Here is a 135,288-nt window from a genome sequence, read left to right as displayed (position 1 = left end):
CACCAAAAGTGCAAAAACAATTAAAGCACTCATCTGAGAATCTACGTATTTACGAATGTTCATACAAGTACGTTGACATTTCCGTGTCTGATTAGGGTACGAAAGTGGCTTTGATGAGAAAATGAGTGGATCATTTGGAAGTTGTTGAAGTACTTCTTTCATTGTGAAGAACTGAAGTGCGGTCCCGGACGTGTTGGCAGAGTTGATGTTAATTTTGGCGACTTGTTATCACGGTTAACACCCCCGAAAAAACCAGCAGCGCGACCAAAACTATGGTTACCTGGTCCTCAGATCTCTGCAGGGTAAATCCAGACAGCTAGCTAGACTATCTGTCCAAAGGTTGCCTTTTTTTGACATTTTTGTCAATTTATTTTACATTTTCATCATTGTTTTGACATTTTTGTCACTTTTGTGACGTTTTTTTGTCATTGTTTTGACATTTTGTACATTTATCTGAGAATTTTGTCACTTTTTCTGCCTGAAATTCGTCCAGATGTCCCGTCCCCCTTCCTCTGTCTCTGTGTCGGGGTTCTAACCTCCGGCTGATTGGTGAGGACTATGGTTACCTGGTCCTTAGATCTCTGCAGGGTGAATCCAGACAGCTAGCTAGACTGTCTGTCTGTCTGTCTGTCTGTCTAACTGGTCCTCAGATCTCTGCAGGGTAAATCCAGACAGCTAGCTAGACTGTCTGTCTGTCTAACAGCTAGCTAGACTGTCTGTCTGTCTGTCTGTCTGTCTGTCTGTCTGTCTATCTGTCTGTCTAACAGCTAGCTAGACTATCTGTCTGTCTGTCTAACAGCTAGCTAGACTGTCTGTCTATCTGTCTGTCTGTCTGTCTGTCTGTCTGTCTAACAGCTAGCTAGACTGTCTGTCTATCTGTCTGTCTGTCTATCTGTCTGTCTGTCTGTCTAACAGCTAGCTAGACTGTCTGTCTATCTGTCTGTCTGTCTGTCTGTCTAACAGCTAGCTAGACTGTCTGTCTATCTGTCTGTCTGTCTATCTGTCTGTCTGTCTGTCTAACAGCTAGCTAGACTGTCTGTCTGTCTGTCTGTCTAACAGCTAGCTAGACTGTCTGTCTGTCTGTCTGTCTAACAGCTAGCTAGACTATCTGTTTTTACATTTGTCACTTTTTAGAATTTTTTTCAAAGTTCTTTTATCAATACTTTTTTCTTCAAATGCTAAGAAATTACCCAAATTAAATGAAAAGTAGTGAACTGATTAATTTATTTTACTTGTGAGGAGCGTTGTAGGGAACCATCCTCGTCATTCTTTTTGACAGTTTGTTTGAAAGAAACCCCAAATGTTCTGATATAGAAACCTTTTTAAAAAATAGGTCAAATTTGACCCAAGGAAAACAGGAGCGATAAAAAAATGCCAATAAACCAGAGCACGTTTCTCTCCCATCCAGGACTGCTGTGTGGACTAGCCAGACCTTCCTCCGCAGCTCTGTGGAGGAGAATTACTTGACCTACTTCAACTGTGTTTTAAGCAAGGGGGGTAAGCCTCTCACAACGCGCAGCTCCTATGGCGCCATTTAGATGCTAACAAGCCATCACCTCCCGTTAGCATCCCATTGACTCCCATTCATTCTGACGTCACTTTGACAGAGAATAACTTTACATCTGAAGAGTTTAAAGACTCTATTTGTCCGTTGTTTATTTCTAAAGAAACACGACAACGTATAAAAGGCTCCATTACCTTGTACCTCACGTTATGGCTCCGTAGCAGACGCTTTTACAACAATAGGCTAACGATTGGGTCATAACCACGAGACTTACTGTCACACAGTAGAGGAATTACCGTATAGTACAGGAGAAGCTCACAGGCAGTTTGGACTTCCATTATCTGTTTAGGTTTAATGACTAATGTTAACTAGCATGTTAGTGATCAGTAATTAGCCTGTGCCCATGTTATGTTTCTCCGGCGTTTAAGGCGCCCTTTCTCCTGCGTTTAAGGAGCCCTTTCTCCTGCGTTTCTCTGCGTTATACTTCTCTTCCCCTGCTTAGCCTCTCCCGCGTTTAAGGCGCCCTTTCTCCTGTGTTTAAGGAGCCCTTTCTCCGCGTTAAGGCCTCTCGTTTTAAGGAGCCCTTTCTCCTGCGTTTAAGGCCCCTTCTCCTGGCGTTTTACGGGCCCTTTCTCCGCGCAGTTCTCGCTACCTTCGGCCTTTCTCCGGCGTTTAAAGCCCTTTCTCCGCGTTTAAAGCCCTTTCTCCGGCGTTTAAAGCCCCTTTCCCCGGCGTTTAAAGCCCTTTCTCCCGCGTTTAAGGAGCCCTTTCCCCGGCGTTTAAGAGCCCTTTCTCCGGCGTTTAGACCCTTTTCTCCGGCGTTTAAGGAGCCCTTTCCCCGCCGTTTAAAGCCCCCTTTCTCCTGCGTTTAAAGCCCCCCTTTTCTCTCGTTTAAAGCCCCTTTCTCCTGCGTTTAAGCCCTTTTCTCCCTGCGTTTAAAGGAGCCCTTTCTCCGGCGTTTAAAGACCCGCTTTCTCCTAGCGTTTAAAGCCCTTTCTCCGGCGTTTAAACCCCCTTTCTCCAGCGTTTAAGGCCCTTTTCTCCGGCGTTTAAGGAGCCCTTTCTCCGGCGTTTAAGGCGCCCTTTCTCTGGCGTTTAAGGCGCCCTTTCTCCGGCGTTTAAGGAGCCCTTTCTCCGGCGTTTAAGGCGCCCTTTCTCCGGCGTTTAAGGAGCCCTTTCTCTGGCGTTTAAGGCGCCCTTTCTCCGGCGTTTAAGGCGCCCTTTCTCTGGCGTTTAAGGCGCCCTTTCTCCCTGCGTTATAAAGGCCCTTTCTCCTGCGTTTAAAGGAGCCCTTTCTCCTGCGTTTAAAGGCCCTTTCTCCCGGCGTTTAAGGCCTTTCTCCCGGCGTTTAAAGGCGCCTTTCTCCTCGCGTTTAAAGCCCTTTCTCCGGCGTTTAAAGCCCCTTTCTCCGGCGTTTAAGGAGCCCTTTCTCCTGCGTTTAAGGAGCCCTTTCTCTGGCGTTTAAGGAGCCCTTTCTCCTGCGTTTAAGGAGCCCTTTCTCCTGCGTTTAAGGAGCCCTTTCTCCTGCGTTTAAGGAGCCCTTTCTCCTGCGTTTAAGGCGCCCTTTCTCCGGCGTTTAAGGAGCCCTTTCTCCTGCGTTTAAGGAGCCCTTTCTCCGGCGTTTAAGGAGCCCTTTCTCCGGCGTTTAAGGAGCCCTTTCTCCTGCGTTTAAGGCGCCCTTTCTCCGGCGTTTAAGGCGCCCTTTCTCCTGCGTTTAAGGCGCCCTTTCTCCGGCGTTTAAGGAGCCCTTTCTCCGGCGTTTAAGGCGCCCTTTCTCCGGCGTTTAAGGAGCCCTTTCTCCTGCGTTTAAGGAGCCCTTTCTCCCGTTTCCATTCCTTGCGTTGTCCTTTCCCTTCCTCCTGTTCCCGCCTTCCTTCCCTTCCTTTCCCCCTTTCTTCCTCCTTTTTCTTCCATTCCTCCTTTCCTTCCCCCCCTTTCCGCGTTTTCCTCCCTTTCCGCGTTTAAAGCCCTTTCTCCCGGGGTTTACGACCACTTGCGTTCCCCCCGTTTAAGGCCCCTTTCTCCTGCGTTTACCCTCTCCATTGCGTCCTCCCGTTCAGCGTCCCTTCCTCATTCATTCTCCAGCGTTCAGGCCCCCTCCATTCCCTTTCCTCCATTCCCTTTGTCCATTCTTTCTTCCCCACTTTCCCTTTCTCCATTCCCTTTTCCCTTTCCATTCACCTCCTCCATGTTCCATTCCCCTCCATTCCTTTCTTCCTCCATTCCATTCCTTCCATTTCCCTTTCCCTTCCTTCCTTCCTCCATCCCCCTCCATTCCTTCCCTTCCTCCATTCCTTCCCCCTCCATTCCATTCCATTCCCTTTTCTTCCATTCCTTCATTCCTTCCCTCCCTTCCCTCCATGTTCCTTCCCTTCCTTCCATTCCATTCCATTCCATTCCTTCCATTCCTTCCATTTCCCCCTTTCTTCCTCATCCCTCTCCATTCATTTCTCTATTTAAACCTTTCCTCCAGCGTTCCCCTCTCCTCTTCCCGTTCACCCCTTTTCGCGTTCCGCCCACTTTCTCCCTGCGTTTAAGACCCCCTTTCTCGGTTTAAGGACCCTTTCTCCCGTTTAACCCTTTCTCCTCGTTTAAGCCCTTTCTCCCTCGCGTAAGAGCCCTTTCTCCCGCGTTTAGAGCTTTCTCTGCGTTAAAGGCCTTCTCCGCGTTTACCCTTTCTCTGCGTTAACCTTTCTCCTGCGTTTGATTAAGGAGTAGAGGAATTACCTGTATAGTTACAGGGCTCACAGGCAGTTTGGACTTCCATTATCTGTTTTAGGTTTTAATGATATGTTATAGTGTAGTATCTAATTAGCCTGTTGTATGTTATCTCCCCATATACCCTCGGCTCTCCTCTGTAAGATTGGGAATGATTAAGGATTTCTCGGCACAGCTACCAGAGACTTCACACTTTCAGACAGGTTGCTCCCGCGTCACATCTCGTCTTCAGCTCAGTTGCAGGCTGCTCCGTGACTCCGCCAGCACGCCCGGAAGGACTGTATCCTTCACTGGTTTGACCATTGAGGTCTGGTCAGAGACATGGGGTCTGGTCCAAGGGACCATAGAGGTCTGTGGTCGAGACATGGGGTCTGGTCCAGAGACTTCGGGGGTCTGGTCCAGAGACTCGGGGTCTGGTCCAGAGACATGGGGTCTGGTCCAGAGACATGGGGTCTGGTCCAGAGACATGGGGTCTGGTCCAAGGTTGGTATCGAGCTGGTTTAGAATGGTCTATCATTCTTTTGTTGTGGTTTTAAGGCGGTGGAGGAGAACGCTGGGCCTCTGGACTTCAGCTGCCATTCTTTTCCTGTGACCTGCATGAACTTTAAAGACAGGAATCCTTTGAGATGGAGAACGCAGAAGGTGCTTATGCACACACACACACACACACACACACACACACACACACAACACGACCCACACACACACACACACACACACAACAGGGACAGGCACCACCACACACACGCACACCGGACCCGCACACACACACACGCACGCACCACACACACACCACACACACCGACGCAGGGGACCCGCACACACACACACACACACACACACGCACGGCAGGGGACAGGGACCGCCGCACGCACGAGACGGACGCACACACACGCACACACGGACGACAGGCACGCACACACACACGGACGCCACACCGCACGACACACGACACGACACACGCACACACACACACACCACACTGGAGGACAACACAACACACACACACACACAGGTGCTTACCTCCTCCTGGCTGATTTAAGCTATAGGACATCGTGTCTTTATATGAAGCGCACCACTCTGCACGCCACCCCCTGCACCACGCACACATGCACATACGCACACTGCCACATGCCCATGCACGCACCACTGCACATGCACCGCACGTACGCACGCTGCACGCATGCACGTACCGCACCCCGCACCCCATGCACGCACGCACATGCACCACGCATGCACCACCATGCACATGCACGACGTACGCACGCACGCACGCTGCGCACAACAGCACGATGCATACGCACGCACGAAACACACGCACGCTAACGCATGCACATGCACACGCACACCACATACCCACAGACCGCACGCATAGCGCACGTATGCACACATGCACGTACACGCACGCCGCATGCACACGCACATACACACATACGCACACACACACACACCCACACACACACACACACACACATGCACGCACACACACACACACAACACACACACGCTACATGCACACACACCCCCACTTACACACACACACACTTTTTTATGCCTTTATTCGGAGTTGGGGAAGCCGGGACTTAGTGAACCAGCGTTTTCCGTGGTAGTTCATTGCTTATTCACGGAAGAACAAGGCCCATGAAGAAAAAGAACACCTTGCCTACTGTGAAGCACATGGCGGGGTCAATCATGCTTTGGGTTGTTTTTGCTTCTGCAGGTACTGGGAAGTTTCAGCGCAGTAAGGTACCATGAATTCTTCTTCAGTACCAGGATATTGGATGACAATGTGATGCAGTCCGGCCATAAACCTGAGGCTGGGAGACGCTTTTGACCTTTCAACAGGACAATGATCCCAAGCATACCTCCAAGTCCACTAGGGAGCATGGTTGCAGATTAAAAGGCTGGAACATTTGAAGTGGCCACTGCAGTCACCAGACTTAAACTGATTGGAGAACCCTCTCTGGTGGGATCTCTAAAGCAGCTGCAGTGCACAAGCCTAAGAATGTGACTGAACTGATAGCTCTTTGGCCCATGATGAAACAAGCAAAAAAACATATACATATACATACATGTGCATGCATGCATGTGTGTGCATACATACAGCATAGACATGCATGCACATACATATGCCACATACACATACACATATAGCCACACATGTGCATACATACATACATACAGCATGCATTACATGCATACATGTGCATATATACGTGCATGCATATACAGGCATGTACATATACAAAAAAGTGTGCAGCATGCATATACATACATATGTGTGTATTACATATGTGTACATATACATACATATTACATATGTGTGTGCATATGCATGTGTATATATGTATATGTATGTATATGTATATGTATGTGTGTATATATGTATATGTATGTGTGTGTGTATATATATATATATATATATATATATATATATATATATATATATATACATGTGTGTGTGTGTGTGTATGTATATATATATAACAATGGCAGTCAGAAGTCTCACTCCCAGTATGTACGAGCTCTCAAAATCCATCTTCAAGAGAGTTACCAACTTGCCAGTAAGAATGCTGCTAAAACGGCAGAAAGGAACAAAGTCAGATTTGACAGACGTGTCACAGAATCTACCTTAAGTGCAGGTGATCGTGTATTGGTCAGAAATGTAAGCCTAAGAGGAAAACACAAGTTTGTTAACCACAAAGGAGACTTTCCAGTTTATACCGTCAAGCCAGAGAACAAAGACGGTCCCCTCAGAACACTGCACAGAGACCTCCTGCTACCATGTGGGTTCTTACAAGCTTCTGAAGAAGAACCTGCAGCTATTTCAAGCAAACCTCAAAGGCCAAGTACACGTCAACACCCACAACCTGATCCTGATGAGCAAGAACCAGAATCTGACGAAGAAACTGACTTTGTCATTTTCATTTTATGACCCTGTCTCGGGAGCCACAAGTTCCACTCAGGAATATAACTTGATTATGCCTCCCAGAGAGCACTCCAATTCATCTGTTGAGTCTACCTGTGTGGATACTGCAGCAGTTTCCAACAGTGTTCCGGAGGAATCTGGTGAAGTCTCATCTGGAAGTTCATCTTTGCAAGAGGAAGAACACTTACCCGAAGAGGAACCCATAACCATAAGTGACCTGCCTGAAAAGGAGAGTTTATCTGAACAAATAGCAGACAGACCTGTGGAAGGAATGGAACCTGAAACACTAACAACTGAAACTGAAAATGAATCTGGAGTTCCCAATGGAGACAGTGCAGAAAGAGAAACAGAGATCAATGAAGAGAGCATTGATAGAGATGAATGTATGGATACATTGAGAAGATCTTCTTCAAGACAAAGCGAACCGACAAGGAAACTGACATATCCTGAGTTAGGGAACCCCCTAGTGACTGTTGTCCAAGCTTTATTTCAAAGTTTAAGTACAGCTATCACAAAATCTTTTGTAGAGCCTAGTTTCACACCTCTGCCTGAACCTAAAATAGTGTACCCATTACCATATGCATAGGGATTTAGCATAGATTTAAGAGGGGAGGGTGTAATCCTGATTAAAATAGCTCAGATTAATGTCAGTTTGAATAAATAACTGTAAAATATGTGCAGAATAATTTCATAATATTAGGTATAAAGTTCATGATTCAACCAGATTAAATAAGATTGAAATGAATATACAAGTTTTAGTAGTAATGCATTCTATTTTGTCATGTTAAAAAAAAAGTGTCCTGGTACTTTAAGATACTGCCGTTGTATCAGCCAATCAGAATGGCTGTAGCTCTTCCTGTTGCAGGAAGAGAGCAGTGCATGAGATGAACGCTAGGAGAAAGACGTTACTGAGCCAGTGTGAGCGAAACAAGAGTAAAAAAGTAAAAGTAAAACTTTTTTAAGTTCTCATTTTATTTTCTGAAGTGTTTTACGTTACATTATATCTACACAGGTAGACTGTGGTTTATTTTGCTGTTATTTAGCAAGTTGACCGAAAGTAAAAAGTGACTGTTCGAATGCTTGAAGCCACGTTATACACTGCAAGCAGACGGCAAAGATGACGAGCCTCCCGTGAGAAGATCCTCGACCGACAATCACATTGCGTCCGTGTGGTTCACCTGCGTGCTGTACAAGGACACCAACTCATTCATCCCGGTTGCGGTAGGACTGGTCTGCAACAATTCTTTGATACGAGTGGAGTTTGACGGACTTGGGACCTCGGTAAGAGCAGACTCACTGTAAACTGACAACGCTTTTTCTTCTGCGTCACACCACGCGGGATTGGTATGGACTGCACAACGTGGTCGCTAGCAAGATTTTGCACTCCTTGAAAAGAGACTGATTAAGGTTTAACTGTATGTTGAATATAATTCACCGCTTTTCGTTTTGTTTAACTGTGAATGTTATATTTGATTTAACATTACTTGTGTTATTTTCCATGTAGCCTACTGGTCAAACTGGTAAATGGGTTTTGATATTGCAGAAGCTTAGTTCAGTAGCTCACTGGTGTAGCAGGTTAATAGGGAAATAACAGAGATTCTAAAATAGCCCTATCCCAGTTGGAATAAGAACTTATTACTAACTAAGATTAGAACTTAAAGAGTTAACTCAAGATAATAGAAACTAAATAGCAAATTAAAGGGGCAACTTTAATTTAGCTTAAAGGAATATTTCACCGCTGGAAAGCTGAATATATCTTTAAATTGGGTCACTTATGTAGTAGAAATGTGGAAAAAAAAAAAATTTAATTGGTGCCTTCCAGAAAATGTTTTGGTCTTATATGGATGAAAAACACCAAATCCCAGAATGCACCTGCTTCGTTGCTTTGAGTCCACTCCCAAGCCACGCCTACCACTTGACAGACAGACAGAGGCATTCAACTCAAGGAGGATGTAGTCCAGCTTGTTGTTTAATGAGCAGACACTTGCAAGCAGGATGGATGGGACAGGTGGACAGCTAGCGTTAGCTTTCCACCTAGCCGATGAGGATGTCCCCTAGCCGGCTAGCGGCATTGAGCGACACCGCTGGTCTCCGTGCAGGCGAAGCTCACGTAGTGTGCCGAGTATTGCGTCTGTAATAACGTTTCCTCCATATTCTCCGAACTGTACCGATGTATCCCGTTGGTACACACGTCCGGTAGTTTGAATGCAGATAATTGTTGTAAATGTTTTCTGCTGAAAACCGAGAGCCTGTTTAGCGAAGCTTCAAGATGGCTGACAGTCGTTTTCATTCGGAATACCTCAGCCAGACTCGGCAGTCCAACCCCCTGTGGGCGTGTTGAAAACATGCGGAAGTAGATCCTACTACTGGCTGTAGTCCTTGGCTCTGGCCCAAAAATCTTCCGATGACGCAAAAATCGTCAGTTTACGTCATCGGAAGATTTTTTCCAGGCCCCAAATGCAGAGATCTCTCGTCTCAGGGGGACATGAGGGAGGGAAGCACGGTCATTCAGAAATACTATCGGGTTTCTACTGATACAAAGCTGAATGCTAAATCGGTGATGTATCCCTTTAAGTTGAAAGTCATTCTTGAAACCAAATAGGTTGAATCAAACTGAAGATGAGAAATATAGTATTTCATTTCTTTTCCATTCAAAGGAAAAGGAAAGGTTCAATCTTGAATAGATTGCCTTTAAGTGCAAATATTGTGTCCATGTTATGTGAATTGTGTATGTAAACTGTTATTTTGGTACCATTTACTATTTCTATCGGTTTCTGAATTCTTCCTATTCTTTTATATAAACAAGCTGGCATTTAAACTTACTTTTCTGTCTGGGGTATTAGGGCTGGGCGATAAAATGATAACGATATGTATCGCGATAGACACGTAATCAATATCAATAGAAAATGCGTTCGATAAAACGTTAGATAACTTGTTTTTCTTCTTCTTCGGAAGAAACCAGAAGTTGCAAAGCAAGTTTGGTTGCATGAACAAAGGCACTCCCTCTCTGGTAACCTAGCAACGTATGGAGTGACACTCTAACAGCCAATCATGTAACAGTATGTTTGGTTGCGCCACATCGCTGTCTCGTGTCGGATTCTACAATAACAGAACCGGGTGTGAGCGGAGCGATAAGTGGGAAAGTGAGTGCCGCAGCGAGCGAGGAAATTGTTGATAAAACAGGAAAAGTCAGTTTGGCAGTTTTGGGGATTTTATAAGTCTGACCGTCGTCCCCACCAACACTACCGCAAACTTGTTTTACCACCTTAGCCGCGCTCACACTTTGGAGCACAGCCGTATTCGCCAGGAACGTCCAACAACATCTGCAGCTGGTACACCGCACAAGCAGCAGACCGCCATGGAGAGGTACTCTGCATCAGCGCCTTACTAAACGCTACAAAGAAATAACGGAGGCAGACATGCTGAGCACTGTCCAGAAGCCAGGTTACCAACCTAGCACTAAACCTGCAGAAAATAGTTCTTCTCAGGTTTCTCTATGTTTATATTTAACACTTTGCACCATGTTATTACACCTTGTTAAGCAGTTCTTACTTATTCTTTCTTCACTGTGATTTTAGACTTATTTTTACATTTTACATTTTAATTATTTGAGTGATTTCCATGGTTGTGCTGACTTTTCTGCTTTTATAACTGAGGGGATTATAATCAGAGGAAGGTTAAGTTTAAAATAAAAATGTTTAAATTTAATATATTTTTCTCCTGGTCCTTTATTTTAAATAGGTCATAAAAAATATCTAATTATCGATATCGACCGATATGAAACACTTACATCGTGATACAGTTTTCAGCCATATCGCCCAGCCCTATGGGGTATTATTATTTAGCTACAAACTGCTCCTCCGAACCTAGAGCCTGGTCCTAACTTATATACTACTCGTAGTAAGTGCTACAACTAGTTCAATCAACCCAGGGTTTCCCAATCCAGCGCATTCACATAAAAGAGGCGGTGTTTGGACAGCATGGCCAATTGCAAACATCTACCAGTTATTTTAAATAAGAAGATATCACTTCCCCATCTAAGATGCACAAGATGTAAAGGCTTCTAGGATTGGTTGATAACTCAAACTTGCCGAGACACCCATTTGATTACATAGACTCAGTTACACAGACTGTTACGTTCTCGTTCAGTAGCCTGGTGACAGCCTACCTACCATGCAGCCTGCAACATTCACTTCTCTAACATTTAACTTAACATAACTACCAAGATAACATGACGTGTATTTGTATGTGATGTACTTAATGTGTGAATTGCCATGAACACAATCCTCTAAGATGCACCAGAAACAAGGCTTGGTTACAAGTGAAACACCGTTATGATAAACCCTGGGTTGAACCTGAAGTTACCTTGTTAACGCCAAATCTTGCGTCGTAGTCCTGCAGGACTCAATTCCACATTTTTCACAATGGTGTCAGGTCAATTACCTTCTAACTAAACAAAGACAAAACAAAAGAGCTGGTCATCTACACATCCAAATCACCACCTGGACTGAACCATACCCACATCCACGGCCAACCAGTTGAACAGGTCAGCAGTTTTAAATACCTGGGACTCATTATAAACAATAAACTCAACTTCAAGGAACATGTCACTACCACCCTGTTCTTACACAATGCTAACCGCCACCTGCAAAAACAAACTCACTAACATCACACATATTGCCTCCAAGGTAATCAGTCTCCCCACACCCAGCCATCACACGCCTAGCACGTACAATAGTAGCTGACACATACCGTCTGCTGAGTCAGTTCTTCACACTACAGTCATCTGGCCGCAGATACAGAGCACTGAACCTAAAGCCTATTTCAAAAAAAGGTTTTGTCCCCACCGCCATCACAGTGCTGAACAAACTATAATTCTGCCACCACCACCCCAGCTGCTTTGTAGTTTTTCACATTTGATGTGTCTATGTGTGTGTCTTAATATGATGTGTTCTTTTTAGTGTGTTACATGTTTTATGTGTGCTATGGAACATGAAAAGATGTGTGGAAATGATTATGATTTTTATAATTATCTCAATGTTATGTTCTGTATTCCCATGATATACGTATAGCGCAGTGAACAACTGTTCTCATTCATTTTTGTATTGAAGACAATCCAAAAGTACATGTTAAACAGTGTGTTGCTGTTTGCAGGTTCTACAAAGTCCATCCTCATGCTTGCCCATCTTTGCTAGATCCCATGCAAGTCCACAATGCCCGAGTCTCAGCCTTGTCATTAGTGTCTTCTTTCTTTGCCCAAATAGCACTCCTCTGTCTGTACCCTATTTTGAATTGAAAAATAACGACGACCCCTCTTTTCCTTTTCCCACTGCCTTTGCCACACTGCTGTAACATTTTTTCTTAATGACCGATTCAGATATCCCAACACATACCCTTAAATCAATGTCTCTTTTCAGTGCCATTTTAGCTGCCTTATCTGCTATCTCATTCCCGAAAGGCACCCACAGAAATCCCACCAATGCCAGGGGGACTACTACCTGTTTTTATGGTTTTTATAGGAGGCCCTGCTGCAGTGATTGGCCAAAAGAACACCAGGTAGTTATCAGTTAAACTCATACTGCTAGACATATGTCTGTCTTGTTGAGTTTTTGCTTCTGGCCCTGGTCTATAAAAACCACCTCAAAGCCAGATGGTGGACCCACAGCCCTCTGATATTCATTTACACTCACTTCAGTTTGAGATTTGATGCTCAAAGGTCTGAACTTGTGTGCTAAATGTGACCTCTGTGGAATAACAGTTTTACAAAGCACATGGTTCAGCGGTGCATTGGGCTGCAGTGGGAGATGCTGGATCATCAACAGAATACTACTGACACACTGACTCTCATGTTCAGTAACTGTTCATGTTATAACTGATTGTTAAAGTTTGTAAAACATTACATATATTATATAGTATTGTGTGTTGTTCTCTCAGATGTGTGTGAACTGGAACTGGACCCAAACACAGTAAACAGAAGTCTCAAACTGAAAGGTGACATATTATATAGGTGTTAAAGGATGAGCCATATACCTGATCATCCAGCTGGGCTCAGCTGCTGTGTAGAGATGGTCTGACTGGTCGCTGTTACTGGGAGGGCGAGTGGAGAGGAAAGGTTTCTAGATGAGTGAGTTCCAGAGGAGTCAGCAGGAGAGGAGCCAGTGAAGACTGGTATCAGTCCTGGAGTCTGGAGTGCTCTGATGATGTTTACTGTGTCTGTCACAGACCTCACTTCCTTCAATGGTCTCTAACAGAGTAGCAGTGGATGTGGACTGACCTGCTCTCCTCTGACACTCTGATCCACCTCCACACCTGCAGCTCCACATTCACTCTGCCTCTTTATCCTGGGTTTAGGTTGGGGTCTAGTTCCTCAGTGTCTCTGCGTCCTCTCTGCAGGTCTGAGAGTCTCTCCTGTGGACAGAAACACTGACTGAAGATCAGCTGCTGAAGCAAAAGTTCAGTCTGTTCTCCATTACACACATTCTGCACTGTCGAGCACATCTGTCTCAGACTCTAACACAAATCAGTCGTATGTCTGATTTCACCTCTTAGATTATCACCGTTTTAACTGTTTCACTAGAAACACTTAATGATTTATGGCTGGCTCTCTTTATGAGTTTCAAAGCATTCAACATCATCAGAAAGTTTTTAGACATAAACAAAATTGTTTTGTGATGGTCTGGTTTTTTGAGTGTTATTCACACTCAGCTGCTTTAAATTATAAGTGAAAAGTCCACAAAGGAAGAAAATATGTTGAACTTGTTATGGTTTGCTCTCTCTCTGCCCTGAGTTGGGTGTTTTTTTTCCCTGTTTGTCTGTGTGTTCTGTGTTTTTTCCACCTGGAGTGCTGGAGGCGTGTCCGGAGGAAAGTAGGTCAAGGGGCGTGGCTGATCCAACACTGCACAGCCGGTCTTCACAGCTGCAGCTCATCTACTTGATTCACTCCAGCAATACTTAAACCTGGGCTGATCACCTCTTTGACGCCAGTTCATTATCGACAACATATGTGGTAACTTGGCTCTCAGTTCTAAGTTAACTCCAGTATTGTTTGTGTTTTCTTGTGTACTCTAGTTTTGCCTTTGTTCCCTGTGCTCATACTTACCCTGTGTCTCTCTCTAGTTCCCGCTCTGACCTGGTGCTTCCTCCGCTGTGCCTGCATGCTTCAAGCCTAACCGTCCAGCCTCCGTCTCCAACCTGGGATACCATCTGTGTACTCATCTCTGCCTGTTCACCTCGTGTCCCATAACAACCTGGACTCTTCCCCGTCGGCTCGCCTCTAGCCTCAGACCAGCCAGGAGTTTCCCCACCCTGACACTACCTGCAGTGTTTCCTGAGTACACTCTGCTCCATTAAACCTTTTGTAACTACTTTACGTTGTCTGTGTAATATCTCTGCGTTCTGGGTCAGACAAGCCCCTTAACAGAACTATAAAACAACAATAACTAGAGAGCATACATATGTGATTCTGTGGGATGGGGAATACACTAAACACTACACACAGCTGAGTGAATGTAATGTTACATTACGTTTTGGGTATATCTGTGTATATGTAGCCTATACAAGTTGTACCAAGAGCTTCTGTGATATCAATTTGTGTTGTAATAAACTTTTTAAATAAAAACTCTGAGGCTGTTACTAAAATATTACATTTTGTCTGAAACTGAGCTTTGTTGTCTTTAAAAATGTGTCACTGAAAGAAACTTACGGATGTCAAACAAGAGTCTTTCAGGATCAAATTAAGCAGTTTTATTTGAACACATTAAATTCATCTTTGGTCATCAATAACAACTGAACTTTGATAAGTGATATTGAAATAAAGAAATCAAAGTTTTGGGATAATTCCAGATAATCATGTCAAAGCCAAAATGTGAAAATCCATCATCAGTAAAAAAAAAAAAGATTAGTTAAAGCTTCATTATCATGTTGTATTGTTCACTTTTAGTTCCAGATGTCACTGACTGTGTAGCAGTTTGGGTCAACATATCCTATCCAATATCTTAGGCTACTTATCTGTTACTTAATGTGTAGGCCTTCCAAAATTGCTCATTTCTTTGTGCTAGTTCCCAGTAAGCCCTGTTGCCACTGACATCTGTGGAATTTCATTCAGTCAGTCAGTCTCCGTAGTGCAATTTGAATATACTGCCCTTTTAAATGTTGTAACCCTCCTGTTGACCCATTTTCGAAAAATGTCTACATCAGAAATTTGGGTTTCTTTCAACCAAATTGCCAACAATTAACATGGATGGTTCCATTTAAAGCTCTTATCAAGTAAAATGAAGGATACGTACACTACTTTCATTGAATGTTGGGTGTCTAATTAAATTTTATAGCATATTTCTGTCAAAAAACAACAACTTAAAAAAATAAATAAAAAATGCGACAATAAGCGGAAAAAAATCTTCAACAAAGAAGGCCGAAACCCAGGGGATTTAAAAAAAAAAAAAAAAGTGTCAACATTTCTTTAGCCGGGAGGACAACACAAGAGTAAATGTTTTTTTTAGTAAGGTTGCTTTTACACTTAAAAGGGAGACTTTTATTCTGAATAAAAGTCTGACCGGAAGGGTTGTTGTTGTTGCAGCTGGCAGCGGACCATATTGGAACCAGGAGCTCTTGTATAAGACTAGCCTGCTGACAGTGTACAGATAACACACGGCCGTGCTCTGCGGTATCTCCTCTGCTGCACACATAAGTAAGTACTTAAAATCCGATCAGATTTAATTAACTGTCTCATAACATATCTTCCATTATCTTTAGAGTGAACAATAGAGTATTGTACTAAAATCCCCCTTTTGCTGTCATGCAGAATAGTTGAGTCGTAGGCAAACGTTAGCTAACTTTTGCTCCCACATTCCAAACCTGTATTCGTTTATACCATCGTGCTAATATTATATGTGAATTGGCCACTAGAAATGTTTAAAATACTGTCCATTTGTATTTTGTGTTTTTTTTTTGTTTTTTTTTATACAAAATGTATGCGTTTGTAAATATTGTCGTCTGACCAAGTAGCTACGTTACGTTAGCTAATGCTAACTTCTGTTAGAAGGCCATGTTACAGGTTTGGACATGGGAAGGGAAATATGAATGAACAGATTGCGTTGAACACCATTATGTAAAAGTAGTTTATTAGATTTTTTTCAAATGGTACCATTTTAATGGTAATTTACGAGCTGTTTTGTATCTATAATAGTGTAAACATGTTTTTTTTTTCTTTCACAAAACTCTTTTGTAAGTTAACCAAATAAAGTAACATTCTCATAATTGTACAAACAGCCATACAAGGACAGTCTTAACTGGCAGGATTCGGATTTTACATCAGTTAGCTACCTAAACAAGACTACAAATCTAAACAGACTTTAGGCACACTAGGTTTGAACCCCAAACATATAACATTAGAGCCAGCCTAGTCGTTATAATTTCATTTACAAATGATGAATAAAATGAATATTACTATTTCTTATTGCCATATTAGACACATGTTTAAGCACTGGTGCTGGTTGTTCTGGCTGTGTTACATCAGTAATGTCAGAATCATAAATTGACTTTGCACTTTGCAGCAGACCTTTAGCCCTCCCTTCAACAAAATATGTGGGAATTCAGGATGTGAAGGCCCAGTCAAGTGCTCCTTTTTATCATTCAACTCTCACACACATACCGTCTCTCGAGGAAATTACTTGTAGTAGAACCGTTTTCAACAAGTAAAGCTTGTTGAACATTCAGTTGCACTTTATCATTTTTAAAGTTTTTTTTTTTTTTTATCAGATTGCTAAAGATATTTAGTTATGTAAGGTTTGGAAAACATGGGCCAAGAGTTCACTAACCCTCAGGCTAATCCATTTCCACACTGAATATGGAAAGACTACAGATTGTAGACTAGGGCCTCCTGCACACTGCCTGCATGGTGTGAGCGGGGCGTTTCTTCTGCGTGTCAGTTGCGTGGCGGCTGCGTGGCGTTTTCTCTTTCTTTGCACACCAGAAACGTGTCTGACGCGGCGTTGCTGCTGCTAGCCTTGTCTGTACACGTGTTTCCCATTGATAAATATATACTGATCTGATTACAGCAAAGACAACGTCGGCAGTATTGACGGCAAAATAGGCTACAGAATATTTCGTTCTGTATTGACAGGTGCAATATTTGAAAATAGATTCTTTTTGATTTTTTTTAAATTGCATTTATATCTGCACACAAACCTAGAGACGTTCAAACATCAAAATGTCATTTATTAATGTATTTGTGTCAAAATGACATATAAACATATTTTCGTATTCTATTTTGCCTGGAAACGCTCCCAACACGCTTGCGTGACAAATAGGCATCGGTCTTATTTCTAGCGTGCATGCGTTTTCGGCGCGGCTCGAGTCGCGCCTGAGACGTGCGTGTTACGCAGGCAGTGTGCAAGCTCTAACCTGTTAACATGGGAGCCGAAATAAAAATGGACACGCCACGCAGCTGACACGCTCACGCCACGCAGCCAGTGTGCAGTAGGCCTAGGCCTTGTAATTTGGCTCCTTTAAAGACCTACTACATCCCCAATTTATTAATTTGGTCTGCATGTGCACTTAACATGTTTGAAAGGTAGAGTAAAAAACATAAAATTAGACTAATGAGAATATTTGTTATTTCTTGTTTGGTGTTATCAACAGGTGTTTGTTGCTTATATTTGTGCTTTAGATCTGTACTGACACACAGAGGAGGATGTCTGCGACTGTGAATAATCCCTTTCAACATATAGTTGAGCCTCTGGACCCCACTGACCCAAATAAGCAGTTTTACAATCTTTCCAAACTCGGAGATCCAAGATATGGTAACATAAATTCTTGACTCAATGCAGATATGAAACCTCTTGGCAGGGTAACTGAATAGTTTTAGTGATTTTTGAGGTTCACTGTTCCTCAGATCATCTGCCCTTCTCCATCCGGGTTCTCCTGGAGTCTGCGGTCAGGAACTGTGATGGGTTTCTGGTAAAGCGCTCAGATGTCGAAAGCATCCTCAACTGGAAGCAGACCCAGACTCAAACTGTGGAGGTACCATTCAGACCAGCTCGGGTCATCCTCCAGGACTTCACGTATGTGGACACTATTCATTTACATTTAATGTCGGAGTTTGTCCATAGGTTTTTGAGCAACGGATGGAATCCTTCACAACGGACTTTTTTTGGAACCCCTAGAATTTAAATTCAGATGGAACTCCATCAATTTTAAACTTTTAAAATAACCCTGGTGATGTCATAGTGATGTCATCAGGATAATCTTGGCTTGGCTACTACAAATTCAAACAAAAAGCCTGCGTTACATACTGGCATTTTGGAGTATTAAAGACCCCAAGGTTGTTTATCAGGCAGAGAGTCTCTAATGTAAAGAGGATATTGAGGTGCATTGTGGGAAATGTAAGATTCAGTGTTTTTGCAGGTTGACCCTTACCAGGGACTAAATGTCAGGACATCCTCTCTTGCTTTGGTTTTAGCGCCACAATTTATTTTTTGCAGCATTAAAGGGTAGAGCTGGGCAATATATCGATATTATATCAACGTTGTGATATGAGACTAGATATCGTCTTAGATTTTGGATATCATAATATGGCATAAGTGTTGTCTTTTCCTGGTTTTAAAGGCTGCATTACAGTAAAGTGATGTACTTTTCTGAACTTACCAGACGGTTGTAACTGTTCTATTATTTGCCTTTACCCACTTAGTCATTATATCCACATTACTGATGCTTATTTATCAAAAATCTCATTGTGTAAATATTTTGTGAAAGCACCTTTAGTCAAGACTACAATATCGTTGCGGTATCGATATCGAGGTATTGGGTCAAAAATATCATGATATTTGATTTTCTCCATATCGGCCAGCCCTATTAAAGGGTAACTACCTTTTTTTTATTTTTTTCTTCTCAACCTGGACTCTATTTTCCTATGTTTTTTTATTTAAGTGACTAATGGGAACAACAATCTTTGACATTGGTCCAGTATAAAGCGAGATCGCTGCAGTGGAGAAACAAGCTACAATGTAAGTTAATAGGACAATTGATCAGCTTGTATTTACCTTCACAAAAGGGCTGAGCCCATTCGGAAATACGGGAGCCCAGAGGGGAACGTCGGCGGATGTTAAGGAGAAAAGCAACTTTCATTTAAACAAGTTGACGTTAACTACACAATTGTGTTACTCGATAAAATTGATACCTATGCTATGTCTCTGAACTCTCCTTGTAGTGGTGTCCCTGCAGTGGTGGACTTTGCTGCCATGCGTGATGCAGTGATGAAACTAGGTGGTGACCCAGAGAAGATTAATCCTGTTTGCCCTGCTGATCTCGTCATTGATCATTCCATCCAAGTGGACTTTAACAGGAAGTAAGACCAGGTTCATCAAACTCTTTCCACCATCAGTTCAAAGATACTGTTTCATCCTCCATATAGATCCAATATGATCATCCTCTCAGTTTCTGAGGCTTTAAAACTTGTGATACCATTTGTTTCTTTCTCTAAAATGTAAACGCACTTGCTCTTTCTCCTTTTTTAGGTCTGATAGCCTTCAGAAAAACCAGGACTTGGAGTTTGACCGCAACAGAGAGAGATTTCAGTTCTTAAAGGTTTTTTTTTATTTTTTTTTTTTTTTTTTATATATATATATATATATATATATATATATATATATATATATATATATATATATATATATATATATATATATATATATATATATATATATATATACTTTATTAATCCTGCAAGGGGAAATTCCAATGTTTTTCACTCTGTTGTTATTACACACAGGTCTGAATTACACACACATGCTCAGAACCTATACATGCACTAATGGAGAGATGTCAGAGTGAGGGAGCTGCCCATGGAAAGGCGCTCCGAGCAATCAAAATGAAAAGATGTCGTTAACCCTGTTAATATGTTGCCTTTCTTCCTTCTGCCCAGTGGGGCTCTAAAGCCTTCAGGAACATGCGGATCATTCCTCCTGGTTCGGGGATTGTTCACCAGGTCAACCTGGAGTACTTGGCTCGAGTGGTTTTTAACTATGCTGGGTACTTCTACCCTGATAGCCTGGTGGGCACCGATTCCCACACCACAATGATTGATGGGCTGGGAGTCCTGGGCTGGGGTAAGACAATGTCTTGTTTATGTCTGTTTCAAACATTACATATTCAGTTGTGCGTCATACATCTTGGTGGGAGACTGTAAACCAGGGATCACAGAGGAAGTGGTTTCCAGTCAAAAAAATGTAGAATTGATGTGATCTTACAACCCAGAATGTCCTGTTTACATTACATTTAAGGCTATCAGACATAGGTATCTACTGTACAAAGAATAGACAAGCCTCTGTTTTCAACAGTTTTCAATGTCGGATAAGCCTCTAGCTAACAGTTTCGCTTTGCCAGACCCTCCTCCAGGGGGTCCTCCTTCAGCGCGCTACTCCAGGGTCTGGCTACTCCACATAGCATTCGGGGATAGGAGGAAAATATGCTCTAGTTTATTGGCATTTCTTTAAACGAATCAGAATCTTCATGGGCGGTGCTAAACTCTGTACAGAGCCGCTGCAAAATAGTTGTGCGAGAGAAAACTCCGATAGGACAGATAGTCTAGCTAGCTGTCTGGATTTACCCTGCAGAGATCTGAGGAGCAGTTAACCATAGTCCTCAGAAATTCACTGGAGTTTATAACGCCAACACAAAGGAAGAGGAAGGGGACAGAAAATGCATGCATCCGATGGAATTTCTTGCAATCCCGGAAGTTGAACACAAAGGATATAGACTAGCTGACAGATAACATGACAATGACCAAATAAAATGACTTGAATTGATGATTGATCATGAAGTTCTTAATTATATTTATCATAAAACCCTCAGGTGTGGGTGGAATTGAGGCGGAGGCTGTCATGCTGGGTCAGCCAATAAGCATGGTCCTGCCTGAGGTGGTGGGATACAAGCTGTCCGGGACCCCAGACAAGTTCATTACCTCCACTGACATTGTCCTCACAGTTACTAAGGTAATTAGAATCACTTTTACACACTTTACACAATGTAATAATGAATGTAAAATAATCTGAGTATGCATAAACATGTTTGATTATTTTAGGGTTATTTCTGTTGTATTGAGCATCATATTCTGACATTCTCCCTCTCCCCTTGTGTTCTCAGCACCTCCGTCAGGTGGGTGTTGTTGGGAAGTTTGTGGAGTTTTTTGGCCCAGGTGTTGCTCAGCTGTCCATTGCTGACAGAGCCACCATTGCCAACATGTGTCCAGAGTACGGAGCCACAGCAGCTTTCTTCCCCGTGGACAACGTCAGCATTCAGTACCTCAAGCAGACCGGTGGGTGCCATGCTGTAGAATATGGAGATAATGTTGCATGAGAGGCTCAGGTGTTAAGAAATAGATGTAAAGCCAGTTTTTTTTTTTTTAAACATGCAACACACTTAATAATTACTAAATACATGATTACAATAATATTGTTTTTACCTTTTAAACTGATAGTATTAACCAGTCAAAATCTGTGAAACTGTTAATAAATAACATTCCTAATTTGATTTGCCCCCATTTTGGGAGTTTTAAAAGCAACTTGCACTTCCTAACTTATCGGTGTACCAACATTCCACAAATGCCTTGTTCAATATAGGGCTGCAACGATTCTTCGAATAACTCGAATAATTCGATTACAAAAAATCCTCGAAGCAAAATTCTTTGCCTCGAAGCTTCGTTAAATCAATGTAATTAAGGTTGTACGGCTCACTGTGTTTCCGCACGGAGGATTATTACTAGCGCACAAGAGGTTTGCGCTTCTGCGGACACAAGACTGACGGCCCAGATTATAAATGAAGGAAGACGAAAATAGCGAGGGTCTAATAGCGAGGGTCTAAAAGGGAGAGACAGGCAAGAGAAAACGACAGAAAGTTTGGGATCATTTTAAGCTGCAAACATGCTGCTACATCACCTCCGTAACAAACCTCCAGTGTACTCATCCATTCCACGGAGCCAACCCGACACAAGGTAGCTAACGTCTGCTGCTCTCGTCCACCGCGCTGTTTACACAACTAGCCTGCAGCATGCTATTTTACTAATAGCGATGTTTTACACAACTAGCCTACAGCATGCTACTCTGCTAATAGCATTGTTTTACACAACTAGGCAACAGCATGCTACTCTGCTAATAGCGATGTTTTACACAACTAGCCTACAACATTCTACTCTGCTAATAGCGATGTTTTACACAACTAGCCTACAGCATGCTACTCTGCTAATAGCGATGTTTTACACAACTAGCCTAGATCATGCTACTCTGCTAATAGCGATGTTTTACACAACTAGCCTGCAACATGCTACTCTGCTAATAGCGATGTTTTACACAACTAGCCTACAGCATGCTACTCTGCTAATAGCGATGTTTTACACAAGCTAGTCCTGCAGCATGCTACTCTGCTAATAGCGTACTTTAAAAAAAAAAAAATTTTTTTTTTTTTAGAGCTTCTGAAAATGTGTCCCCCAGAACAGTGTAGTTGAGTAGCCCTGCTGTAAACCCTCTGGTCAGTGAACAGCTCTTTTGCATATCCAGTGCAAAGAGCCAGAGGCAAGAAGGGGAATTGGGTGAAAAATATTAACATTTGGGCCACCAAAAATGTACTATTGAAATATATTTATTTTTAAGGGTCTTGGAATTTGGCAATACATTTTTTTGCTTTTTCTAAAAAAGGAAACCAGTCTTTTGTATATATACAAGCGACAGGTTTCCTTTTTTTTTAGTAAACAGCAATAATAAATATTTACTATTGCTGTTTACTAAGTATTTCTTACTAAGTATTTCTTATCCGATTACTCGATTAATCGATGGAATAATCGGTAGAATATTCGATTACTAAAATAATCGATAGCTGCAGCCCTAGTTCAATAACTGAATTACCTCCATAGAAGTTCTGGCAAAACGTGACCTCCAGTTTGCAGCCAAGTATAAAGACCCCTCTGATTTATCACAAGAAATTCTTTTCAGCGTTTTGTTTCCATTTTTTTGTGTTCAGGGAGAGAAGCAGAGCAGCTGGCCTACATTACAAAGTACCTGAAGGCAGTTGCCATGTTCAGAGACTACAACGATGTCTCTCAGGATCCAGATTACACTCTGGTCAGTCTCCACATCATTTTGACGTTTTAGCAGTTTTTATTATAGGAAGGTCGATTTAACAGTTGCTTTTTAAAAGGTAAAATGGTGTTTGTATTTGTGCCAAAAAGACACAACAGAGTAACTTGCTCATATCCTGATTATAAGTAAAACCATACCAGGTTGTCAAGATTTTTTTTCTTCCTTTTTTAGAAGCAAGTTGTGACATAATACTAAACACAAAAACATAATAAAAATAATAAAATAAATGAGTTGTTTAAACATAAGACTACTAACAGTTTCAACAATAAATGTGTATGCAGAAAAGTATAAATTGGCAAATTATGATGTTTTTATCTATTTATTTTTAAAGAGTGAAGCAAAGATATATGAACTACCGGTATATCCTGATCTCCCCCCTCTCAGGTTGTACAGCTGGATCTGAGCACCGTGGTTCCATGCTGCAGCGGCCCCAAAAGACCTCAGGACAGAATTGCTGTGTCTGACATGAAAACCGACTTTGAAACCTGCCTGGGAGCAAAGGTCGGTACCAGTGCGCTCTCATGCATCACAGAAGAATCAAGAATTTTGGAATTCAAAGGTTTATTTGTCCCATTCACCAACATGTAATGTGGAATGCTCCTAAGGCTGTCTAAAAGACTAGTGTGGGAAAAAAAAGGATAAACATTCAACATAAAATATGATAAACTATGTACAGGCCATCACACTAAAGAAATTCTAAAAAATTCTAATTTTCTAATCACTTGTCAGAAGGGTTGGGAATAAATGTCAGTACTTTTTGGTACGGACTGAAATGTGTCTGTAGTACAGAAAACACAAAAAGCATTGAATGTTGAAAGATTTGTCACCTTGCTTACGTGAGATAGTTTGGGATTTTAAACAAAATTTTGTCAATGTTAGTCTTATGTATATGGGTGCGTTCTGGTTAGAGATTTAAGATTTGATTTTAACTGTTTAAACTCACGTTCTTTTTTTTGTTGTTGCATCTTTTGTAAAATAAAATGTAGTTTGCAAATCTAATCTAAGCATAAAGTATAGTTTTGGAATTATTACAAAAACTCAAATATTGTATTGGGTCAAGTATAAAAACAACAACAACACAAAGCCCTATTTTTTTTTTTAACCAGTTATAGCTTGAACGTGTGTTCACGACTCAATTGCTGTTACTTCCAGGGTATTGTCTGACTCCACAAAGTAACTTGTTTCATGTTGGTCTCTGACATTTTCAGCAAGGTTTCAAGGGTTTCCAGGTGGCTCCGGAGCGTCACGGCACTGGGGTCCCCTTCCAGTTTGATGGGAAAGAGTATACGTTAAGCCACGGCTCTGTGGTCATCGCTGCCATCACCAGCTGCACCAACACAAGCAACCCATCCGTCATGCTTGGAGCCGGTGGGTGTACAGGACTTCTCTTAATGGCATTTGTGGGATACCCTAGGATTTGGGCAGGTGTATTCTAGTCTAATGTTTACTCCAGATATTTGACGGAGTTGTAAAAGTGCAATGCTTTTCTTTCAGGGCTCCTTGCAAAAAAAGCAATAGAGTGTGGCTTGAGTGTGAAGCCGTACATAAAGACCAGCCTGTCACCAGGCAGTGGCGTGGTCACCACCTACCTAAAGGAGAGTGGTGTTATGGACTACCTCTATCAGCTGGGGTAAGCTGCTCACATTCCTCTTTCAGCCAGTTGTCTTTATGTGTGGATAATCCAAACATGTTCCATGGGAACTTCAACAATGTCCACTTACTAGCTTTTTTTTTACTTAGATTTTATAACAAAATGTTCTCTGTCGTGGATATAGCTCAAAAACTCATCGCTTACTTGATTAAGTTCCATACTTTTTGACAACTGAGCAAACTTCACTGTATCTGCTGAGGAAGACTGTGAGATGCAGTTTAAGCTATGGAAAATGTTGGCCAATAAGTAAAAGGAAATTGCAATTCTAAACTACCTCTAACTACATCTGGGTTAAAAATCTAAGGCCCCGTTTATACGAGAACGCTCGCGGGTGAGAACGTAAAAATATTTTATCAGACGTGCCTTTAGTTTAGACGGCGTTTTTTGGGCTTAAAAATGCAAAAAAGTGAAACCAGTCCGCAGGTCTGCAGCCTCTATTGTTGTGGTGGCTGGCGACCCCATATTTCGTTACATAAATCAAAATATAGAGTGATTACTCGCCCCTGTCCACTCCACCGTTGGGTATCCACAGCCTGCCTATACTTGGTCCGGATAGCTTTCAGCTTTGATGATATTGGACTTTTACAGATAGCGTCTTTCTCGTGTGGGTATGACGTCCCTCCAGGTACAGGACACCGCTGAAGAAATCTATATATTTTACTGGCAGGACTCCCAGTCCACGCCCTGTTGTGCCACCTCCTTGTCTGTCCAGACAAAATTGTCAGCTTTCATGTTTTGGTTTGGCACTACTAGGGAATATGCGGAATAAAAAGTGAGAGCGCAACGCCACTTTTGCGTTTTCTCTTCAGATCGTTTCCATCTAAGCATACTCTAAATTAAATCGATCAGAAATCTCAATACATAAATTGGTGGCTACCTCACAAATCATTTATTGGCCGGGTTTCATAAACAGTATATTTTACGTAATGTCAGAGTAAGGGTGGAAAATATTAACTAAAATCCGTACTCACTGTATAAGTAATGTAACATCAATTCCAGTATATATTATGATATATGAAACATTAAAAGAAATGATATTGAGACACTGTTTATAGATACAATTACATGTTGATGAATGTCTCTATTGACTCATCCAATACCTGACAAATGAATGCACTTAATCACATTGATACAAAAATCCTGTATATCCAATATTGCCATAACTGGTGACCGGGGAGACGAAGCCTTCTGAAGCCACTGAAACGACTAAATTGTGCTAAAAATAATTCGTTATCATGAAGCATTTGATACTGTGAGAATGGTGACATCTGCTGGGCAATCCTTGTTATTGCATTTGTATGCAAGTATTTAATCAAAGACTACAATAATACTAAGTTTAAGTCTCACTGCTGTCATTATTAATTAAAGTAAAGTTAGCACTATTGGACTGACCACAGAGTTTATGGCTGTGCTTTAAACACTTCCCTATGATACAAATGTGACATAACCAGGCCTCTCTCATGTGAGTTTTTTTTTTTTTATTATTATTATTATTTTTTTTGTCACATGGTCCAGTCAACGGAAGTTAGTATGAAGCACTTTGAAGATATTTGCTTACCTTGTAAACAATCATTTTGTCTTCCCTGTTAGCTTTGAGGTTGTTGGCTATGGTTGCATGACCTGTATAGGCAACAGTGGGCCACTCCCAGAGCCGGTGGTGAACGCCATAACCCAGGTACTAAGAGGCTGATTCATCAGCCCTACTGTCATTTAAAATCTCAAAGCACACATGAGCTCTTTTTTTCTTCCTTCTTCGTCTTTTGTTTCCTCCCAGCACGTTTCACTCTTTATGTTCTGTCGTAACAAGAATATTAAAGGAGAAATCCGGCGCAAAATGAACCTAGGTGATAATAACGTGTACCGAGTTGACCGTTCTCTGGGATTTGTTTTCATGCTAATCAAATGTGACCAGTTTCAGCGCAAACCGCTGATTAGCTTATAACGCTAGTCGTCGGTGCACAGGTAAAGTAAAAATAAATCTCTAATTCTATACCACAAAAAATGCTCAAAATAGCACCCCACTTCCACGGTAGCATAATGAGGGTCCCTACATGTAAACCGAAGCATTGAGAACTTTGTAAGTGTACAGACAGTTTATTAAAAAGACAGATTATAAAGACCGTACCGTTCATGTATACATGCGGGCACCATCTGGGGAAAACCGCCAAGACCAGTCGAGTGACGAACGCTGTGTAACCAGTAACATAGCTCAAGCACGGCGTTCGTGGAAGTGTGGCGTACCGTGGAAGTGGGGTGCTACTTTGAGCCGTGTTAGTGGTATAGAAATAGCGATTTCTTTTTACTTCACCAGTGCCCCGGCGACTAGCGTTATAAGCTCATTAGCGGTTTGCGCTAAAACTGGTCACATTTGATTAGCATGAAAACATATCCCAGAGAACGGTCGACTCGGTACACATGTGTTATTAACCCCTAGGTTCATTTTGCACTGGATTTGTCCTTTTTTAAAGGCTTAGTGCCTTTTAAAAAGGACAAACCCACCTTTGCTCTCTTTATTTTTGTTTGCCTGTTACTCTTTTCCTGATTTGAAGTATTTTGTCTTTCTTTTTTTACAAGCTATGTAGATACATGCTTCATTTCAAAATATAAATGCATAAATTATTTTCTGTCATGTACTCCTTTGATTTATTTAAATGACCACGCACATTAATAAACATTACTGTAAACATGCCAGTGTTAGCCAGCTGGCTAAGTTTAAACTGTAGTCCTTTGGTGAGATGCTTTAAAACCATTTAAGGTGTTTGCATTCATTTGTGTTTTTAGGGAGATCTGGTTGCTGCAGGTGTCCTATCAGGGAACCGAAACTTTGAAGGGAGAGTCCACCCCAACACCAGAGCAAACTACCTGGCTTCTCCACCACTAGTCATCGCCTATGCTATAGCCAGCACTGTGAGGATAGACTTTGAGAAAGAGCCCGTTGGTGAGTTTTTATTTTTTTTTTTAATATATTTTGGGAGTAACTACCCTGAGAACAATAAGTCACACATTGAATAAAAACAATACTAGTCATTATGTCCAACAGTTAAGCATAAACGTTTGAAGTGTTTCCGGCCCTCTGTTGCCTGCTCCTCATCTCTGCTTGAGGCTCGAAGCTACTTTAGCTGCTACTGGCATAAATGACGTTCGGGGAGCTTTCACAGCGGCGTGGCTGCGGCGTTTCCAGGGTTTATCAGTACAGTTAATTTCCACGACAAGACCACCAGCAGCCTGCTACTACTAACGATATCCTCTGAGCCTGACGTGAGGCGTTGGCGCTGTCATGCACGCGGCGCACAACTTCATGAGGGGGACTACCTGGACAGGGTGCCCAAGTAGAACCTATATATGAAAACACTGCTCTGATTCTGCTGTATCACCCTCTGGTTTTTGTTCTTTTTTACTGTCCATTGTGAGTCTGACAATGTTGCAGGAGTGCAATGCCAATTCATCAGTGCTGTACTTGTTTTGATTGATGAACTGGTATTTTCGTGACGTGATTAGTAGTGACTACAAAAGCGCAGCCCGTCTCGGTGCCTTTCCAGCAGACACTCGGAGAACCCGTCAGTAGTTGCCCATGTCTGCTTAGCCCTGGCTGTCAGCACCACAGGCATGCGTCACTGTGCATGCTAGTTACACTGAGTGGTTATGGTCTGTCAGTGTTTCCACAACCCCTCACACTCGTCATTACACAGTACAGCAACCTAGCAGAAATTGAGGGTGTATAAGCTTTATAAGCCGTGCCTTTCTTTGCATCTCTCCTCTTCACTTTATGTGCAGCCCCGCCCCCAGTGACGCACACACACTCTCCTGCAACATGGAGAGACATAGCACCGGTCCACACTGCTTACATTTGTCTATAGTTTATATATGTATACGTATTTTGTTAAGCATGAGTGGAAAACCTGTATTTGTACCAGTGTTTTCGCTGGAAACATTCTGTTGTTGCGGCCACGGCGGGGAAAAAAACATGGAACAACAGTAGTTAGTGGACGTAACTAACTTAAGTTGTAGCGTGTAAGATGGCACCTGCCTGACCCGGGCAAGAGCTGTGACCCATGGCTAGATTATCATAGTTCATAAAAATGCAGCGTAGTGACGATACAGACATACATGAGACATATGTAGCGCCGATGCGCATTCAACCCTCACCGGACCCATTCATAATGACAGGGTTTTTCCCGGCTCAGAATGGGCCTTTGGTGGGACACACATGAAGTGGAAGGTCTGTGGGGTCCTCCCCCAGGAGATTTTAAGGGTCAAAGACTTCATTTCCATTCTGTTACATCAGTGTTTCTCAACGGGGGCGGTACCGCCCCCCAGGGGGCGTTCAGAAGATGATGGGGGGCGTTGGAAGCATTATTTTGGAAAGGGGGGCGTTGAGGTGCCCTTGGGGGGCGTTAGTTTGAAAGCTAGTTTAAACCAAAGATTCACAATAACAATACATGTTTACACTTAAACTATTAAAAAAATCCATGGTCTGCAACATTAAAAGCTGCCAGTTTACAGCACTGCGACTGGACGAGACGGGTATCCTAACTCTTCTGTCAGCTTTATTTGGCGCAGCTCCGTGCTGCCTTCATGGAAACGGGCAGTAAGAGCATCGTCTTAAATGAGCTCTGTAGCTACTACGTGAAGCTGCGTTCAGGCAAACAGTCAGCTGTTCCCCAAGCTTCCGGCCAGTTCAGAGCTTGTGTTTGGGGTTTTAAAACTTTTTTATGGAAGCGATAGAGGCAGTGATGTCACTGTTTACTGTACGGGTCTCTCACACCTCCACAAAACACAGCACGATGTGGGGTTGCATTTCTCCAAAAAAGAAATTTCTGCTATTTACTCGCAAGACAGGCGATAGCAAACCTAGACTCTTCTAACCTAGACTCTTCTAACCTAGACTCTTCTAACCTAGACTCTTCTAACCTAGACTCTTCTAACCTAGACTCTTCTAACCTAGACTCTTCTAACCTAGACTCTTCTAACCTAGACTCTTCTAACCTAGACTCTTCTAACCTAGACTCTTCTAAGCATTAAAAAAAGGGCTCTCACTAACTTTCAAAGGTTGTAAACTTATTTCCATTCGGCAGTAGGTGTCATTCTTCAAGTCGTTTGTCATCACCAAAATACTTGTGTGTGTTTGTGTGATCCTTCTGCTTTTACCTCTTGATAAGTGCCAGCTTGTTTTCCGTTGGAACAATTCGATTTTAGATTTGAATGAAAAATAGATTTGAATGTTAAATTGCTAGCTGTTTTTGATTGGCTACGGTTGGTGTTTGTTGTAATAATAATAATATTAATAATAATAATACATTTAAAGCCATTTCATGACACCCAAGGTCACTTCACAAACAAAAAAGGAGATTCAAATTCTAGTCATCTTCTAAAGGTGCTGAGGTTCACACCATGCAGCAGGTCTTTTGATAATACCTAATTATAGTTTGAATGTTACATATCTAGTCGTTCTGATTGGCTGCTTTTATTTAATTTGAATGTCAAATGGTTGCATTCTTTTTAAAAACCTGTAATTATATATACATTCTATTCACATGGCTTTTTTGATACCTGGGAAACTAATACATGTGGTGTTTGTCATTCAGTGATTTTGATTTTTTGATTATTTTTTATAACAATAGTAACAACAATAATAGGCCTATATTAGGGCGTAATTATTAATATTCGGGGCAATTAGACTACATAATATTTGATGGGGGGCGTTAGGGACCTGGATAATGGATAGGGGGGCGCTGGCACAAAAAAGGTTGAGAACCACTGTGTTACATTTTAGGCACCAATTTATGGTGCCTAAAATGTTTTGACTACACTTGACCTCAAAGTCCAGTTTATTTCATTTATATGCTATAGCTTAACTGGCTTGTGTAAAATATAGCAGATGAGAGGGAGGCTAGCTGCTGAAAATCAGACGTTTTGGCACTTGTGATTTTCGTTTTGGCGCCGGCTAAATCCTCTTTGGGGGTCACCAAAACTTTCCCTATGCAGGAAAATCCCTGAATGAGTCAGCTCTGAGAGTAAAGACTCTACTCTGCAGTGTAGTTAAGACACTTTACTGATAAACCAGAGAATTGTACAGTAACAATCTGCTTTATGGTATAAGGCCGGTTACGCACTGCACGCGTCTCGCGAGCGTGGCGTTTCTGTTGCGTCTCAGCTACGTGTCAGCTGCGTGGATTTTTCTGTGTCCTACACACCAGAAGCGTGTCTGACGCGGCGCTGCTCCTACTGCTAGATACAGGGAGGGCTGATCTCGGGACATAGCGCCGACAGATTCAAACTCTGAAAAATGGGTAAGTGGGCTGATGGTGTAGCTGTAAAGAGCCTACAGCCTATCTGATGTTGGACCGTCACTCACGTTGGTATCGTCGCCTATCCTACTACCCTTTTATATATAGCCTACTGATTTGATTAAAGCAAGACAACATCGGCAGTATTGACTGCAAAATATGCTACAGAATATTTCTGTTACAGAATACAGAATACAAAATACGTATTCATACAGAATACGTTCTGTATGACCAGTGCAACATTTGAAAATATTTTCTCTGAAATTTTGTATTACATTTATATCTACTTTGATGTCAAAACCTAGACTTTCAAACATGAAGATGTCATTTATTAATATGCATTTGTGTCTAAATGACATATAAACATATTTTCCTATTCTATTTTGCCTGGAAACGCTTCCAACACGCTCGCGTCTCGCGTGAAAAATAGGCGTCGGTTCTATTTCTAGCAGGCGCGCGTCTCAGGCGCGTCTCGAGCCGCGCGTCTCACGCCGGCAGTGTGTAAGCTCTAACCTGTTAACATGGGAGCCGAAATATAAACGGACACGCCACGCAGCTGACACACTCGCGCGACGCGTGCAGTGTGTAACCGGCCTAAGAGAGTTTTTGTATCCTAAACTTGTCCATCGCATGCTCACCTTCTTGTCTTTGAGCCTCGCTCTTAGTCTCTCCCTCCCTCCCCCCCTCTCTCCCTCCCTCTTTTAATTAGTCTGTTAATGTTGTTGAAAACAACTTAAGGAGCTTTCTTACAGATGGGCCTTTTTTTTTTTATAACAGGATATTTATTTTAGATCATTTTTTGTGTTGAAGCTGTATATTTTCAATCAGGGAAGGAAACCCTGTCTTTGCATTTGATTTTGATGACCGCCTGTTTTAATAAAAGTGCTTGTGACATCTCATATGTGGCTTTGACTTACAACTGAACATTTAGCCCACTTTGTAAAAAAATACCAAGATATATATTGTTCATTCAGCCGAAAACCCAGCCCTAAGCCAAATGTAAAATGTAAAAGTGTATTTTCACAATGGGATGCTGTTGGATTGGCTAAGGTCTTTGGATTGTAAAATGAAATTTGCCCATCAACACTGTTATAATCTGATTTCCCAAACTGTTGACATTTAAAAAGATGCCTTTCAGGGTTAGTCTGTGAATGTAAGACTGACTATTATGGTTGCAATGTGTCTGAATGTCAGTTTAAAGGGGACCTATCATGCGCATTTTCAGGTTCATACTTGTATTTTGGGTTTCTTCTAGAACGTGTTTACATGCTTAATGTTCAAAATACTTTTATTTTTCTCATACTCATACCCATGGCTGCTGCACCTGTATTCACCCTCTGTCTGAGACACTCTCTTGTAGCGCCTGTCTCTTTAAGCTGTCCGCTCCACTGAACCAAATAAACCGTCCTCCACTCTCTCTCCACTTTAAGAATGAGAAAATGCAAAAGTGACTGACTGTCAACCACTTTTTAAGTCATGACAACCAAATACACAACAGAGTGAGTAGCCATCTACAACATTTTCTCAGGCAGCGCATCCCGTCTTCTGCCTCACTGCTTGCTGCGGGAGACATGACTTCGCCGTTAGGAGAGCAGGCAGCAGCTCTAGCTTTCTTTTAGTTTTAAACCAAACAAAAAAGGAGAGCTAGTAGAGACCATGTACCAAGTGGTTTGTAAGCTGTGCAAAACCAGCCCAACTGATAAACCAGTTAGGACTTAAGATGGAAACACAACAAATCTCCCATTTTAAACTGCATCCAACAGAATACGCTAGTCTGCCACCACAAAGAGCAGCTGGACCTAAACTCCTACTGAAGTGAGCAATTAACCTTTCACAAAGACAACAAAGTATAAACTTAACGGTCAACAGTGGCGATACTGTACTGTAGTTATTAAATTGACAGGCCAATGAAAGCAATCTGGCCATTTGTCTCAGGGTTCTATGGCCGTGGGACTCGTGAGTGTTTTTATTTTTATTTTTTTTTAACCCCCTCGATGTAGCACAAGTAGACTTTAAAATATAAAGTCTATAATTATTGCTTCTGTCAGATCATTTATAGATCTCACGTTTCTGACTGCACATGATGGCAGCTTAATTTTACAGAGAAGAGAGAAAAGAAACTGCGCGACTATACTTTGTTGCTGCAGGACACCGTCAGCTGTTGCACGAACTCTTGGGTAGTTCAGTGCTTGTGTTTAATTGTTTACCCTCCATAGTGTTTTAAACATTCTTGTGACAGCGATAGTGATGTTGCCTGTTTACTATACGGGACACTCACACACCGCCTAAAAACACACTGACTCATGCTTGTTTTGCAGAATGAGAGGATGTTTGAAGTTTGCTGTTCCGCAAAGTGGACACACTGTGTCTTCAGCAAGCCGCTGGTTCAGGTTTTGGGAGTTTGTGAGCACATCATAGACAGCTCTCACAAGAAAGCTAATGTCATTTCCTTCCTTTTCCCATAGCTCTTTCCAGCTGAATTTCCTCTTCCCAAAGTCCTTGTTTTGCCCGCTTTGGCACTTCTTACGATGTCCTGCTGTTGCTGCCGTTTCTCCACCACTGAAGGCCAGATTATGCTCCTGCGTTATATTGACGCCGTGGATATGTACGTAGTTACGTGTAGGTATGGACCTTTCGCCCTAGCCTGACTTGGCACCTCTTAAAAAATGTAACTACACGTCGCGTGACAACTCTGATTTATCGGTTTGGCCATTGCATTTTCCACTACTCATTTCCGGGTTCTCCTTCTTTATAAACCTAAAATCAAGGAGAGAGTTAACTTTTCCTGCTACCGCTTTTCCCACCGTGGTCAGAAAGAACAGGGGAGACACTTTCTTTCACTGTGCCTCTGAGTCGGTACTTGCTTCAAAGCTAATCCCTGTCACTCTCTCCCCCGCTCTACTACACACTCCCCACGCATACACACATGCTGGCCCTGCTATTCTTTTTAGGTTATTTTTTTTAGGCATTTTTAGGCCTTTATTCACAGGACAGCTGAAGAAATGAAAGGGGAGAGAGGGGGAACAACATGCAGCAAAGGGCCTGGAGTAAACCTCTATATATGGGCGCCCATTCTACCAACTGAGCTATCCGGGCGCACCCTGCTATTCTCTTAAAGAGATACGCAAGAACTACGCAGACACCTGTACACAAGTATAAACCCTTAGGCCAGCTCTGTGTGGAGCCCCATCAGAGGCATAAATCCCTCGTAATACTTGCCTTTGCTGAAGAGTTGTCGCTTTTAGCCAAAATAGCCTGTTTGAAGTTTAAACCCATGTCGAGACCCTCTTGACCATGCTGCATTTTCCCAACAATGTCAGCATGCTTGAGTCCAGTTTTTGCCTGCTGAACTCCCTAAGCCGGACACCACTTCCCCTTCTGCTGCTGCAACAGGTGGTGCAGATGCCCGGATAACCCAAGATCCCGAAGATTATTCATCCCCAAGAGAGGCAGTTCCAGGGCTCCTTTTGTTATACAAGTGGACGCTGCTTAGAGATCTTGGCAGTCCCAGACACTTTTTAGTGAGGGAACTGACCTCCCTTGCCAGTTTGAATCCTGAGTGATGGGGACCTCGTAGACAGTCAGTGGCCACAACAACTGAGGGTGCAAACCAAACGGTAGACAAGAGTTTAAGGTTTCGTATTTCACTTGATGGTTTCTTCTCTCAGCTACTTAGTTTGCGTTACTGAGATTTGCATCGTACCACCGTCCCAAGCTCTTAACTGGCGCTTTTAATACAGTCAGAATATGTTTGCCGTCCAGAATCAGAATCTTGAAGTACGAAATAAAAAGTTCAACTCTATGGTGCAAACATAAAAACACATTAAACGAAGAACATAGAGCTGAGATTGTGAAGATGGTAAAAAGGCTTAAAACTAGTAAATGGTCAAATGATTTAGTAAAATAGTTTCCTCGTATTGCATATTGTTGCATATGTGCAGGTGTGTAGCAGCATCAGTGGATGTGCCGACCTATACCGCCTCCCAGGGGGCAATAGGTCGAAGAGGTGATGGCCAGGATGGGTGGAGTCTTTGATGATAGTGGCTCTGCTGAGGTAGCGAGAGTCTACACTGAACTTCCAGTCTACCAGTCTTCCCTTTACTACAGAAATGCTTCTAGACTTGCTTAGCCATGACTCTTCTTTGGAATTTGTGTGATGTCCTCAGGTTAGCCTTGGTATTGGAAATTACATTTGTTTGAAACTTTTTTTTGATTTTCAATTTTTTGTGTTTAGCTTCACAGCACAAAATAACTTTTGTGTTTGACATTTTTATTTCTGCCCTCGTGTCCTCTGTAGCCATTAACTCTGAAGGCAAAGAGATTTTCCTGAGGGATATCTGGCCCACACGGGAGGAGATCCAGGCTGTGGAGAGAATGTTTGTCATCCCATCCATGTTCAAAGAAGTCTATGAGAAGATTGAGGTACTGTAACCTTTATGGCAAGCAAGCATTCCGACAGTGTAATGTGGACGTGTGACTTACTGTTTTGTTGCAGAAAGTGAATGAACGCTGGAACTCTCTGGTTGCTCCCTCTGACAAGCTGTATACCTGGGACCCCAAATCAACCTACATCAAGTCACCACCGTTCTTTGATGGTTTGGTAAATATGAAATATGTACCAATCGGTACATCCCTCTAAACACATGCAACAACTATAATTACTTAAGTCCAAGGCTGCCATTAAGTCATTTCATCTAATACAAAATGTATTTTCCACTTATGTGCTCGTGATAATTTAGAGCATTATATTTTTAAAGCTACCTCCAAATTGCAATGCCAATGAAAATGCCGTTGGCAGATAATTATCAGTGTATTCTGAAACGAAACGGCTACGACAATGGAAATAAATGTCAAATTGACATTTTTGTTGTTTTGTCTTTATTCAGACCAAGGAGCTGAAGCCACCCAAGTCCATACATGACGCCTACGTGCTGCTGAACTTTGGAGACTCTGTCACCACTGACCACATTTCTCCTGCTGGGAACATCGCCAGGAACAGCTCCGCAGCACGCTACCTGACCAACAGGGGGTGAGTGACCTCACTGCTTTTAACAGTTCATGTGAGCTTTAAAGGGTAACTACCGTTTTTTTTTTTTTTTCTCAACCTGGACCCTATGTTCCTATGTTTTTGTGTCTACGTGACTGATGGGAACAACAATCTGTGACGTTGGTCAAACATAGGAACATATGGTCCAGGTTGGAGAAAGAAAAATGGTAGTTACCCTTGAGTCTTACTAAAAAGCAACAGCCAATCATTCTTGAATTTATGAAAAGGATATAAAGAGACAAATTTGCTGTGACAACTACAACTTTCCAGTTGAACTTTAAACTTAATTAGTCTCCAAAGGGCAATTGATTTAGCAACATAAAACAAACATGAAATAACATTAATCAGGGCAACACCGAATTAGCAGCACTGCATCAATGAACAAGCACTAAGAACAATAAATATATCCCGTTATCCCCCTACATAAAAGTATGACCAGCATAGCATCATAATCGAGGTCAAAAGCGAGATCAACATGAACATCATCCCACAGGTAGGTCCAAATATTCCTGAAGTACCTCAGTCTCCCTGAGTTTAGTAGAGTAATGGCTGTGGAATGTCCTCTTCACCACCGGGCTGTTATACAGAACTGACAGGCTGGTCTGCTGGGCATCTTTTGCTGCGTGTATTCACTATTTTAGCCTGTGTGCTCTTGGATTTGATATCTAGACGTACCAGCAGATAATAGGAAAATCTTAAAATTTGATTCAACTTTCAAAACAAAGTTTACATTTGGGACTAGGGGTGTAAATCACACGTTTTATCATGATACAATATATATTGATTCTTTGGACGATACAAGATTAACTGATTTTACAAAGTCTGCCGTCATACGATTTCAATTCAGGCTGCTGCGACCGAGACGATTCATAAGCCCATTTAACACAACCAGTTACATTTACATATATTTACAAAAAGCAACTAAAATGTGATTTGACCATTTTATTGCTGAGCTCTTCCAAACATTAAAATCAAAAACTACTTTTTAATAAAAAAAGAATGAATATAAAGTGTAAATTTAAAAAATAAAGGCGATCTTAAAGATGTCGATACGTATCGATAATAGTGGATCGTTGAGGATTGAATCAATATATCTATCCAGATCGATGTATGGTCATACCCCTATCAGGTAACTGCCAACATGAAACTTGGTGAGTTCCGCAAGGCAGGAAAGTCACTGTTGCCCTCTTCTACAAGCCATTTCAGTGTTCCATTCAAAAGTGGGACTGTTATCGGAACATGGGTATTTATTACCAGGGTACAAGTGACCAAAATGGGTTTCCTCAGGAGGGTGGCTGGCGTCTCCCTTAGAGATGGGTTGAGAAGCTCAGTCATCCGTGAGGAACTCCTGAGTAGAGCCGCTGCTCCTTGGCTTCAAAATATATTTTTTTACCCGTTAAACAACTCTTTTTGCAGGTACCCGACAGGGAGCAGTATTCTGCACAGGGCCGTGACAATACACTACTGTCAGACTTTGCACCTCAGTCAAAAGATCAATACACCCTGATTTAGAGTGAAACACTCACTTCAGTAGGTTTAATTATAACCCACTGAACAGGAAATGTTGCTATCTAGTTTGCATTTGTCCTTTTATCTCCTTCCTGATGTCACAGTTAGGATGCGGTGTGTCCGTCCATTAAAGCTTTCTCCTTCACACTTTTTGTCTTCCGACAGTTTGAGCCCTCGTGACTACAACTCGTACGGCTCGCGTCGAGGTAACGACGATGTCATGGCCAGAGGGACGTTTGCCAACATCCGCCTCTTTAACAAGTTCCTCAACAAGCAGGCGCCACAAACCATTCACCTGCCAACTGGAGAAACGGTCAGCGTGCAGCACCTGCGTTCTCGTATCTCAACGAAATGTGTTTGCTTCAATTTTCTTTGTGTCAACAAGTAGGGATGCTGCTTCTGTTTGAAGACCTTGGGGTTGCCTCACATCATGTTATCTGGACGGGCTATTTTTACATGAACTAACTCTTGCATATTGCGCCCTGTTTGTCCAGCTGGATGTGTTTGATGCTGCAGAGAGATACCAGCAGTCCGGCGTCCCTCTGCTGGTTCTCGCAGGGAAGGAGTACGGCTCGGGCAGCTCCAGAGACTGGGCAGCTAAGGGCCCCTTCCTACTGGTGAGGATCAACATTTTCTCTCTGGTCCAGCTACAGGTAGCACTAAGGTTTAATGAGATATAACACGTGTAGATCAGTACTCAATTGCTGCTAATATGAGCAGCGAGTTAACCTCTACAGTTAGAACATAAAGTACCAGAACTTTGAAAGGCCTCAGCAGTTAAATGTGACTGTTAAATGACTGTGCTGCAGGAAGCAGTTTCAGTCGGCACCATTAGACCTGTAGCCAAAACTGTCCCTAATGCTACTGCTAGGAAGGCAGCAACTCATAATGAGAAAGTGTCAAATTAGTAAACTTTAATTTTGTATCGGTCAATCGATCCATTTTATGTCGCTTATCCGATCCAGGTGTTAAATACTACTGCAGGGAGTACTGTAAAAAAAAAATTAATTTAATAATACATACCTCTAGGCCTTATTGTCCCTACTGGTTTTCCATTATGCTTTCATACTTTAGCCAGTATGATCGTGAAGCGCCTGCATTCTATGTGGTTTTAAAGGGTCTTTAAAAGTCTTACATTTAGGTGAACCCTAATTGATTTTTTTTTTTTTTTCTTCATATCGTGGGGTCAAAGTCAACGGACCTTTTGGACAATAGGGATACATGTAGTTGTCATGGGGATAGCTGAGTTGTCGTCATAATTGGTCATGTGATGAGCTGAATAAAGCTGTTTTTAATGGTGAAAAATGAACGGTTTTGTTTTCAGGGTATTAAGGCAGTTGTGGCAGAGAGCTATGAGCGGATCCACCGCAGTAACCTAGTTGGGATGGGAGTGATTCCTCTGGAGTATTTAGAAGGAGACACCGCTGACAGCCTGGGACTGACCGGCCGAGAGCGCTACACCATCCTCATCCCCGAGCAGCTCACGCCCCGGATGATAGTCGACGTCAAGGTTCGTTGTTGGATTGAGCAGGGACACCATTGCACTGCTGAGGTAATGTGATGCTTGATGTTGTCTGTCTTTGCCGTCACAGCTCGACAGCGGGAAAACATTCCAAGTGCGGATGAGATTCGACACGGACGTGGAGCTGGCGTATTTCCGCCACGGAGGCATCCTCAACTACATGATCCGCAAGATGTCCGAAAACTAACACGCCAAGTACAGCACGGAGCCAGAGCAACACGTGTCATTTTCTAATTCTCAGCTGCAGTCTTAACATGACAGCAGTGTAACGGTTTACAGAAGAATAACGTCCAATCAATGTCCATGTACAGCCATTTACAAAGAGTTGATTTACAGCCAGAAAACACCGATGTTCTATTTTTTGAGAATGCTGCTACTTTCTTTAGTCGCTGAACAGACCTGTGTGGGGGGGAGGGGATATATATATATATATATATATATATATATATAAACATAAACACACACAGTAGATGCCATTACAACGTGGGTCTTATTTTTGTCTTTTAGGTCTTTATCAGTTATGATTATATTTGTTTGCCACTCTCTAGAGCTGTTAGGATTCCAGCCGCTGTGCTCAGTCAGTAGTACTACATGTAGGTTATCCCGTCAACCCCCCAACTGTTTCTATCCTTTTGGTGGGAATGTTCTCCTTGTTTCATTAGTGAATATTGCATTGGGTTGCTATATCTACATAGTTGCATTCAGTGTGATAATGCGTTGTGATCACAGTGCGCAGAAGGGTTACAATGGAGGTGGTGTTGTTAGATGAGCTCTTTTCAATATGCTTCCATATGTTTTTCATTCTCAAAAATCTCTACCAGCATCAGAAAACACAAATGGCCAATCACAGTAGCCGCCGTAGCCCCTTAAAGCAGAAGAAAGACTTACATCTAGGCATGGGCCGGTTACCGGTTTCAAGGTACACCAAGGTTTCAAAACCACTAACATTTTCTGTCAAACCGTTCCTAAGGTATGAGCTGTTTTTTCATGATTCTTCAAGGACAGAAAGTGCAGTTTAGAAATCCCTCTCCCTTGTTTTTCACCCAGACATTTCAAAAATAATACATTTATAGCTGTCATTGCAATACCGTGAACCTGTGGCATTTTTGTCAGAATCTCTCTTCCATCTTCAGCTGCTATGTTCAAGGTTCCCTGGGGAGTTTTGGACCTTTTTAGTAGCAATATAGAGAAAGGTTTTTGTGTAGCTCCTGTGCATGATGTGACGCGATACATATTCCAGTTAATAGTTTGACACTATTCCACTGATCAACAGGTGGCAGTAATGTGCAAATATATACAACAAAGGCAGGGAAGAAAAAGTTAGGAACCATTGATTAAAAGTCCACAGCAATGCCTTAGTTAGAAATGACGAAAAGACCCATGTTGTAATAATGCTGAAATCTTCTTTTAAAAATAAGGACCATGTTGAGATTCAATAATATATTATTCTTGACTTTGAGTGAACTTTATTTACATATCAGCTTTTAAGCCAATACAGATGAGAAGTCCTTGATGTGTTCAGAAATCCAGATCTTCCATGACTGTGATGAGGAAGATCTTGTGATATGATTGAAAGCTCCAGAGAAGCTACTGTATGGACCATGTGGTGAGGTTGTTAACTCAGGGATTATGTCGGTTATAATATTGGTGGTGCAGGACCCTTTTTAAATCATAAAGGAAGAAATTGAGTGTGTACTAGAGGTGTGAATCTTCACTGATCTCCCGATTCGATTACGATTATCATGTCTTCGATTCGATATCACGATGCATCAAATAAATTGTTCTATTAAAGCCATGTAGGATATTTAATTCATAGCTTCTCAAGCTTCAAAAACCAAACATTCTGCAGTGCTCTAATACTAAATAAATTGGATACATAAAACTACAGCACTGAGCACAAAACATAACAGAATATGTAAACCGAAATGTTGTTAGGCCTACATTAAATTGTAAACAGAAATAATCGATTATGAGCCGGCCGATTATCGATGCAGCATCGTCTATGTCCACGATTCGATGCATTGATTATTTGATTAATTTCAACACCTCTAGTGTGTACTAGAATATAAGAATAAGAATATTATTGTGGTTACTTTTCCTGTTAAGCACACTGGTGAAATACCAGGATACACTAATGGTTATGTTGCACATCGCTCAGCTGTTTCCATCAGACCTACCCCTCTACAGGGTCAAAGTTGTATTCACAAACGTTTTCCCGTCGTCTTTTTTTTCTGTAGACTGTAAAGGAAACATGCCCGTTAATTCTTCAGACATTCCAAACCTCATTGTAAATGTGTTTTTGTCAGTGTGTCAAGCTAATGTTATTAACTGCCTTAATAACTGTATATGTGATCCCCTTGATTCAAATGTTTGTCCTCCTGCCCTTTTATCTGAAAAACTTATCATTTTGATCATTAACAATGACAAAACCATGTTACACACTGTCTGAATGCATTAAGTGACTGATTACTGAAAAAAAGAATAAAATTATGTGATTATTTTTTTTTTTGGTACTTTTCCGGTCATTAATTTGCTTCAGCATTCTTGGATTTTAGTGTCTATTTTAATTGTATTTATTTATAGAAGGGACCATCATAACTGTATTGTGCCAGTCAGCTTGTAGCTCATAGTCGTCTGCAGTCCTTTGCTACCTCTCTAAACTTCAAATACAAGACTGTATTGGAATGTTTTTAATTTATTTTTATTACACTGGGGAATATGAGCCTTAAATAGTCCACAAAGCTTTGAAATTCCATAAATATGACGCAGGCTGTTTGTACTCTGCTGATCCTGGATTACTCTCAGACCATTTTATTTAATTGTTTTTTTTTTTAGAAGAAAGTGAGTTTCTAAGCCACTCTCTACCTACAGTACAAATATTGAAATACTTGATGCGTATAGGAGAAATGTCAAAGGGTTGGCAGAGTCTGATGTACCTTCATACTGTGAGTGGGGACGTTTTCTCTCTGGTCCAGCTGGAGGGAACACCAAGGTTTAATGAGATGGAACACATGTAGATCAGTACTGAATTGCTGTTAATATGAGCAGCGAGTTAACATTTGAAAGGCCTCAGGAGTTAAATGTTAAAGGGTAACTATGTTCCCATGTTTTTGTGTCTAAGTGACTAATAGGAACAACAATCTCTGACATTGGTCCAGTATTAAGCGAGATCGCTGCAGTCGACAGCAGAGAAACAAGCTACAATGTAAGTTAATAGGACAATTGTCCAGTTTGTTTTTACCTTCACAAAAGTGCTCGGATTGAAAGGATCCCTTCAGAGATAGACCTCTAAAACCTCTTTGAGACCTTTCTGTCTCACCAGAAACCGCTCTGAAGTCGCTAGCACTAAACCCACCAACCAGTTTACCGAACGCAATTCCGCGGATGTTTTTATGTTTAAAATAAGGGCACTGTCAGACTTTGAAAACCCCTTGGTCTAGTACAAATGCTGTTCCTAAGCTTTAGCTTCGAGTATAAAAAATATAATGAGTCTAAAAAATAATGGGAGTGGCCTATAAAATATCCCTGCGTGTTAGTTTCCAATGCTCTGTGGCCCTGCTGTTATTTACTACAACGCTTCACCAAGTGAAAACATTATAGATGTCTTGTGCATCATTTTATACAGTTTTCTATTTCTGACAATGTACTGCTCACATTATGATGAAAGCTGCAGACACCATGAAAGCGGAGGCAATTTTGCACTGGTTACAACCACCGGCATGATAAAACGAGGAAGTGACATTAGTAAATTGGGGCAGGACTCTGTTTGGCAGGCCACCACAGTGAAAACAGAGATGATATTGAACACCTTCATCCACATCATCATCCTCCTGCCTTTCTCATTCATTCTTAATCACTTGCCACTCTGGACTCAGGTACATTTACTTTTGTTACTGGAGTGTTAGCAGATTTTGCAGATTGACTTTTTTCATGTCCATCACAGAACCATTTCCTGAAGTCATTCCGCAGCCTCTCCTCTGTGGGAGATGACTGCTCATTGATTCGGCAGTAGCAATCTTTGCACCGTGGCCCATGTCACAGTTAAAACAAACAGGGATGAAAGAAGCCGGTGTGGGGGAGGAGTGAGTTTGACATAAAAAGCCAGCTGGCCGTGTTGCCCACAGGCATGACCCAGCACACGCACAGCATATGCACACACTCGCACAGAAATACACACACTCACAGCTGAGGGAGTGCTGGACTTGCAAATGTACATAACTCATTTGAATTATTCAAACCTTTGAAAACCACAGACTTGAGTTCACTTTAAGTCTAAAAGTCCATAGCTGCTGCTTATCACATTAGAAAACACAGCAGTAGCCTTTTAAGGGCATCTGAGATTGAGCTTGACAGGGTCAACTTGAATAAACGTTGTACACAATACCCTTATATTCTTTCCTTCCACAATGATGATGAATTTCAGACTCATGTCAGGGGTCAGGCCAGAGTTAGTCTTGCATGCCAGACCTATGTCCACAGGGCTGTGAAGGAAGGTCTGGCAACAGGAGCAGGCACTCCTGGATAGGAGAGAAAACGGTCAAGGGTTGTTTACATTTCTTTTAAACCAATCACAATGGTCTTGGGCAGCGCAGCGACGGTGGCTCTGCTAAAAAGTCTGTGTTTTGGTGGAACATTTGCACCCCGCAAAAATAAATTAAATAAAACGCTGCATCCAATATCAAATGAAGTTAACTGTTGACACAATACAGTAACGTGAGCTATTATATATAGCTGGATACATGGTTAAACCTCATTTTCTCTTACCAGTGTGTCATCGTGTGTACTTTGTCCACAGCATTCCCACCAATCAGTCCCAAAACGTTCCAGTTAGAGAGGAAATGACCTAAACATATTCTTTGTAAATCTTTACAATCATTCACAGAAAGAACCAAGCAGGCCTGCCTTGTTGCACCATCCAAATTTTCTTCTAAACTTGCCATTTTCAGCGTGTAATGTTGCTCAGAGGTTCCAGTTAATGTTTCCTTGATGCGACCAGAGTTTAAAGTAAACACAAAGAAAGCCGAATGTGAGTGACTGAAGTCTGAAATCCTATCTTTTCTCAGTTTAGCATAACATTGAAGATTTTGGTATCACAGAAACATGTTTCCTAACGGCATTTAGGCTAGATGAAAAGCCAAAATAAGATTATTAAAGTCTTTAGGGTTAATCCTCTGGGCCTGGGGATCATGAATGTCAGAACTCAATTTCATGGCAATCCAGTTGTGCATAAATACATTCTGGAACATATAATAATCAAGCCTGTTAGTATGGCTTAGAGACACTAACAGATGTCTAAAATGTAGAGCCACATCAAGCCTCATGATAAGATAGAAGTGAAAAAGTACACAGGCTTTGTTGAAACCTCTTTCAAATGGATGTTACAAATGCAGATGATGTGTTCAATGGTTAAATGTACTCACTCATTGTCATACTGGAATAAAGTACTTTGTTAACGTGTCATTTATATGATCAAATGCCCTAAAATACGAGGATACGCGAACATAAGAGCTCAATAAGGAGAATTGATAGAGATTACCCAATAGCAGTACGTTTCAATGACAGGACATCTCATCATTCAGATTCATGGGCATTGAAAAGGTGACTGCCTGAAATGACTGCTTGATGAAATAATGAATAGAAGAGAAGTATACTGGATATTCAATCAGCGAACTTTAGGTTCGCTGATTGAATTGATTGAGGTCCAAAGGTTTGAATGTTGAGATTCAATGGCATGTTAAGCTTTAAGGAGCTTTGTGAAATGTATGGTAAACACACGGGATTCATCATATGGCACTTCCACTATGCATTACTCCCTTTTACAATGTGATGATGAAATTGATATATTGCATGTTTGAACATCGAGAGAAACAGATAACTGTCCCACACCTGGGTGCACAGAATGGGCGGAGCATTATCTATTTAAGATCATTATTGTACGCATTGTTGTAGGCTAAAAACTGATGACGGTCCTGAGGGACTGAAAAGTGACTCTCTTCAATAAAATGTGACGCTGAGCAAGAGCAGAGTGCGGGATCTTCCTTTTCCAAAACATCAGGTCAGTAAAATAATTTCAATTGCCACAATAACAATTCTTTGCATCATTTATTCAATACAACTCATATCATCCATATATTAGTGCTATTTGTATATAGTTAACATAATGCAGGAGGGTTGTCACTTTTTCAGCATGGACAGACACAGGTTGTAGAATGATCCTCCGCCTCTAATTCATCATTTAAATGCACGTGTAAATAATGTATTAGTCACCCCTGATTACTAGACTGGGTAAGATAGAGTAGCATGTAAGTCTAACATACACATACTGAACTTTAACATTGCTAGATTCAAGTCTGTCATCCACAGTGTAGAAGGGTGATGGGAGATCTGTTTCAACGATGGTTCTTCTCATTGACAGAGTGACACACATGCTCTGTTGAGGTAGGAACATCGCTTTGACATTAGACGCATTGTTACCTGATGATTCTCGGAATATTCATTAGAAAGCACAGCCTAAACCTGAAATGTGCTAAAATCATACAGTACATCAACGGCCCTTTAAGGAACATTATGAGCAGCTTTAAAGTGCACCATAATAGCATTAGTATCACAAGCTTTAAATGTGGTCCTTATGTACACATTCCAGTGTCGTACATAATTAACAACTCAGCTTCCATCTCCAATCATTTGCTCATGTATAAGTGAACACATCGAAACACAGTAAAGTAAATGTGCAAATATGAGTAGAACTAATACTAATCATCATATTTGTGACCAACATGAGTTATCAACATGTAAATGTAACGTGCGAGTATGAGCTTACAATTTAAGATGTAACTGCCTCTGAGAAAGACAAAATCACTGAGGACAGGACAGAATCACATGAGAACACACACAAATCTTCATCCGAGCGCTGATAGTCACGGTTCATTTTCAGTGTGCAAATTAACTCAGAACAAAGGAATTATTTAATTTTTATAATCTCTATTTAAATCCTTTTTCCTCTTCCATTATCAGGGAGCTCAGGCTGGGTACACAGCAGGGTCAGAGCCCAGCACATTGATTTTTGTTCAAGACAGAAAATGCAGTTCACTTAAACTTAGAACTGAACCTGCCACCAAATGTGACCCAGCAGAAATTAAAATGCCCAAAACTGTCAGCCAGCAGAACATTTTGTCAGACATAAGAAATCATAATGTCTATCATTGACATAACCAAACTGTGCCCATGCTCGGACACTTTTTGGCCAATGTTCTATCAGAACAGCTGTTTCAATGTGAATATAAATGATCTTGTAATGCCTTGAGTGAGTTTAATGGTGTAAAAGTAAAGTGTAACTTCTTACTTTTCTAACCAATTTAACCATTTACTTTGGCTTTGTATTTACAAGAGTCGGCTAAAGGAAGCTAATAGCGGTGAATTAGCCGTGCGCTACCCTTGGCCATACTCGGACACCCCTATCTCCCTGCTGTAACAACTCACTGGGCGCTGCTTTTTTTTCTGGGTATTAACCGTATTAACAAGTCGCCCAAATTAACATCAATGCTGCCAACACATCTAGGAGTGGTACTTCTGTTCTTCACAATAAAATGGCAGGCTTCAACATCTCCAAAAGTTCCTTCATTTTTCACCCCCCAAGTCTTCTTACTGCTTTCTCTCATCAAAGTCACTTTCATACACTAAATAATAAATGTAAATGTACGTGCACACATATGAAAATCCAACACGTAGATTCTAAGATTAGAATATTATTATATATTATATTATATTATATTCGGACACATCTAAGAATCTACGTGTTCAACAATCTACATTTTTCAAACAGTGTCCGAACATGGACACAGTAACATTAAGTATGTGTTACACAAAATACCTATTTTCTTTTCGGCTGGGACATTTCAGAAAGTTCTGCACAGGCCAAAAGGCTATACCTTTGTTTAATCTGATCCGTTAATGACCGCTAGCTTCCCGATAGTCATTCTCTTTGGACACTGTGCATCTGCTAAACACTCAATACAAACATAGACACGGACAATTGGCACAGTAAATTGGATTTAAAACAACCAAAATCCAAACGTGGCTGTGTCCAAAGCTTTTAAAAAACAAAACGAAGCTAGTCAGGTAGCAGACTTCTATAAAGAACAAGAAAGACAGGAAAGCAGACTTCTACATGGTTATTTCAACATTTGTGCAGGCAGCGTATCATCCTACAAAACAGAAATACGTGCTAGCAATAAGGCTAAACATTGCTTCATGCAGTCGAAAGTTGAATAAAAAGATAAAAGGTAGTTTCTCTGGTATTGTCAGCATTGAATGTACATGGTAAACCCAGTGTGTGGGTCTCACAGACCTAAGCATCCGTTTATATTTACAGTATATACCCTATCATCTTTTTGAAAACCTAGAAGGTCTTTAACAACGTGAAATGTTGTATTTGTGATTGTGATATTTCCAGATTCTTCAATCACTTTTCTGTTCATTGGGATGAAATAAATATGTCATCCACTGTACGATCAATACATGTTTAACCCGTTTCCAAAGTTACATCATGTTTCATATCCAGCTAGCCAAAAAATGACATCTTTTTTCTTGTATTGTACAACATTAGAAAAAAAAAAAGAATTCTATAGAACTATATAAAAAAAAAGGTAACACTGATTTAGGCTAAATAACACAAAACACTTTCAAATTTCACTGTCACTATAGAAGTACCTTCAGAACAGCGCTAAGTGCTATATCATGCCTTTGTTTTTTTAAAGATTGGCGGATATATATTTTTCTGAAAAACAGATGCTTAGCTCTGCGACTTGAATGTTATGATGATACATTAAAGGGGGAAACTGCTAGGTTAACTATTAACCTGATCTATCTGTCAAGTGCAAATCTATCCAGGAAGTACCTGGTGTAGTACAACAGTACAGAATTGCCACTATTTCAACTATCGCCCTTCCAAAAAAAAGAAAAATGTATTCACAGCACTATACACTTCACATTGAAATGACCCAAGTACTCCAACAGAACATGTCAGCAGGACATCATTATGTGCCTCAGTAATGTTACGCGTCCTTTAAGGTTAATAAGCAAGCATGGCTTCTTAATGACAGGGCGAGTTTGACCGGCCCCCTGAAAGTGCTTTACTGTACGACTGATACGAGCTCTCAGCTATTTCTGTTGCGTCGTCAAGGCCACCGCACTTCCTGCTGCAAGGGTCATTTGGAAAGAGAGGAAATGAGATTGCATTGTGAGCGTTCGTGTAAGGCAGAGGAAGAGAAAGATGTGGTTAACAAAGGCCAGAAAAGGATCCATTCGACGTGAAACTATAGGTTCTACTACAACCTATGCAGCTACTTTGCAAAAGATGCTGTTTAAGGTCAGAGCAAGGGGAAGTGCCACAGGAGGAACTACTTGCCAACAGACTACACACGCAGCAACTTCTGTAAATGGTCACGCTGACATTTAAGCCACATTACCCAAATGTTACATGGAATATGTTCTCCTGGTGACCAACACCTTTCCTGTGTCCTGAAGTGCGCAGTCCCTAGAGGTAGGTATCGCCACTGCTCAGACATCCTGTTAGAACATTCTGAAATAGCTCAGGGGAAAGAACTGGCAATGTCTTTCAATATCCACTCAACCAGACAGCCACCCTGTGGTGAGCTCAGAATATAATCCTTTCATCTCACGTTGTCCCCGATTACCGCTTATGAGAGCTTGAAAAACACTCCTGAAGGGGGTGGAACATATGACAGACTTGAAAATCAGGAGGGACAATATTGTTTTACTTGTGCGCATCTCTTTGTGGCATGGCTCTGTATGCATGTGCAAATCTTCCTTCACAGTTGAAGATGATTAAGAAAAAAGATGTATTTGTGATTAGTGGCATTTCATGTGTTTCTTAGGGTTTTCCTTTGCTAGCTGATCTCTCTCTGGTCCGTAGATGCAGTTGGCGTGCCAGGAGAACCAAACGATGATGGAGACGATGGTGGTCTGGAGGAGGAACATCACCCCGTAGGTGGAAGCTATGGTAGGTCCAGGTAGGCGAGAGAGGGTGGCAGGGGGCAGCAGTAGAGTCGGGCTGAGCAGGATTGCCCTCACCTCAGTCTTGATCATGTGGAGTTCGTCGAGGATGGACAAAAACGTGCAACAGTGGAACCACTGGTGGCTGTGGCCCCAGATGTCGAAGCGACCCGGGGATAGCCGCTCGGGGAACTTGCTGATATTGAAGACGGCTGACACCAGCAGCCAGAGGCAGTGGCGATAGAAGTAGCTGGCCGTGGAGCTGGAAGCGGCAAAAGAGGAGGAGGTGGTAGAGTAAGGTGATCTGGTGAGGAGGCGGTAGAAGACTGGCGTGGAGGAAACGAGGAATGGAAGGAGGAAAACAAAGGTTCGGATGACGTACCGGTGTCGCCTCCACCTCTGGCGAGAGTTGCAGCAAGATAAGACACAAATGATTGCTACAACACACGCGGACGGGATGTAGAAGGTCTCAAAAAATACACAGAAATCTGGGATTGCATAGGGTGATGTAAGAGAGCCTGCAGGTTCATCTTTCAAGTCCACATGGGAGCCATTGCGTCCTCCGGTCTCCACTATCCCTGCCCGAGGGTGGATGTAGTAGTAGTATGCCAACGATGAGCCAACCGTGTAGGAACTGATTGTGCCGTAATCCACAAAGAAGCAGACTTCTCTTACCACCAGAGACATCGAGTTGAGCAGGTGGGCCATGCTGCTAGCCATTAGAAGACAGAACACCCCGATAAAGTAGTTCCACAAAGGATAGAAGAACGGGCCGTCACTATGTGGCGCACCTTCCCAACCAAACACCTCCACAAAATAGTACGAAAAAATAAAAACTGGGAGGAAATGTGTCCAGAAGTTGCCTGTTTCATTGGTGGGCCTGAATGCTGATAGTAAGCAATCCCTCAGGCTGTAGTTTGGGAAGCGATAGCCAGTCAGGATGAAGTTTTCTATGACCCGAGGCGGCACGTCCGTATGCCTCAGAAGAGGTAACGGCTGCCCACAGTTCAGAAGCATGACGGCAACACAAGTGAATCTCTACTTGAATTGGACTTTCTCTGCAAAGCCCTTCCCTTTTTATTGCTTGGCTGTTTCATTTATTGCTGATCACAGCATGTTATGTGATCACCATGAATTATCTTGCTTACGACTAGATAAGGCATCTGCAGGCTTCTTTCAGCCCTGCTCTTCTTCTGACCTTTGATCCCGGCTTTGCCTGGGCCTCGTGAGCTGTAGACTAATCCGAAGAGCAAAGCTGGTGTAATGTCATAGTCCAGCAGGATACTGAGAGAAAATGGCAGGGGGAGAGTGTAGTATCCAGGATCCTCCAGGATGGCCACCTGCTTGGTTAATTTTTCATCTGGTTTCCTCTTAACCCTAGAACGTTACCAAAGGTCAGCCAAACATCCAGCACGGAATCCTTTTCATGCTGTTCAATTTGTGCCCTTATTTTGCATAGGACATGGTCTGCATGGATGATTATGGTCATACGCACATTCACCTTGTTATGGACAGTTCTGCCGCAGCAAAATAAAAATGAAGGTCACTTATTACTGTGTTACAAGGTTGAACAGGACGTCAGTTACTACAGCAGAGATGTCCTGAAGACGCGTCCATTAAGCTCTGCGGTATGTAGGTCAGTGCTGGCGTTCAGCACTATATCAGGGCACTGCAGGCTTCTATTGCCCCCGTTGTTCCCGGTCCATCAGCCTGTACCCACCGTCCGACTTTCAATTCATTCAGCTCCAATTCCGTTGTAATGCAGAGCGCTGTAGAGAAAAATAAATCCCCCGGGACGAAAGAGCACAAAAACGTGTCAGTGAGCTGGTGTTCAGTCCTTTAACGCATGGCTACGTTAAATATATTTGGCGGGTGAAAAGCTCGGACAGTGCCGTGGGTCTGTCTGTCTGTCTGTTTGTCTGTCTGTCTGTAGCCCTGTGAGGCTGAAGCCCAACCGGCATTTCAGCGAAACACCGAGGAGGTTTGACAGGTACCAGCATCAAGTTACACACGGGATAACACCGGGGTTCCGGTTGTAAGTTTCAAAATAAAACTCAGAGGTTGTGATATAACAATTGAGGTCATAGTTACCTATTAGCTAAATGCACGTGATTGCTATTTCTGTCATTTTCACTATACCTTTACATTAAATTTAAAAAAATTGCTTTACTGGCATGACCGTAATTCTCTACAGTACAATGTTTGGGCTACAACACATGTAATAATTCAGGATGTAACCAAAAACACTGTTATGCTTTAATACACTATACTCTGAACACATAAAAAAGAAGAAAACAAATTTTGGAAATATATTATTAAACACAATAAGATGATAAATAATGACTTTAACAATTGAATGTATAGTATGCAAAAAAGAGATGGGAAAAAAATAGGAGTCAGATTTGGAAGGGACCCTGGTTTTATCTGCTGAAAAAGTAGGGTAATGAGCCAGGACTGGTTGAGAAAACATAGTCTTGTTGTAAACACATATGAAATGCAAAATAGTATGCTTGAGTAGTCAGCATCTGTGGCTAATGTTAGGAAATTGAGCTCTTCTGAATGACGTCTTCTTAAAAAGAATACTTTGCCATTTTTGATATTTATCGTAAAACATTTACAGGAATTTGTATTCTGAATAATGAAAAACTTTTTTTTTTTGTGATAGATACAATGCAATACAAGTAATTTACAAAACAATTCAAAATGTATTATTTACATGAGCAAAACCAACCATACCATAGAAATGAAAACTAGCGGAACAAAAGCAAACTGTACTGTACTGGGCTCCTTCAAATCTGATTTTACTTTTTCATTATTATGTGTAGTGAAGTATTTCAAAGCTTTGATTTTGTTTGCGAGTTTGTCCTTGATACGCATATCGATGGGAAGAGAGCTGAACAGAGGAACTACAGCAGTAAAACTGTGCCGTAACGGTGTTTTTTGTTCTCTGCTTAAAATGCATAGCTGTTTAGTAATCCTGTTAATGCACCACTGTGTGTGCCCCCGCCAGGGGCGATTCTAGGATCAGATCTTTAGGGGGGCTCAGCCCCTAATGAGAATGTGACACGGATAGCCTACAGTGCCTTGCAAAAGTGGTAACTGTCACTATCAGACAGGTTCACAAACTCTCACTTGAGGTAACAAAATTGATAAAAAAAAAAAAAAATAATAATAATATATATAATTTTTAGGGGGTCTTGAGCCTAAAAAGGGTCTAAAATCGCCCATGGCCCCCACCCCCTCTCCTATGTGCCTCTGAATATTTCAAGCTTTTACAACCCTCTCTTCCTTTATGTTCATTGTAATAAAGCTTCACTGGACAGACAGTACATTGTTTATAGCAATGAGTCACCAAATAAAAGCCTATGTTTATACATGAATTCATTTAAGTAGCATATTTCATAGCATTTATCATTATTACAACTATCCATCCTTGAACTCTTAAGTTATGGCTGCCGGTGGCAATGCAAATGCAAAAAAGCTTCCTCAAAGTGCACAGCTCTGTGACACAGACAGTGAAGAACAGGCTCAACAACAACCAAACAATCAAACAAACATGTTTCTGAAATATTTAAAAAATAAAATCTTTATGTTTGTCGTGCCTGTAAGTAGTCCAACAAAGTGCTGCCGCGAGGGATTAAACACACCGGGACGCGCTCGAGATTGTATCGCAATGATTTATTCCTCCACACGTAAAATACAACTAGTACTGCAGTTACCAAATGTAAAGTTACTTTGTGAGTCGAAAGAAATGCGTTAGTGTGGCGACAGAAAGTGTTCGCTCCCAGGCTCACCCCCTCTCTGTCAAAGCCCAAAAAACCCAGGTGAACAGGTGAACCAAACACATTTGTTATCACTACCGCTCAAACCGCCATTTAAAAACGCCCACCACCTACAATATAAGTGCACAATATAATAATCAACCAGGCCATAAACCACATACAATATGTGGCTCCTACATTGTTTAACAATTTTTTTTTATGCTTAGTCTTTAAGGTCATATTGAATACTGTACTACTTTTTACAGTCGTCAGGGTTAAAGTGACTATATGGAACTTTTGAATGTTTCTGAAGCTCTGTCATTTTTCATACAATAGTCTTAAATTACCTGTAACAGCAAACGAGACCAAACGTGAAAAGAACGCTAGTTTTATATAGTTTTTATTAATGCCTCTGCCAGGGGTCTGATTTTTTAGGTATTTAAATGTCTATTTCATTCATTAAATAACTTTTATTTACATAAACATAACATTTAGCACAGACGTTTTATTCCTTTTACTCCGTGTTGGCTTACTTTTTTCCCCTTGTCCTCCTGTAACGTTACTTGTGTAAAGCATCCGTGGGTTTCATGCATCTGTAACTTATTCTCTTATTGTAAATGAATGATTTTCTGTCTGAGCAAAATATTCATCGCAACTATATGACCTCCCGGTAACACTAACTCAGTAATCTACAGTGGGTAATACAGCACCGTAAAGAAAAGAGCTTTAGGACAGCAGGTGTGGTAAAAACACTTCCGCTTTAATCCAAAGGGGCCGCTAGAATCAACACCAACTGAAAGTTACATATAGACACTTTAATGAACCAGGATTACACATTTAAAACTCCACACAACATTCATGCAGAGACACTATCCAAAAATCCTATGAAGAATAACAACCAGGCCCCAATCCAGTGCTCAGCAGGCTGGGAGAGAACTACATCATGCCTTTTTAATTAGCAATTGACAAGCACGTAGCTAGTTATAATGACATATTAGACATAAATGGCAGGTAGATTTACACTACAGACCCTCACAGAGACTCATATTTGGCACTGGGCACATTTGAAATGAAAGACTATGCCGGATGGAACATTGTTACAGGCCTGGTTCCAGAACTAAATGATTTATAGTGCATCTGAAAAAAGTGTGGTAGCACGGGTAGCTACACTGCAGGCCGGCAACAGCAATGAGAAATAGTGCAGGTGTTACGGGCCTGACACACCAAGGAGATCGTCAGCCATCGGTCCAAGTGTGTCACGCACCATCGCTACTTGTAGGCCCTCGTCGCCCTTTTCTTTGACATCGGCGATGTCGGTGAACGAAATACATCTGCTATTCATCTTAAGCAAATTAGTGCACAAGAAGAAAAACGGTAGTAAGGACACCAAGCAAACGGCTGTCGAGATGGCACACGTGAGAAGGATCTTCTCATTCTTCATCGCATTTGATCAATCCAATACAAATATGGCTGTCCAAACTGGCCAAAAATGATGTTCAAATTTTCACAGAAATTCTCCCCTCATTAAGATGAGGGGAGAACATTTCTCTTTGGTTGATTTCATTTGAGGTAAAGATGGGCTTTGCTGTTGTCTTCATGACTCGTTTTAAAATAGAAAAAGAACAAAAACAGACACGTCTGCGGACGTGTCACTGTTGTAACACCTACAACTTTCATACAATATGGCTATTATTCAACTTTTCAAGATCTCATATTATTAGAACAATTATCACTTTTCCACATTTCTTACAACTTTACCTTCATCTTACACATTTTAACCAGCAATCCAGTTTAGCTTTTCAAAAAAAAATTATTCCACATCTTTTTTACATTAGGGGTGTTATTCAACTTGTCAATGAAATTCATACTTATTAAAACCATTCCCACTTTTCCAACTATTCTCACTACTTCAACTTCTTCTTAGGGATTTAAGATATTAATCCAGTTTAGCTTTAGCTTTTTAGCATTCACACACATTTTCTGCAGGAAATGTATTTTCTAGTTGCTGTTTACACCACAGCTGTGTCGTCAGCAAACATGATGATGGTGTTGGAGTTGAAAGTGGCTACACAGTCGTGTGTGTACAGGGAGAACAGCAGGGGACTCAAAACACAGCCCTGAGGTGCTCTGTTGTTAAAGATAAGGGTGAAAGAGGTGAGTCCGCCCGCCCTCACCACCTGGGGGCTATCTGTCAGGAAGTCCAGGATCCATATACACATTGAGGTGTTTAATCCCAGGTCATGAGCTTTGTGATGAGCGTGGAGGGAACTATGGTGTGAAACGCTTAACTGTAGTCAGTGAACAGCAATCTCACGGCTTCCTTTATTTCCAGGTGAGATATTTTATGGAAGGAATTCATGATATAAGCTCTTAAAACAGCATTTGATTTGCTCAAGGACCCATGTTTTCACGATTGTGAAAATCCTGTTCTTTCTTTGAAGTGCAGGAGCCATTAGCTAGTCTGCATGTGTTAACGAGACTTAAGACTTGTCACAGCTGCAACAAATATGCAGCAAGTCAGTAACTTGACTGGTCATGTTAAGCAGACAGGAAAATATTTCCTTTACATATCTATGCCCACCAGCCATAAAAATGATGAACAGTTGTATTTAATGATAGGAGCAAATGTTTTTTTTTCTCCATTTGTGTCTGATTGTCTGTAGTGTTGGGAAGCCTTTCTCCCTGATGGTCAGGTGTGTGCTGATCAGGCCGGACACTGGAGTTAATGACGCAATGGTGCTGGACATTTACTAAAGGTGAAAATAAAGCCATTTAAATACCTGAGAGGCAATTAAACACAGAAAAATAAAGAGCAGTACAGAATTGCAGGGCTAAAATGTAACAGAGAACAAGGTAACAAAATGATGAATAGAGATCAATCAATTTTGTAACAGAGCATTCATGTGATGATAACTGCTGTGCTGCTATAACATGCAGCACAGTCAGAACATGTCCAAGTTAACAGGAACTGTTCCAGCTGGTGAGTCATTTAATTCGTATCACTGCAGCATTCTTCCAATGCATTCCATTCAATCTATTTAGATTCACTTTTGAACATTGAACAAAAAATACACATTTGCAAATACCTTTCTTATGAAATATGCTTCCATTTAAACAAATGCGTCAAACCACACAGATTATAAGGTGACATTCCCTGTTATTTATTCACTTAGTTATTTATATTTCTGTGGCTGTTGTTTTGTTTTGTGTATGAAATGTTTAGTTCTAGTGGGACAATTTATGGGTTACACTATGTGTTGTGCCTGCTGTAAAAAAAAAGTATTCTTTTTTTGTGCAAAGAGTTCGTGTGCGTGTGGACATGGACATTACTATTGTATTGGTGTCACGTAATTCCTCATTTGATAGGCCACTTAGTGGCATGGCATAATTTTACTGTTTCACTGTGGATGGAGAGATAATGAAATCAACCCTTAAAATGCTCGTGTGAATGCACATTTAGAAAAAAAGACAGGGCTAAGTGGAAAATGCTTCTCTGAAGTTTGAGTGGACCATGTACTTAATATAGTGTGGAGAAAAACTCACACAACCAGTGGTCTGTCAGAATGGCAGAGGTATTGTCACTGACTCCAGCTTGATGCCACATCAGAAAGCTAACAGAGGAGCATCACATTTGACCTTTCGGAGCCTGTCATCGGTTGTTGTTGTGTTTGTATCGACTTCCAAAGGACAAAATGTATACTAGATGCTTGTTTTCTATGTGAGAATGTATGTGTCTGTGTGTGTATGTGTGTGTGTGTGTGTTTGTGTGTGTGTTTGTGCGTGTGTGTGTGTGTGTGTGTGTGTGTGTGTGTGTGTGTGTGTGTGTGTGTGTGTGTGTGTGTGTGTGTGTGTGTGTGTGTGTGTGTGTGTGTGTGTGTGTGTGTGTGTGTGTATTTTCGGCTGTTGAATGGTGGGAAGGAAGCTGGAGTTTCCATTCCTTCAGCAGACAGCCTCTGTCTATGAACTAGTGTTTTATGGGTGTGTGTGTGTTCATTCACAGGTTTCAAGCCTGCTTTCCTGCGTCATGACTCTTGGTTCAGCACTCTCTCCAAACTCCAGGTTATAAATACAAGAAACACACAACACCAAGCAAGCAAAGAAAGTTTATTCAACAATTAATCAATCGATCATGAGTATTTCTCACATAAAATCGTACAAGGTACAATTTCCTCCTAAGCCTCTCAGTGCTGGCCTGGCGTATCCAGTACCATCTACCCAACCTCAACAGGGAGAAAATGCATTGGAACAATAATGATTCTCCTAGCCTTATTCGTGCAGCGCCTGGTGTAAATATCCTTGAATTGTTGTCCTGACAATTATCCAGACACCAGCGGGGCAGGTCCTCCTCTCCTTTTAGGTGGACCTTTTCATTGTTGTTTGTGATCAGGCCCACCACAGCTGTGTCGTCAGCAAACATGGTGATGGTGTTGGAATCGAAAGTGGCTACACAGTTGTGTGTGTACAGGGAGAACAGCAGGGGACTCAAAACACAGCCTTGAGGTGCTCCGGTGTTAAAGATGAGGATGAAACAGGTGTGTCCACCCACCCTCACCACCTGTCAGGAAGTCTGTTTCATTTTTTTATTTTTATGAATTCCTATAAAGAAAGAACATTAACAGAGCAATATTAATAATAACAGAATATGCAAGGGGTTATTAAGGGTCTCCCCAAGTTTTGCTGAAAAACAAATAATCAACTAAAACACAAAAACAGAACAAATACAACTAAGTTTCAAAACATGATCATTTTCCCATTTAAATTTTCTTTTTTTACTAAAAATAAAAAATGTATCTTGATACAAATATTAACTTAATATTAAACTAGTAACTCCATAAAAATGAAAATAAAAGAACAAAGACTAATCTTTACCTATATGCCAGTTCTGGGATTATCTAACATTTTATTTTTAATTGTTTTTGAAAGACTGACAGGGACTGACCAAGGCAATTCAATTCAATTGAGGCACTGATTAATCTTGTTCCACAGTATGGGTCCTAAATATTTTACAGAACATTGATTGAGGCCGGTTTTAACAAGGGGAAAATTAAGGTGGCTTGACTGTCTACTGGTTAGAGCGAAAATCAGAATTTTACTGAACATACTGTATTTCCAGAACATTTAAGGCAAGCTTTCAATTTTATGGATGGCTTTATACATAAATTAATAAATGGATCCTATTGATGTCAAACACAGAAAGACACTATAAAAAGAAGCAACTAACACATTGTTCTGGAGAAGAAAGGGTGGCTTGACGGTCGTGATAAATGTATTGGCCCACACAATGTTACAATAAGAAAGATATGTGCATGTGTCATGGATCCACTTGGTTTAATCCCAGGTCCTTGAGCTTTGTGATGTGTCTGGAGGGAACTATGGTGTTAACCACTGATCTCTGGTCAATGAACACATAGCTTCCTTTCTTGCTCAGGTGAGATAGGGTGGTGTGAAGGATGTGTGCCATGACATCTTCTGTTGATTGGTTGGGAAAGTATAGGCAAACTGTAATGGGTCCACTGTGCTGTGTTAGTGAGGAGCAGATGTAAATCTTGACCTTAAGAATTTAAGAGAATTTAAAAGATTTAAGACATTTGAGGACGTCATCTTGGACATGTTTCACAATTTGCGAAAATAATCATTAGTTGCAGCCCTATAGCATAAGTTCTTCGTTAAAATCCTGAATTTTTACCCCCTTATTCCATTCTTTCACCTCGTGTTCCCCTGTACATATTGTATATTTTCAGCCCGGTCTCATGGAAGTTCGTGTAAATGTACACGTTATTCTTAATCTATTGATACGTGTTCACGGAGACGTTTTTGTCGGTTTTTACGTGGTGGACAACACGAAAATGTGAAGTAATGTATTTCAATGGGAATCATATTTTGTGGCCACAGCACGAAATGGTAGGGAGTGATATAAAAAGCCGAAAATCCGCGTAGGGAGGTTGGTCGGGGTGGTGGGTGGGTCAAACAACACAGGACTTTCACCCGGGCGAGCAGGGATCGCGTCCCGCGTGCGGCGCTTTGTTTCCCGGGGATGGCGTCCCTGCGTGTGGCGTTTTGTCCCGCGTTTACTGTGGCGCGTCTCCGGGCGTTTAAGGCGCCCTTTCCCCGGCGTTTAAGGCGCCCTTTCCCCGTAAGTTTTTTCCTAAACCCAACCTCCGCCATCCCGTTATTGTGGGGCGTCCCCAGCGGGCTGCCTCGCGGGCGCCTCCCGGCTTATGGAGCGTCCTTTTCGGCCGCCTCATCCAGCGGGTCCCCATCGGGCCGCCTCGCGGGCGCCTCTCGGCTTATGGAGCGACCTCTTCCCCGAGAAAATAACGTGACATTTACACGTAAAAAACGAGAAAAACGTCTCCGTGAACACGTATCAATAGATTAAGAATAACGTGTACATTTACACGAACTGCCGTGAGACCGGGTTGATATTTTACGCTTGCATGCAAGGCGCTGGCTTGCCATCGGGAGCAACTTGCTCATGGACACTTGGAAAGGCGGATAGGAGGAGCTGGGATCAAACCTTGTCAACCTTGTGGTTAAAGGACAACCTGCCCTATCTCCTGAGCCACAGCCGCCCTCATGCAACTGCTAAATTAGTTTACTGGCACTCTTTTGGTCCAATTCAGGCACTCCTCAACCTGGTTCGATCCCCGGATCCTCCTCCAAGTCTAAGTGTCCTTGATCAAAACACTTGACCTAGAGCAAGTTGCTCCTGATGGCAGGCCAGCGCCTTGCATGTGAGCGTAGTTCCGGTGTACTAGTACAGTATGCACCAATACACTACAGGTATGGACAGGGGAACACAATGTGAAAGAAGGGAATGAGGGAGTTACAATTCAGGATTTTAACAAAAATATTGTACTGTAGTAAAAATAATGATATTTTTTATTGTGGATTAATCTGTCGATTTCTTTCTCGATTGATTCCTCAGTTGTTTGGTCTCTAAAATGTCAGAAATGGTGAAAATGTGGATCAGGGTTTCCCAAAGCCCAAGATGACATCCTCAAATTTCATATTTTGACCACAACTCAACGATATTCAGTTTACTGTCAGTAGTAAAAAAGCTGGATGAAGAATATTTTTTTTCATAAAAAATGAATCAAAGCGATTATCAAAATACACGTAGTTGCCGATTCATTTATCAGTTGACAAATTATCGATAAATCTTTGCAGCTCTATTATATTGAATATATATATATATTATATTATTTTTTATCTAGTACTCGGTAACTATTCTATTATTATGTAGGTATCTATGACCTACTGAGCAATAATCTGGACGTTTGGGAGGAATTTAGAGAGGAATTCTAGTGTAGTTATAACTTAACTACTGTACCTATTCTAGTACTATTATGAGGTTCAGTATGGCCATAAAACTGAGCAAAAATCTGGACGTTTCAGGGAAGATGAAGTGATGACTTCTGCATCAATTACAGGTGACATGTTTTGCAAAATCCACTTTTTCATTCAACATAAATATGTGTCCCTGGTTTAGAGACCGCCGAAATGTCAGAAAAGACCATCCTCTCGCTTTTTCTTGGGTCCATCTTGTATAAAAACGAGATTTCACATAAATGGCCCACCTTCTCCTGCTAGGTGACCATCCCCGCCCACAGAGGACCTGCTGATCTACCTCGCTGCTGTGAGAGTTTGCCGCTAATGCTGATCTGCTAACAGAGCAGGAGCTAAGCACACATACTTGTTACAATCTATGGTCAGTACACAGCAGGATTCGCTTTAAAACTGAAGCTCAGATGAATCTGTACCGTTATCGGCTTCTGTGACCCAACTTCAAATTTGGAAGACGTGGGTTTTGCCATTTTGATGTTGTTTTACTGTTTATTTTGCAGGTTAATGTTGAGAATGTTGTGCATGTAATGGACCCAGTAATTTCAATCAGGAGAGACTTTGTTGCAGATATGCAAATATTTATTGTATGCATAATATGAAATGTACATGAAATGTACAAAGTCTTTGGGGATTAAACTATTTAAAGGGGTAGAGATACAGACATATTCCCCCCTGACGGAGCCTAGACACTGGTGATGGCGGAGAGGGAACCAGGAGGCCGAACGAAGGACCCGTCTGCCGGAAAGGGACTCCGGTTGCAGTGGATGATGACACAAAAAGGTGGAAGGGGAGGAGGAGGGTTGCACGTTTGCCTGAGAAGCCAGCTGATAGCAAGAAGAGAGCCATTTAAAGCAGGATGTCATGCTGTGATTGGATCATGAATTTGTGGCCAATTCTGATTGTTTTACTGAAGAGTGAACACCTCTTAACAGCTAAAAAGATTTAGGGAGAGATAGTGGTGATTGCAGTGATTAGAAGTCTTCCTGAAAGAATTTGCGCTGAGCTTCATTTCAGGCATCTAACCAAAAACCCATTGACTTCCAGATGAGGGAATGGGAAGTGCAAAAAAGTTAACTCATTTCTGGGTTTTAGGACATGTTCCTACAGCACTCTATTGTAGCAGGCTCTGCTTGACAAATTACATATGACGCTATTTCTAAATCACCCAAAACTACTATAATTTCGGCATTATATGTTCTGATCAAAAGTTTTCGGATAGATACCGGTATGTCTGTGATAGGCCACCCATTTGGCTCTAAAATTCATCAACATGTTTTTTTCAATGATTATTATAACTTCTACAGTGTTCTACAGTGCACATTATAATGATAGATTTCCATTTCCATGTCCACAAGATAAAGAGAGTTTGTTTTTCTGTAGTGGCACACATTGAAGGGAATAGTACAGGTCTGCCTCTCCTGCTGCAAAGCTAAACGGCAGGCCTGCCAGCTGGGCCTCATGCTCCATGTAAGTAGCCAGTTTGGCACAGCAGGGCTCATGCTTGGCATCTGCTAGGAAACACTCTTCACAGTCAAAGACTGCCTAACAATGAGAGTTGTGGAGAGAAACAGAAAGGGTTTCAAAGACAGAAGAAGGGGGGCAAAGAAAGAACACCCAGTACCAAAGCAGGGGGTTGAGCACAGGCAGAGGAAGGAACTCAGATAAGATAACAAAGAGTAGAGAGAGAGGAGAATTGATATGAAAACACTGTGGCATTGCAAAGAACAGTGTAGGAAAGGTTTTCTGACAAAACAAAGCATGTGGTAAGAAGTTGGTATGGGTCAACAGGAGGGAAACAATGTGAAGAACAATAGGTCAACATTTCACAAGATAGACAGACCTTTCGTCTCTCACTTGGCCAACTTTGTAATATACGTGTATCCTAATACAATATGTAATAATAATATAATAATTAAAAGTCCAAACTACAGATTTAGTTTAAACGTGTTTGTTAAACTTCAATAAGCCAGCCTTTGCTGGATTTCTCAATTTCTACCAAAACAAAGACATATTTTTGCTGATATCACCATATTTATATTTCTTCATATATTTAACTGACACTTTCATTGGGCCCACCATAGTGCCAGGTTGCCAGGTGATACAAGAATGCCATTTGGCTATTCCACAGCAAAGTAACCAATTTAGCCATAGAGACAGCTGCCAACAGTTTGGAGAGGCCTGACGAGGTTTAAGAAGTTGCTCTGTACCATATTAAACAGACGCTTTAGGCAGCACTGAGCATAGCAGCCACAGTAAAGCAGATCCATAACTGGTTTCAGCAGGAAAAATGAGGGTTAGAGACTGCAGTCCCTGTTGGTGGAAAACACCTTAGCCATCTGTTCACGTGATCTACGGCGTCTGACATGGTTGAAATCATGTGGCAAACTCTGGCCAAAATGCTGATGATATGAAACTGACTGGAAGCTTTTATGTTGCATATTGTAGAACTGAAAGTGCGGATCTACATTTTTGCACAATAGATCTTCAAACATTATCACTTCATCAAAAACAGTTATATAATATCTTAAGTGGTTCTCAGGTTTATGCTTTGCTCTATGGAGTTGCGTTGTGGCAAATGTAGTTTCCAGGTTGTTTTTTTTAGCTTGACCCATACTATGGACTAAAAGTCTGGATATCTTGGCCTCTGCTGCTAAGACTTTTGCCATTCCTTTTTTTAATCTGTCTTTCACAAGTTCCCCAATTTAGTGCAAGTACAAACTAAGTTTCTGGAGTAAAAGCTTTCAGAGAGCGAGCGACTGCTGAAAGGGAGAGGGAGGCCGTAAATGAGCACAGCTCTTTGGCGTTTTTTTGATAGCAAAAGCTTGCTGCAGTATGTTAATTGTGTAGTATTGCTAACCATTTTCACTATTTTAAACTAGAACCTGCTCCATTTAGCTGCGTGGTGAGATTTCAGTTAGCAGCAGCCTTCTGTGTACAGGCTGGTTGGATGTGAGGCAGACAGTGGCATCAGGGCGCAACGCTGGCGATTGAATACTTACAATCAATGTTCCCAGGCGATTGGTGTTTCTGTTGGTGTTGCTAGGGTTTACTTTAGCCCCTAAAATGAACCCTTCACCATTTTAAACAAGTTAAGCAACGATTAATTTGTTAGCACTCAGCCCCCATTACATTTTACCAGAAGTACGCATATTAAATGTCCTCATAACCAGTGTTGCCACAGTTACTTTTAAAAGGTAACTTAGTTACTTTACAGATTACTTAATTATAAAAGTAATTTAGTTACTTTACAGATTACTTGATTTTAAAAGTAACGAAGTTAGATTACAAGTTACATTCAGCAACTGCCGACAACACCCCCACAGCCTCAACATAAAAATGACAACCGGTTTACTGTGAGGCAGCTCGGCGTTGCCAGTAGTAGGATCTGGTTTATTATGGCACGAAAGAGAGCCAGTCAGCCGTGTTTAAGGGCAGCATTTCCTCTACAACATAGGCCTACTGCCCGACAAACTTCTTCAACTCTCCCCCACTTACTGGTTTTGCACCGATGTCCAGCTTTTGTTGTTTGGGTGGTGGGGGACCTCCTTCTCTCTGCTTCACACCACCTGCTGGGACTTGCTCTGTAAGTTTGACTGCAGTGCTGCGACTCCAAATGTTTCTTCACATTTGACGTAGTGTTTTCGTAGCTAGATAGCACTTTGTCGCCACCAGCACAGAGTGTACAACCAACCTTAATACTGCCGTCTTTAGCTGACACAAACTCTAAATAGTGACTGGATTTCCAGCTAGAAAACGTGCATCTCTCTCCTCCCTCCATTGTTGTTTACGTTTGTGTTGCTGCGTGGTACACGTGACCTGTCCACATGCTGAAAACGTGACTTGTCGCATACGTGACTTCGCTCCCCGAGATGCAAGAAGAAAGCAAAAATATATATTTTTACTAAGGAAAATGACAAAAATAGTAACGCACAGTGACTTGGATAAGTAACTTTAATCTGATTACTGGTTTGGAAATAGTAACGCGTTAGATTACTCGTTACTGAAAAAAGTGGTCAGATTAGAGTAACGCGTTACAAGTAACGCGTTACGTGGCATCACTGCTCATAACCGTTTCTCCCTTATCAATTATATCCACACTCATCTTTGGTCATCTTTCTAACTTTTTAGCTGTTAGCTGTGCTGGTCATGTGAGTCCCTCCCATAGCCGTAGCCACTCAACTGGACTCAGTCTGGTAAACTGGTAAGGTCTTGGGCTTGTGGAATAAAGGCTGCTAAAAACAGAAATATTAATAAACAATGATATTACATTGATATACATGAATGTAAAGCTTTTAGGTGCTTCTAATAAGTGGACCTTGAGTTAAGATTTTTTGAAATCTATTTTTAGTTTCCTTTTAAATGATGCTCATCAAAGTGAGAACAACTTCTAACTTTTCAGAACCTGCAACTATAAATCTTTGCACTTTTTCTTGAAATGTGACTTTTTCTTGAAATGTGAAATAATACAGATTATTTCACAAACCAAAAATGAAGCCTGAAATGGACACTGCACTCACTGGGGTTTTCTGTTTGACTCTGTCTCTCCCTAGTGGTAGCACCAAAGACAACACCTGTGATGCAGGCCCAGGGACACTGAGATAAGTGGGCTGAATATTAAACATAGACTGCTCTAATTTTATCAAGGATTCTCTAATTTGTCTACAAATAGAAACCAGCGGCATTTATATATATATAGATAGATATAGATATATAGATATAAAATGGTGCCTGCTGCAGCACTGTTCAAACCCACATAATTTAATATTTAATTGTAGACAACATCCCTTTCCAAAGCTGTCAACTAAGTCATGCTAAATTTTGGATAAGATAAGAAAATTATGTATGAGACAAGCAGAATATTTCATTTTTTTTTATTAACATGGTGTTTGGATTTGAATATTTATCTCAGCATAGACCTCCTGTAGCTCCAAATATATGTTAAAAAAAGCAGTTAGAGTTCTGTATACAATGTGAATCATAATGCGGACGGTGTCATATTATGTAAATGTATATTATCCTATTGTCTTATGACAGTATTTGACTTTTTCTGCATGTGTGTGTGTGTTTTTTTTGATGAGTCCCCCCTTCTCTTTCTGCTGCTGTGACTGCTGTGCTGCAGTCGGTAGGTTTTTCTAGCCTGGGCTCTCTCCTTCTCCAGGACCTCAGTGTCATCCAGAATCTCCAGGCCTGGGATCTGACTGATGACATACTGTCTGAGGAGGCAAAGGCATTCAACAAAAGATCAACACAATCTGAGAGTTTTGATTTAAACAAGTGCATGTAAATGTTTTCTGTTGAGTGCTAGAATTAGAAGTTTGAAAAATGAGCCCACTGGACGGTGCTTTTACAGAATGCAACTGTAGAACAAAGTGGGAACGTGACATGTATGGAAGCAAATAAGAGACATACTGTAGTAATGAAGTATTTGAATTTCAATACCCACTGAACACCTAATATTGACATATTTTACATTACAAATTAAATTTTTAGATCTGAATTTGACCAATCGAATTTGAGCAAACTGAATCAAAAACTTTTTTTCGGACACTTGAATTTTCGGATCTAAATTTATGACCATTAAAAAAATATTCTAATTCAGCTTTCAAAATTGCAGATCAAAATTCATATTTCAATTTCAAACACGTGAATACAGAACTAATAAATTAAGATACATGGTTTTCAATGTAAAAATATTTTAATATTAAGTATTCATTGTTAAAATTCTAATACTTACGTCCCTTTTTTGCTTCCATAACCTGAGTGTGCACATTTCCACAACACAATGAAACGCTATCAGATTATATTACACAAGTTTTACAAATAAAGACAATACACATTGTCAATATTACAGGATGCATATTGAAGAAGATTATTCTGCTGGTGTGGTTGTGACAGGGCCATATAGCACAAAATTGTGGACCCTGTACACAGGCATCCTCTATGGGCCCTCCCCGCATCCAAGACTGAATAGTCTTGGATTCTAGTATCTTTTTGGGCCCCCTTCTTGCATGAGGGCCCTATATACTCAGTCCCCTTTTCCCCTCCAGTCCGACACCCCTGGGCTGTGACGTGGAAGGCACACTATGCACCTGCACCTGAAGAAATTGAGGGCTAATATATTTGAAATTCTTTCATGTATGACACATCAAACCATGTCCATTAGTTTGTTTACTTTGAATAAAAATGTACACTATACATTCTAAAATGATAGGCTACATTATCACACTGTCTTGCCTGTCAGCCAGCTGGATTATGCAAATAAACTGGAACTGAACTGTTAACATTGAGAATTGGGTTTGTCCAATCCCTTGATAACAGATTTAATGGACCCTGGGACTTCATATGTCCCACTTAGAAAATGATCAGTCTAAATCACTATCAGTTCTTTTACAATTCTAAATTTGAAATTGATGGATGTTTATTGCACTGGTGAATTCTCTTCACAATATTCTTTACCCTTATAGCTGATATATTTTGAGTATTTAGCTCACTTTCCTCACATTTAGAGCATCTTTCTCACATTTAAGACAAAAGATTGTGTAAAACAGCACGTTATATGCAAATGACAACAATATGAGTTGAATGTTAAATCTAAATATTAAATCTAAATGTTAAATCCAAATATAAATGTTAACTCTAAATCTAAAAGTAAAATTTTAAGCTAAATGTTGCAGTGACGGTGGATAAATCGTGGGATTAGCAGCTAAACCCACGTCTTCCAATAGCAGCTAAATAATCAAAATATATCAGCTATAAATTTGTATCTGAATTTTTACATTTGGCGCCCTATAGTAATTTTATATGTTGTTGATGTATATTTGATGTTGTTTGGCTTCCTTAAAGTATGGATGCAATGACCGATTGTCCATAAATAGTAAATACATGGCCATTAGTCAGACCCCTTTTCTCAGACACGACAAGTCTAATTTTGACAAAACACAGGACGTTCTGGTACCATGTTCTTGCACTGATGAACCAGATGGGTTCAACATTTTTACTAGTGCAAGTAAAAATGTCAGACTTTGAGAGTCCGTACATGGTGCACCAGTGGTCTGGGTTTGATGGCTCTTTGATACAAAAGATTTCAACTTTAAAATGTTGATATATTGAAAGTCCCTCCAGGTAGCTAAACCCCCAAATTCCCATAAAAAATGATAGCCATGGCCCTGTTTATAGGCCTAGTTATTGCAAAGAGACTTCAAAGTCAAGTGATAAGCTGTAAGATTATTTTTTTATAAACAAAGAATATTCCGTGTGTATATAGGGGTTTTTGATTTTGGTCCTATCGTTAGTGACCACATCTGTAAAACTGAGCAGGTACTGAAAAGGACCTCAATGCTCACCTGTAGTCTTTGTACTGGGTCAGACTTCCTCCGTTGAAATAGCTAGGTGCTGCCTCGTTGTTCATCATACTGAGAATCCTACATTAGAAATGAATGTAGAAGCATAAAGCAGGAAGGAATGAAAATCCAGATTTTTTTTTGGACTAATATAATAACAATCCCAGGCTCACTTTATGTTCGGGAACTTCCGTCTGATTTCTTCCACAAACACAGGCAGATTGTTGATCTTGTTCTTGTTGATGCACACTGTGGTGACACTCGGCATGTAGGGGAACTTGATGTGAGATGTGTAGTTGTTGCAGTCCAGGATCAGAGTGCTGAGCTTCTCCAGCTGACCCAGCAGAGCCGGGTTCCAATAAGGACTGAATGAAGGACAACACACCAATCTCAAAGTGCGCAGGTTTGTCAGTCACTATAGAAGGATATATGAATATACATCATAATGTATGTTTCTGTGATTGTAAGAATATTTACCTCCAACAGGAGGTTGTGTCATATAATATGTTGTTACAAAAGATATATAGTAAATAAAAAGAGGGGTATAAACTATTCATGGAGGTGTTTCCGCACACACCCAAGAACACCCTGAATAAATTACTAATATTTTCACAAAAAAATAATACACTGATATCTATCAGTTTCTATCAGTCACCCTGACATCATCTTAGACACAATAAATACAATTCTTTTCGAAACATTCACACTTTTCTTCCACAAACACTAGCCCTGTCAGTTTCTTCCTACGTGGTAAGATGTAATATCTGTGTCTTTAGCCATGCTAGCGGTGTGGTTTTAGGTATGGCAATGCAGGTCTGTCAGTTGGTCCATAATTTTGGTCCAGACTGAAATATCTTGACAAAACATGTAAGGATTTCTATAACATTTTGACCGTAATGTAACTGCAGAAATATTGTCACATGCAGCAATTTTAATCTTCATATAAATTACACTATTTGCACATCTCAATGTAGTTTCAGATGATGAAAACGTGGACACTGCAGTCACATGTTACAATCACTGCTCTTGGGTAGCTCCACTTAAGCTTCGGGAAGATACCCTCCAAAAATCGATCTCCTTGGATAAATGAAACTATCAGGTGTTTCAGACACAAATGTCGTTTGACTGAACGATTGTGGAAAGCCACAAAACTAGAAGTAGATAAACTGCATCTCAGAGACCTCATTGGTACTCTAAATGCCATGGTGAAGGCTGAGAGATCCGCTTACTTTTTTAATCTAATATCTTCTAGCAAGAATAATCCTAAAGTCCTGTTTGATACTATAAACCACATTGTCTCTCCCAGCACTCCTAACCTACCAATCTTCTGAAACAGTGATTGCAACACTTTTTTAAATGATTTTGTTGATAAGGTGGCAAATGTTAGGGCAAACTTCTCACCTGCGCTCTGTCCACTCACTAGTGGCTCTTCAAACCCATCTATTTTGGACTCATTTTGTCCTGTGTTCCTAAATTATGTTGAAGCCTTGCTAAAACAAATGAGACCTTTATCGACCCTACCAACCTCTCTGTTTTTTTGTTTTTAAAGAAACTAAACCTGGACCCCAGGGGCGTAGCATAAAATGTTGGGGCCTGTAGAAAGGCATTTTCTATGGGCCCCTCCCTGCATCCACAGCTATTCATTCAAGCATCTTTTTGGGCCCTCCTCACATGAGGGCCCTAGGTACTCAGTCCCCCCAGTCCGACGGCCCTGCTGGACCCCTCAGTAACAGAGAATTACTGTCCTATTTCAAAACTCAGCCATCAGAACCTGGGTACCTTATCCTCATCTTCTAGATCTAGTCTGTGTACTCTTAGTGTGATTTGAAAATGAAATGGAAATGCTAATACATCCTTTTATTTCATCACATTTGGACTACTATGTCATTTGCTTTTTACCTGCTGCAATCAATCTTCCCTACACCGTTTACAAACCAAAATGCTGCTGCACGTAACTTGCTCCAACAGATGGTCACATATTACGCCTATTTTAATCTCCCTGCACCGGTGCTCTATAAGTGCTCACTTATACTATGTCATTTGCTTTGCTCAATCTTCCCTACACCGTTTACAAACCAAAATGCTGCTGCACGTAACTTGCTCCAACAGATGGTCACATATTACGCCTATTTTAATCTCCCTGCACCGGTGCTCTATAAGTGCTCACTTATAGAGCCCTACAGTACATGGCCAGGCTCCACGTGCTGAGCTCTCAGGTCCTCCGCTCAGGCTTTTCTAAGTGTACCTCAGATGCGTTTTAAGACTCTAGGAGACCGTGCCTTTGAGTTGGTAGCTCCTAAGCTGTGGAATGTCTCCCACTAAACTTAAGGTTGTTAGACTCTGTGGGCTCTTTTAAAAAAAAACAGGTAAAAACCCATCTGTTTACACAGGCATTTGGGTAGTATATGTGTTAAACGTGTGTCTGCTTGTATATTTCATTTGGTGTCTTATCTTTGCTTTATTTAGGCCTGCATGACTGTATTAGATTTGATTTCTTTGATTGTGAAGCACTTTGTGACTGGCTTGCTACTGCATTTGCCACATATACTAAGGCTGAGTCCCTACCACAGCGGCCTGGGTTGTTAGCATTTAGCTAACCTCACAGAGCCACTAGAATAGCTCTAGACTCTTAAGGGCAACACAAAGTTTATGTATGTCAAAACACTGCACACAGTTGTCTTTTGGTCCTTAAACGTCTAGTTATTAAGAAAAGGATACTCATCCAGCAGATTGTAACTCAGATCCAGCACCTCGAGTGTGTCTGTTTGTGTTAGAATGGCTTCATTGGGGATTTCGGTCAGGCCCTGGTGAGCAAAAGAAAGCCACTGAAAGCTGGGTTGACTGTGTTGGCCCGAGGTATGATGATTCATGATAAAAAAAACTTCTTCTTTAGTTCCTCTCCACTTGTATTAATGGAGATTAGGAGAGGAGTCAGATGATTATGTCATGATCAAACCTTGAATAAACGACAAAACAATAAATGGTTAATAGACTGAGTCTGACGATGAGTCAGAAAGTCATGTTTGTGTTTTTGAACTCATTCTCAGTACAGACAAATGACACATTTAATTCTACAGCCTTACATTGCTCCAGGTTGCCCACAAAGGGTGAACACAACATTATGAATCCCTACTCAGTGTAATGCAGTCCTTTACAATAACACAGCAACAAAAATGACTCTAACATTACTTCCTCCAGCTACATTGGCATTTGGGCATTTATGATTGATGCACAATTAAGCCACAAATGTTCTCACATCAACCATGCATGTGTTAAAGACAAATGGGAGGATTGGGATTTTACAATTCAATTTGTAAAAAAATACATCACACTGACATTATGAAGTGATAGCTGACACGTGGGCTTTCTTAATTAAAATGAATATTTCAACATTTTAGTAAAAATACCTTCTTCCTAAAAGTGAGAGAAGAAAATGTATAGCAATCTCTACAGAGCTTGAATCAGGACATGGCTAGCCTAGCTTAGCATAAAGGCATTGCTCATCACAAACACTGTAGGGCCAGAACGTGTTGACCTCCGAAACTGCAGCCACAGGGTATGTTATGTCACCTGCACGCCCTCTTACTTCTGAAACGTGATATGATTTAGTAACCCTAACCTCAGCGAATGGAGCAAACGCTGAGAGAGACTAATATTAAGGTTAAGATTATTCAAAACAGTGCTGCTCTCTGATTAAATTATTTTAGTCATGTTACTAAAATATTTTACCTACCAGCAACGTTCTCCATTCCATTAAACATTGGTGGTGAATTGTCAAAGTGTGACGGTCTCAAAACTTTCACAACTTTCCTCCTGATTATCTGGTGTTCCAAATGCTACTATCATCAGTTTTGTGTAGACTATTGCTCATCATATACAGTAGTTATCAACCATACCAACATGTTGGCACTGTTAAACTGCTCATAGATTTCAGGTTGTCCTGCTACGCAAATATGAATCTCGATGCAGCATACCCATATGCAGTAACTATAACACAACAACAATATCTATTCAGTTATAGCTGGACTTACCGAGCTGAGGAGGATCTGGTGTCTGTGTTCAGTGCATGCAAACCTCTGAGAACTGCTTACAGCTCATATAAAAGGCCCTCTTTCATACCCCGGCTGTAGATCACATGATGGGGATAATCACATTGCTGCTGAACCTTGTGGTTCGCAGGACCCACTGGACCACATCTAAATAACGTGATAGCGTGGTGAATTCTCAAAAAGGGGAAAACAACAACAACCGCTTGAACAGTGAAGAAACGACAACATTCAGTCTTGATTTACTGTAACCAATGGCAGGATTGCTGATCATAGACAATGGCATATAATTGGATTAAGAAATAACACTAACTCTATAATATGGACTTATTTTGGAGTTTATGTTCCCAAAGACACATATGATCTATTAAAGGACACATGTCAGATAAAAGTGTGCAGGAGCTCTTACAAACACTGATTTTATTCTTCTTGTAAATACCATAAGAATTCCAAAAATTATTAAATTAGATCTTTTCAAATGGAATTCAACACATTCTATTAATGAAAAAAAATAAATGAACATATTAGATATTCATATTAGAGCTTAATTTACACAAATAGACTATGATATCATCTTGAAATTTATTTAGATGTTTTTTTTTTCCATTTACAGTGCCAAATATAAATGTCTATGAATGGAAATAATGAGGTTTGACAGCATATTTGTTGAAATTAAGAGCTCAAGCCTCATTCTAATCTTTATAGGAAACAAAGACTTTTAAAGTGAATGAATAATTAACCAAGTGGAAGCAGATGTCCTATCCCTGGCCGGATTAGCCGGGGGCCCCCGGCAAAGATTTGCTGTTGGGCCCCCACTGCCCCGCCCCCTAACACTACTGCTTTCTGTGCATTGTGTGAGTGCCCTTTCACCCAAAATTCCCATCAAGAACAGTACACACATCAGACTACACATGGCAGTACTCCTCTGTTGAAATACTGTGTGTAAATTAGTTTGGGGTAAACTGATGAAACAAAAATTTATTTAGGAATATGTCAAATGTAAGCACTATATAAATCTAAAAAATAAAAGCCTTAACACTAGATTTGGACCGTTGCAGGACCTGTAGGAACAATATCAACAAACAGATTTAGTAAATTAGCTGTACCATAAACCAATTGACACACAGTGAGTCTGGAGCTGTCTGAAAATATACTAAATACATTTAAAACAAATCTCTTGTATGCTTTACATATATAACAACACTTTCAGTGGTTAATACGAATAAATGCAGTGTAAACAATGTCTCTAAATGTAGCAGGTTACTTTTTAGACAATAATTCTTGCTCGTTATAAATGATATGAACAGTTCCAGCAAAGTTCCCTTTGATCCTTATTGGAAAGTTTTTTTTCCTTTTTTATTCTGGCATTGCAGTTTAAATTTCCTGAGGATCAGTCCATCCTCCTTCTGAAACAACACAGTGGCTCATGGCTGTGATGCTGTGTATGCTATTCAATTCAAGTTCATGTTGAACACACAAAGCGATGACCTCTACCCGTCTTGCAGTCCCTGATTTGCCACTTTGCCCTTCTCCACACCAGGACGCACTTCTTGCTTCCCTTCATTTTGGACCGAGGGGGCGTCTTTCTCCAGTTAGTGTAGCTGACCGGCTCGCCGCCCGCCCACTCCCAGCGTCCTTTGCCATCCCTGTCATTCAGCCCTTAAACAGTAGGATAAAGATTAGTCAGTTGGAGTATAAAATGTACTCTACAATGTAAAACAAACACAATGTTGCAACAAATGTTTTAAAGATACCCACCTATCCAAAATGGTTTTCTTCCACTGAAGTCCCACAGCCAGTCCATGTCGACCTTAGAGAGAACGCTTGCTAGAGTCCCTTTATATCTGAAATCAAAAGGACAAGAGGAAAGTTGTCTATTCTAAAGGATAACACAGTGCATGTAATTCAGATTATATAGTTTTTATGCATGACATGCAACTAATACCAAGCATGTATGTCCATGCTTTCTATATCAATTTCTTTGTTTATCCTTGAACACACAGCTCCATGGTAAACTGTACCTCTCCCTGCAGGCCCTGTTAGCTGTGCTCCATGTGGCCTTGTGCTCAGTACTGAGGGTGTAACAGTGGCTACCATGAAAGGTCCAGCCCTGAGAACACATTTGGGCCTTCACCATCTGTGACTCAGAAAGAAATAGGCAGATATGTTGATTTGTAGGTGAACATTAAAGCTATAGTGCGTAGTTTCTGCCACCCCCATGAGGATTCTAAGTAATGACAACAAAACTGTTGGCGCGTCCACATGATACAAGCCTTCCGTGACCGCGCATCTTGTGAACAAAGTCATACTGAGAAATCCAGAGAGAGTTGTGTGGAGCCGATAGTCTTAATTAGCTTTGTAGCAACTCATTTGGCAATGGCTTGAATGTAACGGACGTTCATTAATATAAAAAATGTACGCATTTAGTGCATTATTTTGTTATTATTTGAAATCATTAAAGCTTTAGGCTTTTCAAATATTTTTTAGAGGTCTATCAACATTTTGTCAAGCAAAGAGACTAATTCACTCAAAGTATCATCTACAAACATTCAATATATGCAGATTTTTTCTATACTGCCGTACATGCCGTACAAAAAAAACGCAAAAATAAATATTGCGTAGGTCAGACATCTTTATCCCAGAGATGCAAAGAGGCTAGTACATGCTTATAACAAGTAGGTTCCTTCGTTGTCAAGTTATAATACCTGATCAGTTGGTGCCCAGGGTTTCCAGGAGACACCGTTGCAGTGAAAGAGCTGATTGGTAGTCTGGTTGAAATGCAGGAGTCCCATCAGTTCTGGCACACAGGGCTTGGGTATGGAGTTATCAGCTGTAGCCTATGGGCCATACAAATCCACAGGAAAGTTCATTTAGTGTTGCTTTAACTGGAATGCAAAACATTGTAAATAATACATAGAAAGTTTGGAACGAGCGTGAGACGTATTTGAGGCAAAGTGCAGAATGTTCCCATAGATAGTAAAGTGTCCCACAGTGGTAAAGATGCATTTATAGATACACACATCAATACGAACACAACCCACACATTCTGATCCTGAACTACATTGTGGGATCAAATATCATTTCATTCACATCAACTGTAAGGCCAGATTGTCTTCACCCAGAAAATGGCCATATACTGTAGTTCGATTGTGAACAGGTTAGAAAGGTCCATATTTACGTTTCTTGTTATAGGCAGCGACCTCTAGAGGCCGTGGTAATTTATTTTGGGAGCAAACAAGTAATGTGACTAAGTATAAGAGTGCTAAACTCTGTTTAGGGAGGGTGGATGGGTAAAACACAGAACTTTTGCTTATTTAAATTAACCAACTTTGTTACTGACCTTAGTTTGTGACATAGTTGTCCGTGACTCAACATAGTTAAGTTAATAACTTCACCCAGGAGACCGCTGTTCAAGTCCCGTGTGAAACCAAAAGTCAACGGTCACTTTTTTAAGTTAACTGACTTTGTTACAGACCTAAGTCTGTGATGCAGTTACGCTCGTGAAACAGTCACGTCCGTGAATCAATGTTGTTTTTTGTGTTATTGACATAGGTACGGCCATGATTTATTTTAAGCCAATATACATAAATAGCTGCCTCACTACATCCAGAATCAGCGACAACAAATGAGCACATAAATGGTAACAAGAGCATGGATGAGATTCAAGCAATTGTACAGAGTGACAGAGGCAATAGCTCCTAAATCAACATGTTAATGTTCCTAGCAACCTCTTTGTGAACTGAAAATGTTGTTGGTGGGAAGGGTACGTTGGTCCTGGTTGGTAAGGGCAAAACATAAGAATCCAGCACTTTCAACCATGAACATATTCTCAAGCTAAAGGAATGAAGTGATGCAAAATGGCAATTAGTCAACTATCAAGCAACTCCACGAGACATATTCTGGCAAAAGAGAGTTATTCTTTGCTGACTTAACATTACACACATTTTCCAAGAATCAGAATAGGACCAGCAACATTTGTACTCACGCGTCCTTTATTCGGTGCAGGTTTTTGAGGTTTTGAGATCTTTTTTTGAGGATCTGACTTTGACTTAGTAAGCACAGTTGACACCTGCTGCTGTGCTCCCCTGCTGACCACGCGGATGTTTGCCTTTCTGCCCTTCCTCAATGCGGAAGTGTCGTCCTGTACTTGCATTTGCATGATGCCATGATACTGGAATTAAAGAGACAACAGAAATATAGACCATTCTGGCTTTTAAAAGCTTAGATCAGTTAGTATCAGCGGCTGCTGCTTACCGTGTAAACAATGTCTGTCCCGTTGTGAAAAACTGATGAAGGTGCAATCTGAAAGATGAAACAGTTACAGTTTATTTTAAACTGCTTGTTTAAAGCCACTGCAAAAAAGGAAAATGTCAACCTTGATGAAGTCAAATCCAGCGCTGATCTCTTAGAACAGGTACTTACAGATTTTGGGTTGTCCATAACTTTGAATTTCTTTTTTGGGACATCTGCTCCAGGCCTGGAGATGCTGTCTCCACGGGTCCAGATTACAGATTCAGTCCCGAGGGGCAGTTTCTCTAGTTGAATGGATCCATGCTGGGGGTATGTGTCTGAACGAATCTCTTTTCCACCAAGAACAGGGGCATCCCGTTCCTGGTTCAGCCTGTGCTGTCCTGTGGTGTTTTAACTTTCAGTCATGTTTGTGTCTTTGGGCAAATATCAACTCCCTGACTTTTAGACTTAATAAAACTATGACTTGTTGACAACACAACTATACTGTGGTGGTATGGGTAGACAGGACATTGCATACAGTCAAATCCCTTTAAATCCATAGCCATGTAAAAAGGGATAATGGGAAGAGATGCAACCTTGCAAAGTTTCTCATAAGATCTTAAAACTATACAGCTGGGGTTTACTTGTACCTCTTCCTGAGTCCTTGATTGTGACTCGAGCCTTGTCGTTGCTGCCGATCACTGTTCCTTGAGGGGAGACCAGCAGCACTTCAAACATCTCCTCAGCCTCCTCCAGGTGATCCTGAACGATCTCACTTCTCCAGCTTCTCTTTGACACTCCTACATAGACAGACCATCACAACCGTTTCCAAGAGTTGGTGCAGGTCTCATTTAGTGCGACTTTGTCTGTTTTGTAGCTTTAATTTTGCACTATTAACTGAAAAAATTATTGTTTTAGTTGTAGTAACACAATAGACAGTGCTGTTACACTTTTACATGCATTTTTACAATGAGACTTTTCACACCATTTAGTATTGCACTTAGTGCTTGCTCATGGGGAAAATTGTTTGGTCTCTGTAAATTATAGAGTGTGGTCTCTTGACCTACTGGAAAATGTCCTAAGATAACCTTTGTTATGATTTGAAATCAAATTGAACTTCTATTTAGTTGAGTGACTTATCACAAGGTCCACTTACAGTCTTTTGCCAAAGCTTTTAGCTTTAAACATCCTTTGGCCTTCATCAGTGGATGGAGTTTGCTCAGTTTTCACTTGAGTGTGGAATTTTGAATACATAATACGAGGTGGCTGTATATGGAGGGAGATGGTAACCTCTGCCTCTGTTCCAAGATGGTCTCTGGCACGGTCATAGGAAGCATTGAAATGTGGGACAATCTTAATGCGGGGTCCTAGGCGTCCTTTCCTGTATTCTGTTGCCTTTTTAAAGGTGGTTTGATACTTTCAGTGGTGAAATGTAACTAAGTGCATCTACTCAAGTACTGTACTTAAGTACAAATTTGAGGTACTTGTACTTTACTTTTGTTATCCCTCAACCTAGGAATACATGGTGGATTGGTGGATGGGGATTGTGGTGCCCTGAAATACTGCCTGTATGAGATCGAAAACTCCAGGTGCCTCCCATGCATACCAACGGATATGGTGGGGATTCAGTCTGTGTTGTTTTTTGTAGTTATTCATTTAATAAAAGCTGGACTGATCAATATTTTATTTTGACAATGGCTCAAATTGCTATGTTTAATGTGTCACTTGTAGTGACAAAGGTGACAAACGTTCTGGACCAATTTCAAAAAATGTTGTTTTCATTAGTCACTTAGGTTGCTTTCACACCTACCTCGTTTGGTCCGTTTACAATGAAAACTATATCCATGGCAACTAAGCAAACTCCCACCACGGATGACAGCCACGAGATGTGGCTGAAAACGGATAAAGATCGAGGTTAAGAATTACCCTTCAAGCTAAAGAAAGAGTTTAAAATGAAAGCAGCAGAGGCTGCAATTTCCAGTTTTAGTTGCTAGTATGAGTCAAGCACTAAAAGCACTGGATCTTACACACTTCTCATAATTTCCCAAACTCAATAGTATCTTTTGATAGACCCTGCCTGAGAAATGCCCACATCTTCAAGCTCCATGCCCCATGATTGTAACAAAGGCTTTCTGTTCAAATGTTGTCGTCTCCAAGCAAAAAAATACTGATGACATCATCAGGGTAAGCATCTCAGACTTGACATGGCATTCTACAGGCTGAGTAGTACTAACCATTATGACTAAACCAAATTTTATTTTGTCACCGTCTGGTGAAAACCTTGTATGTCCAAAACTATTGCTTTTCAGGAAATGAAAACATAATATTGAGCTATATTGCTTTGACCATGTCAGATGAAATCACTGTATAAATATTTGTAAAACGCACCCATAAAGGGTAAATAAATAGCAAAAATTGGTACATTTAAAAAAGCATAATGCAAAAATGCTTTCTGTATCAGGAACATATTAGGACATACCTGGATCAAACTGAATGAGGGAAGAAGGGCTTATGAGGAAATCTTTTCCAGCTGTTGCAGTCACCTCCTTTACCTGCGATAAAGAAACATGACACAAAAACTCTAAAGGTCTTAAAATCGGTGAAAAAAAAGTATCATGACTGAGTTAAATGTACGTATGTAGTGAGTTAAGAGCAGTTCCCCAGTTTGAATAAGAAATGACTTTCAGACCTTGACAGTGATGTATGAAGACTCTGCCAGGTTTCCTTTTCGGATGATGTCCAGCGAGACAGTTCCCTGCTCCTCACACACAGAGTACTCAGACTGAGACAGCTCCACTGAGGACCAGCTGAATTCAAGTCTGCAAGGCAAGGTCAAGCGCAGCGAAGACTTAACTGTAAATTCAAGATGTCATAGAAATCAGTGTGACATGTTTGTTTTTTTCTTACATGTGAGAGGGCCCGGTGTTCCCTAAAGGATCAGACACTGTGAACTCCAGGCTGTCTGAGAGGGACTCCCTGTCTGAGTTGATGATGTAAGCAATAGTTCGCTTGTTCAGCTCTATCTGAGAGAAGCGTTGTGGTACAAAACCACCTGCAAGAGCAAAAACAAAGACTTTTTTTTTCATTCTACAAAGTAAGTTAAGCTATGATTAAGATGGAAATCAATTGTATTTCCCAACCTGTAGTAATGTTTTCTAGGTAACCAAAGTAGGGCTGGCGAACAATGCAGAATATCAGCTCTTCTTCTCTGCTATCACTGTCTTGGGCCTTCAGCTCAAGAGATGACACGAAGATACCGCGCTGTCCGTCACCGAGAAGCTCTACTTTCCAAAGAGGAAGCAGCTTCACTACCTCAGGACACGACTTATCCAAAGGCTTGATCTGAAAGTATATATGTTTTGTTAAGAAAATAGAGATTGTTTAACATTTAACATCACTGAAAAGGAAGTAGTTTGGACTTGTGAAATCATGTGACATAGCCTATATGATAAACACAAATTTAACGGCCTACACCAGAGAACCAATGACTATGTTTACGTGCACAAAATATTCAGTTTTTTGCCCTTATTCAGAAATATTCCTTTATGGCTAATGAAAATAAATATTCCACTAATATTCCCATATACATGAAGTGTGTGTTTGACAGGGGTTGATGCCCTAACATGTCGTTTATCACATAAAAATATGGGAAAGTGGAGAAACAGCTGGAGCTCATATTTGGAAATTTGCACTTGCGTTTTCGGAGCTGTGATGAGCTGGCTGTGTGAGACCAGCCGGTCGGCCTACAAAAGCACATGCTGAAAAACATTTACCAGCCCCCACAGCGTCGCTGGTATTGTTTTCACCTTGTGTGTCTGTGTGTTTGTGTGTCATGATGGTTTAATATGGTCCTGGAGACACCTACTGTAGCGGAAACTACCACAGAGGCGGTTTTGAGTACTGTACATGTCATGTGTACATGTCTGTCTGTTTTGTTACAGGGATTGCGTCACAACTGTAAAAGAGTCACAAAACTTTACACGTATGTATTGAGATCACAATAGAGGCATAGACTGTAATAATAAAATAATGGACGTAACAGCCGCGACATTACCTAGTTGTTAGTGGACTGCCGTTTTGAAGCCTCGAGTCTGACAAATTTGGCTGTCGCATCTTGGTTTTTTGAAACCATACGTGACGATTTTCGGGCAAGAGGGTGGAGCTATGGGGGATGCCAGTGTTGTCTATGATTTAGCTAAACGCTAAAGAAGGTAGCTTGGTTGGCAGAACGCTGAACAAGACCTTTTTAGGTGACCAAAATAGTCCACTAAACTTTGATGAAGTGAAGACACACACTGAGAGGGTCAAAGTCTGAGACGTGAACACGTATAGCACCCACAAACAAGTTTACAGCTATTTTAATGTACACAGTGCAATAAATGTAAGCATAATTTACTAAATGAACATTATGCTGTATTAAAGAAGACTTGAAACTAGCAATTGAGCCAACAAACTCAAACAAATGTTTACTGAGGTTATAGATCAAGTTAGAAGTAGGGTCACTTTCTTATAGACTTCTATAGAAACTGACTTCTTTTTGGAGCCAGCGAAGCCTCTCCCTCCTGGAAATGAGATAGAATGCAGGTTTAAGGCACTTCACTTCTGTCTATGGCAAAGGTGCTGTAAGTAAGAAAAGAGCTCCCCCACTTAACGCCGCTGGCCTGGCGTCATGGCTGGTGTAATCCCATCGCAAGATGGTCTCAAGTTACTATTTAAAATGGGTACAATCTTATTTCATTACTTACTTCGCTCAGCCCCTCCTTTACACAGCTCTCTCTCTCTGTTTCTCCATAGCTTGCTAGCTTGCCCCCGCGGTCCATCCCCCCAAGGGTATATTCTTAACTCATCGTCTATCAGCTGTGATCAAGGCTGAGGCTGCTGGAGAGTTGTGGCACAACCACAAAGCCTCTACACTCTTTATCACCTACCTGAATAGTGAAGAACACAGGTTCAGTATGCAACTGCCCATCCAGCAGGAAACCCCGTTTGGTGCTGTCAGAGGCAGTAAAGGCAAATCGGTCGATCTGCGATGGCCCCCCGTCATGTTTATATGTTACCTCCATCTCCTGGATGTCTCTCTGGGTGAAGTTTGAGCCAGCAGTTAGTGTTCCACCACTTAAAAGCAGCCTGCCATACTGTGGAGGTTGGAGTAGGACAAAGGTCAGGGCGCTGGGTGGAGTATCAGGGTCAGACATGACCAGGCAGTCAGGGCCCAGGATCATGGAGGAGCCTTGTGGAACGGAGAGGCCTTTGTTGGAGGACAGAGATGGCAAGAAGCGATCCACCATTTCCACTGCAATTTCAAAGCTTCCATTTCGGCTGGTTTTACCATTACTCACAACAAACCTGCCAAAACATACAACAGACAGACTGTCTGAACAAATGTGATCACTGTGAGGAATTAATGGCAAAATTGGCAAAAAGCTGTTTTTGGGTTAGAGAGAAGCCTATTTTTTGGATCTTGTGGCATTATGTTTGCATATACTGAGAGTGATCCAAAGTGCAAGACCTTACATTTAAGCAAGGGCTTGGAAATGGTTGAGTTACAGTATTTGGTTAGAGATGTTTCAGTTAAGGTTTGCGTTTGTGCGGTTCAGGGGCCCATTTTACAAAAACGATCTGCAAGCACTGCAGTCAAATTTGCATGTCCTACAGGGCTCTCGCATGTTAATGAATGGGGGACAAGGATGCCATTTGTTTTAATTAGTAAAATATGTAAAAAAGTGGAAATTATCTCACTTGCAAATCACAGTTTACATGTTGCAAATGTGATGGAACAGGTCCCTAGTTCTTGTTAGTCATGTTTTTTTGAATGAAAACATGCAAACTGTTCCTGTTGCTTTCTGATCAGATGCTGTTCAGTTCCCATCTCTCACTCGTCTACAGGGAGCTCCACCTACAAGCACATCTTGTTTTAGGTTTACGATAAAATCTGAAATGTTTGAAACTCATCAACGCGTCTGGGACAGCTTATGATGAGACCATTTGGACTAGACAACTTATGATGACGGGCACGAGTGTGGATTGTGTGACAATTTAAGGGCAACCATTTAGAAACCTTAAACATTAAATAAGGTAAAATTGACCCCAAGGATAATAGGATGGTTTAGTTCCTGAACTGCAAAGGTGTATATGCTAATGGTTGTTCAGCCATTTGTCATGGCAATCTTAGTCTATATCCATGACGTTCCACATCCGGGATTGCTTCGTTGCCGCTGGAAATTCCGCCCGATTTCACTTTTTTCGGCCGGATGTCTGTTTCCTTTCGCTTTCTTTGTGTTGGAATTTTAAACTTGTGTGGATTTATGAGGACTATGGTTAACTGCTCTTCAGATCTCTGCAGGGTAAATCCAGACAGCTAGCTAAACTACTTGTCCAATCTGAGTTTTCTGTTGCACGACTAAAACTACTTTTGAACCCTCCTCCGCAGCGCTGTGGAGAAAGGTCTGGCAAAGCGAGACTATGGCAATCTTAGTCTGGCTCAACGGTTGACATTGCTGGAATAAAGCCTAACATCCCGATGTCCCTCCTCTCTTGCTATCTCCGCTATCAGGGCTTAGCGCCTCCCAGGACAGTTGTGATTGGTTTAAAGAAATACAAACAAGCCAGAGCATTTTTCCCCCCTATCTAAGAATAGATAGCAGTGTAGCCAGACCATACTGCAGTGCCTACTTGGCGGAAGTTTTATTAACATAATAACGTTAATGTACCATGTAGTTAGCATAGGATCCACTTCTGAACCACAAATTATTACACCTAAACAACATAAAATTGGTGTTTTATACATAAATAAATCTAACAATGGGAATTCATAATTTCAAGCTGTATAATGGTTTCTAGACTCACTGAAAGGTTTCTGTGGGTGTGATGGCTCGGTTGTCATGCACGTAAGCCACAAGGTTGGCTGCTATGTCCATCTGGCTGAAGGTGGAGATGCCCAGTCCGGGATGTTTGATGTACTCTATATGTCCGTGAGCAGGAGGGTTGGTGATGATATACAGAAGCTCCTCTGGTTTTTCTGTGCCATCGTTGGCTAACAGCACATCTGTGGTGAGAACCACACGATCTCCACGGCTGACGTTCGCTTGCTTCACAAAGATGGCAATATTTCCTGGAAATCATAGCGGAGAAGACATTTAAAGGCTAAGTTAACACTGGGACCCCATCAGTATGAATTGACACTGGGCCGAGGGCAGGGAAATTATGTGGCTAGGCAGTCAATCATATCACAAGTAGACAATTTCATCCAAACCTATGTCTAATGAAGAATTTAAGAGTGAATTCCGGTACCTTTTTCTAGATCTTTGACAGAGATGTGGAAGTGCTGCGGTGGTGATTGATTCTTTCCATCCAACAAGTAGAAGACAAAGAAGTCATGTGTTTTAGCGCTGTGCAGGCCTGTATGCACGTAGCGCAGAAGGTTCATGTCCACCATCTCCTGGGAGCAGTTTCTCCCCGCTGTCAGTGTCACCCAGTCCTGGCCTTCCTGAGACAGGAGCACAACACCTCCCAGTGTCATCCCATGTTTACAGTGACAACTGACACAAATATCATATAAATGTCCCCAGTAGATGAGAAACGTTCCATGTCCAAGCCAATTCCTAAGATCAACAACATTTTGACCATTCAAAACCAAAATAAATTGGTCTCCACCAACTCCTGAGAAAAATATCTGCCTCTTTAGCTGCTAAATGTTTACCAGCTCATCTCTGACTGTGTCTGTCTGCTGTTTGCTGCATACAGTGGCTTTGTCAAAGCTTTATTACTGAAAACAGCTGCCTGCTGCTGCAGGAAACAAGTTTGATGAGAGTAAAGTTTATGGGCCTGAAAACCAAAACAATGAGCCAAAAAAACCTAAAAGGCCATGCAGAGTTGAGGGGACATATTTTACATTGCACAAAGTCATTTGTCCATTGTTAATATAAAAACATGTTTTCTGTCATACAGAGAGAATATTCATCGCTATTCAATTTGAAATATCTTAATGGTGTAACAATTAGCTATTGCGCAACTGTGGCCCCCTTCTAGCTATGAAGGGGACCCACTTAGGGGGGTTTTCTAGCTTTGTAAACTGTGCCACTTCACTTGGCACTGAACTAACTTGTGTATTGCAAATATTAGTTTAAGCAACACAATCTTTAAATAGATGTAAATACAGTATTTTTTTTCTACTTCCCAACTCCATCAATGGTCCTTTCTAGTGAATTCTGTTTGATCTGGGTGAAGTTGCATATTTTAGTGTTATGTTCTAATTGAAAAGGGCTAAATCTCACCTTTCTTCATGCGTAAGATGTCCAATCCAAAATTGCACAAGGCAACCACATGGTGAAGAACATACATTTATTACAAATAACTCTGAGCTTGTACTGGCTGATGATTCAGCATCTCCTGACAAAATTAAGCACCTGCATATTAAAGATAACAGTACTATTATAAACTTAATGAGCTGCGTCAGACCCATTCAAACTGGCTCCCCCAGATTTCCTTTTACACATTTTCAAATGTAAAATACTATTTATACTTTGGCTTGGCTGAATACTTGATGGTTATTATTAACTGAGACTAATATACTATATTTTCCCAGTATGCCTAGCAACATTGTAAATTCAATATTAAATCAATAGTCAATGTCAATCCACTATAGCAGCAGAGCAGTAGCATTAATGATTTATTAGGGAATTAAAAAGGCAATGTGACCGGCGAATTCAAAACACGAGGGTAAACATCGGGGTAGCCTTTCCCAGGTGGAAAGAGCTAATGAAGGAGAAAGATTTTCAAAGAGATGCTTTCTTCTCGACAGGTAAGTCAATGTTACGGTCTAAATTACAAGGGTAATTACTTACATTGCATACATGCTCACACTAATGATTCAATGCAGTTTGTTTGAAATAACGAACATCATCACCCGAAAGAAAACTCGATGAATAGCTTCTTGGTACATAACGACTACCGGCATTTCAAAAAGCGAGGTGCTAGAGAGCAATATTCGTTTGAATGCAAAATACAATTTCACCGCTAGATGGGATAAATTCCTACACAATGTACTTTTAACACAGTTAAATTGAAAGGGGACATAATATCATCATATTCTGTGTGTATCTTGTAAGACACTTCACCAACCTTAAGCTGAAGTATTCCTTGGGTAGGAACACTATCAAATATGTAGCTGACCTCTGAAGAAGGAGTATCACTGTCCTGTGCAAACAGTGTAACGCTGGAAATAAGCCTGGCTTCTCCTGGCTCTACGTCTACTCCATTGTTCCTGAAGGACAGATGATTATGATAATGTTCAGTTACTTTCCCACAGTGATGTGATGACTCACTTTAAACAGGAAGTGTAGAGAAGATGTTCGTCTGACCTAATGACACGAGGCTCCTCGTCATTGACTGGCAGCACTTTAACCATCACTTGTCTTTGGATTTGGTGCCTGCCATCAGTCAACTGGATGGTAAAACTGTCCTCCATATTCTCTGAGTCATCGTGCATGTACATTAGATCCATTCCTAAACGCAAATGATCAAACAATTTATTTGACTCATAAAAAGATGTAATATTGAGTTTAAATTATTCTACAAATGCCTGCATGCTCAGTTTAGTTATAGAATTCTTTTTTTAAGGTTATTTTTTTTTACTTTTATGGCCTTTAATTGACAGGACAGCTTGAAGACAGGAAAGAGAGAGGGGAGAAGACATGCAGCCAAGGGCCGCAGGTCAGATTCGAAGCCGAAGACTCAGCCTACATGGGGTGCACACTCTACCAGGTGAACTAGAGGTCGCCCCCATTATAGCATTCTAAGAGTGGTGGACATGTGGACAATGTTTTTTGTGATCCTCATCCTACTTAAAGGACAGGAGTTTTTCATGTTTCAATAGGTTGTTTTAAATCCGAGAAACAAAAATCTTCTCTGGGGTTCCACAAGGGTCAATCCTTGAGCCATTGTTCTTCAATCTGTACATGCTCCCGCTTATTATTCTTATAAAGAAACACAATATATCCTACTATTTATATTCTGATGACACACAGTTGTACATTTCATTTTCCTCTGATGATCTCAGTCCTGTTAAGAAACTATTAAACTATATTTATGATATGCATCAGATGGCCGCCCACCAAAAGCCAGGTTCCGTCAGAGGTTTCTGTCTGGAAGTTTTTCCTTGCTGCTGTTGCACAAAATGCTTGCTCTTGGAGGAATTTTTGGGTCTCTGTAAATTATGTGGATGGTCTAGACCTACTCTAGCTGTAAAGTGTCCTGATATAACTTCTGTTAGGATTTGACACTAAATAAAATTAAACTGAATTGAATTGTTAGTTCTTCATTCAGTCTCCTTGTTGTGGCAGGTAAGGGGCGGAAGTTGTTTTGTGCACAGCTATGGAACTGACTGGGCTGACTGATGCATCTGTGTCACACTGCATCAACGTGCCGCAACTACCGGAGTCTAGTTAATGTGTCATGTGCTCATGTGTTAATGTGTGTGTCATGTGTGCATTCCATTCTATAGAGACAGAGCGCATTTTAAGTCCCGCCCCCAAGGGCGGAAAAGAACTCTCCGCTCTCCATTGACTTGTATTGCATGAAGGTGCCTCCTCGTCAATTTTGTCTGCTAGCAAACAACAGAAAAATGCCTTAAAGAGAGAATGGGGAGACTGTGGGATCATGGCACTAACCTAACGATATGTCCGACGTTAGTTGTGTTAGCTTAACTTACAGACAGTTAGGTTAAAACTGACATTTTGATATTTGACTTGGTAACAAAATGCTGGCTGCAAACTTAGGCACCTTCCAGCAATACTAGTCAATGGAGGGTTAGTTATCTTGCGTCCGGACTCATTTTATGTTACTGAGTTGCATCGCTCATGACATCATTTTACAGTGTTCTTGAGTCTAGCAGAAGTGCTGTGTCCCCAAATGTCAGCAAGTAAAACTAAATCATAACTGGTCATTTTGTTAGTTTGACCAGTATAAATGGTGATCTTTCCCATAGGACATGAAGGCAGCATTAGCACTGAGCTGACTTTAAAGGTCACGGGACAAACTGTTACCCATAGCAGATTAATTAATCAATGACCTGAAATACCAATATATTGTTAATTTCAGTCCTTTGAGTGAAATAAGACTTCAGAGCTGACATGTAAGAAGTACCATTTGAAAGATCTATCATTGTGAAGTCGACCACAGGGGGTGGAGGACTGGCTCCTCCTCTCCTGTGGGTGATGATGCTGCCATGCTGTGGGGCTCTGACCACACTGAAGAGCATGCTGTTCTTGGGGACATCCAGATCCATTGCATGTAAAACTGATGAGTCCAGCTGCTTCATTTCTCCTTCTCGTACCTCATCACAGAAGGATAGCATAGAACATTGGACCATATCTTGTGAAGAAAAACTGATAGGAATGTCTCGTTTTGGTTGTCAGTAGTGAAACTGACCATAAAAACTTACTGTGATGTTCCGAGCCACAAACTGTGGGATCTCATCGTTTGTTGGGTTAATAATAACGTAGAAGGGGACATGGGCAGAGCTGTGTATGCCGTCTGACACACAGAGCATGAACTGGTCAGCTGTGGGCTCCATCCTCTGGTGTCTGGACTGTACATAGTTCACATGACCGTGAATGATGTCTTTGTATGTAAAGGAAGCTGGGGAAAATGAGTACAGACAGAAAAACACATGAAATATTATATTTTCTTGTTCTCCTACCTGATGACAACATACATCATAATGCAGGCTGTCCTCATTCACTGTTATATACATATACTGTACCTATGAATCTTAATGCACTGTAATTCGTATGTAATCCACATATTTATTACTGTAGGCCCCACACTGACGTTTGCTATAGGGCAGCGACCTCTAGTTTCTGTAGTAATAATGCCCAGAGCAAAGAAGGAAATCAGGTGACGTAGTTTGAGGGTGTCTAAATCTGCATAGGGAGGGAATTGGGGTGGTGGATAGGTTCCGAAACTCCTGAAACACTTGACTTTCACCCGAAGAGACCAAAAGTAATTATTTGAATTCAAACCACAAACTTTTTTCTGATCTTAACCATCATGGTCACGTAATGTTCCCAGTCGATTATTTACAGCATTAAATACAAGGGTCATATTTCTAAAGATATCATACAAACCTGTTAATGAGAATATATGTTGCATAATTCTTACCTATGCTTATACCCGTGTTGCTTTTCTCAAATCCAGGACTAGGCAGGACATTTTCAATGTAGCCGAACTGGGGCGGAGAAATCAGACTGACCACCAGTTGGTCCAGAACAGTGTCCACGTCAGAGGCCTTCAAATGAGATGCAGTTATTGGTGCAGACCCACCTTCATCCACAATAAATATGTCTCCTGCAAACAGAAAAAGACAAATCACGCTTTAAGCTTTAAAAAACAACTTATAAAAATGATTAACCATATAACCACAGTATTTGTATATTGGTCATCCAAATCAAATTATTTTATTTTGTTGTTTTTCTATTTTTCTATTGTAAGATTATGGCTGCCATTTTAGTCAAGTTAGTGACTATTTTAACCACTGTGTTGATTATATCATGTTTGTAAATATTATTATAGCTTTATTATCATTGTCATCAGACTTTAGCTTACATTGATATCCTTCACTGTATTCTCTTTTTATTTCTTATAGACCACGGACACCAACTTACAGTAAAATATCTAGTCTTCACACACAATGTACAGCAACTCAAAATAAAGCTCTGTGAAGAAAGAGTCTTCTCTGGAGCCTGATTCTGTGACTGGAGTCAAGTCTATATCTGCCACCTGAATCATCTTAGTTGTTGGAGTTCATAACTGCTCGTTTCAGAGGCGGCTAAGCCATCTGAAGACCCCTTGTGGCGCCGGGCCCGAGTTTTATCCTTTTGAAGTGGTCCTCAATTGGGTGTAATTGAAAAAAATAAATTAGGCTGGCTAACATGTTAACAAAGAGTTGCCTGCTGAGAGTCTGAAATCCACATCTGAGAAATGTAAGGCTTTTAGCCTAAAAATGGAGCTAAAAGAAGCTAAAAACTAATTAATATATATATTAAAAAAACAATATGAATTGGATTCAGTAGATCTCCACAGAAATGGTCAGCCACAACTGAATATTATCAGCTTATAAACTTGACAAGCTAACATTAGCAAACACTTGCTTATTTACACATCTAACAGAGCAACATTAGCGTTCATTAGCATTTGAGCCACGTTTATGTACACCTGTTAAGTTAAAGTCCAATTCTCATACTCCTTAGCTCTGGTTTGGTCTCCCACAACTCCAGTAAAAACATATTTGGATACAGTAAGCTTCTAGCTAAGTTTTTTAACTTTCTTCAACTCGTGGATACTTAGCTTACAGGTTTTAGTGGCTAGGAGAAGCTAAAACATAAGTACATTTATTTTAAACAAAACAAATGAATACATGATATAAGTTTATGTATTGAACATATTTTACATCAATTTGTCTTGTTGGTTTAATAAAAAAAACACCATAAACAGATATCCATGGTGTCATTAAAAAAAAGAATTGTGCTAATAGACCTTTTTCATGGCAGACATTCGAAATTGCAGGAAACACACAGGTGTAATTACAGTGATAACACAGTTTCGTCATTATTTTGCACAATAGTGCATTTGTAATTCAAGTTATAGCTCAAAGCTGGTTCTCTGGACACTTTTTGACTGAGTTAGAAACGGCCCACCTGTTGCTAGAGAAGGTGGTTGGCTGTCAACTGGAAACACTGTGATGTGGAGGTCATACACAGGCAGACTGTGTCGTACATGTAGCTGAGTCATGTCTCTGGTCCTGGAGGGATTTTCTTCACTGCAGCATAGAGGAAAGTTTTCTGTTTCTCCGTCAGAAATAACAAAGGTGATGGCGTCATGGCGAGGAGTGAGTCCAATCTCCAATCCTAAAACCACAATATTATAAAGTGCTTTTAGAGACAGTCCCTACTGTACTGCATTGTGTGATGGATAGATGGATAGATGGATAGATGGATAGATGGATGGATGGATGGATGGATGGATGGATGGATGGATACATAGAAGGACAGACAGACAGACAGACAGACAGACAGACAAAGTGATGGAGTGTGTGTGTGTGTGTGTGTGTGTGTGTGTGTGTGTGTGTGTGTGTGTGTGTGTGTGTGTGTGTGTGTGTGTGTGTGTGTGTGCATGCGTGCATGTGAAGGAGCCTAATAGCAGAGGAGATAAAGCTGTTCCTCTTCGTTTTAAATAAACAGTGGCAGCATACAGTATCTCCTGCAGAGGGCAGTATCTGAAGGTGCTTATACTTGTTTATCTCTCCAAAAAAATGTATTGTATATGTTACATGTGAAGGTGCTTTGTAAAAAAATAATGTATTGTAACGTGTGGAACAGCTAGAAGCATAAGGCAAAAGTCACAAAGACTATAAACCAGAGATCTTCAACAGGGGATCCGGGACTCCTAGGGCATCCTCAGAATTTTTTGGAAGTTAATTTCAAAAACTAAAGTGTCTCAACATGAATACAACCTATTATTAGCGGATTTAAATCAGCCTATTTGTGAAAAAAAACATTGATAGGCTTACTGCCCCATAGGTAAGGTAGTCACTAAGGTAGCCATCCACAGATACAGGCAATCCTAAGGATTCACTGTGCCACATGTATGTTTAACATTATAACATGATTTATAAAACCATGCCAACAATTATTACTTTAATAGCTTTTAATCTATGTGCTAAAAAGTTATGTATAAAAGCTTTTGCCTGCCCTACACGTTGTTATAGGCCCAGTTTAATGCAACTTAAAGGTATTGTGGAGGATTTTCTTTTTCCGGGTGGATCATCAAGACTATTGGTCCTCCTAGTTGTCAATCATTCTGGCGCTATGTTTACGTAAGGCCGTCGTACGTGCTCGTCCCTAGGGTAGTTTTCGCTTTCTGCGCATGAATACTTTCAGGTGTATATGTGTGGTGAGCTACGAGTGTCAACGAAAGGTATGACAAGAAGAGAAAGGCCTCTGAAAAATGAAACAAGACCGGAGTTTTTTTGGGAGAATGTTTCACACGCTGGCGTGCGCTAAAAGCACAGGTTGGGCTCTCCACTGATGCCTCAGTCGCGAAGTTTCTACTCGAAAGGTAAAGTTTGGCATGCTATTTGGAGAAATCCATTTAAAATCACTGCTAGTGAAAGTTGATGTAAGCTATGATTAGCGATGCTAGCCCTGGCACAAGTCATTTGGAAAGTAGGCTTGTATGAACCATGCCGACAGCAACTTGTAAACAGTGCACTCTCGTGCACACGTTTAATAAGCGTTACGTCTCGGGAGCAGGTAGAGTGTTGCGCATGTGCATTTTTTCAAAAAGAGGAGAGGGCGGATCTTTTCTAAAATTCGGGAAAATCCTCCACTATACCTTTAATTTTATACATATATGTAGTAGGAGGTCCCTGATCCATCTCTCTTAGTTAAGGGGTCCTTGGCTTAAAAAACATTGAAGAACCCTGGTATTAACTAAATGTCAACTTAATTTTGTCCCATTTACTTTATAACAGGAAATATATCGTAATAATGCACTTCCCCTAAAATAGATAAATAATGTGCAATTAAAAATAATGTGTGACTTGGGTTTCCCCTCCACAACATCTTGACAACCAATTTTGCTCCTTAAATGTGGATACAGAGCTAAAGTACAAATATCTTTGTATTGCAGCTGCTGATAGTTGACATTTCATGAAATTGAAGCTACACAGTATATGTAACTGGTAAATGGTAAAAGAACTAGTTGGGTATGGGACATTCTTACATTCCTAACACCCCTCCCCCCCCACCACACAAACACACACACATTTCTCAAACCCAATTTTTTTTAACAATAAACAGACCTATTATATGAATTCAGCAGTGCCTGAGCCTAAAGACAAAATGTGTACTGTTAATTGGTCCCAGAACAGCTAGAAACACTTCAGCGCTAAGCCCACTGTCCGCTGCCCACCTGTGTGTTTGTAGGTGATGATCCCTGCAGTGATGTCTGCCTGGATGAAGCAATCAACCACAATGGAGTTTCGGAGAACGACACCATGATACGGCTGCCGGGCGATCAGGAAGACCAGGCTGCTGTTGTCGCTGTCTGCATCAGCAGCGTAGATATATTCAGCTGTGATGACTATTTCCTGTCCCTCCGCACAGCTGAGAACTGGTTTCAAACCAGCAACCAACACTGGGACCTCATCATTGATGGGAATCACCTGGAGATAAAAATAAAAACTTGATCTGTGCATAAGAAATGCAATAAGGAAAAACAGAATGTCATAAAAATAAGATAAAATAGAATACATAGAATGCATAACATAAGATGGAAAATAGAACCCACTGAATAATTATAAAAAAAACGTGCGGGGTAGAGGGTCAGGTCAGGTGCTGATCCAAACCTTGTTGTTATTGGTATGGCATCCAAATGGCATGCATTTGACATGCAAGGCACTTTAGTATAAGCATTAATGGTTCAGTTTTTAGGCCTGAGGATGTACCAATTTACCAAGAATGTCATAATGGTTGTCCATTGCTATTACCTTCACTTTCAGGACAAAACTGCCTGAATTGGTTCCATCTGTTGCAGTGAATTCAATGGTGTCCTCTACAGTTTCTGAGCTGTCGTGATTGTACCTGATTGACAAATGACAGACACAATTCAGATTTGATGAGGGATGATGATAGGTGAATTAAAGTCAGAGATCTGTTCTAAGCAGCTTTGATACTTGATTACTTAACTACCTCGCACTATATATCCTAAAAACCATTTCAAACGCAAGCTGGTGACAAGTATCCAGATTTACAGTGTTCTTAGAAACATATAGTGATAAAGTGATACTGTGCTTTTCCACTGAGAGCTGGGGGACCTGAGCTTATATCAATATGTTCTTTTAAAACTGCATGCCTTGGTAATGGAAGTTTTGGTCTTTTTTTCCCTTATGGCATATAAAAAGCCATAAGTACTAAATACTAATAGAACAAAACTTGAATCAACTGTATAATCAGTACTTTCATTGATTTAAAATTACTTCATTGGCCACTTGGGAGCAGAACTCCACTATAAGCTATGGGTAATGTGATGGCAAAACGTTGCCTATTTAGCAGACACAAAACAACATTAGCATTTATTGGAGTCCCGTTTCTGTCATATTCACTTTTTGTTTAGCTCTGTTTTGGTCTCCAACTCCTGAGTAAAGTATTTAACACATTAGCCATAATAGCATGAGAACTGGATGGATATTAAGACTGTGTTTGTTCTGCCATATAGTGGTCAGAATCAGCCAGAAACCACTGAAACTGTTCCCCAGATGTATGCAGGGTTAAAGTTTTATTAGATACAACTCTACATCTAATGCAACCCAACAGCCCTTTGTAATTCTTAATGTTCAGTGTTGGTTATATAAGTACAATACTGGTCAAAAGTTTTAAAACACCACAATTTTTCCACGTTTTTATTGAAATTCATGCAGTTCAATGTCTTATTGTACTCTGAAATGAAAGAATAGAACAAATGAACAATTTAAGTTAAAAAATAAATCAATTTAGAAACCAAAATGTATTCTAAATTTTTGACTCATCAAAGTAGCCCCCTTTGGCAGATATAACAGCTGAACACACTCATGGCATTCTTTCTACAATGGAAATCAAATATTCTTCAGAAAGTTCTTCCCAACTCTGTTGCAGAAGTTCCCATAAATGTGTGGCACTTGTAGGTTGCTTTGCTTTCACTTTTCTGTCCAGTTCATCCTAAACCAGCTCAATGGGGTTTAAGTCTGGTGACTGGGCAGGCCACTCCATGTTTTTAAGCTTACCATCTTGTTCGTTTTTGCTAAGGTAGTTCTGGCATAGCTTGGACTTATGTTTTGGGTCATTATCTTGCTGTAGGATGAACCCCTGACCAACTAGGCGCATACCAGAGGGTACTGCATGGCGCTGCAAAATGCTGTGGTAGCCGTTTTGGTTTAGGGTGCCTTTCACTCTGTACAATTCACCGACGCTGGATCCAGCAAAACCATCATGCTTCCTCCTCCATGTTTGACAGTTGATGTCACACACTGAGGAACCATCCTTTCGCCTACTCGACGGCGTACAAAAATCCTGCGTGATGAACAGAAGATTTCATTTTGATTCATCAGTCCATAGCACCTTCTTCCAGTCTTCAGTAGTCCATTGACGATGTTTCTTGGCCCAGGCAAGCCTCTTTTTCTTATTCTGACGTCTTAGCAGTGGCTTTCTTGCTGCAACTCGACCTATCAAACCTGCAGCTCCAAGTCTTCTCTGTACAGTTGAAACTGAGACTTGCTTATTACGACCACTATTAAGCTGTGCTTGAAGCTGTTGTCCTGTGAGCCGCCTATCACGCAAGCTGTTGACTCTCAGAAACTTGTCTTCTGATTCTGTTGTGGCTTTGGGTCTGCCAGACCTCTTCCTGTCAGAGTTTCCCACAGTTTCTAAGTGCCTTTTGATGGTGAAGAATACTGTACTCACTGACACCTTGACTTTCTTCGCAATTTCTCTGTAGGAAAGACCAACAGTCTTAAGTGTTATGATGGTCTGTCTCTCTTCCATTGTTAATTGCCTTTTTCCCGCCATTTGTATGGCAACACACTACTTTCTGCAGTACAATACTGTTCATATAATGCTCACGAGGGTACGGTACCTCAGTGTGTTCCAACAATACTTTTATACAAACAGAGGGGGTTGTAAGTAATCCAGACAAGTGTGAACACCTGTGGGAATTGGTAGCACCAACTTCAAAGCTTGATCAACCTCCATTGCTGCAGAACAACTTTACGTTGTTTACCCATTTCTTGTTCCCTGAAAAAGGCCTTTTTGTAAAATTCTGAAATGTACATTATTTTTCAGTTTTGGGTAAACTTAAATTTGTTTTAACCTCAGGCAGTTCACCACTTACCTTTGTACCATTTCAAGCTATTCATTGGACTTGGAACTGCTAAAATTTCAATAAAAAACTAGAAAAATTGGGGTGTTCTAAAACTTTTGATCGGTAGTGCACATCCAGTGCTATGTCTTTTGTTTAGACTGTAGTTAAAAGTGCTGTTGTATTGAACTTGTTGGGACCATCAGTGGTGTTAAACCTGATTTTAACCAAAAGGCCTCAGATTAAACTGACCTCTGGATACAAGACACACATGTGGCACATGTGCTCAGAGACAAAGAGCTCAGAGACAAAAGACAGGTCTACTTGCAAGCGCCCCAGCCTGGTGAGTTCACACCTCCATGCGAAAGTCCCAGCCAGAGGGGACAACTGGCAGGAAGTCAAAGAACTTCAAGATTGTAGTCTTCACACTTTCAAGAGTTTTGAGTCTTCCTATTGGTTCAGCGGGACCATAAACACAGCATGATGTCTTAACCTATAAATAAGCCTGATCAACACAAAATCCTTGTCTTCAATTGCAACTCACGTTGCTGAAAGGAGGCGCGCAAGCGCTTGTGCTAAACTTCTATTTTCTGGAGAAAGTGGATTTAATTTCGGTGGATCCTATGAAAACGCAACAGTGTTTTTCATATCTGCAGTGAGAAGGAAACAGCGTTTTTCTTCTCAAAGTCGACTAAACTTTTCCCCTTGCTGCCTTTTTGGAGGGAAGTTTCTCCGTGGCCGCTGACGAGCGCCAGGGACCCATTCTGTTTCATTTCTGTGGAAATCTATGGACAGAAACAAACGGACTGAACACACAGTAAGAAGGCTTACGTCTGGGCAGAGAGTGTGTTTTAGTAATGAGCAAAGGCTAGCTACCACTTGTTCGCCATTAATGTGATCTGATTTTAATCATGTGCTGGTCCATATGTGATTATTAATCTGTTTCTGTGAATGTATCATTGATCACGATACTGTTGATATGTTGTGTTGAGTAGCTTGGTAAAACTGTAATTGCTACCTGCTAACTCCCCCTTTCACGGAGTTTACTTACTGTCTGCGAGATAATCGCAGAAAATCAGCTGTTAGCCACTGGAGTGGTTATAATGACCGAAGTTTCCCTCAGTAAGACAAAAGTCTCAGAGTCTGCCCTAACTGCACGTAGGTCCAGACCTGAGTGGCTGAGGGGGGCTGGTCATTATTGATAACTAAGATCAGTTTCTCTTTCTTTATCCTTTCTTCTTTTACTAACATACACACACACACACACACACACACACACACACACAAGCTAGCCACGTAGCTCCCGTGCTAACGCTGCTAGCTTAACCACGTGGAGTTGGCATAGTGTTTGTACAGAGCTAACACATGGCCTAGCATACTAGCTACAGGCTAAGCTTGCGTGTTGCCTAGCAACCCACTCGGCCTCTTTAACCCCTCCTCGTACACCCAGCATCACTACCGCCCTCTTGAGGCTAAATAGTTATGTGCAGCTCACAGGAGTAGCCATTTTGGTAGTTTTTTTGTGTTAGACTACATTTCGACACCGCCCTCTCCTTTTTCACTCACACACACACACATACACACACGCACACCCACACACACACACAGACGTGTCCATGACACATGTTGCTTTGTTTTTGCTTTGTTTTGGTTGTGATATTGTAAAAGGTATATACATTTTATTATTGAAGGATTGATTGGCTACTGATAATTGTGACGTTATTAAATTCTATTATACTTAAATAGCAGTTGCTTGTGATTATTTGTGTACTTATTGTAATTATTGCTGGTTGAACACAGGTCCGTGCTCGAATTCACCCCTTCCTTTGTTTCCTTTGAAAGGATTACCACAGAAATGAGACTGTTTCACAGTTTGATTATTGGTCCCTTACTTGCAGGGTGGTGCCCCATTTTGATTGTTTGTCGATTTGATAAAGTTATTAATAACCATATTCATAACTTTATTAATATTGATAAAACATCTTTGATAATTTGCCCATTATCAAATCTGTACCCTACGAGTGCCCAACAAACTGTATTATAAAGGAAAATGAGGAAACAAAATGAAGGATATCTGACCTAACTTTAAGGCTTTTTAGGTCTTGCACAGTGAAAGAGTGGCCTGGATTTAATGGGAGTCCACCTAGCTGCAGAGCTCCATGCTGTGGTTCCCTCTGAAGCACCACCTGCAGGGCTTCTTCCATCGAGTCCATGTCTGACAGCAACAAGTGTTCAGGGCCGATCCAGCACTCCCCTCCCTCATCTACAGTCAGAGGGTTGGTAATAACCTGAAACAGAACGTATCCACGCTTTTCTATACACATATCCACACTCAAGAAATAGGAAATATATACAATTGCATTTTCTTTTCCACCTGTGGCGGCTGGTTGTCTACTGGCACCACAGTGATGTTAAAGCAGATCCCAGTGACTGTTTTGCCCAGGTGGTTGGTTACAGAGAGAACAAACTGGATATACTGGGGGTAAGGGCCAATGTCCAAGACTGGAGGCATGTAGGCTACTTTCATGAAGTTCACTGCATGCTGTAAACAAACAAAAGAAAAAACGGATACGTTTTGGATTAGCTAGTCTGACTGCATTTGTTCCTGAATAAAGAACTAAAATAATTACCTGTGTGAAGAGCCTCAGCAGTGGTGCATTGGAGTCTTTGGTGAATTTGGGTACGCTGTCGACTAAGAACAACCTCCCAGCATCTGGACTGCTGCTTATGAAGACAACAGCGCGCAATTCAGACAGAATGTTTTCCCACTGTTTGCTGTCCAGTGTGTTCTCTGAAGGTGAGGACCTACTAACCTGTGAGGACCAGTGTAGAAAGGTGGAGTAGTAACTGTATATGTAAGCTCACTGTCAGGGGACTCCTGGTCTACAAAATGAAGCTGCTGCCGTGTTATATGGACCACTTCTGTTTCTTTGATCACAAGACACCGACTGGAACCAGGAACCTCTTTGGGTGGTTGGTCTGGAACAGGCTCTATGTGCACCATCACCACCTGCACCACGAGGAGACCATTATAGATGGAAACCACTCAAAATAGCTCAAAGGACGGCAATGTCAGTTGTTTGGCCAGTCTACCACCACTTTGGTTCATAATTGAATATTGCTGCAATAATTAAATTGATTGTCATAAGATTTGTTACTGGCATCCATGGTCCACAGGAGGTGCATCCTAAGACTTTGGTTATCCCTTGAGGTTGGCAGTTTTGCTTTTAGGGAAATGTCTTGAGACTTGAAAAAGGAAGATCCCATACTCTGCTCTTGCTTAGCATCACCATTTATTGAAGAAACTAATGTTTCGGCCGGTCAGGACCTTCGTCAAGAGTATTTACAACAATGAATACGATGATACAATGATCTTAAATAAGTATGTAATAATGTAACTTTTACTTATAATAATAAGTAGTTAGTTTCTTCAATAAATGGTGATTCTGAGAAGAGTGTGCCATCTTCCTTTTTCAAGATGAATGTGATAGACAAATGTTAGCCTGCAAACACACTAAACTAAAATGGTGATATATAATGGTGACATACATAACCATGTTAGCATTGTCATTGTGAGCATGTTAGCATGCTGACGTAAGCATGCAGAACTGCTAGCATGACTTAATTCATACTTCTATGTTAAGGGGTTATGGTGTAGCTTCAGAACCATGTTGCTGCCGTAGAATAACTACATGTTGAGATAATAGGAATACCGCAGAAACTGCAATTGTTGCTTGTATTTTCTCCAAGTTTCTGATGCTGGGGGAGATGGTTGATAGTGCAGACCACGTGAAAAATTCAGTAATTTTCCCCTTTTCAGTAACTCAGATCTAGCAAAGCCATCTCCACTCATGCTCACCACAATCACCACTCTTTATCACAGTGAATGAAAGAAGATAAACATCAATCGTACAAGAGAATGCTACGATTCAGTAATCAACCAGAGACCACCGTTCAACCGTCACTCTGTACCACAAAGTGATTAGTGGATTAAAACACCGAGCCCCTTTGCTAGTACTCCCGTGACACAAACACACGTTTCTGGGTGAAACTTTTTTCCACAGGACTTAAACTCAGATTAATTGAAGTTCTCAAACCCTGTCCCAAAGATATTTTTTCCAAACACTGTATTCAGCCTGTAATGAAAGGCCAACCATGATCATGATCATTCAGTATGAATTGAAAGGGTGTTCCCTCATCTTGTCCTTTTTACTACAACATATGTCAGAGATGTGTTGCTGTTACCCACTTGAGGCTCTGACAGGTTGGGGGGGTCATGGAAATCAGACAGCACCACCTCAAAGTAGTCATCAAACACCTCGTTTCCTAGGTGTCGATAGTAAACCATGGACTGAGACAGGTCTTTCTGCAGAAAGTGGCTGACTGGATAACCTGGATTCAAACAAACAGAAACATGACAAGATTTGAATAAAAAAATAAAAAATAAAAAAACTCCATGTAGAATAAAATAAGAAAATAAAATCCATTCGCCCGACCCGTGAGCCCTGATGTTGGCATTTTCATGACCTCTCCTGCCTGTGGGGGGCGGGTGATGTTAAAGAGGATGTAGTCGTCGCTGGAGTCCAGGTCTGAAGCCTGGAGGGTGGAGCCTCTCAGTAGAGCCATCTGTCCCTCAGACACCTCCAGCAGCATGTTGGTGATGAGGACCGGAGGGCTGTCGTCCTTCGGCAGGATGTTGATGGGGAACTTGTGTCGGGTCTGATGGGGGCCGTCAGTGATGCGGAAGATGATGAAGTCTTTGGTAGAGTCGCTGTCGTCGTGGTGATAGTGAACCACGCCTGCTTTGATGTCATTGACAGTGAAAATGAAGCCCTTTCCCCCTGGATTTCACATTAAACGATCAAACAAAAACAGAAGTCAATTAAAAAAGAACATTGATATGTGTTACAGTAATATTGTCCGTTTACATTTTGATAGTTTTTTTTTCCTTTGAACCAACGTTTTAAATCCAAAAACTGAAAAACAGAGCGGTTTTGTTTTTCTTTTTGGTGTACTACATCTCAGCAATGTTATAGATTGTCTATCTCATGTATATTATGTTATCACCATTTCACTTTCGCATATCCATCGACTTACTTACATCTCACTTTGTGCTGGCATTGTAATGCCTACTTAATCTGTACCTTTGTAGCCTATTGTATTTAGTTTTCTTGCACTATGTTGAATGTGAAACTGTATGTTGTCTAGTACGCTTACGTTTTTCTTGGCCAGGTCGCCTACTGGGTTAAATAAAGGTTAAATAAATAAAATAAATCACAAATTTGTTACCAAGCCAATTTTGTTTTTGCAAATTTCTTTTTTTCATTATTAGACACGGACCTAGATTAATAGATAGATAGAAAGATAGAATAGATAGATAGATAGATACAAAAGGAAAGACTTACACAGACCTAATATCAAATATCAATACAATTATATATTAATATATATTTTAAGCAAATGTGATGAAGACACAAATACTTATGCTACATAATTTATATTTATTTAACTATTTCAGACTGTTCTCTAATATTTGCTTTTTAATGGTGTAACACAGATGAAGCATCCTCTGTTTTTGACTCTGCTTTCATTCCCTCAACAGTCTGCATTGTTGCACTGTCATGGTTCACTATTGGTGAATGGAATGAACTTGCATGTCAAAATTCCACAAATCTTTGGCTGATTTTGCTACAGTTACAGATCTCTGATCTGAAAAAAAGCTCGCTATAGCAAGAGCTTTGTGCCTTCTGCCGTCACTGCCTTCAACAAACTGAAGCAATAATACTCAATAAATCATGTTCTTGTGAATGTGCAGATAACCATAAATTGTCTATCTATCAACTACTTGTATGTACGTGTATGGTTAATGATCAGCAATTTAATCAAGACATTATTCAGCCCTATTCACTGTTGCTTAAGGTTTGATTTTTGGAACAGCCAAAAGTACTGCCTGATGATGCACCAGCTCATAATGGATTAACTGTTAATGATTTTACCATGAATGACCTTCAAATGAAATTAAAGTAACCAGATAGAAGTGGCAATGTGTGGGTTTGTTGTGTTCGTACCTCTGACAGTGAGCTGTCCATGCTGCAGGCCGTCCACAGTGATGATCCGAACAGCATTCAGATTGTCGTTGTCCACAATCTGGAGCTGCTCCCACATTATTGGCCGAGACTGACCCTCTAACAGGCTGAGACCTATAAGACAAATTGTTAATAGAAAAACTACTTAGCTAAGTATACAGTACATGCCAAGCATAATTCTGAAAGATACCAAAAAGACCAGAGAGTTAAAAGCTCTAACTCCACTTTATATTGAGATGAATTCCAGTGTCTATACCAGCCTCTTTGGTGTAACCAAGCTTTTACATTTATGCTAATTGCATTTTGGTAAATAAATCTTGCCTAATGCAGCCTTAAATCTGCATTAATTACTCTTTGACCACACAGAAAAACTCACAATAACAATTACACATACTCATTAGTATTAATTTGAGTTTTAAGTCCTTTTAGTATTGTTACTACAAGTGATCATTGTTAAAATAAATTGGAGTTATTACACAACTTCATTGCTCCCATGCATTTTAAAAAACTATGTGCATTTGCAATGACAATGATAGCATACCCATATTCCAGGACACTCTGGGTGCATTTGTGTCTGCATTCCTTACAGACATGTGAACAGTCATTGATGGGCTCTTCTCAAAGAAAAAATCATGAACCTCAAATTCCACCTGTAGGGGAAGATTACAAAGATTTTCAGAAACCAGTTACAACACCACGATTGTTTTCCATACTGCAGAAAGTATAAGAAAAAGGAAGTGCTACCTCGTAATTCCTGCGTTGGGTATGTGAGGAGTTCGGAGGTTGATACCCAATGAGCATGTCATTGAGATCGAGCCACGTAAAGGAAGAGATTGGGCGAGTGTGATCAGACAGATGGGTGATGAAGCCGGCCACAGGCGGTTTGGTGATGTTGAAAACCAAAAGCTGTTTGGGAGTTTCCTCGTCTTCAGCGTCTAGTGTAGCAGTGGAGAGCGGAGTGAGGATGAACTGGTCCACTTCCAGGATAAACATGGACATGAAGGACGGTTTGGGAGGCTGGTTGGGCATTGCACCGACTATCTGCACTGGAATCCAGGCCTTTTCAGACTACACAAAAAAAACAAAGTAATAAGTACTTCAAACTAAATTGTCTGTTTTTGTCCCTTTTTATATTTTAGCAAATTTGGTGATATAATCAATCTCTTATGGAGTTTATTTAGTGCCAATATTTTAAAAACAAAGACTAAAAGAACTAAAACCATGAAAGCTGTGAGCAAAATAAAGAAATAAAAACGTATTTAATATTGACACATTTAACACAGTAAATTGTGCTGACATTCAATTAACAAGTCCTCCAAACCTATACGACGATTTAAGTTTTTTATTTCCAAGCCTCCACCCTCTAAAATACGATCCTAAGGAGCATTTCATACATTAGCGCCCATAGCAGTGACAGGATATGTGACCCACAGGAGCGTCCTCATACCTAAACGTTAAAGTCATGGTTTATCGATAACGTTGGTAAACAGTAGCAGTTTAGTTAAGTTTAGGCACAAAAACTACTAAGTGGTATGGATTAAAATCATTACATCTGTTACCTCACTGACGTGACATAGTTCCATTTGTTCTGTTTGTTCTGGGACACGAACAATGGTCTCCTGGGTGAAAGTCCTGTTTTTGTTTACCAACCCTTTTGCGAAATTTGTCGCTCTAACACTTCCTGCTTTGCTCCCGTCATGTAAATATGGTTCATGTAAATGTGGGTAAATATGGGTAAATATGGGTCGTAGTTGCAGATTTTACAAACGACTCATTCAACACATTTTAAAGCTAAAACTTACCAGTACTAAACAACAGCCAAATTACCTGATATATGCTGCCACTCCTGGTGTCCTTGAGATCTAATCTGATTGCAATGTAGTCTATGTCTGGAGATGGAGGATCTATGTGCTGATACCTCAGCCCCATCACCAGGAAGTCATCACAGGGAATTTTGCCAAACTTCACTCGCTTCAGACCCTTCAGGCAGTCTTCCGATTTACACATTGCTCTGGCTTTATTATCTGCATAATTACACAACCATAAAGAGATTATACATACATTTTTGTATAATTGTTTTACCTATTGAGTGTAACATCTAGATAATGGTAGACTTAACTGATTCCACACTTACCCTAAAAGGAGAAAATAAACTGTTGTGGCTGAAAGGGTTGGCAATACTTTTTCATCAGTATTCAGGAGCCACAGGGGTCTATTCTTGGTCCATTATCACTGATACCCCTCTCAAACAGGTTTGAACCAGTGTTGAATTTGTGTTTAAATGCTTTGACCAGGTTGAGAGATATGGGGTGCCAAATGTAAAAATTCAATTTTATAGCTGATATACTTTCCTCACATTTAGCTAATTTTTCTCACATTTAAGACAGAAATTTGTGTAAAACAACATGTTCTTTGCAATTGTCAATAATATGCGTAGTGCCCTGCTATGCCCTGCTATGCCCTGCTAGGTCCTGCTATGCCCTGCTATGCCTTGCTATGCCCTGCTATGCCCTGCTACGTCCTGCTATGCCCTGCAGTGCCCTGCTACGCACTGCTATGCCATGAACTACTACAACTACTATTTCTATTCACAGTTCTATTATCTTTACTGTTATTGTTATAATTGCCACTGTTCATCGTACCGCCAACCAGCACCGTCAGACACCGCCTACCAAGAGCCTGGGTCTGTCCAAGGTTTCTCCCTAAAAGGTAGTTTTTCCTCACCACTGTTGCACTAAATGCTTGCTCTTGGGGGAATTACTGGAATTGTTGGGTCTTTGTAAATTGTGTGGTCTAGACCTACTCTATATGTAAAGTCTATATATATATATAACTCTTTATGATTTGATACTGTAAATAAAATTGAATTGAAAAAAATAAAAAGTTAAATATTTAATCTAAATATTAAACATAAATCCATATGTTAAATCTAAATCTTAATGTTAAATCTAAATGTAAAATCACAACAGGCGTTTTTTTAGGACACTTTCTAGGTAGAGTAGGTATAGACCAGACTCTATAATTTACATTCTTGGTGGGCGGCCATCTGCCGCTGCTGGTTGGGACACAGAGACACAGATACAGATATGCAGAAATCTAAATGTTAAATGTAAAGCTAAATGTTTAGAAAATATGCAAATAGACCACGCCCCTTGCAGCGTCCCCACCATCAGCCATGGGATCAGAAGGTGACACAAAGAATAGAATAGGCTGTTGATATTTTCTAAACATTTAGCTCTACATTTAACATTTAGATTTACATTTAACATTTAGATTTAGATTTAGATTTAACATTTAGCTCTACATTTAACATTTAGATTTACATTTAACATTTAGATTTAACATTTAGGTTTAATATTTAGACTTAACATTTAACTTTTTATTTTACTTTTATAACATATTGTTGACAATTGGATATAACCTGTTTTACACAAGTTTCTGTCTCGAATGTGAGAAAAATTAGCTAAATGTGAGGAAATTGAGCTAAGTAATCAAAATATATCAGCTATAAAATTGTATCTGAATTTTGCCAATTTCAACATGAAAGGCAGTCGATTGTAAAAAAAAAAAAAAAAACGGGGTAGGAAAGCCATTGAATATGTCTATGTATGTGACAATGCTGACACATTTTGTTTTTGTATACATAGCTACTGCAGAATAAAACCCTCCGCACACATCAAGTCATGTATGTGACAACATTAGCTGTCCACTGAATATGACGTGACATTTCAATGAAGAAATACTCTCCAGTTTTTATTTAACTGATGCCATTGCAGTATCTATGCTAACCTCTTTCGGAGTTGCTATTGTTGTTTTGAACTAACAACCACCTCTCCATGTCGCCACTCCATGTCATCACACACACCTAAACCACGCCTGCAGCTGCCAGAAGCTCCTCACAGGATGCTGATTGGTCCAGACCACAGGTGGCCTGGTCACAAACGCAATACTTAAAGTCTGACAACGTGGTACTTTGTGTGATCTTGTGATCCCGCAATTCTTGCATGCTCTCTTACAGTTTTTTCTGAATGCTTAAGCGCTAATCGTGATTCTTGTAGCACAATTTCTAAAGCTATTAATACGTATAGCAAAACCACTCACTGAGTTTGCAAAACTAAAAGCACAAACACTGCTTTGCACTCAGTTTGCAATTTTGTAACACACACTTTGCAAAACTGTAGACACAATTCACTGCACAACACTCTTTTTGCAGAACTTTAAACACAACTCACTGCTTACACTCAATTACCAAATTTTCAACACACTCCTAGCAAAATTATACACATGTATGGCTATCATTAACACTATTTTGCCAACTGTCTGGCACACTTTCACATGTGAAAACTGTTTCAGATAATTAGTTCACTTTGCAATCAGCCTAAGCACTATAAATAAGCCACAGGTAAGCTGTCTGTGTGGAGTACAATGGAAGGAGCAGTAAGAGTGAGAAGAGTGAGAATCAGAGGAGGCCGAGGAGGCCGAGGGAGAGGACGTGGAGGTGAAGAAGTTGGAGGAAGAGGACAAGGAGGAGCAAGAAGAGGATGAGGAGGCCGAGGGAGAGGACGTGGAGGTGAAGAAGTTGGAGGAAGAGGACGTGGAGTTGAAGAAGCAAGAGGGTTAGAGGAAGAGGACAAGGAGGAGCAAGAAGAGGACGAGGAGGGGAAAGAGGGAGGGTAAGAAGAGTAAGAAATAGAATAAGTGATGACATCAGAGCTACAATAGTGGACCATGTCATCAACCATGGGATGACCCTGAGGGAAGCTGGCCAACGGGTTCAGCCTAATTTGAGCCGCGACACTGTGGCAAGCATCATTAGGACATTTCGAAATGAGAATCGGTAAGTACTTTGTAGCACTGCCATACTCTAATGAGAAACACAACAGTACCATACATGCAAAAATACTGAAATTGTTACTTTACAGAATTGCTAGACGTCCAGATGTTGGGGGCAGAGGAAGAATGTTCACTCCAGAGCAAGAGACCCATATAGTGAACATGGTGATTGCCAATAATGCAATAAGACTGCGCGAAATACAGCAGCGCATAATTGATAATGACACCATCTTTCAAATTATACACAGTGTAAGCATTTCTGCACTAAGTCGTGTACTTGCGCGCCACAGAATAAGAATGAAGCAAATTTACAGAGTTCCTTTCGAGAGAAACACAGAACGTGTAAAGCAACTGTGATATGACTATGTGCAGGTAAGCTATAGTGTCATTGGTTCTGAATTTGGAAGTGCATACTGTTGTGCTGTGCATGGGCCTGATGTGTTGCATTTGTTTTGTCTTGTCCAGAGAGTGATGGAACTAGAAGCAGATGCCATGGGACATGAGCTACTTTTTGTAGATGAGGCCGGTTTTAACCTCAGTAAAACCAGGAGACGTGGCAGGAACATTATTGGACACCGTGCCATCATCAATGTCCCAGGACAACGTGGTGGTAACATAACCATGTGTGCAGCTATAAGCCTAAATGGTGTTGTTCACCATCATGCAACCATAGGCCCATACAACACTGCACACATTATTGCATTCCTGGACACCTTACATGACATGCTCACTGTTCAGAGACCGGAGCATACCCGATATGTCATCATATGGGACAATGTTAGTTTCCATAGGGCTGCTTTGGTCCGCAACTGGTTTACAGACCACCCATTCTTCATGGCACTCAACCTCCCTCCATACTCTCCATTCATAAATCCCATCGAGGAGTTCTTCTCTGCCTGGCGCTGGAAAGTGTACGACCGTCATCCTCATCAACAGGTAGCCGTGTTACAGGCAATGGAGGAGGCATGTGGAGATATTGACCAGGCAGCATGTCAGGCCTGGATACGGCATTCAAGGAGATATTTTCCCCGGTGCCTTGGACTGGAGGATATCGCATGCGATTTGGACAAAGTTTTGTGGCCGGACCCAGAAAGACGACATGATGTAGGCTGATTGTCTTTTACTTCTTTTTTTTTTGTGAAATTACTATTTTGTGTTCTGACTTTGTCTTGGTTTTGATGAGTGTGAATGAACACCAATACTTGAAGTTTGGATCCTTGTATGTTTACATGACACTATGACAAAAGTATGACCTCAAATTGACATCTGTACACAGAGAAAGCAAAAGCCAGATGTGTTTTGTATTCATACCATCAGTGTGTAGTTGGCACATTGTGTGCTTAGTAGATGATGGCTTGTGTTTACTGTTTGATACGAAAACACAATTTTTACGAAGGTGTAAAGAGTTAATCTAGCTGTGTTGGCTTTTGCAAGAGAACTACAATGTTTTGATAATTGGGTGAAAGGTTTTCTTATTTGTGTGTAGAGTTTTGCAAAAATAGCCAGTAGTTACAAAAAATGTGCTTAAGCAATCAGAAAAAACTGTAATATATGCCATGCAAGGTAACCCCTTGGTAGCATCAAAAAATACAGTGTGGCAGGCAGCCACGCCCAAATTAATCTGATCAGGCCAGACTGAGAAGGAAGGGCTGAAAAAACAACACTGCACCAATTTCTGTGTCTGATTCCTCTACAAAAATGTATGCCATCAGAATAATTTGAAAGATTGTATAGCCACATACAATTCTACACATAGGGGCATTACTGTTTGATTTGTGATCCTGTACAAACAGCTACAGACTATTGTTACAACATAGTATGCCTCAAAGGACAGAAATCACTTTTACACAATTATTAACCATTTATTAACCTTATTTCTAGGTCAAATTTGTTGTTGTTTTATTGCTGTATTCTTGTCTTATTCACTTATGGATAAGCTAGGAATGGGGATTTGCCATCATCAGCTGTCAGCCATGCAGTTTTATAGGTTACCTAGCTGCTGGCGTAGGTGGATGAAGCTCTCTGGCTCGTCCCCTCTTTTCATAGCTTTCTCTGGCTCTCCGGTGACCAGTTGGCCATGGGCTGGAAGGTGGGTGTCATGGCTACTCAGATAGATGCTGCACTCCAGACTAGACCTCCTTTCATAGTGGAAGGACACCACATTGCCATCCACGATATCTGAGAGAGCGTAGAATTCAGGAACCTCCAGAGATTTGGGCCCCAGCTTTATGATGCTGCAATCAGGTTCCATAATGTCCACATGGAGAGAAAACACCTCCATGTATGTCTCCGTATGCGTGAATCTGTTTAAAAAAACATAAGAGGATCATATAAACATATGCACATGCCACACCAGCAAGAACAGGAAAAAAATGAGAATTGGCATGTTTCCCATTTGAAGGATGTCCAGATGTACCTGTACAGTCGAAGCTTGACAGTGTCCTTCTTTAACAATGGACAGCCGTTATGGACGTACTTTACCTCATCAGCCAGATAGTGGCAATCAAATACCTGCACATATAAAGGGAGAAATCTTAATTATCAAAAATAATGAGTGATTTGGAACTAGTTTATGCAGAACTACCTGGACTTTACTTAGCTAACTTACACTAAAGCTAAAGTGCGTAGTTTCTGTCGCCCCCATGAGGAATTCTAAGTAATGACAACAAAACTGTTGGCGTGTCCACATTAAGGTGATTTATACCTGCGCTGGTGCTCGCGACACTAGCTGCAGTCTTCTCCTGAACAGCGTTGGCGCTAATGAGCAAAGGCTACCGACGTTGCTCTTTCTACGGACCAGAAGAAGAAGAAAAAGGTAAACAACGGCAGAACTGGCAGCAGCATTGCCGTCAATGAAGCAAAACTAAAAGAGCTCCAAATAAAAAGGCCCGAGCCCGACAGGCATTAAGATATTTATGTCCGAACCCGACCCGAGCAGTCTCATACTAATGACACATGTACGTTTGTTTGTGTGGAAAGCCCGCTTTTATTAAGCAACTGTAGGAAGGCATTCGGAAATGTCAACAGATGACAGTCCCTGCAGAAAAACGCAATTATGCGATCACATAATTCAATGCATAATCAGCCAAAGTCCGCATATTAATGCGGGGGCCGCATTTTTTCAAATATGCCGCACTTTCGCCGCATAAATTGCCAATTTCCGGGCAAAATATGCAGTGCTTGCATGATTTTATAATGCCCGCATTTTCGTTGCAAAAAAGTCACATATATCTTAGCAGAAAGTTGAAAAAATGTTGCGTTTACTTCACATGAGAGCAGCCATTTTCCCCTTGGGAACATTATGAAGTGACGTAATTACGCGACGTGAACATCATAGAAAAGCAGGTGTTGGAGGTTGAATTTGACATGTACTTTGAGTCTCTTAAGTTGGTAGCTACCCAATAAGAAAGCTATCTTAATATCTGATGTCTACTCAAATTTCTTTGTTTAAGTGCTCCTTAAATTAACGATTTTTGAAAGTCTGTCTCTTTTGTATCTTTTATTTCCCTCTGTTTAGACTATTACTTTTATTTTTACTTTAATATTATATTATTTGTATATACTGTTTTATCTTATTTGTTTATTTATTGCAATGACTGAATATCTGTAAACTACTTGTACTACTTGTACTTACTACTTGGAAATTAATAAAAAGCAGGGTGTTGGGGGAATCACTTTTTCTTGTCTTTTTCATCAAACCGCAGTTTTTGCAAGTTCCCGCATTTTTTGCAAGTTCCCGCAATTTCATCGCATAAAATTGGATAAATATCCCGCATTTTCCATCGCATTTTTTAAGAAAACGTGCCGCATAATCAAGGATTTTTGCCCGCAACAATCACAAAAAAACTCACACTGGGCAACAAGCGCACGTTAACACAGGCACAAACCTACATAATAAGCCCTTTAAAATTTAAAATGTTCAATGCCTTATCGCGCTGATGTGACCAAGCCCAACCTGAACCCGAACATAATTTCTAAATATCTGTCCGAACCCGGCCCAGCTCGGTTCGAGTATCTATCCTCTAGTCCACATGATACAAGTGCACCACCCCCACCCCTCCTCCACGCAGTTGCTAGTAACCAAGGAGGACATGGAGGATTAAAAAAATATGATGGATTCTTCAGAAGAAGTCATTATCTTAACTCGAGTATCTGCACGGGAAAGTCACCGGACGCCACAATCTTCTGAACATAGCCATACTGAGAAATCCAGAGAGAGTTGTGTGGAGCTGATAGTCTTTATTAGCTTTGTAGCAACTCATTTGGCAATGACTTGAATGTAACGGATGTTCATTAATATCAAAAAGTTACGCACCAAAGCTATAAAGGCAGGGTTGGTAATGTTGAAATTGAAATGATTTGAAAGTAGAATTTCCTCGGGGCTTCGTCTAACCCCTCCCCCTGGCCTCGGGGCTCCACCCACACACACATGAGCTACATGAGTACTGCATCGCTGCTTCAGAGCTTAGGGAAGAGAGGACTGCAATTTCACTCATCAAAACTGCTTCCCGTTTGTTGAGTATTCTCCTCCATTTTCCAGTAGACTTACAGTAACTCCAGAGGTGATGACGCACACTGAGCACAGGCTCATTAACGGTAGGGGTAGAGTACGGGCAGCGGGGCAAGGAGGCATTTCATTGGTTCTTTCCAAGCGGACCACGTGGCAGTGATTGGTGGGCGTTTTTACAGAGTTACAGCAGCTACAGATGACGGATCTTTTTCGCTCCTTTTTCAGAGCCCCTAACTTATTATTATTATTATTATTATTATTATTATTATTATTAAGACCATCTCAAACAACATATAAAAAAGATATTGGAAATGGTTACCAACCCTGCTTTTAAATGTAACATGACTATGTAAATGTTGCTGAACATCACACAATAGCAGTAGCACGAGTAAGTTACTGTACACCGCAATATGCATGTACTCTAAAATAAGCTAACATTAGCCACCACAAACTACTGGTCATACCAGCCTGAGAATGCAGCAACTAAACACCAGAGTGTATTGAAGGTTATAAGGTTGCATTGTATTGCTTTTAAATTGAACTTTTCCTTTGTAAGAAGTATCTGTTATTTCTTCTTTCAAAAGTTACAGTCTTACTTTAACACTTTATCATGCAGTGTGTTTATGATAGCAGTTTCCATTATTTTCAGACTGGAAGCCAAAATCAGATTTTTGGTTAATCCAGGTTAAAGCTAGATGGCTTTTATGTGTACGTCTTGGCATGAAGAAACCACATAACTTTATTTATTTATGATTGAAGACCATCTTTCAGATTAAATTTAAACTACACTCAAAGGTTATCTGCGAAGGAACTAATAAACACCAAATCAGAAACTTAAGTAACAACTAATTTTACAGGACTGTCATTTCGAAATACTTCTTAGCATTTTCCAATAAGTTTGTATGTTATTTGGTACTAGAAAACAGAGACAGTCTTATATTAATAAACTTCCAAATTTTGAATTGCAATTAATTGCTAACTCAGGTAGTCTTCAGAACACAGCAGTTCAGCTAAACAGAAAATATGTAATTTCCAAGGGAGAATAAAATTCAATAGCCTATATTTGGAGAATAAGGTTTCCAATAATAAATTAAAAGTGGTTTAGGTAGGATTGCGAAGATCCAGGACTTAGCTCTTACAACTTCTCAGTCCCTCCCCCCTTTCCGTTAAAGCCCAAAACGGTATCCTAAGCCCCTCCCCCCACAAGGGAGAATGAATGTGTGTGCATGAGCAGTGATTGACATGCAGTTAGACACCCCCCCTGGCCCTGATTGGTGCATCTGAACAGGGAGCGGCGGATTTTTGCCAATCACACTACAGGCTGTAGGGGGTGCAAGGGGAGCCAGATCTTTTTTAAATGACCTGCTTCATGTAGTTCTACTGGAACACAGGGTCAGTTTCAGCAAATATGACAGAAAGTTAGCATTATAAGGCTTACCTACTGCACATTTCATAATTAATTAATATTTACTTGGGTTACAATGGATCTTTATATGGGGCATTTCTATTGTCCTTATATTGAAACTTAAATTACATAGTTCTTTCCATGAAACCTACTAGGAAATTACAGACCTGTAAAATAAAGCTTTACTGGAACAAACAATCAATTATTTAATATCTAAAGAGTATTTCCAATTGTTCTGAATCAAAGACAATTTGGCAGATGATGATACATGACTTAAGAACAGACTACTAACCAGTCTCTAAACTCATACTAAAAGTTCCAACATACTAGATCTGTGGATCTCAATAAACTGATTCAGGTGTTACATTACTAGTACAGTGCCCGTTCAAAACATGCCTGTTTGAAACGGGCCGATTGCTTGGCCTCTGGTATTGCTGCTTAAAGCTTTTTCCAGAACTATGGTACCCCAAAATTACTTACAGAAGGACCCCAAAGCAACCCAACTGCTGTATATCCTACTGACTTACTGTGTACTACTTCAGAGGAAAACATTGTAACCAAGAAAATGACTCATTCTGGACATTCAAGAGATGACTGTATCAGTCAACACAGAGTCATTAGAGAGGAGATGGCCTGTCAACCTGGAAAACAAAGGAAGAAGTATAGAGGGGTCCCTCCATCCTCTTTTCCCTAAAATACCTCTCTTTTCTCGACTAAAGTACAGGCTGCTCCAGACATTGAAATACAGTATATCTCCAAGCCATGATATTTAGGATGAAGGGCAGACAATTAAGGTCCTTAACAAAGCTTTCACACTTAGCCTTGACCTAACCTAAACTCAAGTGTACAGAAAGCCTAAAAAACCACAGGGTTTACACTTGAGAATCAAAGTCCTGGTACAACATTTTCTCTATTTCAGAAATGTTGATTTGCTTCGATGACTTTGTCAATTCAATTTATTTTTCAAAGATTGTGCATTGGGGCATACAACTGTAGGACCTTGAGGGACAGTTACATTTGGTAGGAACATTATAGAACCTGCTAGAATGGTGAAATATAAATCAAAAGCCTTACAGCCCAGCACTTCGGTCTTGTCATCATTACCACATGACAACGACTAATAATATATTATATGGTTTCCTACATGTTTGCTGTCAAAAAGCGATATGGAAGTGTAATGCAGTCCTTCAACTCGGTTTTACTACACGTGGTAATTTGCCTGGAACACGCTGGGGTTTTCATTGTAAAAGTTTTTTTTTCCATTACCTGGGGCATGAGTTTTCCCACTCGTTGAGTTATGGGCTCGTTTAACACCACCTCTACCTTGCATGCATCCTTCTGACGGGGAATATGGAACTGCAGGTCACTGTCCTGGAGGTAGGCTGACTGACCCCGTCTCACTTTTAAACCCTTATTGACTTTTACAAGGGAACAGTGTGATGAGCAGGTCAACCCCAGCAGAAGAACTGGAAACAAGGTCCAGGCCAGTGTATGAGCCTGTGAACCCATCGCTGTCAGTCACAAGCAAGCGTCAGTAGGTTCTTCAAGGGCTGGGTCCAAACCAAAGTTTTCAGGAACACACTTCAATAGGAGACTTAGGTAAACCAAGGTGTCTTTCTCTTCAGAATAAGCTTCATTTTCTGGAGCTGCAAATAAATTAAACAAGTTTAAGTCTGTGGCATTTCTCATACAGAAAATGTCTATTTTACTACTCTCTATCACTCATTTCTGTAACATATATAACCCGGGCAGCCCAGGAGGAAGTGCAAAACACAACATTTTACAAAGCAAATGAACAAAACTAAAAACATTTAAAGAAACCAAATGAGAAAGTGTACAACTTTTGTATTTCATATAAACAAATAAAGCAGTGTTAATAAATTTTATTAGTCATGCTATTGTGTTAGCAAAACAACTTAGAAAGCTCAAGCAGAACTTAGAAAAGAACCAAATGTAGTTTCTGTAGTGACAATTGAACATATGTTACATGAATATAGACTGTGGATAGTAGATTTTGTGTTTTTTGTGTAGATTAACACTTTGTGATCCATCATTTTAATAAAGCTGCACAAATTGATTTTTTTTTACCACTTAACAGAAGCCCAAAGAGCTGTAAATGTAACACTGATATAGCCTATCATCACCTTACAAAGCCAATGTCTAACATATTAGTAATCAGCCTATTAACACATCCAGCAGACACAGAACAACATTAGCATTTGTTTGTCTTTTTTGCGTCCACCTGATGAATCTAAGTAACATATTCTCTCTCCTTTTAGCTCTTGTTTGTTCTCCACCAACTCCAAGTAAAACAAAATCTGGTTATTTTGCTGCTAAATGCTCCACTATGTTTATCAGTTGCTAACTTTGTCTGTGGTTTGGTGCTGAGCAGATAGTGTAGGGTGAGCTTATTACTGCAAACAGCTGCCAGCTGCTGCTGGAAACACAGTTTGTGGGCCTAAAACCAAAAAAATGAATTAAAAAAGGCTAAAGCTCTATAAAGCTGTGGGGAACTGCAGAATTTGGTGATACTTTTCTGTGGGTTTGTCAAAATGAATATTAGTTACATTATACATAGTCATTTATTTTATATTTTGTGTCAATTACCTTCATCACAGAGCTTACAAAGCAGTAAAGTAAAGCAGAATTAGAGAGACTCACACTGACTGACTGGAAAACAAGAGTCAAGTGAAAGAGGATGTGTTTATGATTTGTCATGACATTTACCCATCAAGTTGTGTTCATGTTTTGTTTGCATTTTCAATGTGTACAAATGTCATTGGAGTGTTGAGGTTGATTGACACGGTACCGAGGACCGCGCTGGTCCGAAGACAATTGCGGAACAGCGCCAGCTACGACAAACGTAGGCCTCTCATCCTTACCTTCTGTTAGTTACTGTAATTTCAAATCCGCAACTAAAGCCAAACCTTGTTAAATCTCCTAGACATAACGGTAGTAGTAAGTCTCCCCAGGGTTGTGGTTATGCCATGATATTAAAACATTAAATTATTTTAGACAGTGATTCTTGGATGGATGGATGCCGACCTTCACTGCTCTGCTCTGCTCCACTTCGCATGGAGTTAATATTTTATTGTGACCATTGTTATTTATGAATAAAAATCTATTCAAATTGGAATTTGACAATAACTTTCATATTGCCACACTTGATGACCATTTTATCAAGTCAGGCCAAACTGCGCCCCTTTGATATAATCACAACACACCACGGCCTGCTGTGAGCTATTGCTTAAATGGAATAAACCAACCTGTGCTACTGTAGAATTAGTGAGCTTCACTTTTTTTACTTTGAATAGAGCCAGGGTAGCTGTTTCCCCCTACTTCCAGTCTTTATGCTAAGCTAGGCTAACCACATGCAGACTGCAGCTCTGTACTGCACTTCAGGCATGAGACCAATATCAATCTTCTCATCTCACTCTCTGATAGAAAGCTAATAAGCGTTTTTCCCAAATCATTTTCTTTTTTTGACCAATGTAATGTTTATTGCATAAGCAAAACAGTAACTACATCACATTAGCAGTTTTGCATGTGATGTACATTTTTTTCTTAAATGCTTTGTTCTATAAAGGGAATAACCCTCATCATCAATTCTCCATCATAACTGCAAAGTTTCATTTCTGTTAAGAAGCTGCCAATGCCACAAGACACAATATAATTAAACAAAACTACTGTCTACAAGCAGATGTGTGGCACCATCCTACACCCATTTTTTCAACAATATTTATAAGCACACCTCCATATACAGGAATACACCAACACTGTTGGTTGTTTTTGAACATAAATTATTTTTCAACCAGCCTCAGGCATGTTCCACATCTCTATGAGCTTCTTCAATGATAAAATTACAACAATTAGAGATAAAATTCATCACCTTTTACACTCAACTTCTAACGGTTCACCTTTAAACGCAGAGTCGTTAGAAATAAAGACTAGTCTCGACATATACTTAGACTGCTTTTATCCTATAGACCTTCAACAATTAATGTTAAAGATATCCTCAGCTAAGCCATCTACCTGTCTCTTGGACCCCATCCCAACGAGACTACTCAAAGAAGCATTACCTGTGGTTAACACTTCATTACTAGATATGATCAATATGTCTCTATTAACAGGTTATGTACCACAGTCATTTAAAGTAGCTGTGATAAAACCTCTTCTGAAAAAACCCACCCTGGATCCTGAGGTCTTAGCAAACTATAGACCTATATCTAACCTTCCCTTTCTATCCAAGATCCTTGAGAAGGTGGTTGCTAATCAGTTATGTGATTTTCTACATAGCAATAGTTTATTTGATGACTTTCAATCAGGATTTAGAAAGAATCATAGCACAGAGACGGCACTGATGAAAATTACTAACGACCTTTTAACTGCTGCAGACAAAGGTCTTGTCTCCATTCTTGTTTTACTAGATCTTAGTGCTGCATTTGACACTATTGACCATTCAATCCTGTTACAGAGATTGGAACACTTGGTTGGCATTAAAGGAATTGCTCTGAGTTGGTTTAGGTCCTATTTCTCTGATCGATCTCAATTTGTGAATGTTAATGATAAATCCTCCAAGTGCACGCTAAAGTTAGCCATGGGGTTCCTCAAGGCTCAGTGCTTGGACCAATTCTATTCTCCTTATATATGCTTCCTCTAGGCAATATTATTAGAAAACACTCAATTAACTTTCACTGTATGGATGACACCCAATTATACTTGTCAATCAAACCAGACGAAACCAGTCAGCTAGCTAAATTTCAGCGTGCATTAAGGATATAAAATCCTGGATGACCTATAATTTTCTGATGTTAAACCCTAACAAAACTGAAGTTATTGTGCTGGGCCCTAAACACCTCGAACTTCATTATCTAGAGATATAGCTACTCTGGATGGTGTTGCCCTGGCCTCCAGCACCACTGTTAGAAATTTAGGAGTTATCTTTGATCAGGATATATCCTTTAATGCCAATCTAAAACAAACCTCAAGAACAGCCTTTTTTCATCTTCGTAACATTGCCAAAATTAGGAATATCCTGTCTCAAAACGACGCTGAAAAACTAGTCCATGCATTTGTTACTTCCAGGCTGGACTATTGTAATTCCCTACTGTCAGGTTGCTCAAATAAGTCTCTTAAGACTCTCCAGCTGATCCAGAATGCTGCAGCGTGTTCTCACAAGAACTAAGAAAAGAGATCATATTTCTCCTGTATTAGCTTCTCTGCATTGGCTTCCTGTTGAATCCAGGATTGAGTTTAAAGTCCTTCTCTTGACCTACAAAGCTCTAAATGGTCTAGCACCATCATATCTAGAAGAGCTCCTAATACCCTATTGTCCCACTAGAGCACTGCGCTCCCAGAATGCAGAGTTACTGGTGGTACCTAGAGTCTCTAAAAGTAGAATGGGAGCTAGAGCCTTCAGTTATCAGGCTCCTCTCCTATGGAACCAGCTCCGATCTGGGTTCGGGGGCAGAAACTGTCACCTCATTCAAGAATGAACTTAAAACTCTCCTATTTGATAAAGCTTATAGTTAGGGAGTGAGGAGTTGCAGTGTTCACCTAACTGGCCCAACTGCTTCTCTTCATAATTGTTAGATTAATAATACATAACAAAGTAGAGGGAGGCAGGCCAGCCAAGCCGGATCCGGCAGGGGGAGAGTTCTAAGCCCGAAAAGCTACCTCTCCTTATGACCTGTCTCTCTTAGTTACCTGTTATAGTTACGCTGTTATAGTTCTAGACTGCGGGGGACTTCCTTCCTTTGACACACTGAGCTGCTCTCTCCTCTCCCTTTCTATTACTGTTACTATTACTATTACTATTACTATTTGTGTGCAGCCCGTCCCAGAAATGCTTGTTACTAATCCTAGCTTCTGGGGAGTTTACTCCGGAGTCCTTATGCTTTTTCCCCCGCGCGTATTTCCTTGGAGAACGTTGGCACCAAGATCCTGGTTGCAGCTGTCGCCGTGGTCCTGCTGCACTCCCTGCTGAGCTCAGCGATGCCCTGCAATGACATGCTGCGTCCTGCTGAACCCTGCAGCTTCCCGCTACATCCAGTCACTGTTCCATTATTAATGTGACTACTATCGCCACTGTTCATCACACCCCCAACCGGCTCGTCAGACACCGCCTACCAAGAGCCTGGGTCTGTCCGAGGTTTCTTCCCAAGAGGGAGTTTTTCCTCGCCACTGTCGCACTGCTTGCTCTTGAGGGAATTACTGGAATTGTTGGAATTGTTGGGGCTTTGTAAATTATAGAGTGTGGTCTAGACCTACTCTATCTGTAAAGTGTCTCGAGATAACTTATGTTATGATTTGATACTATAAATAAAATTGAATTGAATTGAAATTGAATTGAATTATTGGTAGATGGTGTGACTTGTTCTGTGCTCAGCTTCTCAGGAAAAATGTTCATTACGAACAACTGTTGACCTTCCCCCAAGGCGAAACAGGCTCTCTCTACTAATGACATGATGTTTGTCAATGTCCTTTGACATTTATATAGAGTTACCCCCAACATGGGCCTTTCCACTATAGAAAACTTCCTTTCACTGCTGGAGTTACCATAATTAAAAGCCGTATTTCTCTTTTCAGTGATCAATAAAGTTGCATTGTATCTTACCCTAGATCCCACTGAGGACGTGTGGTGTACCTGTTTTGTATTCGGAAACAGGCTTCAGATGTCATCCTGCCACATTCCTTTAACACTTGTCTAGGACACCTACCCCAGACCTCACACAGAATGCACACTGAACAGAAAAGCACCTTATAATCAGCCTCTGCATTAGGGAACATGTTATAGCTTGTCCCCGTGAACAATGCCTGTGTTTAGAGGAGCTGGAAAGATCATATTCAAGGAGCTGAGTGCAAAAACAGGATTTCCAGTGGTCACAGAACCCCATTCACATGGAGCAAACAGTTGCCTATTAACACATCAAGCAGACACAGAGTAACATTAGCATTCATTTGAGTCGTGTTTGTGTCCAACTGATGAAATTAAGTTTAATATTCTCCCTCCTTTTAGATCTGGTTTGGTCTCCACCAACTCCTGAGAAAAATATCTGTCTCCACTATGTTCATCAGCTGGTCTCTGTGTCTGTCTGCTGTTTGCTGCTGAGCAAGTAGTGGACAGTAACTTTATCAGAGCTTTATAAATACAAACAGCTGCCTGCTGCTGCTGGGAACCAGGTTGACGAGAGCTGTGGACCAAAAGCGGGTTGAAAGACCAAAACATTAGCATCAGTTACAGTTGTCAGAACAAGTAGTTATTTTAACAAAAGTCATTCATTATATTGCCAAAAGTATGTGGACAGTGGTCTCTGGGCCTGTTTTTCACAGTTTGGTCCAATAGTTTTTCTTATATAGACCCAATCACAATGTTTGTTAACAATAACTTCCGTTTCAAAAAGTCCTGTGTCCCATGCATACAATTTAATGGCTCTTAGAATATGGGGGTGAGGAACAACTATACTCTCATCTCCTTCATCTAAAATGCATGTTTGATGCTTTCATATGTCAACATTTTCACTAACATTAGGTTGAAGACCTACTTTACCTGTTGAGCCACAGACTAAAGAAAATGACACCACCCAAACTAGCGGTCAGTCTGACCGGCGCTGACATGTTGCTGGTCGAAACGTTAGATTAGGTTTGTCAAAGACGCTAGCAAAGCAACACAGACAGAAAAAAAGCTCAGCAAAGACGACCAGCGTATATATCTTATAACCTTACAGGTACGGCTGAAAATGCCGATGTCACATTTCCCCGCAATTTTAATCAACATGCATTTGTCTACCTGTAAGTTATTTTTGTGTTCCGTCTATCTGATCCATCTTATACAGGTATAGTTTAGACAGTAGTGTTCTTTCAAATTTCAACACAGTTTTGGTTTGGTCCTTTCATGTTTATACATGATAAATTCCACCATGCACAAAACCAGCTCCATAAAGACATGATTTTCCCAGTTTGGTGTGAAAGAACTTGACTGGCCTGCGAAGAGCCCTGATCTCAACCCCATCCAACAGCTTTGGGATGAACTGAACACCGACTGAGAGCCAGACCTGACCATCCAACATCAGCGTTAGACCTCACTAATGCTCTTTTGAGAGTGAGAATGAGATGTTCAACTATGCAGCCAATGCGTAAGTGCCTTAACCCTGCATTTTATCTAATTTCCAGCAGGGGCGACTCCACTGGCTCCAAAAAGTCTTTATAGAAATCTATGAAAAAATTACCCTACTTCTCAATTAATTTTAGCTCTGTAAATATTTTCATAATGAGTTTATTGCCTCAATCACTAGTTCTAAGTTTTCTTCAATAGACGATAAAGCAGGGGATACTTTAGGGCATGGTTATACGCCGTCCTGTTATTGATAGGACAGAGGCTTAGCAATGCTAAGCATGGCACTGTGTACATTAAAATAGACCTGAACTTATTTTGGGGTATTCCCAGGTTTTTGTCTTAAACTTTGATCCTCTCACTCTCTACTTTTACTTCATCGTTATTTAAAACATTTGGTCGCCTAAAAATGTCTTGTTCAGCGTTATGCCAACATAGCTAGCTAGCTCTAGTGTTAGATAGTAACTTAAGGGAAATCAGCAACTTTCCTTCTTTAGCGTTGCTTAGCACAGTGCCATTGCCATTGCAACCATAAACAACACTGGCTTGGGCGTGTCATCCTCCCCAGTTCCACCCTCTCGCCAAAAGTCGTCACAACTTGTTGCAAAAAACCAAGATGGTGACACCTGTATCGCCAAAATGTATGCTTCAAAATGTCAGTCCTCAAACCAATGGGTGACGTCGCAGCTGCTACGTCCACTATTCTTACAGTCTATGGTTCAGATGCCAAAATAGTTTTGGCCATAGACCATGTTTTTTTAATGAATGTCACAATGAAAGATTTTAAAGACAGTCGGATGAAAGAAACAAGGAGTATCTTGTCCTCACCAGTCTCCATAATTAACATGCAGCTTTGTGAGTAATGAGATGTAGAGCAAACCAAAGTCCAACTGCATGCCAGAGCTGAGTGTTAATTGTGTTTTAGCAGATAACACCCTGTCTAGCATTGTGTCACACTAAATGACTGCATCTCACTGATATGAACTGTCAGAGTTGTCTGTCCTGTTAAAGATTCAAATGGCTCGCTGACGGATCAGTGGGGAGGCTGGAGACGGAAGGTGGGAGTGCTGGGAAAGGTCCTAATGTTAAGCTGCCTGGAGCACTCTGAGGGTCCTGTCCCTGTTTGCAATTGATCCTTTTCCTGTTTTGGCAGAGCTTCATGTTACAGTCGCTATAGAACATAATGTCAACAAGACATTAATGTCAACAAGCCCTCCTATTTCCTGACATGTAAATGGACTGTATTTATGTATATAGCGCTTTTCTAGTCTTAAGGACTACTTAAAGCACTTTTACATAGTGCAGGAACCATTCACACACATTCGCGCACAAATTGGTTCAGTTTCTTTCCCAAGGACACGACTAAGGACTGCAGGGCCAGGGATCGAAACCACTAACCTTTAGGCGATGGCAGGCCACCGCTCTACCACCTGAGCCACAGCCGCCCCTAACACGTGGTTTTTCAGACCACAAACACGTTGCATGGCAACACCAAGGTTGTTAGGCATCGAAACATCTTTCCCTTTGAAAGGCAGTTGAAACGTGTAGTGTCCGTTCTGAAGCTGTGCAGAGCTTTCCATTATCTCCACAAACTTCTTTTCCTCCCTTGACATCTCTTCCTGTTCTGCAGAATCTCGCTCATTGAAGTTTTGTGGATTGTAGTCTGGCTAGTCCACGCAGCATTCCGGGATAAGCGCAAAATAGCCTCAGGAAGGAACTTGTTTTGGTTGAATATGTGCTCGTTGAAAAGTTGTTTTAGTCACACAACAGAAATTGGACAGGTAGTCTAGCTAGCTGTCTGGATTTACCCTGCAGAGATCTGACGAGCAGTCCTCAGAAATCCACCGGAGGTTAGAACGCCAACACAAAGGAAGAGGAAGGGGACGGACATCCGGTGGCACAGAAGCAATCCCCTAATTGAATCGCTGTCAATTTAGGCTAGACTACGTGGACTTAGATCCTAGCCAGAAGGGCAAAGACCACAAACTTCCCCTTGAATTCACCTCACATGTCAGGAACTTTTCTTTCCTGACAAGTCATTCAGGTGGAGGAGCAGCATCTGCTGAGTGTCAGAGCCAGCAGGAATAATGACAAACTACATTTACATTCCCATAAACTTGTGGTAGTACAAAATGCACTCCCTAATCCAAACCTAAACAAAACATAAGTGTTGGATGGTATGGCACCACTCTCTCCAGCTCATTCACACTCTCTTCGATGGGCACTCCACAGTCATTTTACACCTCATAAAGAGTAGCCTACTACTCATGCTGTTAAAACAGTTGCATAGCGTCGTCCATGGCCCTGCAGGAGCCTTCCTAAGTCTGGTCACACCAGCATTTGAGAAAGTGAAACTTCAGAGCCAAATAAATTCATTTCAATGGAATTCCTATGGTTATTGGATTAGTTCACTGAGGCTAAGTAAATCCATGTGAATCTTTTGTGTCAATAGTTCAATACACACATTTAAATTTTTGACCAAAAACAAACTGTCTCTACAGTTCTAACCTTAATGGGAACGGAGAGCTGAGAGGTTAGAAACAGTGTGCTAAATACAAAAAAACATTTTAATGTGCTATTTTTCTTTTGAAAATGTACGTAGTCTTGTTTTAATTCCTAATGATGTCATAAGGGTTATCTCGACTTGGGTTTTGAAACTACAGTTTTAACGAAAAGCCTGCATTACAACCTGGGGATGTAAAGTTAAATATGGGGATATTTACCAGGCAGGGAAGGTCTATCCAAAAAAATACTGTTGCATTATGTGGGATCCAGTTGACCTATTTATCAGGGACTAAAAGTCAGGATACCTCAGCCTCTGCTGCTTAGGTTTTGGCCATTCTATTAAAAATCTGTCTCTTGTGAGTTCCCGTATATGAAAGTGTAAAATAAAAAATACTGATTGTTTGTTTGTTACAAACTGGGGGGACCAATAAGACATGTATATGAAAAAAACATGAAACATGCTTTCTGTCTGTTAACTCCACACAGCGAAAGCATTAAAAGATAATCATAGGTCATGAAGGTCAAATATCCCATGTAAGTAACCTTTCCATGACCCGGCCAAATTTCATCCTGCCTTTCCCAAAACACAAACTAGTGATGAACACAAAACACCCAGCTAGGAATGTGATGTGTCATGTAACAAGTGGCTTAAACCACAGCTGGGAATGTCTGTTACATCCATTCACAGCTTGTTCTTCTTCTAATCTTAATAATGACAGGGTCCTTAGCAGCCACAAATTTTCAGAGAAAGACAAGACATCGAGGGAAGAAGAAGGCAATCTGCTGAAAACATGAGGGGATAACGTTTGGCTGCCATCCAGCATAGTCCAGAGGGTGCAACAGAGAGCCTTAAAAAGCTCTGAAATACTCCCTTACTGCCAGAAACAAGAGCAGAGTATGTGATAAATGGGTGAAAGTGCACTTTTAAGCACTGGTGTATGTCACATCGCTGTACCATTACAGAAAGAAGAGCATTTATGTGCAGTTTTAAAATAATCTCCCCTATAAATACACCATCACTGATGATGATTGAAAACCAGATTTTGTTAAATGTATATCTGGCTATGTTTATTAAATATTTAGACTACAGGAGTTTACCAAGACAATGAGAGGCAGATTTATCAAAAAAAAAAAAAAAAAAAAAAAAAAAAAATCAAAAAAAAAAAAAAAAAAAAAAAAAAAAAAAAAAAAAAAAAAAAAAAAACAAACAAAAAAAAAAAAAAAAAAAAAAAAAAACACCAAAACACCCAAAACCACAAACACAAACCCCCCCCCCCCCCCCCCCCCCACAAAAAAACCCCCCCCCCCCCCCCCCCCCCCCCCCCCCCCCCCCCCCCCCCCCGCCCCCCCCCCCCCCGGGGGGTTTTTTTTTTTTTCCCTCGCCCCTCTTTTTTTCTTTCCCCCCCCCCCCCCTCATTGACAGAATTCTGCTCACTCCTCAGTGACAAACTCCACCCACAAGAGAGTGAGATGAGTAGGGAGGGGGACGGAGGGAGGGACACAGGCTAAGGACGCCTTCCTCCTCTTGCTGCTGCTTCTGCTGCTGTGGGATCAGTAATCGGAGCAGAAAAACCAAAGACAAACAGCGGACTCTGAGATCAAAGTCTTGTCCAAAGTGCCTGGTGGTTTAAGGAGCAGCTTTGTCATTATTGAACAGAAAGAGGCAAAGATAAAAGGCATAACAGTGCACAAATTGTAAGGAAAACACCAAAGGAGAGAAAAGGGACCTCATGTAGGCTACTCTATAAAAGGATAGCCTGTAAAGCCACATACAGTGGTGTAAGTCTGAGGGGAAAAAGGAGAGTAGGACCAGAAAACGAAAAAAGACAAAGAATTTGTGAAATCAAATCCAAATCATGGTCTTCAATTTTTACAAAAACTGCAGTTACTCACGTTTGATTTTTGAGTTGTCTTGGTCAGGATAACTTGACATTTAATTTGTTTGGGATGTCTTTGTTATGACAATTTGACATTAACCGATCGACATTACCAGAAGATGTATTTGTCATGACAACTTGACATTAAATTTCTTTGGACATTGACATTAAATAGGATCAAGGTCAAGTTGTCATTACAAAGACATCCCAAACTAATGTAATGTCAACTTGTCATGACCCAGAATAGTAATGTCACTTTGATTAATGTCAAGTTGTCATAATCAAGACAACCCATGTATGACACATGAAATTGAGACTGAATTGTCAACAGTTAACTTATGCATGCAAACGTTCAGACACTTCTGAAAAAAGCTAACCTGGATCCATCCACTTCCGAAAATTATAGGGCTATATTTAACATGCCTTTAATTTTGATTGTGGCCAAACAGCTAACTGCTGTGGGGACTGCACACAACATTTTAGATAAATTCCAATCTGGTTTCCGTCAGAAGCATTCCACTGAAACAGCGCTTATCAAAGTGTCTATATCATGATATCTGGATCTAAGTGCAGCTTTTGATACTGTGGATCACAGCGTTCTGATTAAAAGGCTCTCTGTGAGCTCCCTGGACGGGGTCTATTCCTATCTCTTGGATAGGAGTTTTTCTGTGAAACTTACCCTTTCCTGTGGTGTCACTCAGGGTTCTGTGTTGGGTCCTATTTTTATTTGCATTGTATATGCTAACCCCAGAATGCTGCTGCATGGCTGTTGACCAGGTCCAGCAGAAAGCCTCCCATCACTCCCATTTTATCCTTGTTACATTGGCTTACTATCGAGTTCAAAATTCATTTTAAGATTCTTGTTTTGACATATAGACCCTAGCATAGGGTCTGCTCCATCCTTGTATCACCAATGGGTGGTCACTTCTGACCAGGTCATCTGACCAGGGCTTACTGGTTGTCCCTCGCACTCGACTAAAGACAAAAGATGACTGTGCCTTTGAAGTGGTGGCTCCGACACTGTGGAAAGCCCTTTCTGTTGTCATATGTTGTGTGGTCTCTGTTGACGCTTTTAAAAAGCAGCTGAACACACATTTAGCCTTTGTCTCATGTTGGCAATTGTTTTTAACTTTATGTTTTTTTTTCTATTTCTATTTAATTGTGACTTTGTTCTAAAAGGTACTTGTATTATCGATGTTCATGTCTAATGTTTTCTTCAAGTCAAAGTGGAGTCTTTCCAGTCAGTGAGAGCATCAGCCCGATGGCTGCTTGTTGTGGTCAGTGCAGGACTGTGGCTCAGTACAGGCCATGGTAGAGTGTTTGAAAAGAGAGTAACATTCCTCAGCTTCAGAATGGGACTGCTTCACTAAGTCCTGACAGCCCCTGTGGTTCCTGCATACCCATTAGTGCACAGACTGTTACAGTAGTCTGCCAGGTGAACATTTCAGCAGCAATTTGACAGTATAAGAAGTGCAAATACAAGATCACATCAGAGTGCGTGGAAATCATTTAAAGTCAGAATGTTCCGAGGAGTCTGTTTGGGACTTTTTTATATAGTGCTGGTCTTCCTCCTGCTGTGCTCAGTCACAGGCTTGCACCTGATGGATCACCGTAGAGATGCAGAGGATGACCAGGAGCGCAACAAAGCCATTTTGGAAATGCTTCATATCAATAAAGTGTCTGCGAGCCATCAGGCTAAGCCACATCCGTACATGAGGGGGATCTATCAGCGTTTGGACTCACTGGAGGCCCAAGACTTTGGGAGTTCAGATGGAATGCTGGTGCAGAGTTTTCGTAGTGTTGTTGGTAAGGATGTGAAATGAATGAAATTACGTTTTACTTGTCCTGTTTAATTGCTTCACAAGAATAAAAGAACAATTATGTAGTTAGCCTTAGCAGTGGTCCACTGATGATGTCTTTGCGTTGGGGGTTTTCCATTAGCAAAACACCTGCTGTGACTAACTGTTTGGGTTTTGGCCAGATGTGCAACATGCTTGAATCCTAAAAAGACAAACAGAGTACTGTATAAAATGTTGGCCAGTTGGGGACAGCAAAACAATGTGTAAACATAAAATTGACATGTTATCAACGTGCTAACACCTGAAACGCTGTACAGTGGGTTTATCAGAGCTTTTTCACTGAAATCAGCTGCATGCTTCTGCTGGAAAACACCAGTTGCAGAGCTGGGGCTTAAAGAGACAGACGCTCAGACAGAGGGTGAATACAGGCTGTAGGAGAAAATCCAGGTTTGTTTTGAACATTAATGCATGTAAACATGGACGAGTAGAAAAACTAAATATGTTTTGAAAATAAGTATAATAGGTCTCCTTTAAAGGTCCCATGACATGGTGCTCTTTGGATGCTTTTATTTAGGCCTTAGTGGTCCCCTAATACTGTATCTGAAGTCTCTTTTATATAGGCCTTAGTGGTCCCCTAATACTGTATCTGAAGTCTCTTTTATATAGACCTTAGTGGTCCCCTAATACTGTATCTGAAGTCTCTTTTATATAGGCCTTAGTGGTCCCCTAATACTGTATCTGAAGTCTCTTTTATATAGGCCTTAGTGGTCCCCTAATACTGTATCTGAAGTCTCTTTTATATAGGCCTTAGTGGTCCCCTAATACTGTATCTGAAGTCTCTTTTATATAGACCTTAGTGGTCCCCTAATACTGTATCTGAAGTCTCTTTCATATAGACCTTAGTGGTCCCCTAATACTGTATCTGAAGTCTCTTTTATATAGACCTCAGTGGTCCCCTAATACTGTATCTGAAGTCTCTGTTATATAGACCTCAGTGGTCCCCTAATACTGTATCTGAAGTCTCTTTTATATAGACCTCAGTGGTCCCCTAATACTGTATCTGAAGTCTCTTTTATATAGACCTTAGTGGTCCCCTAATACTGTATCTGAAGTCTCTTTTATATAGGCCTTAGTGGTCCCCTAATACTGTATCTGAAGTCTCTTTTATATAGGCCTTAGTGGTCCCGTAATACTGTATCTGAAGTCTCTTTTATATAGGCCTTAGTGGTCCCGTAATACTGTATCTGAAGTCTCTTTTATATAGGCCTTAGTGGTCCCCTAATACTGTATCTGAAGTCTCTTTTATATAGGCCTTAGTGGTCCCCTAATACTGTATCTGAAGTCTCTTTTATATAGACCTTAGTGGTCCCCTAATACTGTATCTGAAGTCTCTTTTATATAGGCCTTAGTGGTCCCCTAATACTGTATCTGAAGTCTCTTTTATATAGACCTTAGTGGTCCCCTAATACTGTATCTGAAGTCTCTTTTAGATAGACCTTAGTGGTCCCCTAATACTGTATCTGAAGTCTCTTTTATATAGACCTTAGTGGTCCCCTAATACTGTATCTGAAGTCTCTTTTATATAGACCTTAGTGGTCCCCTAATACTGTATCTGAAGTCTCTTTTATATAGACCTTAGTGGTCCCCAATACTGTATCTGAAGTCTCTTTTATATAGACCTTAGTGGTCCCCTAATACTGTATCTGAAGTCTCTTTTATATAGGCCTTAGTGGTCCCCTAATACTGTATCTGAAGTCTCTTTTATATAGGCCTTAGTGGTCCCCTAATACTGTATCTGAAGTCTCTTTTATATAGGCCTTAGTGGTCCCCTTATACTGTATCTGAAGTCTCTTTTATATAGGCCTTAGTGGTCCCCTAATACTGTATCTGAAGTCTCTTTTATATAGACCTCAGTGGTCCCCTAATACTGTATCTGAAGTCTCTTTCCTGAAATTCAGCCTTGGTGCAGAATTCCAGCCACTAGAGCCAGTCCACAATGAGCTTTCCTTAGTATGTGTCATTTCTGTGTCTGTAGCTATTGAGGAGGAGGGGGGCAAGATGATGATGGGCAAAATTCTCCGGGCGGGCAAAGCAGATAAAGGGGAGGTAACCTTTCCCCTTATGACCTCATAAGGAGAAGATTCCTGATTGGTCCATCTGAGCTTTCATTTTCTCAAAGGCAGAGCAGAATACCCAGGGCTCGGTTTACACCTATCACCATTTCTAGTCACTGGGGGACCATAGGCAGGCTGGGGGAACTCATATTAATGTTACAAAAAACCTCATAAAGTGAAATATTCATTCCATGGGACCTTTAAAACAGTAGCTGATTCTCATACCAAACAAAAATGAGTGGAGACCTGAGACAACAATTTTAAAATCTAATTGTTTTAGTTCATTATCAGCAGAAGTATCCATATTTAAGAAGGTTATACCTGATTTCCACCAACATATTTACTGTGCCACAAAGTGGAAGGAACACTCTGGATTCAAAACGGCTATAGAGCAAATCCTGCATGCAAGAAGAGCGATAATGTGGCCATCTTGTTAACGGTCAAGGTAAGTAAACACACTATGCCGCATGCCCGCAGTGACATGTGCGGTCAGGAAATGGTCAAGCCAATCAGAGGCCGCCCTACAGTCTGCACTACAAGACGCGGTCTGGAGCACGTACCAGGACACCACCGTCACTGATGACATCAATGGATTATCGAGTCTGTGCTGATTTAATTAGCAAAACAACAGAAGCAACTGTACCCAAAACTATCAGGAATGCCATTTACAAACGCACTGCAGGCTACAAATTAGGACGGAAGTCTGGAACATGGACAATTATAAAGCAGCAGCCTACAATGCAAGAAGAGCAGTAAAGGAGGCAAAAAGGGACTACAGGAAGAAAGGGGAATTACAATTCTAGCAGGGCAACCACAGAAGCACGTGGCAAGGTCTATGAACTATGACAGATTACAAGCTCATCCCCTCCTCCTTTCTTCAAGTGCTAATGCAAAGAACTTTTATGCTCATGTCAGAATGTGACTTTAGGCAGCTTTTTCATTTTTTTCCCAATGTAACATGTTTTGGTTAACTACCCAGTTTGAGTTTTAGTAATGTGTATTTTTCATTTGGTTTAATTGGTAGATGTGTTGCATGTTTTAACAGTTATTATTTGCAGGAGGTTGTGAATTTGCTGTGTGTTTTTTCTAATTGTTAGATTGGGATTATGAGAAGCAGCTGTGATTGCCAAACCATCCTGTGGAGGCTAAGTATTTTTAACAGTGGAAACGCCTTGTTTTGTTGGTAACAAAGGACCTCACACCACTGCATGACAGGCAACCAACAAGCAGAAACAGCTGAAGCAGAGGTTAATGGTTGGGTGGGTGCACCACTCACACCTATCTCCCTTTCTGAGCATGAGGTATGTAGGCCTTTTAAGCATGCAAGCACGGGGAAAGCAGCAGGACCAGAAGGTATTAGTGGGCGGGTCCTCAAACTGGGTGCTGACCAACTAGTACTGGTATTCACAATAATACTCGGCCTGTCACTGCATACTGACTCAGTGGTGAGAAAGGCAAGGCAGAGACTGTTTCACTGCAGATGCGTGAGGAAATCCCGGCGATCCCTTTAAGTCCTGAGGAATTTCTAATCCTGCATCAATGAGAGTATTCTGGCAGGGAACATCACTGCCGGGTACGGAAACAGCACCAAACAGGACCGCAGGGCCCTGCAGACAGTGGTTCGTTCTGAGCAAACACATGGCTGTGCCCTGGCCCTGCCAAAAGGATTGATTACATATTAATAGTTTTATAGGTTAAGGAGCAAAAGCACCCACAACACATTGTACTGCATTCTTAACTTTCCTTTTCTTTTTATTCTTCGGATGACCCAGGTCCTCCAGGATGGATCTGGTTCAATGTCAGCGGCCTGAACCCCTCCATGCTGGGTGCAGAGCTGGTTCTGTTCAGGAAAACCCTGCACCCGCGTCCCATCAGTGTGACTGTTACCCTGCACAGTGTCACAGCTTCACAGGGAGCTCTGAAGGAAAGGCCTGCCCTCGAGGAGAGACTGCTGACCCTGGACCAGCGCTCCTCATCTGGATATGATGTGTTTGACGTGTCAGCTGTTCTGCCTGTGAAGCCTCTGGAGGTGGTGGGCTTTCAGCTGCGTTATACAGACGAGAGTGGGAGTCTGGTCCTTCATGAAGCCCTGACACAGACTCTTTACTGTCTGAACAGAGGCTCACTGAGTGAACCCTTACTGGTGCTTTACCAGTCACATCCTCTCCACATCTAACTCTGTGATAATATGTGATCTGTGATTGATATGGTCGATATTATGCAGAATGTTTCAGCACAAAATTGGCAAGGGGGTGATGACATAATATATTCACGCCAAGGTTTAAAGGTCCAACGTGTTTAGTTGTTCATTATCAAAATATAATATACGCCCGTTCACCAACTTGTCCTTTTTCATGAATATTTCACACCACCATCAATTCCAAGTATTCCTTTTGGCTTGAAATTTTACATTTGCATTCGCATGAACTGGGGTAGACGCTTCATATTCGTGTGCCATCTTGAAATATGTTAACCGGTAAGGGACATACAGGACATACTGCTCTGCCTTTCGCGTTTTCGCTGTCACATGATAAACTCACAGCTGCTGCTAATGCTGCAAATGGGTATCGTAGCTTCCCGGCCCCGGTAAGTTTGAAGAAGGAAACATGGAGGAACACACGTATTCAAAATCTAAATTTCAGGAAGAGGAGTCTTCTTCTTCGCCCAGAAAAAGGAGAAGCGCAAGAGACCGGCGTCATCAGAAAAAATCGTGAAGGCTACCGTAGCTGTAATACGTACTTTGAACTGCGTGGCGCAAGAGAGTTGATTCCGATATGTGATCTCAACGCTAGATGGGAGAAATTTCCACACATTGGACCTTTAACATACTTTTATAGGGTAACTGTGTTTGCTTTTCAACCTGGACCCTACTTTTCTACTGTATGACTGATGGGAAAAACAATCTTTGAGATTGGTCCAGTATTAAGACTGCTGGTGAAACAAGCTACAATGTAATGGGCAATTGCACACCTTCAATTTACGTCAACTTGTTTTAGGCAACATCATAGCAAAGGATCCCTACAGAGATATACATTTTTGTTTAAAGGTGCTGTAGGTAGGAGTGCAAAGATCCAGGACTTTGGAGCTAAAACATTTGAACATCAAGAACTTCTCGGTCCCTCCGCCCTTTCCACTAAAGCCCAAAATGGTCTCCTAAGCCCCTCCCCCCACAAGGGAGAATGAATGTGTGTGCATGACCAGTGATTGACACAAAGTTAGACACTCCCCTGGCCCTGATTGGTGCATCTGAACAGGGAGCTGTGGATTTTTGCAAATCGCACTACTGGCTGTAGGTGGTGCCAGATGAGCCGGATTTTTATTTACTTCAATTACCTACTTCATGTAGTTCTACTTGAACATAGGGTCAGTTTCAGCAAATATGATAGAAAGTTAGTTTTATAAGTAGAGCTGGGCGATATGGAGAAAATCAAATATTACAATATTTTTGACCAAATGCCTCGATATCGATACCGCAACGATATTGTAGGGTTGACTATTGGTGCTTTCACAAAATATTTACACTATGAGATTTTTGATGAATAATCATCAGTAATGTGGATATAATGACTAAGTGGATAAAGGCAAATAATAGAACAGTTACAACAGTCTGTTAAGTTCAGAAAATGACATCACTTTACTGTAATGCAGCTTTAAAACCAGGAAAAGACAGCACTTATGCCATATTACGATATTACGATATCCAAAATCTAAGACGAGATCTAGTCTCATATTACGATATCGATATAATATCGATATATTGCCCAGCTCTATTTATAAGTCTTACCTACTGCACCTTTAAGAGTAATATCCTATTCATTTAACATAAGAACATCCCTGGAATCGCTATTGCAAAACCCACCAGACTCCATTTAAATAAACAGTAATTTTATATTTTTAGTTTTAAAACAAACTTTATTCAATGTCAATAGAAACAAAATAAATCAAAAGCATTCTTGGTTTGTCTTTCCACTGCTCAACAATGACCACTCTGGTTTGTGTATAATAAACCCTTAATTAACCAGTATTGTTGATTTACTGGTGGGTTTGGCAATGGGGATTTCGGAGCTGTTTCATGTTAAACAAAAAGGGTCTTACTCTTACTTACTCTTAATCTGAGCCTGTCACTGGTAAAAACAGCACTTTTAGTGGACCAAATTGACAAAGCACATTAGCACTATATGATTACATTGCAGCCTGGTTCGCAGCTGCCAGTTACAGCGTTTTTGCTCAATACTGTACTAATTTCAAAGATTTTTGTTCACATTAGTACTTAGACACCAATGCATGGGAAAATGGGGTCCAGGTTAAAAAAAAAACGACTCTTTAACTTTGACATAGTCATGCAACTGTTACAAACTTTGCCAACATGAAACCCAAAGAAATAACCTTTCCTTTGCTATTTTTTCTATAGGACTCTCAAAACTTGTAATGGGCATTAATGTACAGTAAGGCATGTGTGTATTTCTTTTAGAAAATGTAGCCTTTTCAAGTAACAGTGATACATTATTATTATTATTATTATTATTATTATGATCATTATTTTGAGGGAAAAAACTTAACTGTTTCAGAACTTTATTTTCATTACCATCTTTTATTTTGAAGGTTTCCATCGGAAGTGTTGTGTCTAACAAGATTACAATGTTTGTCAATCATGGGAGCTCATCGCCCTCCAGTGGAAACAGTGAGTAACTGTAACACAACATTAAACTTATATCACAACTTTTGTTTCTTGTAATATTATGACTTCTTTTTCTTATCTATCAGCAAATAAAGCTGTTATTGATATCAGTATCCTGTGAAGAGATAATCTTAAAGGCATTCTTACTTCCCATAAACATTTTCAGTGTAAGAGTTGCTAACTAAAATGATGCAATTTGAAATGATCAAATAAACAGAAATTCATTGCCCTAGAAGTGCCCCATAGATTAAATAAATAATGGTTCATTCGGGGAATTATTATAAAGATTTAAAATGAATAAGTTTATGGCATTTACTCTCTAACTGGGACCTATTGGCAACTGTTGCAAACAGGAGGATGATGAGTCCATTCACAGGGAGAAGGATGCTACATGTGAATATTGGGCACTGAATGAACTAATCAGGAACAAAGTTGTACTTGCCATTGGAAATGAGGGCACACCCAGACATTTGTTGAGGGAAAAAGATTTAATGCTGACGGTGGAGACAGGTCGTGCTGTAGAGCTAACAATCGTGAGGCTGAGATCTATTGACCAAGAAAGGTCATACATGGAGGCTGCCATTCCAAAAATAAATCCCCCAGCCACAGACAAGCAACAGAGACAATATGATGCCGCAACAGATATAGTTTCGGCATGTAGATACCATGGTGTTACACATGGGTGGGGAAAAGGGTAGTCTATATTGAAAACATTCCCATTCTGGGAATGTTCAGATGCCGTCGGAAATTCTGCAGGATGTCCCTCTTTTTAGGCTGGATGTCCCACACCTTCCTCTTTCTTTGTGTTGGCGTTCTAAACTCCAGTATATTTATGAGGACTATGTTTACCTGCTCCTCAGATCTCTCCCTTGGATCTGTCCAATCTGAGTTTTCTGTTTTACACATGTTCCACCAAAACAAGTTCCTTCCCAAGGCTTTTTTTGCAGAGGCGCTGTCATTGTTTCCAGAGCTTAGCGCCGCCCAAGACAATTGTGATTGGTTCAAAGAAATTCCAATTAACCAGAGCACATTTTTCTCCTATACAGGAATGCTGTGTGGACTAGACCACAGCACTGTAGAGGAAGGTCTGGCAATGGGAGACTAGGGAAAGGGCTGGTTAAAGCTTCCCTTTTGTGTTTCTGTGGTCCCAGAAGTGTACCAACTGAAAGCCGCATGAGCTTCTGGACGAGCCATAGCGGACGGAATTCTAATTGTGGGCTGTCCTGGAGGCAGACCAAGAGCATGATGCCAAGATGTTGGCCCTAATGGACAGGTAAAGCTGTGAACCTAAACCAATAAAGCTTCTAATTCAAAGTGCCATAGGTCCGCTTCCATGGGCAAATCCTGTCCTCCGCGGGCTTGAAAGCAGATACAGAGAAGGTGAATGTTGTTGTGGAAATGCTACCCAATCAGATATGAAAACTGTTGTCACCCACCTGGCCAAATTCCTGCCACGTCTTTTGGAGTTGTGCGAACTGTTGAGAAGGCTCATGGACAAGGACGCAGTCTGGCACTGGCCCCCAAAGCATGAAAGCGATAAAGCAACAGGTGACAACTATGATGTGTCAAAGGTCGTCACTGTTCAGAGTAATTCAAACCAGCATGGCCTGATGCAGGAGGGTGGTCCTGTTGCATTGGTTTCAAGGACTCTCACACCAACAGGGCAGAATTACAATCAGATCAAAAAAGGAGTGCCTCAGCATCGTGTTTGCGTGTCTGCATTATCATCATTATTTGTATGATCGTGACAACATTACTGCAGAGACCGACCGCAAGCCCCTCGTTGCCATATTCAACAAGACCCTTCCGAGTGCCCTGAAGTGTCTGCAGAGCATGCTGCTGGCTTTGCAGAGCTACAACCTCAGAGTGGTGTATAGGCCATCAGCAAAGGACCTACCTTAAACTCATGGTAGGCGAAGCGGTTTAGATGAAGCTGCTACCAAGAGAATGACCAGGCATTTGGAGACGTGGATCCTGTGTACAGAAGGATGCTTCACGGTCCTACCTAGTAGTAGTGGAGGAATCACTGTACTGCCAAAACAGAGTTCACCTGTGTGTGTATACATCTTAGTTGTTACTCTCACATAAATCATACATTAGAAACGTCCGATGACTAATAAAAAAGCGTTGCCTACAGTCTTTGTCTGTGTGCCGAAGGGCATACGTTTTCTCTGCATGACAGCATGAAGGATGTCTACTGGCGATTGTCCGGACTTGTGCAGGAGAGAAAGACGTTTTTAAAAGTCTCTGAGTGTTCAGCTCAGCAGCCTACTTTTTTAGCGTCTAACTGATCTCTGTGGTTTGAAGTTTAGTTTCTATATCTGTTTATCTATTTTATGTTTCATACAGGAGGCGTGTAAAGTTACTTCTGATGAAGACCCAACATTTCCTGATTTAGCTCAGTCACAATAAAAGCTTTTAAATATAACAGGGGACTTTCATTGTAAA

The 135,288-nt window shown here is 40.9% G+C and overlaps 4 protein-coding genes and 1 long non-coding RNA gene across 11 annotated transcripts; 3 read left to right on the top strand and 2 right to left on the bottom strand.

Moving 5' to 3' along the window:
* Positions 1-10,904: 10,904 nt before the first annotated feature.
* LOC120573239 lies at positions 10,905-14,794 on the top strand. The gene is made up of 2 exons (XR_005641667.1): positions 10,905-14,157; positions 14,268-14,794. It is a non-coding gene; the product is annotated as an uncharacterized LOC120573239 (long non-coding RNA).
* A 918-nt stretch (positions 14,795-15,712) lies between these two features.
* On the top strand, positions 15,713-41,112 carry aco1 (aconitase 1, soluble). Of its 2 annotated transcripts, none has more exons than XM_039822828.1 (21): positions 15,713-15,837; positions 17,818-17,950; positions 18,043-18,211; positions 19,357-19,494; positions 19,664-19,733; positions 20,071-20,254; positions 21,000-21,139; positions 21,291-21,462; positions 23,160-23,260; positions 23,663-23,779; positions 24,487-24,646; positions 24,773-24,908; positions 26,520-26,604; positions 27,711-27,867; positions 35,514-35,638; positions 35,712-35,816; positions 36,103-36,245; positions 37,938-38,085; positions 38,267-38,389; positions 39,097-39,282; positions 39,365-41,112. In XM_039822828.1, exons 2-21 carry the CDS (start codon positions 17,842-17,844, stop codon positions 39,479-39,481), a joined length of 2,685 nt encoding a protein of 894 aa, XP_039678762.1. In that variant the 5' UTR covers positions 15,713-15,837; positions 17,818-17,841; the 3' UTR covers positions 39,482-41,112. The 2 variants fall into 2 exon arrangements, with proteins under 2 accessions (XP_039678762.1, XP_039678763.1); XM_039822829.1 differs by having other exon boundaries at positions 15,739-15,837; positions 17,790-17,950.
* Positions 41,113-48,261: 7,149 nt separating this feature from the next.
* Positions 48,262-51,308, bottom strand: paqr9 (progestin and adipoQ receptor family member 9). Its single transcript, XM_039822827.1, has one exon. It carries the CDS (start codon positions 50,323-50,325, stop codon positions 49,165-49,167), a length of 1,161 nt encoding a protein of 386 aa, XP_039678761.1. The 5' UTR covers positions 50,326-51,308; the 3' UTR covers positions 48,262-49,164.
* A 16,718-nt stretch (positions 51,309-68,026) lies between these two features.
* frem1a (Fras1 related extracellular matrix 1a) lies at positions 68,027-113,421 on the bottom strand. 5 transcript variants are annotated; one of them, XM_039822822.1, is made up of 39 exons: positions 113,021-113,419; positions 108,256-108,350; positions 107,832-108,142; positions 102,834-103,030; positions 101,751-102,074; positions 101,548-101,656; positions 100,989-101,120; positions 99,417-99,761; positions 99,170-99,312; positions 97,734-97,930; positions 97,551-97,644; positions 97,295-97,462; positions 97,000-97,208; positions 92,579-92,672; positions 92,002-92,254; positions 89,727-89,936; positions 88,192-88,377; positions 87,473-87,669; positions 87,175-87,364; positions 85,392-85,536; positions 85,153-85,294; positions 83,323-83,518; positions 82,879-83,143; positions 80,961-81,378; positions 79,173-79,374; positions 78,940-79,084; positions 78,722-78,851; positions 78,512-78,584; positions 76,683-76,832; positions 76,225-76,433; positions 76,057-76,104; positions 75,788-75,973; positions 74,508-74,639; positions 73,824-73,939; positions 73,561-73,646; positions 71,788-73,461; positions 70,475-70,560; positions 68,504-68,610; positions 68,048-68,121 (listed from the first exon to the last, which is right to left on the bottom strand). In XM_039822822.1, the coding sequence occupies exons 1-36, from the start codon at positions 113,261-113,263 to the stop codon at positions 73,265-73,267; spliced, it is 6,537 nt and encodes a 2,178-aa protein (XP_039678756.1). In that variant the 5' UTR covers positions 113,264-113,419; the 3' UTR covers positions 68,048-68,121; positions 68,504-68,610; positions 70,475-70,560; positions 71,788-73,264. The 5 variants fall into 5 exon arrangements, with proteins under 5 accessions (XP_039678757.1, XP_039678756.1, XP_039678758.1 ...); XM_039822824.1 differs by having other exon boundaries at positions 97,551-97,641; XM_039822823.1 differs by lacking the exon at positions 68,504-68,610 and having other exon boundaries at positions 68,027-68,121; positions 70,507-70,560.
* A 12,264-nt stretch (positions 113,422-125,685) lies between these two features.
* On the top strand, positions 125,686-130,494 carry LOC120573508. 2 transcript variants are annotated; one of them, XM_039823278.1, is made up of 2 exons: positions 125,686-126,055; positions 129,935-130,494. In XM_039823278.1, exons 1-2 carry the CDS (start codon positions 125,770-125,772, stop codon positions 130,336-130,338), a joined length of 690 nt encoding a protein of 229 aa, XP_039679212.1. In that variant the 5' UTR covers positions 125,686-125,769; the 3' UTR covers positions 130,339-130,494. The 2 variants fall into 2 exon arrangements, with proteins under 2 accessions (XP_039679212.1, XP_039679213.1); XM_039823279.1 differs by lacking the exon at positions 125,686-126,055 and adding an exon at positions 129,619-129,735.
* The last annotated feature ends 4,794 nt before the right edge of the window (positions 130,495-135,288 follow it).

This window comes from Perca fluviatilis, chromosome 14, assembly GCF_010015445.1.
Source record: "Perca fluviatilis chromosome 14, GENO_Pfluv_1.0, whole genome shotgun sequence".
In the NCBI taxonomy this organism is placed as follows: Eukaryota; Metazoa; Chordata; class Actinopteri; order Perciformes; family Percidae; genus Perca; species Perca fluviatilis.
Note: the sequence above shows the minus strand (reverse complement) of the source record. Positions and strands in the feature narration are given on the sequence as shown.

Bases quoted from the DNA above. Each gene is read 5' to 3' on its own strand.
- aco1 (XM_039822828.1), top strand. From the start codon at position 17,842: ATGTCTGCGACTGTGAATAATCCCTTTCAACATATAGTTGAGCCTCTG. The intron at 21,463-23,159 runs GTGGGTGCCATG...TTTTGTGTTCAG, and splicing joins TCAGTACCTCAAGCAGACCG to GGAGAGAAGCAGAGCAGCTG. The intron at 39,283-39,364 runs GTTCGTTGTTGG...TTGCCGTCACAG, and splicing joins GGATGATAGTCGACGTCAAG to CTCGACAGCGGGAAAACATT.
- paqr9 (XM_039822827.1), bottom strand. From the start codon at position 50,325: ATGCTTCTGAACTGTGGGCAGCCGTTACCTCTTCTGAGGCATACGGAC.
- frem1a (XM_039822823.1), bottom strand. From the start codon at position 113,263: ATGGGTTCACAGGCTCATACACTGGCCTGGACCTTGTTTCCAGTTCTT. The intron at 97,645-97,733 runs GTTAGTAGGTCC...TGTCTTCATAAG, and splicing joins TTCTACACTGGTCCTCACAG to CAGCAGTCCAGATGCTGGGA. The intron at 88,378-89,726 runs GTGGGCCGTTTC...TTCTGTTTGCAG, and splicing joins ACCACCTTCTCTAGCAACAG to GAGACATATTTATTGTGGAT.
- LOC120573508 (XM_039823278.1), top strand. From the start codon at position 125,770: ATGTTCCGAGGAGTCTGTTTGGGACTTTTTTATATAGTGCTGGTCTTC. The intron at 126,056-129,934 runs GTAAGGATGTGA...CGGATGACCCAG, and splicing joins GAGTTTTCGTAGTGTTGTTG to GTCCTCCAGGATGGATCTGG.